This window comes from Esox lucius, chromosome 2 (genome assembly GCF_011004845.1).
Source record: "Esox lucius isolate fEsoLuc1 chromosome 2, fEsoLuc1.pri, whole genome shotgun sequence".
Lineage (NCBI taxonomy): Eukaryota > Metazoa > Chordata > Actinopteri > Esociformes > Esocidae > Esox > Esox lucius.
The window spans coordinates 22,194,492-22,338,670 of NC_047570.1; the positions used below are offsets into that span (position 1 = coordinate 22,194,492).

Here is a 144,179-nt window from a genome sequence, read left to right on the forward strand (position 1 = left end):
TTGTAATATCATCAAGTAATATAAGACAAAGCTAGTGATAAGTGATTCTTTGGAATTGATTAAATGTTTTTACTATATACTTTTACACATTATTTTCTTATCAAACTAGTTGACAAGTATTTTTTATATGTTTGTAAGTGAATATGTTCTCACGGCTCAGCTGTGTATATATGTAAATAGGAATTTAAATAATTCCCTATTTTTAAACTGAAGAAGGCTGTAAGCCTATATTTGATAGGTTCTTGACCAACCTGTGGTCCAGATCCGTTCCTCCTTTGGTGGTTTGGTGTTGGTGACACGTTTGCCTTGACTGTTCCCCACTACTGTACCAAAGCCCTACACCCGTACCGCAGAATGTCAACCAATATGTGCTGGTTGAGCCATCCACTCAGGCCACATGGCCTACTAGCAGGTTGGATTGTGGGTGGGGCTTTCACTATTCTCTTCACAGTTACCTAGGTCAAGGTTTGCTTCACAGAATCACGTGTGTTCTGCTTGTGGAGTGAAAGTGCCAGCTTAATTCTTTTTGGCAGACTGTATGTACATTCAATTCATATTTTAATTTTTTTTCTGCACATTCATTCCCCTTGCCCCATGTATAGCCTATGGTGCTATAATAAAATGTGATTCAGCCAACTATAATAGAGAATATTCCTTTTGTATTTTACTTTTTTGTAGGAATTGTTGTATCAGGGTATGCTTTGTTTCATGTACTGAGGTACTATAATACTTTTTGTTGCAGATATTGTTTAAAGATTTCTGTTTTGAGAGAAGTCTATCGTAATTGAACCACAAGTCATATCTTAGCCAATAACATTACTACCAGGTCTAAACTGTGTGAAAACCGCCTGTCTTATTAGTGATTTAATTAATTTTCTTTCAGCTGGGTAAGTGTGTCTCACAGGAAGACGTGTTCTGGTATGGAGGGTAAGTGTGACCTCTGGCTGATGATTTTGTATCATCACTGCTACAAATATAGGGTTGAATGCTAAATGGCACTTCAATTTTTCATCTCTGATTGGCCAGCACCAGAATGTAGCTCCAGATTGTGATAGCAGTACAGGGCCAAGGTTGCCATAGCACCCGGCGGAAGTGTCTCTTAAATCAACAGTCAATGTGTGATTTGGTTTGAAAAGAACCCTTGAAGATAATTTCTACTTTTGGCTGTTCTCTGTGGATATGACTGTCTGAATCAGCTGTGTGGTATTGCTGGGCTGAGTCATTTAAGAAATGCTATTACTGTTCTGCTTTGCTTTGTTACCAAATCATTATTAGATTTTTATGATATAACATTACATACGTTTTGATACAATGTATAATTTTTCAGATTGTTTTACCAAGTATGACTATTTAAACTGGAGATATATTTTGTGATGTGATCAGAATGTGTATGCTATTGTTAATCAAGAGGAGCTGTAGTAGTAAGTCCTTTTACTTGTTTTACATTATCCAAATGAATGTATTCACAGGGGACAATTGTGTCAATGCAGGGCCTCTACTTAGCATGGCTGACAAACCGTTTAACAGATATAAGCTGCAGTGATATCTATGGTGTCTGGTCTGACCTTTTAAACAGCATAAAAATGATTACAGAGGACATTTCAACAACTGGATGTCATTAGTTTCAATATTTCTGAGAAGGAAGGCAAGACTTTGACCAGGCGCCATCATGGCTGTTGGGCTCAGGAGTCACATATTCAGATCAATAATGCATGAAAGGCCAAGTCTGTAGCGGTCTCATTTGGCTGTGGATCTCTGCTGCAGGCCTTTGATACATAGATGGGAGAGAGGGGAAAGAAGGACCGTGTTGTCCTTAATTGTCTCTCACAATTGAATTGGAAGGGGACGAATCAATCTCGCCGGTTTGTTCGTAAGGACTTCACGTGATCTCAGACAACACTTGCAAGATTTTTTTACGATTTTATAGAGATCCATTGTTGAAAAGTGCACTGTTGCAAAGGGCTTGGTTAGTTATGGACTTAAATGTGTTGTTCATGTGCAATATCAGTTTGCCACAGGGGAGGGTGGTGCATCTTTCATGGTAGACCTCATGTTTATCATCACCTTCTGAGCCTTGTTGGATAGTTGCTGTCGTCTTCCACAGTACAAAAGTAACAATGTTGCTTTAATACAGCGCAGCAATGGACGCACAGATGAAGCCTTCTGAGGCATACTACTGTACCACTACATAGATATTTTTGGGCTTCTCCTTCAACTACATTTATATTCCCATCAGAGGCACATGGTTCTTTCACTCAGAGAAGCAGGTGTATATAGGTCTGAATATGCATGACAACACCATTTGGGAGAATGTGGATTATTGTTTCCTTAAGTACAGGTGATTTCAAGAAGATTCAATACAATTGGAATGATAAAAACAGTTTTGCCCTCGAGGGTTCCATTGTGAAAATAAATACACAGTGACAATGTACTGCTATTTTTAGTATCTCTCATGTAAGTACTTTTCTTATGCATATACAAAGTAACGTGGCATCCAAAGGTGGGACATGGGCTGTGGTGATTGTGCTCAAACTTGTGCCTAGCTTTAATCTGCTGCAGCGGTTATCAGCTTCACCACGTTAGATAGTAGAGGGATTAAACACAGAGGTTTTACATAAAACATTACATAAAAAGGGTATGGGACAGAGGAAATTGTGTGTTGGGTATGCTGGGACAGCTTAATTATCTAACTCAATGTAAATGTTTATTATTTCAGCTCTGAAAAAAAACAGCCGTTACTTTACAATCCATTCACAGGGAACTTAAGGTCAGCAGTACTGCTGATCGGAAGGCAATGGAAGATATTGAAAAGGCAACATAAAATTCGATAAACATTAAATGGCATTTTATATTCTAAACTGGTCAGTGGAACACAATTTTCCAGCTTTCTTGTTTTCTAAGGTCATGAATCAATGGGATACTGCCAAGCCCTAAACTTGCAATTTATCTGAGCTGCTTCCTCCTGTTGTCAGGGACTCAGTCACTTTGTCCATTAAGGTTTGGTCTAATTTTCCATGCTTCTGAGGAACCCCTACTGAGGCTGCCGAGGTCCACCATCACTCCCTCATAGCATGCATTGACTCTAGGATTTGTCAGGAAAGGGGGGGGCGGCGGTGGCACCCACTCATTCACACTTCCTAGGCCGAAAGATCTTGCTTTGCCTCTTAACACATTTCTATCATTTTTAAAGCACAAACATTTGATTTAGATGAACAAGACTTGATTCACGATTAACATCAGAGACACACTTGATACTCATTGCGGATACATAGGACTAAATATGACATCTCAATGTGTATCGGAGAGGAATGAAGTAGGAAAGCAACTAACACTGGCACAGAATCATTTCCACCATTACGAGCAAAAGCACCTGTTCATTGGTGAGCGCCACATCAGTTACCAGGTTAACAACATTGTCACTGAGCTAATACGCCTTCCCGTCAGTAGTCTGAAAGGTCTGTCCAAAGCACTGCGACAGCAGTGCCAAGAGTCTTTCGTTGCTAGTATGTAGCAAAGATTGTATTTGATGTATGTATGTATGTATGTATGTATATGTAAAGAATTTACAACCCTGTTTCCAAAAAAGTTGGGACACTGCATAAAATGCTAATAAAAACAGAATGCAATGATGTGCAAATAATTTGTCTCTATATGGAACTGAAAATATTACAAAGACAACATATCAAATGTTGAAACTGAGAAATGTTGTATATGGAAAAATACATGCCCATTTTGAATTTGATGCCAGCAACTTGTTGCAAAAATAGTTGGGACAGGGGTATGTTTATCACTGTGTTGCATCACCTCTTCTTTTAACAATACTCTGTAAGCATTTGGGAACTGAGGAGACCAATTGCTGTAGTTTTGAAAGAGAAATGTTTTCCCATGCCTGATATAGGAATTTTAGCTGCTCAACAGTTCGGGGTCTCCTTTGTCATATTTTTTGTTTCATAACGCGCCAAATGTTTTCAATGGGTGACAGGTCTGGACTACAGGCAGGCCAGTTTAGCACCCGGACCCGGTGCCATGCTGTTGTTGTACGTACCGAATGTGGTTTGGCATTGTCCTGCTGAAATAAGCAAGGCCTTCCCTGAAAAAGACAGCATATGTTGCTCCAAAACCTGTATAGATTGTTCAGCATTAATGGTGCCTTCACAGATGTGTAAGTCATCCATGCCATTTGCACTAATGCACCCTCATAGAATCACAGATGCTGGGTTTTGAACTGTGTGCTAATAACAAGCCGGATGATCCCTCTCTTTAGCCTGAAGGATGCCGTGTCCATGATTCTCAAAGAATTTCAAATTTTGATTTGTCAGACCACAGGACAGTTTTCAACTTCACCTCAGTCCATCTTATATGAGGTTGGGCCAATAGAAGGTGCCAGCGTTTTTGGATGTTATTTATATATGGTTTCTTCTTTGCATGGTAGAGTTTTAACTTGCATTTTAGGATGCAGCAACACACTGTGTTCACAGACACTGGTTTTCAGAAGTGTTTCTGAGCCCATGCAGTAATTTCCTCTACAGAATCATGTCTGTTTTTATGCACTGCTGCCTGAGGGTTCGAGGATCACGGCCATCCAATATTCGTTTTCTGCCGTTCCCCTGGCGTACAGAGATTTCTCCGGATTCTCTAAATCTTTTAATATTACATACTCTAAATAATGAGATCCCCAAACTCTTTGCATTTTTACGTTGAGAAATGTTATTCTTAAATTGTTACACTATTTGCCTGCACAGTCTTTCACAGAGTGGTGAACCCCTCCACATCTTTATTTCTGACAGACCCATCCTCTCTGGGATGCTCTTTTTATACCCAATCATGTTACTGATCTGTTGCCAATCGACCTAATAGATTGTGTGACATTCCACCAGGTTTAGTTTTTTTTAGCGTTACACAACTTTTCCAGTCTTTTGTTGCCCCTATCCCAACTTTTTTTTAAACATGTTGCTGGCATCAAATTCAAAGTGGGCATATATTTTTCAAGAAACAATAAAATGTCCCCGTTTCAAAATTGGATATGATGTTTTTGTACAATATTCTTTTAAATATTGGATCTAAATGATTTGCATATCATTGCATACCGTTTTTCTTTACATTTTACACAGTGTCCCAACTTCTTTGGAAATGGGTTTGTAAATAAGCTCTTAAACTACAACAGTTTTGTTAAAATAATACCACCCTCTGACATTTTAGTCCTTTTTGCTCTTTTTTTTTGTTGATTTGGTGATCATTTTGTCTGTGTTGCAACTAGGGGCATGATGTTTTGCCAGAATTCTTATTTTTAGTTAAATTTTTGAAATCCAATGTCTTTAACTCTTACATATCTTTCATAATCTTTTTACGAATTTTGCACCCTCTTGACACCTTGTGTGTGTGTGTGTGTTTGTTTGTGTGTGTGTGTGTGTGTGTGTGTGTGTGTGTGTGTGTGTGTGTGTGTGTGTGTGTGTGTGTGTGTGGTGGAATACAGTAAACATTTCAAATATCACTACTTTTCTTCAAAATGAAATGCTTAGATTAAAAAATGCATGGTTTTATACTGTAATGGCAGTGAGATGAAAAAAAAATGTTTTTAATGGAAGTCAATGGGACATTTTTGTCCTCCAAGGTGTCAAGAGGGTAGTAAATTTGAAGAGGGCACAAGGGTTAAATAAAAATGTAGATTCACACCATCAACAACAAACTCGCACTACATCAGCGCTACGCCTGAAGACACAACACTTGCATGCTTTGGCCATACATCTGACATGAAACACATATAAACTATCATGTATTGAAGGAGAGTGCTATGTGGGAGAACAATAATCACAGTTCTAGCAAATAAGTGGCAAAATAATCTCCTAGGATCACAGTTAGAGAATTGAGAAAATTGTTTGAATCTTGGGGTCATCAAATCTCCAAACATAACATTTTAAACACATTAGACCACAGTACCTTGTTCTAATCAAAGTTCCAATGACTCTTAGCCAAATACATGCACTGACATTTGTGGTTTTGTGACAACAGAGGCTTTCTTCAGGCAACCCTTCCAAAAAATGTGTTAATGTAACCAACATGTGCAATTCTCCAACTGTGATCCTTGGAGTTTTTTGCTACCCTTTTGCCACAACTGTGATCCATGGTATTATTTTACAATCTTTCTCACTGTGTGTGTGGGCAAAAACATACCTTATTCTTCTTCCAGGCAGGTTAATCACAGCTCCAGATGTTTCAAATGTATTTACTATTGTACTGACAGTGGAGTATTTTAGGCACTATATTTTTAAAACCATTCCCTGATTTGTAAAGGTCAACAATCTTTTGTCAGAGTTTAGTCTGTGTCACATCATATTTTTACCCCAATGAAACAGGATATTATGGATCTTTAATAAGTAAAATCTTAATCTGAATATATATAAATTCGATTTTGTTCGTATGATTTTCTATGGCTGTCAATAATTGTTGCACAATAATTTTTTTAATATAATTATTTCTTCATGATTTTTTTAAATCTTTGAACAATTTTCTATATAAACGACAATAATGGTAGCTTGACGCTGATTTTGCTTTACTGCAATTAAGTGCATGAAAACGTCTACAAATACAATCAATTATCTTTAGGGATACAGCACGGCTGCTGCATCAGCCAATTTGTGCATGCATTCATTTCTTATTTTCTTATTTATTCTTTACAGTTCACTGTGGTGGATTTATATAGGTCAAAAAAATAAATAATTGTATTTAGACATTTCTGGAAGTACACACTGCGTAACGTTAGCATTGTAGCTCGTCGAAACTTCTGACATTATAAATGCCGGCTATGGGAATTTGAATTGAACGATCCTGGGCGTCGAAAGAGACCCGTCACATTATCGTCTTTTCTGTGCGCAGGTTCTGAGGCTGCTATTTCCCATACATAGCATAGAAATCCATGAATTGGTGTACACCTCATGCCGACTCTTCTTCGTTCCGAGGAGGAAACAGTTTGCAGTCGTGCGAATACGATAGAGCTGGTGGAGGATCTCTGCGCACATAGGTCCGCGGTATCAAACTAGGCTTTATTTTACTGTCACATTTATCATTATTTAGAAACACCCTATAGAATGGAAGGAGTCAGCAGCAACAGGAGCATGTCCTACAGTCGATGGAGTTATGACAGGTAAGCGTTTATCCTTTGTCAACATTAACGTCTGCATGAGAACTGATATCACAAACTTGCCATCAGAACCTCTCGTGTTTGTTCGGCCACCATTGTCTTCTCTAATTAGAAGTTTATTGCAATTTATCCTAACCAACCACACCGGTTAAAAATACTAGAAGCCTAGCCCTAGACGTAGGCTGTAAGTGCCGAAATTTGGTGCACCGTGAGTCCTTGTTTTGAACCTAGTTTAGGTTCTGCCATGCACTCTTCACGGAGAAGCAACTGTGTTCATAAAGCACTTTTTAAACATTTGCATCCTGTACATGATCTAGTTAATTGCCCCCCATTTTTGTGTGGAACCTAGCTTATCGTGCGTGCGTGCGTGCGTGCGTGCGTGCGTGCGTGTGTGTGTGTGTGTGTGTGTGTGTGTGTGTGTGCGCGCGCGCTAAAGAAATGATTTGCCTGTTACTATGACAATATTGCTTTCAGTCCATGATGATTTTCTGAAACATACAGTATGTATAAATGTTCTCAAATACATTCTTACATAATAATAGCTATGAGAATATCATTTTGATGAAATGCATAACTTGAAGCATTTGGATGGGTTTTACTAAGCTTTGTCAACTGTAAGTGGAGAAATAGCTTCATGTTCCAATTCTGCATGCATTTAACAACTACAGTACAGTTCTATGCTTGTTAGCCCTTGTGTTCAGTTTGGCGTCCCCTTATTGGTCAACATGAACGCTGAAACACTAACAAAGCACACAGGCAATCAGTCAGTCAGTAAGATGCTTTAGGCTTGGTTCTTTACATCCTTTACAGTGTGATTGGTATTCAAGACACTGTAACTGTCCTGCTTGAACATCCGAAGAGATTGCAGTGAGAGCTGCTGGGTCTCCGACAGCTTCATACAATTTATCTCGGCTCTGTGCATCTATGAAAGTGGGAAGCGGGGGGAGTGTGGGGGGGGGGGGGGGGGGGGTTATATAGAACCCTTTAGCATTCCATGTAGAACCCTTCTGTATGGAACCCAAATGGGTTCTGCTTCAAATATCAACAATATGTTTTAGGCCGTGAGATTTGCTGATAAGGTTTAGCGTATCAATAAATGACTGTGGTGTTCTAATCTATTAATGTCTCTATGAAGTACACATTAATTGTCACTTGAATTTCAGTCATAAAATTGCTGCTGCCACAAACAACAAACATCAAAATCCACTGTCAGTATTCAAGCTAAGAATTGTCAAGTGTTGATCAGTCATTTAAATGAAAGTCCAGTAAATATAAACATAACAATAAACACATCATGAAGAAAATACTTTTGAATTAACACTACCAGAATTATGGTGCAGGTACAACTAACCAACAAAAACAATATTTTTATATATTTTCACAAGTCAATAACCAATTTATTGAATGTGAATTTATTCAAGGATAGCTGATGCTTAATGGTAAGCCTATTTTATAATGATTGACAGTTTCTGTGCAGTGCAATTCTCACTGTCAGTGGAGTATTCAATCCTGACTTAAAATGCATACATTCTTTATTGCAATACATGACTTCCATCCTGCTGTTGTTGCAAGGTACTGCTGTCGCTTGAATAGCTTGAGCTGTAGTATGTTTATGCAGGCATCGTAATTCCTGCCTGTATCTGTGAAGGTTGGAGCGGTGCACTCACATTGTGTTAGTTCAACAAGACTGGCGCCCTGGTAAACACAGCAACCACAGAATGATGGAGAGCCAAGGTGGGGAGGAGAGATACTATTCAATAAGAGGAGACAGAAGAATCACATTTGGTCTCTACTGAAATTATCAATATATAATGATCACGTACATGCCAGGTATAGTATAGTATAAGTATATTGCAGTTTTAAAACAAACCCTTCTATATATATAGCATTTTAACAATCTTTTATTTCAGAAGGTACTCATTATGTAGAAATTATTTGATGCAATAATGAAGCTAATAGGACTGTTTAGCACATTGCTGCGGGGGCATTCTTTATTAATAATGCTGCCACTGGCTTTTAAAAAAACATGGAAACATGGAAAAGCAGAGGAAATGTGCACTATGTTTTGTTAGAAGGGCCATAGGTTATTAATTCTGATGAATGAAATCATCCAAATGTCCAGAATAAGTGGTCTGTTTGGTCAGTGTCTAATTGTCAACTGTAATATGTGTGTGTGTGTGTACAGTTGTGCTCAAAAGTTTGCATACCCTTGGAGAATTGGTAATATATGTACCATTTGTAATGAAAACATGATTGAGCAGGCAAAACACGTCTTTTATTTTTTGATGGGATTCTCATTCAACTGTAGGTTATAACAGAATAGCACAAAACATGGCAACAAAGAAAAAATTAACTGACCCCTGTTCAAAAGTCTGCATACCCTTAGTTCTTAATACAGTGTATTGCCCCCTTTAGCATCAATAACAGCGTGCAGTCTTTTGTAATAGTTCTCTATGAGGCTCCGATTTCTTGAAGGTGGTATAGCTGCCCATTCGTCTTGGTAAAATGCCTCCAGGTCCTGCAATGTCTTTGGTTGTCTTGCATGAACCGCACGTTTGAGATCTCCCCAGAGTGGCTCGATGTTATTAAGGTCACGAGACTGTGATAGCCACTCCAGAACCTTCACCTTTTTCTGTTGTATCCACTGGAGGGTCAACTTGGCCTTGTGCATAGGGTCATTGTCGTGCTGGAAAGTCCAAGAGCATCCCAAGTGCAGCTTTCGTGAAGAAGAATGCAAATTGTCTGCCAGTATGTTTTGATAACATGCTGCATTCACTTTTAACATGCTTGCCATTTTTGTGATATTGGCTCAGTCAAGGCTTCTTTCTGGCAACTCGACAATGCAGCTCATTTTTACTAAAGTATCATTGTATTGTGCTCCTTGAAACAACCACACCATCTTTTTCCAGAGCAGCCTGTATTTCTCCTGAGGTTTCTTGTGGGTTTTTCTTTGTATCTCGACCAATTCTTCTGGCATTTTTGGTTGAAATCTTTCTTGGTCTACCTGACCTCGGCTTGGTATCATGAGATCCCTGGATGTTCCACTTCTTAATAAGTGATTGAACATTACTGTGAACAATACTGTGCAAGACTTTGGATATCTTTTTATATCCTTTTCCATCTTTATAAAGTTCCATTACCTTGTTAGGCAGGTATTTTTCTTTTCTGGTCCCCACGGCTCAGTATCTAGCCTGCTCAGTGCATTCACATGAGGGCTAACAAAATCATTGACTATTTATACACAGACACTACTTGCAATTTAAAAACCACAGGTGTGGGAAATTCACCTTTAATCGCCCTTTTCACCTGTGTGTGTCATTTCCTGCGTCTGTAACAAGGCCAAACATTCAAGGGTATGTAAACTTTTGCTCAGGGCCATTTGGGTGATTTAGGTAAGGTATGGACTGACATTGTATGTACATTAAACTAAACTAAGGGAGTTGACAACTTGCATTCATTTAATTCCAAGTCAAGCACTGTCCATAGTTTGCAATAAAACACAGTATGTCTTTACCATAATGCACTGCTTTTTAAACAGTATGTATTTAAAAATGTGTATTAAGGGCAACATTTGAACACATTCTAAAATCGCGATTAATCGTAACTACAGAAGATTATGCGATTAATTATTTTAATCGTTTGAAAGCACTAGTGTGTGTGTGTGTGTGTGTGTGTGTGTATATATGCTTTGTACTGGAGCGGCATTACATGCACATGCACACAGTTTATAATCATATACTAAGGAGTGTCAGCAACAAATGTAACTAGTGGCCTCTACTATATCAGGTGGGTTTAAATCCATCGTCCTACATCTCTCATTATGGATTGTCTGCACAGGGATTGCATGTGCAGGTCAACAGTTTATCTCTAATTTCCATATCCTCCTCTGCGTTGCTGAATTTATGTTTGACTGCGTAAATAACAGAGTTTGTCGCTTATTGACTCAGGGTGACAGAGGTGAGAGATGGCTTGGGTTAGACTGGGAGCAGGAAGAAAGATGGCCATGGTTGGGTAGAGAGAGGAAGGTTGGGTTAGACTGAGAGCAGGAAGAAAGATGGCCATGGTTGGGTAGAGAGAGGAAGGTTGGGTTTTAGTGTCCAATGGCATTGGCCGAGTGACAGATTATTGTTGCTGGTTTCTACAGACTCTTTCTACGGACTCAGTATATAGAGTTCTCAGCCAGCAGATGTTCATCAATCTTGCTTGTCTGTCTGTGCCTTAAGGGTGGCTGGACTGCAGAGAGACACCTTTGGAAAGCAGATAATGTTCCTCCTGTGTCTGTATTCTGGTGTGTAACTCCTGGCTGGCCTAGACCCGTCTACCGCTGTGGCCCCTAACATACCTGACGGAGTCAGCCCATCACTGAATTACTGACTCACCATCTACCAGTTTCTGTGGTAACCGCAACACAGCAGACAAAGGCTTTTTACCATTTTGGAAACATTACTTCTCTGTCCAAATAAGGATCATGAGGAGGCATTTGTGCATGAGAATAATCAAGTATGAGTTAATTCCTCTACGAGACATGCTGAGAACTGTTATTAACTGAACACTGCAGCATTTAGTCTGCATTCACACAGGCTCTTTTCAATCACTGGCTCATTGATAAATTGAATTTATTATTTTCAGTAGACCATATCTGATCTTTGCTTCTTGTAATCACAGCTTTCGACCCAGTTTACATCTTGTCTTAAGAATGTAAACCGTGTGTACATTTTTATTCTAATACAAAAAAGGCTTGTTAATGTCAGGTCTATGTGCTCAGTTCCTGAATACCTCCGGAGGTGGACAAACTCATTGTGTTCTGATCTAATTTCAGTGTAAATGCAATGATGTCTGTTAAAAATGTACTTCATGTACTTAGTATTTCTGTTATGGGCCAGTGTGAGCAGAACAATACTCCTGCATTATTCAAGAGCCACCTCAGTGTTCCACCTATTGAATGTAAAGAGGAAAAGAGCAAGGGCAGAGCACAGCATACTATCACACGTAAATTAAAATGCGGTTTTACCATTAACCACCTTATTTACAAAAATCATTACTTAGGCTACTGGATGGTTGTTCAGTGGTTTTTACAATTTCTAATCATAAATATTCCATTGTGTCAGGTGACACTGTGCTTAACAGGCTCCATATATTTTGTGAGACAAATTATATGGCATTAGTCATTTCCCTAAAACACAGCCTACTGATTTTCTGTTCTACCTCTTCATTAATTGCACCTGCCTGGTGTCCCAGGTCTAAGTCTCTGATTAGAGGGTTGTAATGAAAAATACGTATTGGAACTGGCTTTTAAGTCAAGAGTTCACTTTGAGGGCTAGCACCAGGGTGATGGGGAACAGTTTGGGTCTTACATGTGAAAATTAACATTGGCATTAACGTGATAAATAGCGCTATTACACAAGTAAAATATACTTGTATGTCTAGAACCTGCAGTCATTTTCAGTATTCTGAGCTATAATTAAACTTCAGTTTATTTAAAATTACTTGATAGATGACAAACTTAAAAAGATAGCCAAATATCAAGTGCTGTTGCCCCAGCAGAAGCTAACATCGTATAGAAGATCATGTACTTGAGCATTGTTTGACTGGACTGGGTCCAATCACAACAATCAGGGAAATGGTTATATACGTAATGTCCCAGAGCTTGGTGAAGGGAGCCTGTGTCTGCTTTGCTATAGAGCTACATGTGATAGGGAGAGTTTGTCATAGGTGGACTCCAATCGCGTTCTAGAAACGTCTCAAAGTACAGAAGATGCATCTGAGCTTAATTTGAAGTGTTATAGCAAAGGGTCTGAAAACATATTTATGTGAGATTTGGTTTTTAATTTTTCAATCAATTGACACACTTTTTCTGAAAATGTGTACTTGCTTTGTCATTATGGGTTATTTTGTGTAAATTGAGGGACAAAGTAAATACATGTAATCAATTATACACTACCATTCGAAAGTATTTGGTCACTTAGAATTTTCCTTGTTTTTGAAAGAAAAGCAAATCTTTGGTCCATTTAAACATCAAATTGATAAGAAATACAGTGTAGACATTGTTAACGTTTGTGCATGACTATTGAATTTAGAAAGCACAATTCCAATCTATGCAAAAACGATTTAGGGAAGAAGAAGTCAGCTCAGTGGTCCCTCTTATTGTAATCAGAGAAGCACTATTCTGCTGCTAAATTGTGATCTGCCGTCACAGGAAAACACTTTTATTTTATAAATTTTCTTTACCAAGCAGAGCACAGTTTCTTATCACACGAGCATCAGAGCAGAGCGACAACAGCCTGCACCCGACGTTCTGAGTATGAAGCTAGCGAGTGAGGTCAGAGAAACGTGCATCTGCGTTCGTCTGTGTGGAACGGTCATTAAGGGGCTGACACATTGATATGAAGCAGGTAGCCAGATTCTGAGAGACAAGGTAAGGAGCTAGCTAGCTAGCAAACTGTCACCACTCGGCTACAGTAGATTAGTGTCATGCAGGCAACATTAGAGATTTGGCAGCAATAAAAATACCTCTTGTTTTTTACTTTCAAAATAAAAGCCTGCGATGAAATTATATATATTAATAATTTTTTTGCAAATTTGCATATTAGAATAACTATGTGGGAAAAAGTATAAACGAAACATGAATTACTATTTAATCATACTCTACATAAGGTAAAGAATGTAAGGTGGAGCACATTGAAAAATGTTTAGAGTTTAAGTAAATTAATGTAGAGAAAATATCTAAAATAGAAAAAGCATATTTTCATGGTATTAGTGTTGTTAATTTGCTGGTACTCATTAGATTTGGACCGGGATTTTGTTATAAATCCAGGCACACTATAACCCCAATGCTGGAAGAAAATGTAGGGGAAACACTGCAGCTGTTATTCTGTCTATAATGGAATGGCCTGCACGGTCACCGGATCTTGACCCTATTGAGCTGTTGATGGAGCAGCTTGACCGTATGGCATGTAAGAAGTGCCCATCAAGCCAATCCAATTTAGGGGCGGTGCTTCAGTAAACCTAGGGTGAAATCTCCTTAAGATTACTTCAACAAATTGACAACTTTGTGTATTGTAAATGTTTTACAGCTCTTCTTAGGTCATCATTATAAATGTTTTATTCTAATAATTTGAGATACTGGATTATTGATTTCCATGAGCTGTAAGCCATAATCATCAAGATTGAAACAAAAAAAGGTGTAATGAATCTAGAAAATATGAAGGAAAAACATTTTTCCATGATATTCAAATTGTTTCTGATGCACTTGTATGTTTCCTATTCATTTTGCTGTATTTCCTATGAAGTCATTTCATGCATGTTTTTATGTAAAACAAGGACATTTCCAAATGACCCCAAACTGCACATGCATGTGTTTGAAAATGTATATGGATATAGTGTGAATGGTAATCTCTGTTTGCATGTGTGTGGCTCTAATAACAAACATAAGCAAACGATTACAACAGCCTCAGGGAATCTGATCTTGCAGAATTTGCTTACAACAATTAAAACATGATGATGAACTCAAATCTCCGCTGGAGGTTGGACAGACAAATGTATACTGAGTTATAGTCCTAGCTACAGATGAGCTTTGTGTCAAAATATTAGGGTAAGCCATTGGAGACCATTGTTAACCATTCAACTTGCAAACTGACTGGATGAACCTAGTTCAGCCGTTCTCAAACCTTTTTGAGCCAGGGACCATTACATATTTTGGCATTTCTGTTCAGACTACTCTAACAACACAGTTAATTGTTTTAGCATAGCCAAAATATGGTCCATCTGAATGATGCTGAGGGTGCAGTTATTTAATTGCTTATGCCTAGAAAACCCAAGGTTCAAAAGTTATTATGAAAGATAAAACTTTTTTTGCCTCCTCTGTTCCTCATTTGAAATAAAAATAAAACAAACTGATAAAAATAAGCCCAAGCCATTTTGCTCAGCAGGCTTATCAGTACATGAAGGTATTGTCTTATTAGAGCTCATATTTCAAAAGTCAGGTTGTGTGGTGCACATTTCTCTGCATTCCTTTTTTCTGAGGCTGTGAGCTGAGACCAAACGTCTCTTCTACTGCTCCTGAACCATCAAAAAGCAGCTAGTTCTGAGTGTTTGATGAGGAACCAATCCCTAAGCAAAAAGGTAAAACATCTGTTGTTATGCGTACAAGGCAGTTGGGCTAAGTTGTTTATGTAAGTCGCTCTAGATAAAACCACTGCAAAATTACATTTTCTATTTAAAATCCTCACTTCTCCCAACACTAGATGGTAAATAGAGCACAGCACATACTTTTTTTGTTACTGTAGATGAGCGAGAGAGAGGGCGAGGAATGGTACTGGCTGTGATAGCACACAGTCTACTGTCTCTCACACTCCATCTTCAGACAGGCTGTAGAAGACATACATACAGACCTTGTTGCTGAAATCGTCTTGGTGGGTTAAGTTTAGGGTTAAGGTTAAAGTTAGGTTCAGAATTAGGGCATTAAGAGTTAGGTTTAGGAGTTAGGGTAGTTTACGTGTGTGTGTGTGTTTGTTTGGTACCAGTGGGGCCTGTTGCTTTGGTGAATAGTGATGGTAGAACAAGCTGACAGGAAGATAAACAGACAGAAGATTGTGTGTGCTGCTTATTAAGTCTGTATCAATCTTAGCTCACCCTCCTTTTCTCCCTCTCCCCGCCTCTTTTCTTTCATTCTGTCTCTGTCTTTCTGTCTGTTTCTGTATTTTTTCTTTGTCTTTCACTGTTCTCTCTTCCCTCTCTCTTTTCCTGTTTCCCAGTTATCCTTATTATTCCTTTCAGATAGGAATTGCACGATTGTTGCTTTATTGTTTCTGAAGTTAATTCTGAATTTGGTGATGTTTATAGGGTCACCCTTTTATACATGCAAATGTATACCCCAATGTTGCTGGCTTATGCATTACATAGGCATTGCAGTTGATGGGTGAAACTGGGGGTTCAGCAAAGGCACTGTATTCTGTAATGGGTTGACTTTAGGTGTTGGTGGGTAGCTAGCATTTGCCTCTGGGCCCGCAGTCAGGACACAGTTCTGAGAGGTTAGAGTGGTATAGTACTTCGGTATATTAAATGACCTAACTCAGCAATGAAGACGTCTTTAGGACAGTTATCAGAGGCTATAATAACTATCATGTGAGTCAATACATCTGTAAACAATGTTGACAGTCTTATCTTAAATTTAGTGCAGTTTTTCTGAATTTGTAAAATTTTAAGAACAGCCAGTAATAATATATAATGATACAATGGGGTGCTGCTAACTGGCTTAGAACAAGCAAAGTGAAATGTCTTTCACCAATGTTAGCTAGCTAGGTTAGTAGCTGCTAGGTAACATTGCTAACATTGACTAAGCAGTTGTCTCATCTCGTTGCTATGCTGACTGCAGACTGCAGCTGTTGCTGTGCATAGTTGATCAAAAGTAGCATCACAGTAAACATTTTAATGTATTACAGACAGATTACAAGTAAAGTTAAAGGGGCTTGTTTTACCACTTTGAAAAGAAAGTTTAAGATTTTGAAGTTGGGATAGCCTAACTATGCAAAACAAAGTTGGTTTGTTGTCTGTCGCTTGAATGTTCAAGATATACTGTAAAATGTAATGCTAATTATGCAATATAATTATATTTATATTGTTATACTGTAGTCGAAACTCCTTTAAGTTGGGATAGCTTAAACATCCATCCATCCATCTTCTTCCGCTTATCCGGGGCCGGGTCGCGGGGGCAGCAGTCTAAGCAGAGATGCCCAGACTTCCCTCTCCCCAGACACTTCCTCTAGCTCTTCCGGGGGGACACCGAGGTGTTCCCAGGCCAGCCGGGAGACATAGTCCCTCCAGCATGTCCTAGGTCTTCCCTGGGGTCTCCTCCCGGTGGGACGGGACTGGAACACCTTCCCAGGAAGGCGTCCGGGAGGCATCCGGAACAGATGCCCAAGCCACCTCAGCTGACCCCTCTCGATGTGGAGGAGCAGTGGCTCTACTCTGAGCTCCTCCCGGGTGACCAAGCTTCTCACCCTATCTCTAAGGGATCGCCCAGCCACCCTGCGGAGAAAGCTCATTTCGGCCGCCTGTATGCATAGTAATGTTATGTACATTTTGGGGCAGTTTCCCAAACAGGGATTAGACTAAAATCAGAATCAGAAAAATGTATATTGCCAGGTAAGTTTCGCAACAAACAAGGATTTTTTTTTTTCTGGCCTGTCAGTGCAACAATTTATACAAAAGAAATAGAAAAGAAATAAAAACAAATAAGAACAGTGGACTGAGCATAAAAGCAGTAGATTGAGCATTAATAAATTGCAAACGATTTAAATGGAGATTCTTCATTTACAATAATTTTTACTCTAGAACTAAGCTTTGTCCATGTCCAGGAAACTGCCCCTCAATGTCTTACTGTTAAATCTGTGAAGAAATCGTATATATTTATAGTTTTACATATTGATACTGCTATTGTAGCATATTTCTATCTAAAATATATAAATAAATATGTTTGAATCAACCTATTTGTGTAATTCCTCAGTTATTAATTAGTTTTGCAATAATGGGACTTTAAATATCATGTTTTATGTTTTCATAATTCATTTTATGTATATGTAAATGACACAAAATAATTTTTCATGGAAATTTGGTCAAATTTGGCCAAAGGTCATGGAAAAGTCATGGAATTCCATTTGGCAAAATGTTTATGAACCCTGCATGTGGTCTGTGGCCAGAGTATTTTGGTGGAATTCAGATAAGCAGCACAACCAGGTGGATGTCAGCAGGAGACATCAGGCAGAAACTATATTTGAACCAGGATATTTGTAAGGACTTTGTGTAAATACGGAAGTTTTCAAAATTAGCTTGATCTGGCTTTCCATGACTACAATTTCATTAGGAATTCTGGAAACTTATTGAGGTTGGGTGTGAAAATCCACGGGTGTTGACGTGACATCCAGTGTGTGCATCTATCTAGATGCAGGTGGCTTGATGTGATCTCTGTGGGACAGATGGCGTGACTGACCTACAGTCTACTGTCCATCTGCTGGAGAGTAATGTTAGGAACAGTGGGTGACAGGACTGGGACAGATCAACAATGAATCTTGCCTGGATGCTTCCTTCCCCTGAAGTCATGTAGGACTGGAGGGTCCAACCTTCTCTGTGACTCAGTCTATGTATTGCACCTTATTACTGCAGCAGGCAGACACAAACCCCAACCAGACAGTGATGGAGGAGGTGAGGATGTACTCTACGATTGATGAGTCAGATGAGCTTTGACTGAGAGATTTTTTCAGATGCTGGTGTGCCTGTGATGTTGTCATCCTTCTTAAAATTGTAGGAAATGATTCAGCTGAACTAAATCTCAAGGGGGAGAGGTACGTTTTCAAATATATGAAAACAAATACTTATTGACTATTGAAATATTAAAAAATATATATATATTTGCTTTTCACCTACAGTGGGAGTCCACCTATTAGTGTATCTTAAGATCTCAAAGCCTGTTCAAACAAATCCATTGTTTCAGTAGAGCAGTGGATTGCAATGTTGTTTTTAAATGTATATGATTCTGTCTTTGTACTGTAAATATCTTTTAATGTTCTGTATTATGTCATGTTTGGATGGACCCTAGGAGCAGTAACTCCTGCTCTGCAGTTGTTTATACAGTACAGCTGCACATATACTGCAGTCCAGAATACTTGTTTTTGAAAGCAATAATTAATCACAATTTACAATAATTATTTAATGGGGACATTTTGGTTTTCTTTTAAAAATGTTCACTCAAAGGTTGGATTTATTATAATTTTTTGTGTAACATCAAGTTAATAAAGAATTGTTTTTTTCGTTTATATTTACTGAGGATACCAGTAATTGTTGAGGGCATAGTATCTGGTCTGATCTGATGCAGAATAGCACCACCATGTGATACCAATGGCTGACGTGGATCATGTGATTCACTATCGTTCTGGTATTAGTGTTCCCTCTTGTGTTCAAAGGGAAAAATAACAGTTGTTTCTGGTGGTATATAGCAGTCGTGAACATCCCAAGAGATGTCAGGGTGTTATGTTTTCTAAGACTGCCAGCAATCAAGAGTAAAAGGATATTCTAACCATATATACTGTACCTCATTTAGACGTTATTTTATTTAATATGATCAACTTCCAGTAGCCAAGAAAATAAATACTCTTACCCTAATCTTTCCCTCTGTTTATCATCGTAGCAATGTACAATGTATTGCTGGTATGACAGACTATAAATATCTTATCATGAATAAGAGGTGATGTCTCAGTTGTAGGTGTTACATGACATGTGCGATATTGAGGCTTACATTGTATGTAACAAAATCTGTTTTGGACGGTGATCATCTGTTGTTGCCATGGTTACAAGAGCAACCTGCAGGCAGTCTAAAAGCAGCAGGCTGACGTAAAGAAAAAACATCAGTTATATTACTGCCTTTAATGTAGATTGCATGAACACAAAACACACACCCACACATAGTGGGTTTACATTATTTTGCTTTCTATTATGTCCTATTAGCACAGTGATTATCATGGAGGGATGTGCAGACAGACAAACGGATGGTTGCCTCTGTAGTCTACCACTAGATGGTGGTAGCGAGGAAATCGGGGAAGTGGATTTATTAAAGGCAGGTTTTCTCAACAGACGGTACATTACTGTAAACCCGCTTCCCATTTGTACAATTTGGAATTCATGGTGATAAACAAAACAACATTACGAATAATAAAATAGAAATCACTAATACTCACAGTGCCTCTTTTCTTATTAAATAAAAAACGTAAAGCAAAAGACTCAGATGTCTAGATACTAGAGTACTATTGAGTAGAAAACAGTGTATCCGTATACTTGCTTTGAAAACGATACTACTGTAAATGAATGCTCTGTTTAGAATAACATCAGAATAAATGTTCAGAAAGCATGTATAGACAATTTCACTGTTAAAATAGAAACACATCACTACAAAACAAAGTTTTATACACAAGTTGGTGTGCTAGCTTATTATATGAACATGTGCATCTTTCTATCATAGGCATTGCCATTGAAGACATTTTAATTTAACTGAGTGAGACTTCCAACTTATACCTGATCCTTCTTGATACCTGGTCATTAATTAAACTGAAATAGACGTAACATGGTTAAAGGCTCAGTTGCACTGCACATGCTGGAAAAGTGACTATAACGTTGCAGAAACATACAGTTAAGACCTCTTTACATCTCTTACATCTTTCTGTCTTAGTCACAAAGGTGGTCAAAACTGATGGTGGTCAGAACTAACATTCATCGAATTTGTGGCTTTTCATCCCTTCGGATTCTCCAGTTAAAGTGGATGGAATTTGGGTACTTTGGAAATGATGAATTGTCATCAATTCATCATGTGAGATGTGCGCACAATGCTCTTGATGGACGTAGGGCGGAGGTACTGTGAACCACAACCTTTTGTCTCTCTGTCTAGACGGCTTGGAATGGAGTGTGAGTGTGATCTGGAGCAGCAGTTTGTATTTCTGAGATTGCGATAAAACCCTGAGTGCCTGGGCAGGCAGCTGGTGTTAGTTAAATGTTTTACCTACACTCTAAAAAGAAAGGGTTATTGGAAGGCCCATTAGGGGTTGTTGACAGTGTGTGGATACCCATACAAGTTCTTCCAAAATGGTTCTGTAATGGTTCTGCAAAATAATTATTCAAAGAACCTTTTGGGGTACATTGTGGCACAGGTAGATTGTTCAAATGGTAACAAGAGCTCTTCACCATACCCTTTCTAATTTTTTCTTGAAGAACATATAGTGGTTATTCTACAGTTTTAAAGTAAAAAGACACTCCAATAAACTTTTTGTTTTTGAAGTGTAGTCTCAGAATAAACAAAAGTCCTGTTGATCTGGAAATAAACCTGCCAAAAACAACCCTGATAATCCACCTTTCATACAAGCTGCACAACCCCACAAATAAAGGAATCAACATTTGGTGCCTGCCAGTGTAGGAACTATACTCATATTGGTTTCTTGATTTCCCTATGAATCCCAGTTATTATTTGTCAGAGAGCAGTAAATATTCCTGGATTGATCCAGAGAACTGTTGGAGTACAGAGTAAGTCAATCTCAATTCTCACTGGGACGTGAGGACACTGTTTCATTCAGTCTGACATTTCCTAGTCCAAATCATGTTTTATGCATGCTTCTGTTTGGCACTGAGGGATTAGGTACAGGGCTGTGTGTGTGTGTGTGTGTGTGTGTGTGTGTGTATGTGTGTGTGTGTGTGTGTGTGTGTGTGTCAGTGTTAGCAGAAAGTGTAGCACTCAAAATGTTGTGTACACATGTGGTTGAATGCTAAGCTACAGTAAAACTCTACTTGGGTTTGGGCTGATCAGTTATAGGAGAGCTGTGTGTGTGTGTCCAGATGAAAGCCCGGACCCAGGTTTTCCCAGCAGAACATTGCCCAGTTACTCACACTCCTGGTGCCGTCACATCCCCAGGTAAACGTTGCACACAGCCTCATACTCATCGGCCCAGACCGGCTGTCTTCCACTGTTCCAAGGTCCAGTTCCAACACTCGCGTGCCCATTATAAGCGCTTTCAACGGTGGTACAGGGGTCATCATGGACAGTGACCGGTCTGCGGCTACGCGGCCCCATACGCAGCAGGGTGCATTACACTGTGTGTTGTCACACATTCCTCCCGTTACCATCATTCAACTTTTCTGTTAACTCAGACCTTCGGTCGGTTCAGACCGGACGGGGTAGCCTTTGTTGCCCCCGTGCATCAATGTGTCTTAGGCGCCAAACACCCTGTGACTGGTCTGCGGTTTGTCCCTCCTCGGACCACTGTTGACTGGGAGCACCCCACTGGCCATGCCACTTCAGAGATGCTCTGACCCTGTCGTCCGGCCATAAAAATGTGGCCCTTGTCAAAGTCGCTCTGGTCTTTTCTCTTGCCCATTTCACCTGCATCCAACATGTTGACTATGAGAAGTGATTGTTGATATTATTGTTTGTTTACCAATCGAATCTACCCAGACCTTGACATGTGCCCTTGTTAGGACATGATTAACGTTATTCACTTCGCCTGTGAGTGGTAATAATGTTTTGGGTCATTAGTGTATGTATGGATGGTGCTGGCCATAGCGTTGTGGCCTGGGGTGGTTACTGGAGGTAAAGCCACAGGAGGATCTTGCATCAAGTGACAACATTGTGGAAGTGGAATCCCTAAGGATTCAAGGGGGGAACATAGAGTTTACTATAAGCTTGTGCAACATATTCAATTGTGCAGACAGTACCTCCTACATTCCCTTCCACAGGGCTGGGTATGTGGCCAATGAAAAAGGCTGGTTAGCCAAACACGGGTAAGATCCAACCTTTTGAAACCGGGACAACCTAAGACAGGCACAGCCATGCATCTGGCCACATCATATATATGTAGTATGTAGTCCATGATAGCTTTTGGTTTGTTTGCAGGAGTGTGTCTGTGGGAGGTTGGTTTGAGTGTGGGGGTGTAGGTGTGCATGCATTAAAAAAAAAAAATCAGCTTGCTCAATGTCTGCTTGCTGATATACCCCCCCTAACAAAAAAGTCTACTTGATGGAAGGTGAGGTGGGTCGCTAAAGAGTGGGGAAAGAGCTAAGCTACAGACCGAGCATATGGGGGTAGATTTTTTAAGTGTGGGGGCTGTCCCCCTTCCTGCCACTCTATTGCCATACTACTCAGCAGCCTGGCTGTCTGGCAGGCAATGTATCACCATTACTGGGGATTTCACTGACACACAAACCAAACCTGCTCTGGGTTGGCTGATTCTCACTCTAGACCTCTCCCCATACAGTAGGTGACTGGGAGAAGAGACAGAACCCAACCTTACCTACTCCTTGGTTGGGCTGAATCCCCAAATCAACAAGTCTGTTTATCCCAGGAGGCACACAATATGAAATGAATATCTGATGGGTGAGCTTGCCTGCCTGTAACGTTTGTGTAATACTTCCTCTCTGTGTTTTTAGGGGTATTTCCCTGAACCATTCTTTGTGGATGAATGGAAGGAAGGTGGTGCATGTTAGCTGTGACACACTGCACCAGTGTAGTTCCATCTGGGGGAGGAGGTGGGAGTTCGGGAGGTTATTAGTGTGAAGGTTTCTGTTTGCTTTGTGGTCTTGGTGCACACTTCACAATCGCAACTGTGTGTGCAGTTGGGTCGTTTCAGTCTTCTTTTCTGGGGGAGATTGTGCTTAACATTTTTCTTCAAGGCAAGTCAAAGTCTAGTGACTGAAGTCTGAGCAATTTCTTTGTGATTGGTTTCTTCCTCTTTGTATAGCTATGTATAGCGACTGCTAGCTCACTACTGTCCCAATACTGTTCATGCTTTAGTGTATTTTGCGGTTGCTCATGTTGAGGAAATACCCACCATTGATGTATAGGAAAAAATATCTGTCTTCTAACAATGACAGTGGTTCCAGTGCAATTGACAATGCCATTTTCTGTACCCCAGTTATTTGCATCTGTTGAATGATTTGAACATACTGTAGCCCTCCTATGCACCCCAGTGGATTGGTGTTGAAAGAAGGAAGCAAATATGGGATGATTTTATGGAACCCATTGCATTCAAGCACACTTTCCTCAGACATTTTCTTTAGCACTCAACACAGCAGGATGCATTCATGTTAAATTCTAATTATCAAACTAAACACAAGAAGTCAACTTTACTCGCAAAATTTACTTCAGGGAATTCTGTAAAACCCTGGACGAGTCAAAGCCTGAATGAGAATCACAGTCCATTCCAGTTCTCATGGATGACATGGCTGTATACTTCAAGGTGAAACAGTCCGATGCACCAGCGTCACTGCCTTTGCCATGGTGGCTACACTTCTTTGTGAATGGTAAGCGACAGGTGAGTTCCATTCCGGTGCAAGTACGTAACTTGCCTTACGTCAATGTCTGTCACGCCCGTCTTGTACAGTTTGCATAAAAATAACAGGAGAGATCGTGTGAGGATATGATGTAGCCATATGACTTAATGTATACAAATAAGAGGGTCCACAATTGAGCCCTAGGAGACGGTGAGAGCCTGCAGAGCTGCTCCACGTCAACTAAAGAATGTGCAGAGCCTAAGACGCCCAGCCTTGAAAGGGTAGAGAAGAGTATCCGATGGTTTACAATGCTGAAGGTAGCAAATAGATCTATGAGGATGAGAACAGAGGAGAAAGTCAGCTTGAACAGTGAAGAGAGCTTCTGTGAGACCAGTGTATTCGGTCTTGTCTTCAAGCCAGATTGGTTGAGGAGATCATTCTGAAAGAGCATTGGTCAGAACGAGCAGCACTCACAAGATAGTTGGTCAAAGCCAGGAGTGGATGGGTGGGCAGATTGTCAGGCTGGACATTCCTAGTTGCAGTATTTTGTCAGGAGAGACTGGGGAAATGCGTTGATGAGTTTGATGCATGAAGGCCCAGTGGACTAAATAAGTTGAGTGAATGAGTTGAGGATGTCACACGGCCTTTTAAAGTAGTCAACAAAATCATATTTACAGAGGAAATATGGAGAGGAAGGTGGAAGATTGAGTAGATTACTGAAGGTGGTAAAGAGTTTATTGGGATTAGAGGAAGAAGCGTGACATTTGTTTTAATAGAAAGTGGCCTTAGCAGCCAATAGGGAGGAAGAGAATGTAACAAAGGTACAGGAAAAGCTAGTGAAATTATAGGTGATTTTGAAGTTTCATTTTAACTCAGCTGTACACAGCCCTTTTCTCTGAGCTTGCAGTGAGTCATAAGCTTATTGAGAAAGTCTCCAAGGGCACCTGGTAGACAATAGATTACAAGAATATTAAAGGGACATTTCGCTGCTTCTCTATTTACAGTGTCTTTGGAAAGTTATCAGACCCCACATTTTGTTGTGTTATGAACTTATATATTATTTATTCTAAAGAATAACTAATTTACATAAGTATTCAGAACCTTTATTCAATACTTTCTAGAAGGGCAGAGATCACAGCTTCAAATCTTCTTGGGTATGCCTCTACCAACTGTATACACCTGGACTATAAGCATTAGGGGAATGATAATCTGGCCTGATGAGACCAAATTCACAATATTAGGCATGAATGCCAAGTACTGTCTGGTGAAAACAATGTTGGAGTAGCTTTGGGACAAGTATTTAAATCATGATTCATCTGCTTTTAGCATTATTCTGTTTGTTTTTGTCTTTATTGTGATTTGTGTTTTGAATGGTGACCTTGAGTGCTTAGAAAGACGCCTAAAAATTAAATGTATTATTATTATGTCCTTGAATGTCCTTGAGTGGCCAGATTGTCTATGTCCATGTGCGGTAAAGCAAATGAGTCTCTCTGGGAGAACCAACTGACTGGGTTTTTAAACCAGGTGATGTGTGATCGGGTACAGGAAAAAAGGAAGAGCTTGTGCAATTAGGAGGAGTCTCCACTGATTGGTCCTCCTCAGCAGTCAGGCGATGCACTCATTCCTGCCAGGTGGGAAACACCAACGAGTACAATCAGGAACACAAAGGACACCTGGGGAAACGGCAGGAGGGGAAAAACACGAACGCACATACAGGGTTCCTGCATGCGTAACTATCCCCCCCCTTAAAAGAGCAAACCCACTACGGTTTGTGACAAGACATAAAAAGTATACAGAGCACCATTCAAAGAGAAAAGGCATCCACACAGGATGGAAAATAAATTATAAATCTCTAAACATGAGACAAAGCGTCTGCCAGTACATTATCTTCCGTTTGGAAGCGTTGACCCGGTATGCCTGTGACTTGATTGGGGCAGCGTTTCCAACATTTGTGTCATGCTCTTACACGTTTGTGTGTGTGTAGGAACATCACTGAAAAAACAAGGAAAGCTGTATAACAGCCTCACAATGTTGTCTGCCTGTCCGTCGGTTAAATGACCCAGACTAGACGGAAAAGACAGCAACATTTCTGAGTTGGGCAACCTAGCGCACTGCTGCTGAGTATTGAGCAACTCCAACCCATCTTCGCCAGCGTCATTAACACGTGCGCCCACTATACCAGCAGTAGAAACAGAGGAGACGGCAGTGTCTGCCGGCTCCTCTGGAATGGCTTTCTGGGTGATGGGTCTGGTGTGGTACGTCTTTAACATGTTAATGTGGCACACACGGGATTGGCTTTTTCTGTCAGGGGTTTGTATCATAATCAGTTTCACTTAGTTTCTTTTCAATCACATAAGGACCCGGGAAACGTGCTGACAATGATGATCCTGGTACAGGCAACAAGACAATAACTTGGTCAACCAGCTGCAGAGGACAAGAAACAGCATGTTTATCATAATGACGTTTCAAGCGTCTCTGTGAGGAAGACAGGGCTTCCTTTGCCAGCGCACCTGCGCCATGTAGGCGCTCACAAAAGCGACTCACGTAGTCTAACACATTGTCCTTTTCACACAATCCTTCTGATAAAAACTGATCCTTAAGGACTTTCATAGTTCCTCTGACTGTGTCCAAACACTAGTTCAGCCGGGCTGAACCCTAGTGATTCCTGTACCTTCTCATGGATAAAACTAGAGGAACTCCCTCATCCCAATCCTTCCCGGGTTTCCAAACAATATTTACGGAGCATAGACTTCAGTGTCTGATGCCACCGTTCAAGCGCACCCTGAGACTCTAGGTGATATGCGCTTGACACACACGATGCGTTATTGACAAGGTCTTTAACACCTGTTTGAAAAGCTTAGAAAGGAAATTTGAACCTTGATCAGTTTCTACCACCTTAGGTAACCCAAATTTTGAAAATAATTTAATCAAGGCTTTGCTCACCACCGGAGCAGTAATCCTTCGCAGAGGAATGGCCTCTTGGTATCGTGTGGCCACACACATAATCGTCAACAGAAACTGGTCCACCAGCTTTTGTTTTCGGTAATGGTCCAACACAATCAACAACCACATGTTCGAAGGGTTCGCCTATGGCCGGTATGGTACAAAGAGGAGCGGGAGGAGTAACCTGGTTTGGTTTTCCAGTTACCTGGCAGGTGTGGCATGTCCGACAGTACTGAGCTACATCCTGTTTTGAACCGGCCCAAAAAAATTTTTGCAGATTATAAGACTTGGTTACTCCTAAATGACCAGACCACTGGTGATCGTGAGCAAGGGATAAAACAGTTTGTCGAAAGGCTGTAGGAACCACTATTGGGTAAATAGCATTCCAATCTCCACCGGCGTCACCATGGGATGTCCATTTGCACATGAGGAGATTAGCGTCAATTAAGTATGCCATGTTTTTCTTTCTTAAGCTCCTCCACTGAGACAACACTAGAAAAACATTTAGTTAAGCTATGGTCACTCTTTTGGTTAGCAACTAGCTGCTCACAGGTTACTGGTAACTGTATTGCAATAGCAACAAAGTTCACATTCTTCTTTTCATTCCTGGGCTGTTTGTCAAACCCCACCCGTTTACCAGAGGTAGCACACAAGATATCCTCTTGGTCAAACTCTCTAGACAGAATAGTGTTCGACAATTCTATCAAGTCACCTATTCATCGTGCCTGAACACGTGTGATGGCATAAGCGCGGAACACCTGTGGATAACTCTGTGCTAGCTCCTCTGAAAGAGACTGGTCACTTTTATCCAACATCTCTAATACTGGTATTACCGTTCCACCTCTTTTACAAACGTCACCTTTTACAAACGTCACCGCTTTTAATGGCAACATAGGACGTTTTTCAACTCTGAAAAATCCACTGACTAGCTCAGAGTGTACGTTCACAAAGTGCAATGGCACTGGGTCAATTCCCATTTCAATTCCCTGGAGTAACACACTGGATCCACAGTATGTATTTTCGGAGAAGGGCAACACGTTAGATAGAATGAATCACTGCACCGCACCAGTATCTCTAAGGATCCTAACCAGACGCTGAGACGCATTGTTATCTGATAGGGAAAAAAATCAAGACCCCGCTGGTGAGGATGGCTCACTGGCAGGCACAGCACGAGCAGAGGCTAACCTTGCTATCGCTGCCTCCAGTTCCAGCTTACGCAGCTCCAGTTCTTGATCAAGTTTACGCGACTCCCGTTCTACCTCGAGTTTACACGACTCCCGTTCTACCTCGAGTTTACGCGACTCCCGTTCTACCTCGAGTTTACGCGACTCCCGTTCTACCTCGAGTTTACGCGACTCCCGTTCTACCTCGAGTTTACGCGACTCCCGTTCTACCTCGAGTTTACGCAACTCCAACTGGAGAGTCTCTCGCCTGATCTGTGCTCACTCTTCCACCTCCGCTTGGAGCCATGTCGAACGGATATCCCTTCTGGAGTCACTGTCTGACAGCGGGGAGCGTGGGTCAAAATGGGGCAGTGTGGCTGGAGCCTTGGCCTCGCCCTCGTCCTCAGACATGGACGGGCTTACAGGAGCAGCAGCCACATCCCGAACAGGAGCAGCAGGCTCAGGCAGCGGCAACACAAGCACCTGCTCCTCCAACAAAAAAAAACATCTAACAAGTTCTGACCTCCGCTAAACTCTTCAGTATGGTTAAAGAAAAATGGTCAGCCAAAGTCAGTAAATCCATTTTACGGCATCTATCAAAATCCTCCCACGTGGGGTTATTCAAAATGGCATCCTAATCAAAAGTAGCCATCGTTAGCCAGCAACACACGCCAACAAATACCAAACACTACACCAGCCGATCACACAATCACAGCTGCACAGTTCAACACTGAGCTAGACACTTAAACCAAGGTGCATGAGTGGCATGGGTATCAATAAGACATCCCAGATGAGCCCCTACGTTATGTTACAAACCCTGCGGCTCTCGCAGTCTAGGGTGGATTGTACAGAGACCTGTAAACTCATGCAAAGTGGTGTAGTGTAGAACAGTGCGAACAAATGACAACCAAAGCTACCGTTAAACATAACACGTTTATTATAAACACACGGTAAAGGGGTTAGGGAAAAGGGGCTGAGCTGGACCCAAGAAATGAAGTAATATAGTCCAAACACCACTAAACTGAACTTGCCTGCCTTAAGAACCACTCAGCTGATTACTAACCAACATAAAAATACAGTGGGTGGTCCGCTCAGTTCTAACTAGTGTTTTTAGACAAAATGTTCTTACAGGTTGTGTATGCCCAAGGGCGACTTTTCCCAGGGACACAGGGACAAACAAAACACACCGGTTGAATAAGGACTAAACATTAAACGGCAAACAATTGACTAGACAACACCAAACAAAACACCATAGCAATAAATACTCGCATGAAACAGGACAAAGTGAGATGTATGTGCTAACTGATTTATGAATGAACAAAGTGTCTGTCTATCAAATAAAGGTCTGTATCTCCAGAGTGTCTATGTCCATGTGGGATAAAGCAAAAGAGTCTCTCTGGGAGAACCAACTGGGTTTTTAAACCAGAGGGTATGTGATGTGATTGGGTACAGGAAAAAAAGAACAGGTGGTGCAATTAGGAGGAGTGTCCACTGATTGGTCCACCTCAGCAGTCAGGCGATTCACTCATGCCTGCCAAGTAGGAAACACCAACAAGCACAATCAGGAACATAAAGGACACCTGGGGAAACGGCAGGAGGGGAAAAACACAAACGCACATACAGGGTCCCTGCATGTGTAACAGTGGCCCAGTCAGAGCCCAGAATTGAACCCAGTTGATCATCTCTGGAGAGTACTGAAAATCCCTGTGCAGTGAGATTCCCCATCCAAACTGACAGATCTTGAAAGGATCTGCAGCGAGAAATGGGACAAACTGCCCAAATACAGGTGTGCCAAGCTTGTAGCGTCATACCCCAAAACATTTAAGGCTGTAATCACTGCCAAAGGTTCTTCAAACAAACTACTCAGTGAAGGGTTCTGAATAATTACATATATATATATATATATATATATATATATATATATATATATATATATATATAGGCTTTGTCTATGTTCTGTATTGTGTGTAGATTGATGGCAAAAATCTATGTAATCAATTATAAATTAAGGCAGTAACACAATGTGGAGACAGTGAAGGGGTCTGGATACTTGATGAAGGTACTATTCCCAAACAGGATTACTATGGTTGTTTTCCCGTTCCAAATTATGGTCTTGTTTTCTGCCTTTTGGTTTTGTTCCCACAACTGGTTTCATCCTGAGGTTTTTGCATGTTCATTGATAGCATGTACATTAATCTTATGCTAATGAAAGACCAATAACATATATTTTTTTACTTCCCCCGTTACTAAAATGTTTTTTCCGTTTTACATGACTCACAATTTTCTGAACCTTAGCAGTAATTTTAAATGCAGGTTTCAGTTTACCTTAATAATGCAAATAAACAAAACACATCTGTAAGTTCTCCTTTTTTTAGCTATTGTATTAGTATGAAATAATTTTCCCTTTTGTTAAAATTTCAGAATAACTCAGTGTTTGTATGATTTATTAGATTTTTTGCTAATCTTTACCAAGGATGCCCATAAACCTTGTAGATCTTATATGTACCCTCTGACTGACAGGCTTCTCTCAGATGACACGTGGAGAACAGGTCTTTTTGAAATATCAATTCAAGATGCACAAGTCTTTTTCTGTGAAAAGTTCAGACATTTCTGTCACACAGTAGAAGCTTTGTGTTATGATAATGTGTGCGTGTGCTTGCCTCGGTGCCTCTTCCTGTGAGTGCTGTGCATAATAGTGTGAATGAGATTTGAATGTCCCTTTCTAATAGTGCTGCTGAAATCAATACTTGCTAGCAGCAAACACTGCAATTCACTTCCTGTTGATGACACACACTCACAAACACTGAGACACACCGCACACACATACATACACACACGTGCACACACACGCACACAAACTCGCCTTATCCTTTTCTGCACATAGGGCCTTGAGGCCACTCTGTGGTTCTTATGCTAAAAAAAAAAAATGCATTTGTTTACTTTGTCTGGCTTTGACAAATTCTCCTCATCTAATATACCATCGTAAATTCTGTCCACAACAGAGTTAGAGTTTGAAAAGTAGAATGTTTAAAGTGTCATTTCAATATACAAAAATTTGGTAGTCGTGACCCTTCTAGAGTGAAGGTGATTCACCCATCTGTTAGGATCCACTGACCCATGTTCAACTGCTGTTCACGTGGAACACTAAAGTTTTTGTTGTAATTTTTGCAACTGCCACCAAAATCTTCAGCGTTAGTCTCCGGTATTCACTCAGTCAACCCATATGTGTTGTCCCATCTGTCTATTTTTTCCGGTAGTATCTGCATACACACGCATGTAGTGCATACACTATTTAAACACTGCCATTGAAGAGCATGCAGTTTCTGTCTTTCTCATTTGCTATATGTCATGGTAATCTGAGGTACATCACATCTAGCAATATTACTTTTTTCAGGCATTTTTTACTTAATTGGACAAGAAAGTGGTAAACAATAGAGGAAGGTTTTTGCTGAAAGAGCAGTGGACTGGATTCGAAACCATTCCACAGCAGTACAGTACACAAATTACAATGCTGGACCACCTTGGGCCTTTTAACAGCAAGTTGCACTTTAAGTTTTTATTATTTTATATCTGGGGTCCTAATTCTATGGGTGATTATAAAGGTTGGCTGGTTGGTGTGGAAAAATCAATTGAAATTCCATGGATTATAAAATTAACTTGAGTGCTATAATGTATGTATACTAATGGCAGCAGCTTAGAATGTTACACCTAGAGCACATGGTTATGCAGCCTTAGACATACTGCTTGAACAAGTCATGGCCCCCCTGTGCTCTGGGATGCAACAATTCTACTTGTACACAAAAAGACTTGCCAGTTAAATAGTAGCAAGAGCATTTGATGGTAAGCCCTTCTCCAACAGGTAGGACCTTTCAGGGATTCCAACTCTTTGTTCATGATTGTCCAGCTGTCATGGCGCCTGAGACAACAGGTCTTTGTCAAAGCTGCAGCTGGCAGGGATACACTCATACCAGGTGGATTATATTGCAAACCAAACCATGTTTTCCTTGGCGAAACAGGAGGCATAGTGTTCAAAGCATCAGTGTAGTGGTTCCCAATTTCAGTTCTTGATTACAGCTAGCAGCACACATTTATGTTGTAGCCCCGGACAAACATACTAAATTCTAATAATTATGGGCCTGATATGTAGTTGACAAGTGGAATCAGGTGTGCTTCTTCAGGGCTTCAATAAAAATGTGTACTGTTGGGGGTATTCTAGGACTGGAGTTGGAAACTGAATAACAAAACCTCTGCGTGCACCATGTTCCACGTAGATTGAATCAGATCACTTGGTGGGAGTGCTTAAAGGTGTGTCCGAAGCCACTGCTGTGCCAGCATATTGGTTCCCAACGGATCGAACTGATTCCCCATCAAGAAATCGAGTTGACAATGCATGTTTTCTTTCAATGCGTAAAGCTCTACATTGTCCTTGCCAAACAACCCCCACGACTGATAGGCCACCCATGGTAATCATACCTAAAAGGGCAGAGGACACATGCCTGTACTCCCATGTCGCTGTTGTCTGGGCAGCACAACATATGGGCACCATTGGTTGCAGTAAACAGCCAACCCCATCACCTAAGAGGGCAGAGCATTGCCTGGTGGATGGGAGAAGTGCCCTTGCGGTGTTTCCCTGGCAACATGGCTAATATGTGCTGATAGTTGCGGCAATCAGAAGGGCACAGCACCACTGCAACAAGTTTGTCTTTTCCACAGACAACAGGATGTCCCTGTTCCTTAAGTGTGTGAACAATCAAATGTACATGTTTCTTTAGAAAGACCAGCACCATATGCAATCAGAAGTTAAACCAATGCCTTAAATTGTACTATGTGTACATAGAAGGCTGAGTCAGCTCTGGAAATAATAAGAAATCCTTACTATGAATTCAGAAACAAAACCAGTGAACTCGTTGCACTGAAGAGAACCATTAGTACGAATATGGCAATGAAACCAGTAAACACCTTTCAGGTGGTTTTCCCCATTTAGTATTTTCGATGTCAAGGCAACCCTCACCAGGCCACATTTACATTACATCTAAGTCATTTTGCAGATTCTCTTATCCAGAGCAGTTTACACTTATGAGTGCAGACGTTATACCTGTTGCCAGTGGGAATCAAACCTACAACCCTGGACATGAAAGCTCCATCTTCTACCGATTGAGCTGCACAGAACATCCCTAGCCAGAAATCTAACCTTGTCGGGCCAATTTGCACCGGTCAATAGAAACCCCCAACCACGGCTTGTATGGCACTCAGAAACAAACAGCTTGTGTAGGTATTCAAAACATTCAAGCACCATATTTCAAAGGAGAGCTTACTGTCTAATTATGAACTAATTATCTCTTTGCTTGTTTCCGTCTTCCATAGTTTTGGTTGCATACTGTTGGTGATTTAGATACTTACTTACCTCTTTCATCAGCATCACTAGGATATGACCAGCACTGAATAGTGTAGTTAATCAGGGTACCATCTACATTTTCTTTCTCCAAATTATGGATTTACTCTTTAACAGGACAACAGGGTGTACCTTCTGGTGACTGTGACACATGAGCAGGTTTTAGACAAGGGGATTATCATAATAAAAATGACATATGGAAGCATTCTTTTCTCTGTTTTAACCTTTATACCTACAGTCTGATAGATTGTATGACATTGAGGCAGCATTCTCTTCTCTATTTTAACCTTTACATCTACAGTCTGGTGGATTGTATGACATGAGGCAGCATTCTCTTCTCTGTTTTAACCTTTATACCTACAGTCTGATGGATTGTATGACATGAGGCAGCATTCTCTTCTCTGTTTTAACCTTTACACCTACAGTCTAATGGATTGTATCACATGAGACAGCATTCTCTTCTCTGTTTTAACCTTTATACCTACAGTCTGGTGGATTGTATGACATGAGGCAGCATTCTCTTCTCTGTTTTAACCTTTACACCTACAGTCTGATGGATTGTATGACATTGAGGCAGCATTCTCTTCTCTGTTTTAACCTTTACATCTACAGTCTGATGGATTGTATGACATGAGGCAGCATTCTCTTCTCTGTTTTAACCTTTACACCTACAGTCTGATGGAGTGTATGACATTGAGGCAGCATTCTCTTCTCTGTTTTAACCTTTACACCTACAGTCTGATGGAGTGTATGACATTGAGGCAGCATTCTCTTCTCTGTTTTAACCTTTACATCTACAGTCTGATGGATTGTATGACATGTGGCAGCATTCTCTTCTCTGTTTTAACCTTTACACCTACATTCTGATGGATTATATGACATGAGGCAGCATTCTCTTCTCTGTTTTAACCTTTACACCTACAGTCTGATGGATTGTAAGGACAGCGATAGCATGACCAAGCCAAGGCAGAAAAAACAAGCAGACCGGTCGTGGAAAGGGTGAACCTGTGTGCCATAGGGCATGGTCTGAGTTTAAAACCTGGCTTAGTAGTAGCCTTTGTTGCTTTGTGTTTGCGAACCATCTTACTAACAACTAGTTAGTTGTTAACAAACAGAAGAAAAGTAAACCAAAATGTTCACCCAACGCCTGTAAAGGTACTTTGCCGAACTATACAGTTAAGTTGCTGCCAAGTTGACACTTAACCTGGTTCTCCATGCTTGGTCAAAAGGTGACTCGTACTGCCCAATGCCATGAATAATGAAGAGAATCAGAGCACTGGAAGTCTGACTGGCATGTCACCTAGAAGGTGGGGCTTTCAGCGAACAACACTCATCTCCTGGCCTTTGCGAGATGTGATTGCATAAAATGTTCAGTGGTTGCAGTGGATGAGTGTAAAACCCATATGGTGGTTTACAGTGTAACCAACTGAAAGGGATCTAAAGGGGTCCCTGCTCTCCCATCTCACACCTGACCAGAGCAGCCCTGACTTCAAAGGCTCCCTCTCTGGCATCAAATATTTACCCACCTGCTGTGCTTACAACTGCTTTGAGGAGACTCTGGAAATAATAAGAAATCCTTACTATGAATTCAGAAACAAAACCAGTGAACTCGTTGCACTGAAGAGAACCATTAGTACGAATATGGCAATGAAACCAGTAAACACCTTTCAGGTGGTTTTCCCCATTTAGTATTTTCGATGTCAAGGCAACCCTCACCAGGCCACATTTACATTACATCTAAGTCATTTTGCAGATTCTCTTATCCAGAGCAGTTTACACTTATGAGTGCAGACGTTATACCTGTTGCCAGTGGGAATCAAACCTACAACCCTGGACATGAAAGCTCCATCTTCTACCGATTGAGCTGCACAGAACATCCCTAGCCAGAAATCTAACCTTGTCGGGCCAATTTGCACCGGTCAATAGAAACCCCCAACCACGGCTTGTATGGCACTCAGAAACAAACAGCTTGTGTAGGTATTCAAAACATTCAAGCACCATATTTCAAAGGAGAGCTTACTGTCTAATTATGAACTAATTATCTCTTTGCTTGTTTCCGTCTTCCATAGTTTTGGTTGCATACTGTTGGTGATTTAGATACTTACTTACCTCTTTCATCAGCATCACTAGGATATGACCAGCACTGAATAGTGTAGTTAATCAGGGTACCATCTACATTTTCTTTCTCCAAATTATGGATTTACTCTTTAACAGGACAACAGGGTGTACCTTCTGGTGACTGTGACACATGAGCAGGTTTTAGACAAGGGGATTATCATAATAAAAATGACATATGGAAGCATTCTTTTCTCTGTTTTAACCTTTATACCTACAGTCTGATAGATTGTATGACATTGAGGCAGCATTCTCTTCTCTATTTTAACCTTTACATCTACAGTCTGGTGGATTGTATGACATGAGGCAGCATTCTCTTCTCTGTTTTAACCTTTATACCTACAGTCTGATGGATTGTATGACATGAGGCAGCATTCTCTTCTCTGTTTTAACCTTTACACCTACAGTCTAATGGATTGTATCACATGAGACAGCATTCTCTTCTCTGTTTTAACCTTTATACCTACAGTCTGGTGGATTGTATGACATGAGGCAGCATTCTCTTCTCTGTTTTAACCTTTACACCTACAGTCTGATGGATTGTATGACATTGAGGCAGCATTCTCTTCTCTGTTTTAACCTTTACATCTACAGTCTGATGGATTGTATGACATGAGGCAGCATTCTCTTCTCTGTTTTAACCTTTACACCTACAGTCTGATGGAGTGTATGACATTGAGGCAGCATTCTCTTCTCTGTTTTAACCTTTACACCTACAGTCTGATGGAGTGTATGACATTGAGGCAGCATTCTCTTCTCTGTTTTAACCTTTACATCTACAGTCTGATGGATTGTATGACATGTGGCAGCATTCTCTTCTCTGTTTTAACCTTTACACCTACATTCTGATGGATTATATGACATGAGGCAGCATTCTCTTCTCTGTTTTAACCTTTACACCTACAGTCTGATGGATTGTAAGGACAGCGATAGCATGACCAAGCCAAGGCAGAAAAAACAAGCAGACCGGTCGTGGAAAGGGTGAACCTGTGTGCCATAGGGCATGGTCTGAGTTTAAAACCTGGCTTAGTAGTAGCCTTTGTTGCTTTGTGTTTGCGAACCATCTTACTAACAACTAGTTAGTTGTTAACAAACAGAAGAAAAGTAAACCAAAATGTTCACCCAACGCCTGTAAAGGTACTTTGCCGAACTATACAGTTAAGTTGCTGCCAAGTTGACACTTAACCTGGTTCTCCATGCTTGGTCAAAAGGTGACTCGTACTGCCCAATGCCATGAATAATGAAGAGAATCAGAGCACTGGAAGTCTGACTGGCATGTCACCTAGAAGGTGGGGCTTTCAGCGAACAACACTCATCTCCTGGCCTTTGCGAGATGTGATTGCATAAAATGTTCAGTGGTTGCAGTGGATGAGTGTAAAACCCATATGGTGGTTTACAGTGTAACCAACTGAAAGGGATCTAAAGGGGTCCCTGCTCTCCCATCTCACACCTGACCAGAGCAGCCCTGACTTCAAAGGCTCCCTCTCTGGCATCAAATATTTACCCACCTGCTGTGCTTACAACTGCTTTGAGGAGACGAGTGTCTGTCCGTCTCTCTGCCTGTCACACTTATACACCACTCATTGTGTCGTGGACTGATGTTACAAATGGCAGGGCTTGCTACGACAGTGAAGACCTACTATACTGACGTGTATTTAGAAACATCTTGGATCACTGTGATATGGATGGCTTAGTCTATGTTTACTGTTGAAGTACAGGATGGTAGTGCAGAGTGACTATTAAGATACAGACGAGAGGTGCGAGAATGTGGAGGCAAAGGCACCTTCTATTAGCAGCCTAGCCCTCAGTAGATCAGATAGTGTGGAATGGCAGTATACAACATGAGAAGGCCTGCTTGACATTCTGAAATAGTATGTGATAATTTTGGACCTTACTCCCCAAGGGCCCAGGTTCCTTTGGATCTTCTTATTTCACAGAATATGTGTTACCATGACTGTAATATTTCTGCATAAGCCTGGGTATGTGTGTTGTCAATTCTAATTCCCAATTCTACCAGTGAGCCGTCCCTACGGATCAGTCCTTCTTGTCTTTGACGCATGCAATAAATAATTGAAAAGATGCTGGAGAGCCCCCAATACTGCCTACATTGCCTTTGATATGTTTATTTACAGAACTCCAATTACATTTTTTAAGTATTTATACTTTTTTACTATTTTTTTTTTATTGTATCTACTTCCTGTGTCTAATCACAACTCCCAACTGATTTGAGAGACTTGAAGATCACTGTAAGCCTTCTTCCTTGGCCTCTCCGCCAAGTCATTCTTTTTTTCCACACTGCTCATCCAACCAGATGCTGGCCAATTTGCATTACCAATGGGGCTTCCCAGCCAAATGTCAGCCAGCGGCAATGTCAAGCCTGGCACCTATTCTGTGGTGATAAACCTGGAGATATGAAAGCATCTTAGACCTCTGTGCCACCTGAGAGGCCATTATAATCAAAAGAACAGTCTTATCAGCACCACTGACAGCAAAAAGACATGCATACTTTGCTCAAGCCTTGCACATTGCTCAGCACTGCGCCACATCCCTAAAATGTTGTGTGTGTGTGCATTTATGAATGTACATTGAGGTTCAACAAAAGGTCTGTCAACAGTGCTAAATGTTAGAGTGGCTTGGTTCACTGAATGATCACTAAAAGTGACCGAGTGTGACAGTGAGAGAAATGAGGGAGGAGCATAACATCCCCATGAAGAAATACAGTTTAAACACTTGGGGATGTTATAGTGAAAATACAGTACATGGATGAGAGAGAGATTACAAATTTGTATACAACATTCTATTCTTATTTGCCTTTTCTGATTTATTGAAAACACCGGGGGGGGGGGGGGGGGGGGGTGTAGCAGATGTGTTTGTGAGGGAGAGAGGGAGACTGAGGCAGTCATTATCATAGGCAGACAGTGCGTCTTTGTTTATCCGGAGCATGTTTAAAAGAGAGACTATTAGCGCTACTACGCTGCACAGTCATATGTTAATGACCTTCACTCTCAGAATGAATAAATCATGGCTCAGAAAACACATCTGAATTTTGCCTTTGCATGCATCTATCAGTTATGTGCATGCGTGTGTGGGGGAGGAAAGACTGGCTGAGAACGCTATGGCTGAAACATTAAAACAGAAAGACTTTACCTGTTTATTCTGCCTCTAGGCTTGGCGCTCAATCCTGTCCTAACGGATGCTCACAGAGAGATGGTGAGAAAGGCACAGTGCAATAATCAGAGAGGGAAAAGAGAGCGCGAGAGAAAAAGAGAGAGTGTAGACGGCTGCTAAAAGCAAGAGAGGGAGCAGAGGAGGGTGAGATAGAGAGCGAGAGCACGAGTACCAGAAAGACCGCGCACATGAAGGTGAGGAGACGGAGAGAAGGAGGCTGTTTTATGTGTGCTGCTCTGTGTGCATGACTGAGGAGCATATCTGCCTGGACCGTTTCTCATCTCAAGCCCCAGAGCTGGGATCTGTGCTCCAGAGGCTGTACTGACTGAGGAACACAGGGACAGACAGACAGGGAGAGGCTAGGGGACTTGAAAGGGGGCTGTGCAGAGGATGTGCAGGCTGCGTGGGATCTGTTGTTTGCGTGAACACTGTCGCCAGACCCCTCTGTTTCACTCGACTGCTGTCGCAGGCCCCCCCTTAGCCCAGCAGCCAAAGGACAGCAGCAGTCTGTTGTAGAGAGATGAGCTCCAAGCACTCTTCCGACTGGATTCCCTACAGGTACAGTACAGAACCGTCTTCTGGGTGCTAGTCAAGGCTCCACAGACGAGCAGAAGGGAGTGTGTGCATGTTTGTGTGTGTACCGTACACGTGTAAATAGCTATGCATGTTCCGGCACCATGATGATGGAGAGAATTAAGATAGAGAGCACCAGGATACATGCTTGGAATTTAAAATGGTTTATCTCAGTAGCCAGTGTTGCTATGTATCTAAATACTTATGCTTTGGATTTGTAGTTCAGAAATGAGGAAAGCCTCACTATATCTCTTATGACTTTATAATGACTGACTTTTCTGTTATGATGGGATTTGGGTTTTGAAATATTTTATCACTCTGTGTAAAGATAAAGGTTATTAGTTGCTAACAAATAATTACTTTTTAAGATATTTGAGGTAATGTGATAATTCAATTGCACTCTGCTGCGTAAGCTATTGGTGAGTTGTTCAGCAGTCTTCTGCAGGTCATAAAACTCTATTTAGAGAATTTCTGTCACCTTTACACTTCCCATGGTTTTGCTTCCCATACTCTTCCCATGTATGTTCTCTAATACTGGTGTAATAGAATCTATAAAAAGCCCGGCTCATTTCCCTCAGTGTTTTTCTCCGCTACCACCTGCAGCAGCATTTGTTACGCGCCGTTTGACCCCTGCATGTCTCTCTCCTATTGGTAAAACACTCTGCTGAGTTATAGACTTGAATCACAATCTACCCGGAATGGTCAATGATGTCAGTGTTAATGATCAGTTAGCTTCTCTCTGGGTGAAATAAAGACGTATGCCTGCTCTTAACGTCATTACTACTGCTGCTGCTGTTGCCTTCAAGAGAATACCCATTGCCATGGTTGCACTGCTTCCTCTCCTCCTATTGGCTCCTGGTTGCTATAAGTTACCGAGCTGGCTTGCCATGGATCTCATTGAGAGATTGCGTCAGGAGAGCAGGCCTCTTATGATAGAGCAGTAAAATAAGTGATAGATCTGGGTGTAAGTAACTGTGTACTTATGTTGCTGCTTCTAATCATCAGGTAATACACACACACAAGCAAATACCATTTCTGACATCATACACAGACTTGAATTGTCAGGATTGGCAGTGTTGTTCATGTAAGAAGCCTACATGGGTGTTATTATAACATGAGGCTACAAGGAATAGTAGTTCATAATATCTCTTTTCATTTCAGGAAATATTTTCAGGAAATAAAATGTGATCGTGGAAAATATTTTCGGTGTCCAATGTAGTTTGGATGCCAAATTAATTGTTTATGATAAATTATTTTGTGAAGCACACACTTATATAAGCGCACACAAATATTTTTTTACAAATTAATTTTTTAAGGTTGCAATGATAAAATGAGTAGTGTAGATGGTGTTGTATTTATGTTGTAGGCCTAGGTGTTTATTTAAGGTATTAGATGACATAAGATTACATGGTGTCTTTATTAAGTTTACTTGGGGACCTTAGAAGAGCCCTTCAAAACAGCACTGTACACTGATATGCATAGACCCAGTCCTGGTGTCACATTACTAACCTTTGTAAGGTTGACATGAGGGCTGGAGGTTGAGATGGGGGAAAGGGAACAGGTGGGAAGCGGGTGTTTGCGCTGATTCGGGGGCCCTGCCAGTCTTTCATGGATGGTTAGTTAGAGTAGTGAGCATGAAATATTTATAGGTTCTGGTTGCAAGGAGCACCACACACAGCACAACCATGGGAAGCTACCTATATTGTTCCTCCTAGCTAACATTTAAATACCTACCTACACGTTAGAGTGGAACTGACACCATTTTTAGTACTTTCCTAATATGAAACAGACCACCATAATACAGTGCCCCCAAATTATTGCCACTCTTGCTAAAGATGAACAAAATGGGTATTTTGTTGTTGTTTACATTTCACTGTGGTATGTATTTGTGAAGAAGGTGTTCTATGAGCGGCTCACTGAACATAATTACACTGTCACACAGTATATTCTGAAAGTATTCAGACAATTGACTGTTATATTTTTAAACCACTTTCCAAAACTTTTGTTCACTAGCCACTGGCCGTTAGATAAATAATCCACTCAGAATTTTTACCAGCAAAAATACCCCACCTGCATTACACCATTAACCACAAAATGAGGGTATGTGCTGTTGAAAACCACCAAAAATGTAAACATATCAATGTAAATACCTCAGAAACACTCATGTAAGAATATTTTGGGATAAATATAATATTTTACTGGAAATAAATGTTTCACTGCTCCACTGCAGTGGACTACAGACAGTGCACACATTCATGCAGTCATTGTTGCTTGTGTTTGAAAAAGCAAAGTTATTAACTCAAATGTCATAAATGCTCAATAGTAGATATTTCTTCTGCTATAAATTCAGACACTGATATTTGACTTAAGTGTATTTTGTTTGTCCCAAAAATAACTTTCACTGTGTGATCACCGCCATGTAATAGTTCTACCTGCCAGTGCCGATATCTAGCAGGTGTTAATTGTAGGCCCTTTAAATTGTGATTTGTACATACACTCATATTCATAGATAATATAGTTATAGATAATAGTTCTTTTGGATTATGTACACCACAAATAAAATGTTCTAATGTTAGTAAATAAATAATGGTTAAAAGTATCTGGTTGTAATTTGCTTACACTGGATATGCGACATTGTGTGGCTGTTTTCCTAGCAAAGGCCCTGGAACCCAGGTTAGGATACATGGTGTCATGGACTTAAAGTACAAGTGGTTTTTACACCAACATTTGTCTGCCTATGCTAGGGGCTAAACTCGGGTGATAGCTCAATGTTCCAGCTGGACAATAATCCAAAGCATTCTTCCAGATCCACAAAAAAGAGGAATCCACACACAAGGACCAAGGACTCAAGAATATGGAGAGTGCATGGATAAATGGTCTCAGATCCTTAAATATGTGTTTTCCGAAATACTTTTACTTTTCTTGGCAAGGGGAATGTGCACAAAGTTCTAAATGTAGGGGTGCCAATAATCATAAACATTTTGAGAAATATAATGTTTCCAACATACAAACACAAAGTAATGCAACTTATATAATTAAGGTTATTGGGGAAAGATATGATTTGAAATATACAACCCTGTTTCCAAACAAGTTGGGACACTGTGTGAAATGCAAATAAAACCAGAATGAAATGTGCAAAGCATTTTTCCTTATATTTAATTGAAAATAGTATCAAATGTTGAAACTGAGAAAAAGACATGCCCAGTTTGAATTTGATGCCAGTTTAAAAAAAGTTGGGACACAGGTATGTTTACCACAGTGTTGCATCACCTCTTTTAACAATCTTCTGTAAGCTTTTGGAAATTGAGGAGACCAATTGCTGTTTTGAAAGAGAAATGTATTCCTATTCTTGCTTGATATAAGATTTCGCTGCTCAACAGTTCGGGGTCTCCTTTGTCGTATTTTTCGTTTCATAATGCACCAAATGTTTTCAATAACAGGTCTGGACTGCATGCAGGCCAGTTTAGCACCCATACTATTTTACTACAGAGCCATGCTGTTGTAATGTGTGCAGAATGTGGTTTGGCATTGTCTTGCTGAAATAATCAAGGCCTTCCCTGAAAACAATCCATCGTCTGGCAGCATTTGTTGCTCCAAAACCTCAATATATTGTTCAGCGTTAATGGTGCCTTCAAAGATATGCAAGTCACCCACGCCGTGTAATCAAATTCACTCCATACCATCACGGGTGCTGGCTTTTGATTTTTGTTCTTAAAAGAAGTCGGATGGTCCCTTTCCTCTTTAGTCCAGAGGACACGGCATCCATGATTCCCAAAAATCATTTCAAATTTAGATTTGTCAGATCACAGGGCAGTTTTCCACTTCGCCTCAGTCCATCTGAAATGTGCCTGGGCCCAGAGAAGGTGGCAGCGTTTCTGGATCTTGTTTATATCTGGTTTCTTCTTTGCATCATAGAGTTTTAACTTGCATTTGTGGATGCAACGACAAAATGTGTTCACAGAAAACGGTTTTCTGAAGTGTTCCTGAGCCCATGCAGTGTTTTCCACAGAATCATGTCTATTTTTAATGTAGTGCCGCCTGAGGGGCCAAAGATCACAGCCATCCAACATTGTTTTTGTCCTTGTTCCTTGCATACAGAGAATTCTCCAGATTTTACATTGAGAAACGTTATTCCTACATTGTTGCACTATTTGCCCCTGCAGTCTTTCACAGAGTGATGAACCCCTCTCCATCCTCACTTCTGACCTAACCATGACAGACTCATCCTCTCTGGAATCATCTTTTAATACCCAATCATGTTACTGACCTGTTGCCTGTTGACCTAATTAGTTGTGATCTTCCATCAGGTTACGTTTTTTTGCATTTTTAAACAACTTTGCCAGTCTTTTGTTGCCTCTGTCCCAAGATTTTTGAAAAGTGTTGCTGGCATCAAATTTAAAGTGGGCATATATTTTTCAAGAAACAATAAAATGTCTCAGTTTCAACATGTGATATATTATCTTTGTACTCTTTGAATATATTCTATTGAATATAGGGTTTAAATTATTAGCATCCTGTTCTGTTGTTATTTATATTTTACACAGCATCCCAACTTTTTTGGAAACAGGGTTGTAGTACAGATTCAGCATCATCCGGATGATTTTCACGTTTATTTTGGTCCGGTCGTTGTGTAATGTTGCCAGTGTCAAAGATATTGGGATTGAACTCTGGAGACAAATCAAATAGATATAAACATCACTTTCAAGCGATGGAGGAACATAGGCTGATATGGGACTGAAAAGCAAGCTGTTGGCCATCTTTTTCCTTGACAGGTACGGAAACCTATCCATCTAATTAGCATGCTAGCTACCTAGCTAGTAAGATACACATATATCTCTGTGCAGCACCATTAGCCTTGAATACATATAGCTAGCTGTTATATCATAAGGCTGAACATACTGTAGGATGCTCTGTATGTCTACTGCCACTAGTCAAGAACACATGTACAAAATTGTTTGTTCACTGTTTCATAGTTGTACGACAGGCAGGATTGGCATTGACAATTCCAATCCAAACTTTCTAGTTAGCTAGGTTTTATAGTTAGCTGCAAAAGGCTATCAACATACTTTCAGCTATTCCTCTTGTAGATGCTCAAGGGCAGAACTTATCTTAGCCTTTTTTATCATCTTTAGATTAGATTCAAGATTAGATTCAAATGTATTGTCATTGAACAGTACTGTAGTACTGTACAAAAAATGCAGTTAGAATTTAACTAGAAGTGCAAATGGAGGGCAGAAAATGTACAAGTATTTACAAGTATAAAGTATATGTATATTACAAGTGGAATGTGCAGATGTGTAATGAAGGCAAATGCAGTGCAAATGGCAATACTAAATGTAAAAGTTGTAAAAAAAAAAACTCAATATTTTTTCTTTGGATCCTGTTATTGCTCTAACACTTCATGACTACAAAATGAAAAAGAATGTCACAACATATATTATTCTCACGTATGTTTGTTATTTAACAATGTAAATTATAAGAATGTGGTTCTGTGTGGATTATCCCTTTAAGTGTTCTCTTAAGTGAGTGAATTAACATTCAACATTCAATGACAGCATTTACAGCAGTACTAGGAGTTCTAGTAGCTTGAGTTACTTTATGCATTAGCATTATGCAATATCTCATGCAATAACATTTATGGAAAAATCATTAATGGAAAAATTATTAATAGGAATCTTCATTGAAGACATCTAAAAATAACAAAATGGCAGTATATCAGTCTTTGTGATTGTTTGTAGTTCAGTCTAAAAACAATAGTTAGAAGTGAGCAGACCACCCGCTGTATTTTTGTATTGGTTAGTAGTCAGCTAAGCGGTTCCCGAGGCAGGCAAGTTCAGTTTAGTGGTGTTTGGACTGTATTATTTAATTTCTTGGGTCTAGCTTAGCCCCTTTTCCCTAACCCCTTTACCGTGTGTTTATAATAAACGTTTTATGTTTGACGGTAGCTTTGGTTGTCTGTCGTTTGTTCTCACTGTTCATTTACACTACACTAATTTGCATGAGTTTTATGTTACGGGTCTCTGTATACCATTAGAATCATTATTTATATCCCCTTAAATGCTGTTGTCCTTGTTTGTGGTCTAACTACCTGTAATATATAATTTTTGTACATAAAATCAGTGCTATTTTACTCTGTGCTTTGACAGTCATACATTTATACTGTAGCTATTTGTGGCTCTGTTGTATACTTGTTTTTTGTTTTTCCAGTGAAATCCTGTCCTGCTTTAAGTGGAAGAGTTGAGCTCCTTTCCAAAACCATCCATGATGACACTTGTCCTAGGCTGTTTCGATGTACATCAAATGAATTAACTGAACAATGGAACAATCTGTCAATAACAATTGTTTACTAGTGAAAATTGATTTTTATGCATATTATCTATTTGTTATATGAAAACCTGTTAATGACTATTTGAGTATAGGAGAATGCAAACTAGAAATTATTAGTTTTACCGTAACATTTGTTTTAAAGCGTTTTCTCTTAGATGAAGAACCTGTTACTATTTTTTGGTTACATGACTATGCAACAGCTAAACACAAAATTACTACTTTTACCACAACATAAATTTTTGGCTAGCTAAAATCTGGTGGACTCCCCTCAATATTAACTTGTTAATGTTGTAATAAATCTAAAATACAAAATGTTTACAAAATGTTTAGCTACTAATTATTTGCCTTCTTTAAAAACTTTACTATGGAAGCTCAAGGCAATACATTTTTTTTGGGGCCCAGGGACTAAGTTTATCTTGTTTGAACAACTTAGTATCTTGTTTGAACGACTTAGTATCATGTTTGAATGACTTAAAAAAAATTAAGTAAACTTTATTTTTTACTACTAATAGTTTTTTTCAAACCAGATAGTACGATTTTTTACTACTAATGTTTTTTTTTACTTCTAAAAGTGGTTCAACGAGATAATCATTAGTATGTCTAATTAGGACAAATTCATTATGCAGCAACATTACAAGGCCATGTTTGCTACAGCCCATCATTCTGATTCCCATCAACGAAAATGTTCACACTGAACGGAACTAATAAATTATCCTCAATCACTCACCTCTCACAAATAATGTTTTGCCTTTTTTTCTCTGTGGGCAACTGACCCAATGCAGGATCTGGCAGTTATACATTCTTCAACTGTGAAAAAAAGTCTTACAAGAAATGGAATTTAAAAAAATCATATGGCAAGTCAAAAAGCATTAAAGAGATTACAATATGTGGAGAAACTTTAAGCATGTAGTGACAAGAAATGTCAGAACGTCTTATGATGAAAAGAGTCCACATGTGACATTTTTGGTTCACAAAGATATCAGTAGGCTGTCAGAAGAAGTTAAGTACAAGAATGCCTGTTTGCAGCCTTCTGTGTAGCATTGTGATGGCTTTATCATGGTCTGGGGTTGTATGTCAGCAAACTTTGGGATCTCACCAAAACTGATGGAGGTATGAATACGGAGAAATATAAACAAATTCTCATTTATCATGCTGTTCCAACCGAAAGCGATTGACAACATTGTTGACCTGGTAAATATCTCAGTTGGCCTGTACAAATGAGAAAAGTATCTCACACAGTACTGTACATACTGTAAAATGGTCAGTGTTGTGAATGCCTCTATTGAGGGATTGACTGGGAATAAACAAGTCAAGACAGTAGAGCTGAGTTTTGTGTCTTTTATCTCAGAAAATAATTGTCCAGGTTCCTCTTTTGCCTCGCGATAAACAGAGTGCACATTCAATACAGCCGAGTGCACCATCGGCACAGACGATCTTCTTAGAGCAAGAAAATAATAGAACAAAAACACTTTGATTCATTCTTACCAGGATTACTTTGTTACTTAAACACAAATCTGCAAAACATACAACATATATACAACTTTGTGGGGAGCCATAGCAGCACCATACAATAATATATTCAGCATGTTGTCACAAAAATTGCTGGTGTCCTCTCACTAATTTCTTCACGGAAATCCTCCTGGCCTGGTTTTCTGGGCAGAGAAACGAGTGCAGTCACTGATGACAGGTGTACTCGCTTGTTCTCTGTCCATACTCACCAGCCAGATTGGGGTTGTCTGCAGGGTTCTAGGCATCCGGAATGTTCAAGAAATAACCGAAAGACCACATGGAAAAGGGCTGTTACTTTGAAATAACGATTTCAAATAATCACAATTTCAAACACAGCTGCACAGGTCACATTAGGTTGATTGCCAATTAGCAGTACATATGTCAGCTATAAAAGGGTCTGACTTATTAGTACTTTGATATTTGAATTTTCAAAGCAACATGAGACAACTAATAGAGTTCCAACGAGTCAGTGGCTTAATTGCAGGTATATTGGTCACAGGAAGTACATTTTTCAGTGTTCAATGGGAACACTCAAATCATATGGCATGGGCAAAGAGGAACAGCAGAAGGTTAACAGGGCAGTTGCTTAATGCCCCAAAAGCCTCCAGAAATTGACACAGATTTGTATCAGCACATCTGTGTTCCAGTCTCAACAAAAACTGCTCGTTGTGAGCTTCACAAAGCAGAAATGTATGGCTGGGCTGCCATTTGGAAACGGCTTGTATCAAAGGCAGTGTTATTGCTTCTCATGATGTTCTGATATTCCAGGATGATAATGCTTCCATACACACTGCTAAATGTATTCAAGAGTGCTTTTATGAACACGAGGATGACGTTAAACTCCTTCCATGACCTGCTCAATCACAAGATCTGAACATCATTGAAATGGGAAGTTCTGGAGCCCAGTAGGGGTGTCACGATAACCTTTATATTTAAAAAGTGAAATATTTATATCATGTTAATAATACACATAATAATATCGTATTCACTAGGCAAAAATGACAATATAGTTTTTCAAAAACTCCTCTTGGTTTTTTGAAAGCTTATTAATGTAATCTATAGACAAACAATACATGTGCTTAAACTACGAGTCTGCACCTATGTACTGGCGTAGGAATCAGTAGGCGTAATAATTTTGTATATTCACTAGGCGAACATTTGTTCCAAAAACTCCTCTCTGTGTTAGGCCTTGTAGATCTTTTGTTTCTCCATTCATCTGGGTGCCTTTTCACTATCCCTTAAGTGTAATTGTTCTTTTTGTGTAGTTTTTACTTTTCTTTTGTACAGTTACGGTTACAGACTCTCTACAACTCCCTACTCTCATACTTTGAGTGTAATTAATTTAGACGTAACATACAATAAACAGTTGGAGAGTAATTTGACTGATTTGCATTAATATCCAGGTGCTGGTCATAAAATTTGAATAACATCAAAAAGTTGATTAATTTCAGTAATTCCATTCAAAAAGTGAAACTTGTATATTACACTCACCTAAAGGATAATTAGGAACACCTGTTCAATTTCTCATTAATGCAATTATCTAATCAACCAATCACATGGCAGTTGCTTCAATGCATTTAGGGGTATGGTCCTGGTCAAGACAATCTCCTGAACTCCAAACTGAATGTCAGAATGGGAAAGAAAGGTGATTTAAGCAATATTATGCGTGGCATTGTTGTTGGTGCCAGACGGGCCGGTCTGTATTTCACAATCAGCTCAGTTACTGGGATTTTCACGCGCAACCATTTCTAGGGTTTACAAAGAATGGTGTGAAAAGGGAAAAACATCCAGTATGCGGCAGTCCTGTGGGCGAAAATGCCTTGTTGATGCTAGAGGTCAGAGGAGAATGGGCTGACTGATTCAAGCTGATAGAAGAGCAACTTTGACACTCGTTACAACCGAGGTATGCAGCAAAGCATTTGTGAAGCCACAACACACACAAACTTGAGGCGGATGGGCTACAACAGCAGAAGACCCCACCGGGTACCACTCATCTCCACTACAAATAGGAAAAAGAGGCTACAATTTGCACGAGCTCACCAAAATTGTACAATTGAAGACTGGAAGAATGTTGCCTGGTCTGATGAGTCTTGATTTCTGTTGAGACATTCAGATGGTAGAGTCAGAATTTGGCGTAAACAGAATGAGAACATGGATCCATCATGCCTTGTTACCACTGTGCAGGTTGTTGGTGGTGGTGTAATGGTGTGGGGGATGTTTTCTTGGCACACTTTAGGCCCCTTAGTGCCAATTGGGCATGGTTTAAATGCCACGGCCTACCTGAGCATTGTTTCTGAGCATGTCCATCCCTTTATGACCACCATGTACCCATCCTCTGATGGCTACTTCCAGCAGGATAATGCACCATGTCACAAAGCTCGAATCATTTCAAATTGGTTTCTTGAACATGACAATGAGTTCACTGTACTGAAATGGCCCCCACAGTCACCAGATCTCAACCCAATATGGAACTGGAGCTTCATGCCCTGAATGTGCATCCCACAAATCTCCATCAACTGCAAGATGCTATCCTATCAATATGGGCCAACATTTCTAAAGAATGCTTTCAGCACCTTGTTGAATCAATGCCACGTAGAATTAAGGCAGTTCTGAAGGCGAAAGGGGGTCAAACACAGTATTAGTATGGTGTTCCTAATAATCTTTTAGGTGAGTGTATATTCATTCATTACACACATACTGATATATGTCAAATATTTATTTCTTTTAATTGTGATGATTATAACTGACAACTAATGAAAATGAAAATCCCAGATTCAGTATCTCGGAAAATTTGAATATTACTTAAGATAAATACAAAAAAAGGATTTTTAGGAATGTTGGCCAACTGAAAAGTATGAACATGAAAAGTATGAGCATGTACAGCACTCAATACTTAGTTGGAATTACTGCAGCAATGGGGCGTGGCATGGAGTTGATCAGTCTGTGGCACTGCTCAGGTGTTATGAGAGCCCAGGTTGCTCTGATAGTGGCCTTCAGCTCTTCTGCATTGTTGGGTTTGGCATATCGCATCTTCCTCTTCACAATACCCCATAGATTTTCTATAGTATTAAGGTCAGGCGAGTTTGCTGGCCAATTAAGAACAGGGATACCATGGTCCTTAAACCAGGTACTGGTAGCTTTGGCACTGTGTGCAGGTGCCAAGTCCTGTTGGAAAATGAAATCTGCATCTCCATAAAGTTGGTCAGCAGCAGGAAGCATGAAGTGCTCTAAAACTTCCTGGTAGATGGCTGCGTAGATGGATGCCATGTCTTGCATACGTCTGTGCATGGTGGTTCTTGAAGCACTGACTCCAGCTGCAGTCCACTCTTTGTGAATCTCCCCCACATTTTTGAATGGGTTTTGTTTCACAATCCTCTCAAGGGTGCGGTTATCCCTATTGCTTGTACACTTTTTTCTACCACATCTTTTCCTTTCCTTTGCCTCTATATTAATGTGCTTGGACACAGAGCTCTGTGAACAGCCAGCCACTTTAGCTATGACCTTTTGTGTCTTGCCCTCTTTTTGCAAGATGTCAATGGTCGTCTTTTGGACAGCTGTCAAGTCAGCAGTCTTCCCCATGATTGTGTTGCCTACAGAGCTAGACTGAGAGACCATTTAAAGGCCTTTGCAGGTGTTTTGGGCTAATTAGCTGATTAGAGTGTGGCACCAGGTGTCTTCAATATTGAACCTTTTCACAATATTCAAATTTTCTGAGATACTGAATTTGGGTTTTTCATTAGTTGTCAGTTATAATCATCAAAATTAAAAGAAATAAACACTTGAAATATATCAGTCTGTGTGGAATGAATGTATACATTATACAAGTTTCACTTTTTGAATGGAAATACTGAAAAAATATCAACTTTTTGATGATATTCTAATTTTATGACCAGCACCTGTAGTTATTGGGAATTATTTTGGCCACGGTTATGGGCTCTCTAAATTTAGCATTTTTCATTTAAACTTGAGGTCTTGGACATGAGGTCTTGGCCCACACCTCCCAAGTTATGGGCTCGAAAGACCCGTTGCTATCCCTATCCTAAGTCCTCCTGGTTGTGTTGGAAATCAAGACGATACCAGCTGCCACTCTGCTTGTTTTCTCCATGGGGTTTCAGGCTGGGTGTCTTGTAAAAGCACTTTGTGACAACTGCTTATGTAAAAAGGGCTTTATAAATCAAATTGATTGATTGATTGATTCTGAAGGCAAAGGCTGGCCCTACTCCTTTTTACATCCTTGATATTATTATTTTGTTAGGTGTTGTTATTTTATGTTATTTTGGGCACTCACTGTGCATACATACATTCATATATAGTACATTAGAGTCACTGAAAAAAGGGTGGTGAGACAGCAATTGTGTCTCTACCAATTAAATAGCTTGTCAATCGATTTGTTATACTATAGCAGGTTATAAAGCAGAGTTATTTACTAAATGAGTTTCAAATCAAACAGGTTTGGCATTTTGGTTGACAAAGAAGTGTCTATAGGTTCAATGATGATGTGGTTTTGTTTAATGGGTTTACAGTTCATCTCGCTCTTAGCCGTAGCCTCTTTCTAACGGTCCTCAACAATCAAGTGTGTGAATGTGTAACAGAGAGGTAGATAATTATATAACCAGAGGTGTAACAATGAGGGTCAACTATCCAGTTATGATGGAAATTATAGTTTAATTGTTGTGCGTCTGTGGTAAGCTATAATGTGCATTAGGGCCCTTCACACTTGCCCCCACCCAACCCAGTCCGCCACTGATTTCAATAACAACACAGTCTGCATAATGCCCCCATAATAGTGATGCATTAATGCAATCCCATTTGGGAATACAGCGCCAAAGCTCCCAGTGAGTGTTATACCTGAAGTGCAGAAAAAGGGTCTTAGCAGATGCTCCTTTTTGATGTTCCTTCCACAGAATAGAGAAACAACGTTTTATTGTCTGCCAGCATCACATGAATATTCAATTAGGATTTTCTTTGTAAGTAACACAGATCTAGTGCCTTACTTGGCGTTTTACATAATAAAAAAAGGACATCGTTATCTATGATACGCTCTGGTCTAATACACTACAAATACTACCGGCTCTGGAGCTGGAAATGTTTAATTGTGTCACTATCTCTACTTAGTATAAAGGCCATCAGGTTGGTTTGACCACATTTAGTAGTCAACTTCATGAGTTTTCTTCCCAAAAAAATATTTGTGTTATTTCCTCAATATTCTACTCTTCCTCAATATTCTAACAGCCAGACACAGCCTAGTTCTATTTATTCTGTTTCTATGTTCTGTATTAATCCCATGTGTTCATTGATTTCACCTGTGTGTAGTTTAGTCTTGCCAGCGGTGTCTTGTTTGCCCCTGGTCATTGTTTCCTGTTACATCCTTGTTTCGTGTGCCTTGAATTTAAATATCCTTGTCTATACCTCTGCGTCTGTCCTGCATATTAGAAGACGTTACACATATATGTTGTCAACATCCACTACTCTGTAGCACCTTCTGGTCAGATTGCGTTCTTACCAAAAATGTAATATGCCATAGAATAACATTGTAAATTACAATTTGCCTACACTCAGTTTTGGGTTCCAGTAGTTCAAAGTCAAAAAATTTTGATCCACTGCACATTTCTTATTTAACAGTGATTCAATAAAGATGTGGTTACTAAATTAAGGATCTAAATCCTAACTAAATCCTAAATTCCTATGACAAACCAAAACCAATTGCGATTTTCAAATTCACTTTTCCATGGATATATGGAATTACATGGGTAATGTTCGAGATATCTCTGTCTGTTATTTCTATATCTATGGTCAGATTTAACCAGCGTCCCTGGGTATCTTGGGTCACTGTGTTTTAGGGCATGCTCACTTATTTAATGACATCTGTTAGCTATACAGTCGCCCACCTGAGAAAGCCGCTAGAGTGAGATGAGTAAAGTAAATCCTTGCTGAAGATGCCCCCCTTTCCCTTGGTGATGCTGGCCAATTAGTGTCACCCATGTTAATTCCTAGACACTTGTCAGCTAGCATCACAGTCGAGACACTAACCTAGACTGTGGAGGACGGTCTGATGCTATGAAAGAGCACCCCAGGCCTTGGTATGTCTTAACCATCTCCCCGTTCTCTCTCCCTCTTTGTATGTCTCTCTGTTTCTGTCTTTCTGTCTGCAGTACATTGGATGATGAGGGCAGCAACCTCCGCCAACAGAAGCTAGACAGACAGGTAGGTCTTCCTGTGTCCCTATACTAAAGCAGAGCGGTTCAGCCACATAAAGCTCCGGTAAAAATTAAGAGACCATTGCACCTTTTTCACTCCTCACTCAAAACCTTCCTTTTCGCCATTTTTGGAAAGGAACTAAAAAGGTGCCGTGGTCTCTTAATATTTTCCAGAGCTTTATATCCTACTCATACCAAGACAGTCTAAACTTTTTTCGGGTCTTATCTTTATGTCTGAAAGGTATCCAACAAGTATTTTCTGCAACAATTCCAAAACTATAAATCCCTGTTAAGCTTTAGTTTTGCTTGACATCCCCTAATACTTCCTGACACTATTTCCCTATTCCACTCTATTCCATTATATATATTCTTACTTATTAACTAGTAATGGGATACTGGCCTTCTAGGCAGAGTTGCAAAGAAAAAGCCATATCTCAGACCGGCCAATAAAAAGAAAAGATTAAGATGGGCAAAAGGACACAGACACTGGACAGAGAGAGAAAGCCTAGAAAGCCAGCATCCTGGAGTGGTCCCTTCACGGTTGATGTGGAGACTGGTGTTTTACAGGTACTATTTAATGAAGCTGCCAGTTGAGGACCTGTGAGGTGTCTGTTTCTCAAACTAAACATTCTAATGTATTTGTCCTCTTGCACTGTTGTGCACCGGAGCCTCCCACCTCTTTCTATTCTGGTTAGAGCCAGTTTACCCTGATGAACTTGGATTAGCAAACACACCATGCCATTGGAACACAGGAACGGTTGCTGATAAAAGGCCTCTGTAGGCCTATGTAGATATTCCATAAAAAATCTACCGTTTCCAGTTACAATAGTAATTTACAACAGTAACAATGTCTACACTGTAATTCTGATCAATTTGATGTTATTTTAATGGACATAAATGTGCTTTTCTTTTGAAAGACAAGGACATTTCTAACTGTCCCAGAATGTTTAACGATAGTGTAAATGTTATCAGCCTTAACATTTTTATTAGAAACTGCAAGAACAAATGTATGATCGATTTCTATGTCTGGTCAGCTCAAATAGTTACCAGAACATATCGAAAACGTTTTCAGTATCAGAAACACATAGTTAGCTCTGTGAGCTAATTAATTTCACACCTGGTTTCGCATGTAGATTGTAATTGTATCTCTGATTATTAGTCAGGGATAAACCCACCATGCACTGCACCACCAAGGACTGGAGCTCTGCAGCCATGCATGCCGATCAGTTTGTTACACGTCTGTCATGTTTGCTGTCCGTGATACATAATAAAATGTTTGGCGAAGTGTTGTCTCAGACCTGAACAACATAGAAAGTGGTGTCAAGTGTCTGGCAGTGGCAGTCTCAAGTGACTCATCATCTACCATCTTATCATCTGTCCCGACATCTTGAGGAAACAATTCCATCAATACTGGGTTTATGTCAGCGACATACACTGATAAGCCAAAACATTATGACCACCTGCCTAATATGCTGTAGGTCCTTTGTGTGCTGCCAAAACATTGCTGACCTGCCAAGGCATGGACTCTACCAGACCCCTGAAGGTGTCCTGTGGTATCTGGCACCAAGACATTAGCAGCAGATCCTTCAAGTCCACCGTGGATTGAACATGGTCCAGCACGTCCCACATGCTCAATCGGATTGAGATCTGGGCAATTTGGAGGCCAGGGCAACACGTTGCACTCTTCATCATGTTCCTCAAACCATTCCCGAACAACATGGCAGGATGCATTAATGCCACTGCTATCAGGGAAAGCCGTTGCCATGAAGGGGTGTACCCGGTCTGCAACGATGTTTATGTAGGTGGCACGTGACGTCCACATGAATGCCTGGACCCAGGGTTTCCCAGCGGAACGTTGTCCCGAGCATCACACTCCCTCCACCGGTCTGTCGTCTTCCCACAGTGCATCCTGGTGACACACAGCCGTCCCCGTGATGTTAAAGAAAACAGGGCTCATCGGACCAGGTGACCTTCTTCCACTGCTCCAATGTCCAATTCTGAAGGTCACATGCCCATTTATCGGCGCTTTCAATGGTGGATCGGGTCATCGTGGACAGTGACCGGTCTGCGGCTACGCAGCCCCATATACAGCAGGGTGCGATGCACTGTGTGTTGTGACACAATCCACCCGTTACCATCATTAAATGTATCATCCGTGTATATAAGTATAACCATCATCAGTGTAAATGAGTATGTACATGTTGTTGAGAAAAAGGGGCAGAGTTACAGGAGGTGAGCCGAGGGTTTCGAGAGCAACAGCCGACGACGGAGACGCATCAACAATCTACACCAGGACCTGAGACGGATGACGTACAACTACCCCCCTCCCCCTTGGTGCTTGTGTGTGCACCGAACGACCCCAGTTCTGTGAAGAAATGGGGAGGGCCTACATAGACCCCAACTAAGGACTATGGGAGGGGTGGTAAAGTCTGGGGTCATGTGATGTGCTGGGGGATATGAGGAATGCACTTCTAACTTTTCTCAGTTTCCTCCAGTTTTACATTTTTGGAGGAGATGAGGTCCTGGTCCACACCTGCGGATTACCTGGTTTGGGAGGCCCATTGCTGTCCTTGTCCTTATCCACCTGGTCATACTTCTGACCTAGTCTAAAATCAAATAGCCTCTGGATTTAGCCCAGAGAAATGTATTAATTATTCCAATTGGACTCTTAATATCTCACCCGGCACAGCCAGAAGAGGACTGGTCACCCCTCTGAGCCTGGGTCCACTCTAGGTTTCTTCCTAAAATTCAGCCTTCTTAGGGAGTTTTTCCTAGCCACTGAAATTCAACACTACTGTTGTTTGCTGTTGTAAAAAGGGCTTTATAAATTAATTTTGATTGATTCATTGTACCTCCCTCATAAAGGGCATGAATAAAATACTTTATAAAATGGCCTGGAGGGTCGGATAAAGGCGCGTGTTTTGCTTTTGGAGCGAAGACTCGAGAAGAGTTGATCTGACTCTTGGTTATTGGACCCCCCCGGAACCCGGCACTGTCTGTACTAGTGATTGACTAAATAAAGGTAGGAACTTGTAAGAGCTCTGTCTCCTCTTGGTCTCTGTGTGGATGTGTGATTGTCAAATGCTTGATCATAATTCCTCTGCCTCTGAGCCGCAGACCTGTTTTTACTAGAGATAGTATTCAGTGAGATTCCGCATACTCCATAAATCAAAACTTAGACCTAGAGACAATATCAGTTCCCTGTCCAGGTCCCTTGCAGGCAACTGAGAGAAAGTGTGTGAGTGTGTTTGGTACTGGTTTGCTCCAAGGTGACATAAAAAATACATAAATTCCTTGAGGGGTTTGTCTGGGTTTACTATACAGGAAGGTTATATTTAATAGAATATTTTAGTGGCAAAAGAAGTGGGTTGATTCAGGATTTGTTCCAGAGAAGGAGTACTATCCTTGATTCCCCGCCATAAAAAAGATCTGACCTCTAACCCCTTTTGAGCGGGGAATGCCTGGACGGACAGAGGATCAGCATTAGCTAGATAAGATTTTTTAAAAGGGTTTAATAAATTAAGTGTTTTGGGTAGAATATTTTAGGGCAAAAGAAGTGGGTTGACCAGGGATTCGGTCCCAAGAGGGAATATGGAATTTGATTCCCCGCCATAAAAAAGATCTGACTTCTGACCCCTTCTGAGCAGGGAATTCCGGGACGGACAGAGGATCAGCATTAGGCAGATAAGAGTTTTAAAGGGGATTTGTGAGTTATAGCTGGGAAATACCCACACCTTGGATAAAACCAGAAAATAGTATGAACGGACCATAAGGGGACCTAAAGGCTATATAAAGCCAACACAAGTACGATAGGGGTGACTCTCAGTACCTCAGGCTCGGTGAGTGAACCGGTTCTAAATAAGCACAACTATAAATATTGTTGAGCGTTAGGAACCTCTGGGTGGCAACATAAAAAGTTCCTTCGTCGGAGGACTGATTGATAGGACCGTTCCAGACTTGGGACAGGTGTCATAAGCCAGGGTGGAAGTTAACTGACCTTGCAGTGGGTCAAGTTACGCCTTATGCTAAATTCCAGTGCCTGGTAAACTGAGTTCGGTGTAATCCCTCCAAAGACGTAAAATACAAATAAAAAGATCCTAGGGCAAGTGTAAAATAACCAAAGACGCTTGGCGGCGTCACCCGATTAAAACTGAGGTCTGATAAATAAAAGGAGGTAAGTTGATTGGGTGATCCCAGAGGTAAAGGCCGCGAAAATGTACATTACGTTTCTGTACATTTTGAAGAAAATTGCAGGGGACTAGTATTACATGATAACCTGAGACAGATCATAGAGTAAAATGATAGACAGAGTGCAGTATACTAAATATAAATCAGCAGAGAGATTTTGTAGCATTTTAGATAATTCTTCTCTACTACATGGCTTGCGTTCAGCCCAATTCAACCTGCAATACTTATAGAGGATACACTGATTGAAGACCTTTATTGTTTATTGGTATCGTATGGAAGTCCACATAAAAAAAAAAATCTGACGTTCACACAAGTATGTGATAATATTTCAACACTCTTAGTACAAAAACATCATAAAAGTACATCTGACATTGAGTACAAAAAACATCTAAAAAGACCTGTTTCACATTGAAATACATTATGTTCATACACAGTACATGCATCACCTTTGATACGATTTTCTTCTCTATGGAAACACCTTTTTACTATTGCTATGCTCATTGTCCCTAATTGATCATAACTCAACCATTTGGTGAAGATACTGTATGTATTTTACATTGTTTTTCCTACTATGTTCAGATTGAAAAGTACGGAATCACCACCCTAAGACCATAGATTTGTATATAACCAATGTGGGATTCAAACCCACAACCTTGGTGTTGGTAGTGTGAGCCACAATAGACCACCGCATTGGATATGACCAATACAATACTGTCAGAAACAAGACATGATTGCCATCCATAAAAGTAACAACAACTGGTAAGTACACTGTTCAGAAAAATTAAGAGAACACTTTTTTACCATCGCTAGGACCCATTTCTCAATACACACGGTGAGCACACCAGCAGTCTATGTGGGTTAAACTGTGGATCATTTTTCATTGCTTTGGCACAAAATGCATTCAATGACAACATCTTTCAAATAACATTCATTATTTTCTCACTCAGACACAACCATCACCAAAAGTCTATGTTCTTACAGGCCAATTTGCACATGTTTTACATACTCTTTTCAATACTGTTAAACCTAAGTTCAAAACCTAACATAACAAAATTGAATAAGACCGCAATGTCCTATATATTTACAATAAAACCGTAATGAAATATAAAAAATGAAATACTATCAAAACAACTAGACCAACCACAGCTGATTCCCATTGTAGCTGAACACCTACCCAGGTATTAGTCTTTCAATTTTGTTCATCTATACAAAAGTGGACATCTTATCATTCTGTACTGTAATGTAAACATGAACCTAGCCACCTGACTCTCCGTTCCTCAACCCCACAGAGGAATTGTTTTCTTCATGGAGGTGAAAGGTTTATGACCACCATCCACATGATCAAATGTCTCCCTGGACACAATGAATGATGGATGCCTGGACATATCTGCAGAAGATTGCCAGGGATGGACAAGGCATGGCAAAAGATTCTTTCCTAGGTGTATTGCCCAAGGTTACATAAGATGTTATGTGGATGAGAACCTGTGGCCAAATGCAGAAGACAGACTGACTATAATTGCTACTGTATCAGTAGATGGTGTATGTACAAATAATTTTATGTTGGAATCACTCAATGCAAAATGTTTTATAAAACATGGTAAAGCATATTGCATCATGTCTGATTCATTCTTGTAACATATACTGCAGTGTATTCTAAACAGTAGGGGGATATTATTCTTTCATGCGTCTCCAGACTTATGTGCTCTTTGTGAACCTGCTCTCATCTGTGAAGAGAACAGGGCCCCAATGGGGGACCAGATAATTCTGATATTCTCTGGCGAATGCCAATCGAGGTGCACGGTGCTGAGCTGTGAGCTAGAGGACGATGGGCCCTCATGCCACCCTCATGGAGTCTGTTTCTGACAGTTTGGTGGAGGTCATTTTGTAGGGCTCTGGCAGTGCTCCTCATGTTCCTCCTCGCACAAAGGAGAAGATACCAGTCATGCTGCTGGGTTGATGTTCAGCTCTCTTTGTGTAATGGCCTGTCTCCTGGTATCTGTACTTGGAGACATAGCAAACCTTGCAATGACATGTATGTGCTATCCCGGAGGAGCTGGACTACCTGTGCAAACTGAAAGGGATGCAGGTACCGCCTCATGCTACCTGTAGTGACAAAGACACCAGCAAAAATTATAGAAAAATCTGTCATGAAGGATAAGGAGAGAGCAATTGTCTTTGGGCACCACCTGCAAAACCATTCCCTTTTTAGAGGTTGTCTTGCCATTGCCTCTCCAGTGAGTGCACCTAGTTTCACTTTCATTTGCACCAAAACAGGTGACATTGATTCACAATTGCTTATGCTTCCTAACAGGACAGACTGATATCCCTGAAGTTTAATTGACTTGGTATTATACTGTGACTTGGTATTACGTGTTCCCTTAATATTTTTGAGCAGTGTGTATAACCAAATAAACCATGTGAACACTGGCAATGTCTTTCAAAATGGAGCATGATTGACAGCAAGGCAGAGGAGTAATTCATCAGATTACAAACTGAACAGCTTTGAACCATCACATGTACATCTTGATTGATAAAGCATGCTTCTACCGAGCCAAAACCGGACAGTGTTGGCAAAATATCGTTGGCCATTGAACAACTGTCCATGTGCCTGGACAATGTGGGGGAAACATTCCTGTGTGCAGCCATATCTGAAGATGGGGTGGATGGGCATAAGCCACTTCTTGGGTAAAACAATGGTTTGGCTGCACACCTCATTGAGATCCTCAATGAAATTGTGTGTGATAATGTTGGGTTCCACCATTCAGAGGTGATTCAGGATTGGTTCAGTGATTCAGGATTGAATCTCTGATTCATGACCAGCCCCATAATCTCATTTTCATTATGGAGTTTGAAGGTCTATGAACGCCATCCCCATGAGCACGTCACCCTCCTACAACTCATGGGTAAGCCATGTCATGATATCACTGGTGACCAATGTCACGTTTGGGTTTGCAATGCCAAATATTTTCCTGCAGTGCAAGGCAAAATGAAGATATTATGACATGGACAAGATATCATGGCCAAAAGCTGAAGACAGAATTGATGCAAATTAATGTTGCGTGTGCTAAACATTGACATTTCTTTTATTTATTTCTGATATTATTTGTTACAATTGATTAGACAAAATGTTTTTGCAGTAAAAGTTACTTTTTTGCATCAGTGATTGTAGAAGATCTCTATATTGATCAAACTTAATTTTGGGATAGAAATTATGGAAGGTATTTTCTGTCAACTGTGATGGGTAATGTAATATCACAGTTTTGCCTAATGTGAAAACAATGAAATAAACTGTAACAGATTACATTTAACACTTTAAAGAGTCATTTTAAAACACGTGTTTGGTCTTCGACTAACTGACTGTTACAATGACTTACCTGAAAGTATTGCACTCTGTCATGTTTTAATGAATGCCCTTGTTCTATTTCAACAAAAACGTAATGGTTGAATCACTGAACTTCTGGTGAAAGATGTTTTTTCAAACCAAATGAAAGCAAAATCAGTTGTTTTGAATGCAAGATTTAATGATTTATGAGTATGATCTGTTTGGAGTCTGTTATGATTTTCAAGAAATGTTATCCTACAATATTTTAATATGAAAACTTGTTGTTTAATTTAAATAAAAATCAACATTTGTAGACTTTTCTATTCACTTGGATAATTTGTTCAAATAAATTACAAAATAATTAGAATTATTCCATTTCAATCACACAGATTACATGATATCCAATTCATAATTACAGTCCTTTCATTGCAGTGACTCGCAGCGAACTCGGGACAGACAATGTTCCATATTAAATCCGATGCCGCTCTGGTTCTTATCACTCTGCTCTTGGAACCAGGATGTTTACATCAGAGTCCTTATGCACCAAAGAAAAAACATTATTTTACCTCAATTGAACACACAGGCTCCCAAGATGCCACAAGGGGTCATCCGAGTTTGACAATGCAATGCAACCATATTGAACTCAAAGGGTGCTGGCCAATTGCACCAACCTTCCACAGGACCCCTGGGCTAATCTGCAAACACTGCAATGGTGAATACAGTGCCTGCAATGGTGAATACAGTGCCTGCAATGGTGAATACAGTGCCTGCAATGGTGAATACAGTGCCTTGTAAAAGTATCCAAACCCCTGACAAATTCTCTCATAATACTGAATTACTAATGGTACACTGACATTTCTTTCTGTTTTATATTTTATTTTAAAACAAAGTCACACATTAATGTTGCTGTTACATTTACTGGAAAAAGACCATCAGTCCAGCTTTGTAAATGAAGAAAAATTAAGACCATATAGTATATTAATAAAGTAAATGCAACTTTAGGAAAGTGTTTTCAATGTGAAATGTGGTCAGATGAGGCCAAGATAGAGAAACCCTCATTGGTTTCCATTGCATTTCCAGAGTTGAATTTACTTTATTCCCTTCCCTTGAACATTTATTCCCTTAGCTTGTCATTCTCACAGATGTGTTCATATTCTGTACACCCGTGTCACATTCAACAAAGCTGACTCAATACCCTCCTCCCCTGATTTTTGAAGAACACGCAGTGGTTGCCTCATTAAAATGTGTTCATTGTGTTCATCAAATCCTGTTATGACAGTACTGTAGCTAACTAACTAGCTCATTGAAGGAAGATTGCATTTAATATTGTAGCTGGTTAGCTTTTTTCGTAGGGTAGCCCTTATAAGTTCTTTCAAAAGTTGGTTCCTCAAATAATCTTTTGAAGATCCTTATGGGGTAAATTTTTTCAGCGGGTTGGTTGTTTTCTTAATTAACTTATAGAGGTTCCCCCACAGTTTCAAATAAAAATAATAACCTTTGCTTTTTAGTGTGCCTCTCTTTCGAGCACAAACTTGTATACAAGTAAATATAGACAGGAAATTATATATATTGTAAGGGTGTATGTACTGGTTTAGTGCATTTTATTTATGTATGTTGATTGGATTTGGCCTGTGTATTTACTTTGCCAATTCTGTTAAAAACAGAATTACAAGATATTCCAATATCCTTTAAAAACCACAAATGTAGGGCTAAAACATTTAATTTCAGACCTAAAGGGTCTCTCAGAATAATAGGCTTTTACAGGATATTGGAAAGTGTGTGACTGCTCAGAACTAGGATAATTATGTTAATTAAATTGCCTTGTGTGGAAAAATAACAATAATTATTTAGTGGGAAATAGGATAATGAACCCTTCCAATGACACAGATAGAAGATAATGGATTTGTGAGAGAAAGTAATAAGTTCTGTTTTGTGTGTGTGAATCATGTACAGTATATGTACAGTATGTGTGCAGGGAAGGTAGTAAATTAGACATATATTGCCTTCTTATAGTGTTCAAACCCCTTGCCAATTTTGTAATTTAACTGAATTTACAAATGGTTCTTTTAAATTTCTTGCTGCTTTATTGTCATTTTAAAACACTGACACTCTAAACCAGTTATTGTTTGGTGAAATTGGTTCTCTGGTGGGAAATAAAAAATAAGTTTTAAATAAGTAGAACTCCTACACAATAATGTTTGGTAGAATGACATTTTACTGCAATAATAGCCTGAAGTCTTTTTATAGGTATGTACTGGCCTTGCATACTGTGTTGGAGGGATTTTGGCTCCAGGTTGTTCAGGGTGGTTTATTGATGCTTGTGGACAGCAAATATCAAATACTGCCTCAGAATTTCTATGGGATTGAGATCAGGACTAGGACTGGTCAACTGTAGAACAAAGTTTTTTTGTTAAGCCACTCCAATTTTGCTTTGGCATTGTAGATGGGATCGTTGTCCTGCTTAACAGTGAATTTTTGTGGACTTAAATAGGTTTTCTTGCAGTAGTTCCCTGTATTTTGTTCCATCCATTCTTCCTTTTTTAACAAGATGCCCAGTTTCTGATGTGAATCATGTACAGTATGTGCAGAGTATGTGGTAAATTGTTATTTTGAGATATATACAATTCTAACACTACTGTTAAAAAGTTTGAGGTCACTTTTAAATTACCTTGTTTTCGAAAGAAAAGCCCATGTTTTGGCCTCTTCACTGTTGACGTTGAAACTGGTGTTTTGCGGATACAATTTAATGTAGCTGCCAGTTGAGGACCTGTGAGGCGTCTGTTTCTCAAACTAGACACTAATGTATTTATCCTTTCTTCATGTTCTTAGCAATTGTGGCAGATTGTGGCAGATGTCCAACCTTTGGCTGAGTCAAGAGCGGGAGTGCAGTTGGTTAGCGTCGATTAGCATGAATTGAGGAGGTGTTTTGTAAAGTGTTCTACATTTTGTAATACCTTAGTTGATAAGTTAGTTGTTGCTATGTGGTAAAATCTAATTCCAGCTCTTATAGGCTGTCATTTGGTAGCAAATAATGCTAGCTCTCCTTAGCTAGTGAGTAGTACTATATCACTCACAGTATTCTTTCCATGTGACACTTTTAAGTGAATTATTCTATTGTAATAATTTTATTACATTTGTGTTGAAAAATAATTTACTGATAATTTACAGTATTATGATTTAATTGACTGAACAACTGATTGTGTTATCACTTAAAAAAAATTACATGGTGTTGTGTTAAGAGTAACATCATAAAGATTTATAAGCCTGTTGTGATGTAAGGCAGGTCGTTTTTTTTTATGTGAATGGATCATTCCTGACGAGGATTTGGCTAGCCACCCAAAGTCTAACCCACTTACAGCTGAGGATAGAGCCAAAAAGATCATCCCTGAGTTCTATATCTTCCCCTACACGTGTAATTACCCTACACGTGGGTTACATAATGATCAATTAGCCTTTTAAAATGATTAACTTGGATTAGAAAACAACTTGCTATTGGAACACAGGGCTGATCGTTGCTGATAATGGGCCTCTGTACACTTATGTAGATCTTTTGAACGGTAGTGTATATGAACTGTAACTACATATATTTTTTAATACATTACATTTACTTATATAGTGCCACAACCTGGGAATCTGTATAACTGTTCAAAGTTCAGAAAAATATGATTATTTGAAAAGAATAATGAATTACAAAATGATCAAACAAATTATTTTCTCAACAACTGTCTCAACAAATCTTTTTCTCAGTTGTAAACAACTATATTTCTCAGTTGTAAACAACTCTATTTCTCAGTTTGAAGAGTAACATTGTAAACATTAAGGATGAGAAAAGTGTGTGTCAACATAAAATCTTAGGCACTGCTGTCAAATATCCATGATCCAAATACTTACTCAAAAGAAAGGTTTTCCAGCACACTGTAGCTTTGTTGGTCTGCTGTACGTCAGACAACATGGCAGATTTCGTGGGATTTCAATCCTTTGCTACAGCCGTAGCTTGGACTTTTGAAATCAAAAATTTTTTGGAAGACTTTGGTTTGGAGTTTGAGCATAATTAGAGGCTAAAACCCGTCGAATACCTCAAATCAAGTTGATTTTCGAATGTTGGAATGTATTGGCACCAATTGGCGTAGATATTGTGATGGTAGAAAGATTGGAATTTAACATTTAGCATTAACCAAAGAGATATCTGAGATCCAGCAAATCTAAATGTTTATGTGTACAGTACCAGCCACACGTTTGGACACAACCATTCAACTGAATGGGTGAGTGTGTCCAAACTTTTGACTAGTGCTGTATATGTATGTGTTGCAGCGAGCTCTTCTGGAACAGAAGCAGAAGAAGAAGAGGCAGGAGCCTCTAATGGTGCAGTCCAATGTTGACGGGCGGTCTCGTGCTCGCAGGACCAAGCAGTGTGAAGAGCAGGCTCCCCTGGTGGAGTCCTACCTCAGTAGCAACAGTAGCACCATTTACCATGGTAAGAAAACCAGAAAACGAACTGCTTCGTACTGTAAATGGAATGGCAAAATAATTCAAACCCCTCACCAATTCTCTAATGTTTAACTGAATTTCCAATTATATTTTGTTCAGGACTTGATATCTTTCACTGTAGACTGTAACCTTCTCTCTCACTTCATCTTTCTTTCCATAACCTCCACCTCCCTGCTAACTCCCTCTCATCACTGGCTCCTGCTGGGTCGTGCATAGTGCAAGAAGCTGAACATGAGGAGGTGAAGATGGTAGCAGATATCCAGGCTCCTCGCTCAGCCAAAAAGGGAAAAGCATCAGCTAGCTCCACCCCACAGACAGGCAGCGGCAAAAAGGAGAGAAAGGGGAAGCACAAAGGTCAGCTATGCTGCTGCTGCCTCGAGACAGAGATACGAAATGACAAGATCAGACAGATGAGACAGACAGACCACAGCATGCATGGTTCTCTCTCTCTATGTCTGTCGGCCAACTTTACAGCATCTCTCCATCTGGCTTAGCTCTGACTCCTACTGGGGCGGAAATCAAACAATTGATTGAAATCCTCATGTTTTCCAGAGGAGGAAATTTCATCTATTGTGCCAGTATATAACACTGCTTGTCAAAGTGTTTTGCAGAGCAAGATACTGTATATTATTATGGTACCTTGTAGAATGAAGCAGAGGTGAAGTTTGTTGCATAGCCACTAGACATTTTTTGTCAACCTATCTCTTCTATTGTAACATTACTGTCGAAGTATACTGTCCTAAAAAGCCAATTTTAAGATGCTTCCCATGCTGCATCAGTTACCTTCATGTATACGCTGGTCTCTCATTCTCATCCTTTTAGAATTAGATTTAGTGTTTTGTGTTTTTGTGTCTCTGGGGACAAATGCCATGTGGTTCTAAACCTAATAAGGCTGCCCTTACAGAGAAGCAAAACATGTACTCTGATACTAAGTCTATCAAAAATCTAATCAGAGTTCTTAGAGGAGCCGGTCCTGGCTGTATACCAAGGAAAGAAATAAGTGCCTGCTTAAATGTGTGTTGTCTTCGAAACAGACTTCAGCAGCATGAATTGAAACAGAATAAGCAAATTGTGGTTTGTTTCTCACTTTATTGTCTTTCTTTGCTTCTAAGTTTCCATAATCAGTGTCTTAAAATATATATAGCTTATAGTTATAGGTCGCAATAATGCAGGAAACCTCTCCTCAAGACTGAAATACTGTACTGGGAAAACATTTATATCATATTATTGATTTCCTATGATGGATGTGTTGGAGTTTCATTCAGATTGTTACCTAGCCTGGGTTACTCAGCCGTCCATAGTGTCGTGAGCCAGATGGTTCACTTCCACAGTCTTTGAATGATATGCAAGATTCCAGGCTTAAGGGAATCCCACTTCCTTGTAAGGAAGATAAGTGACATATACGCAACAGGATACAAGACCGTCTGCCATCTCAGTTTGTTCTTTGTACTCTTGATTTACTTGTTCATTGTCTTTGTTTTTTCCACTAAGCTTTTAATGGGATTCCAATCCCCCCCAAAAGATATATTGGAATACATAAATAAAATGCATGCACTCACATACAGTCATTCACTTGAATGGGTTAGTATGTCCAAACTTGACTGGTAATGTTACACTGATGAGCCAGAACATTATGACCACTCACAGGTGGAGCAAATAACATTGATTATCTCCTAAAAAGGGCACATGTCAAGGTCAGGTCAATGAAGGCTACGCTGTCTGGTCCAAACCGACAGAACTGTCTACTGTGGTTGAAGAGTCACAGAACATTTTAATGATGGTTATGGGAGGAATGTGTCACAACACACCATGTTGTCCATTGTCGAAAGCTCCTGCAAAGGGCATGTGAGCATCAGAATTGGATTTTGGCGCGTAAAAGAGGGTCGCCTGGTCCGATGAGTCCCATTTCCTTTACCATCACATGGTCGGCTGCGTATGTATGGTCCATATACCTGGGGAAGTGATGGCTTTCAGGATGCATTGTGGGAAGACGAGAAACCTGTGAAGGCAGTATGATGCTCGGCAATGTTCTGCTGGGAAACCCTAGGTATGGGCATTCATGTGGATATCAGTTTGACACGTGCCACCTACCTAAACATTGTTGCAGACCAGGTACACCCCTTCATGTTAATGGTATTCCCTGATGGCAGGGGCCTCTTTCGGCAGGATAAGGCACCCTGCCGCACGATACACGTTGTTCGGGAATGGTTTGAGGAACATGATGAGGAGTTCAAGATGTTGTCCAGATCTCAATCCGTTTGAGCATCAGTGGGATGTGCTGTACCAACAAGTCTGATCCATGGCGGCTCCACCTCACAACTTACAGGACTTGAAGAATCTGCTGCACATTTCTTGATGCCAGATATCACCGGACACATTCAGGGGGTCTTGTAGAGTCCATGCCTCGGTGGGTTGCCACTGTTTCGGCGGCACGCGGAGGAACAACAGAATATTAGGCAGGTGTTCATAATGTTTCGGCCCGTCTGTGTCTATACTAGTTACAGATATCTATATAAAAGCCTCATATTTACACCATATAATACCAGTCAAAAGTTGGGACACATCTACTCATTCAAGGGTATTTTTATAGTTCTCATATTTTAAGAGATCAATACTGTTAAATATCACATGGAATCATGAAGTAACCAAAAATTTGCACCTCTGTGGTGGTGTGATTCCAATGGGGTTGATGGGGAGAATTGGTCTAATCCTGATGGGACTTATTGGGTGTGGTGGTGTGACAGGACTTGAGGGGCCCACATCCTTCCAGGAAGAGGGTCAGATCCAGATCCTGACGGTGGGTCACTCATATGTGGAGGAGGGGAATGAGGGGAACACCGTGATCAACGCTCAGCCACAGGGCAAACAGGACCTGAGAGTCACCATGCTGAAGAAAGGTATCCATTGTCTAGGCTTCTTCCTGCCCTCCAGGGTAATGTATGTTCATGTGCAGTTTTGCTTTGATTAGTCTGAAACACAGGGAAGAATGAAGAGGACCTCTCTAATCAAGCATATCAGCTATTGTTTTATAATGATGATATTGGAGGAAACTCATATTTAATGTACAATAAGACCAGTCAAACAGAGGTCTCGTTTCCTCTGGGTTTGTTGCCTGAGCAGTGACATGGTGCTTTTAACATCATGAATAACACCTCATTAAGAATATCAAAATGATGCCTAGGGTTGTCCAGTGGTCCAAGCTGATTCTTCCGATGCAGCTACAGTCTTCGGAAAGTATTCAGACACCTTCGCTTTCTCTGCAGTTTGTTGTTATAGAGTTAATTCATTATTGATTAAAGACATCAATCTATGTACAATAACCCATAATGACAAAGCAACAGCAAGTTGTCTATTGAAAATGTTCAACTTTAATATTTGAGATATCTTAAGAACTTGAGTCAACCTGTTGCAAATTCAACTGAATGGACGTGATTTTGAAAGGCACACACCTATATACAGGTGCTGGTCATAAAATTTGAATATCATCAAAAAGTTGATTTATTTTAGTAATTCCATTCAAAAAATGAAACTTGTATATTATATTCATTCATTACACACAGACTGATATATTTCAAATGTTTATTTCTTTTAATTGTGATGATTATTACTGACAACTAATGAAAATCCCAAATTCAGTATCTCCAAAAATTAGAATATTACTTAAGACCAATACAAAAAAAGGATTTAAAAAAAAAGGAATGTTGGCCAACTGAAAAGTATGAACATGAAAAGTATGAGCATGTACAGCACTCAATACTTAGTTGGGGCTCCTTTTACCTGAATTACTGCAGCAATGGGGCGTGGCATGGAGTCGATCAGTCTGTGGCACTGCTTAGGTGTTATGAGAGCCCAGGTCCACACAGTGGACCAACACCTGCAGATGACATGGCACCCCAAACCATCACTGACTGTGGAAACTTTACAATGGACTTCAAGCAACGTGGATTCTGTGCCTCTCCTCTCTTCCTCCAGACTCTGGGACCTTGATTTCCAAAGGAAATGCAAAATGTACTTTCATCAGAGAACATAACTCAGCAGCAGTCCAGTCCTTTTTGTCTTTAGACCAGGCGAGACGCTTCTGACGCTGTGTCTTGTTCAAGAGTGGCTTGACACAAAGAATGCGACAGCTGAAACCCATGTCTTGCATACGTCTGTGCGTGGTGGTTCTTGAAGCACTGACTCCAGCTGCAGTCCACTCTTTGTGAATCTCCCCCACATTTTTGAATGGGTTTTGTTTCACAATCCTCTCGAGGGTGCGGTTATCCCTGTTGCTTGTACACTTTTTTCTACCACATCTTTTCCTTTCCTTTGCCTCTATATTAATGTGCTTGGACACAGAGCTCTGTGAACAGCCAGCCACTTTAGCTATGACCTTTTGTGTCTTGCCCTCCTTGTGCAAGGTGTCAATGGTCGTCTTTTGGATAGCTGTCATGTCAGCAGTCTTCCCCATGATTCTCTTGCCTACAGAACTAGACTGAGAGACCATTTAAAGGCCTTTGCAGGTGTTTTGGGCTAATTAGCTGATTAGAGTGTGGCACCAGGTGTCTTCAATATTGAACCTTTTCACAATATTCAAATTTTCTGAGATACTGAATTTGGGTTTTTCATTAGTTGTCAGTTATAATCATCAAAATTAAAAGAAATAAACACTTGAAATATATCAGTCTGTGTGGAATGAATGTATACATTATACAAGTTTCACTTTTTGAATGGAATTACTGAAATAAATCAACTTTTTGATGATATTCTAATTTTATGACCAGCACCTGTATATCTTTGTATAAGCTCTCACACTTCACAGTACATGTCAGAACAAAAAACAATAAAGTCGTCAAGTCCATGAAACTCTTCGTAGATCCCAGAGACAGATTTATGTAGAGGCATTGATCTGGGGAAGGTTATAATGTAGGTGGCCTAAACAGAAGACACTCCTAAGTAAAATGTGTATGCCATTCTACCTCAAGGACCATGAGAAAAACATTATCTGGTCTGATAAGACTGAAGACTGCAGACTGCCTGAATGCTAAGTGCTGTATCTGGTGACAACAAGGTTTTGATTATAACCTAGCTAATACCGTCCCTATAGTGAATCATTGTGGTGGGAGCATCATGCTATGGGATGCTTCTCAGCGGCAGGGAATGGGAGACATGTCAGGATTGTTGGAGGGATGAAGTGAGCAAAATACAGAGCGGTTCTTGAAGAGAACCGGATCCAAAGAGTACAGACTGGGGTGAAGATTCATCTTTCAGCATGACAGCAAACAAAAGTACACAGCCAAGACAGCGCTGAATGCTGGATTGTCTTCAGATCAAGTCTGTAAATATCCTTGAGTCGAGAGCTACTGTAAAGCCAGGACTTAATCTCCATTGAATGTCTTTATGGGGACCTAAAGATTGCAGTTCACAGGTCCTCTCCATCCATCCCCAATCCCAATTTGCAGAGCTTCATAGGATCAAGAAATGAAGGGAGAAACTGACCCGAAGCTCTGATTGTTACATGCCCAACTGGTATAGGCATAGCCAGAATGACCCAAAGCTCTGATCACTGCCAAAGGTGCTTCAACAAAGTACTGAATACAGAGTTGTTTGTTGCTTCAATCAATTGGCTCAATATCTAGATATTATCGACTTTTTTGAAGTCGATAATACAACAAAATGTGGCTCAAGTGGTGGGGTACAGTACGTGGTTGCAGCATGGCTTCAGTGTCGTCCTACTGCTATTTTGGCACTCTCCTCCTTACCCACCACCTTTCCTCTATAAATTAAAAAGATATGTAAAAGGCATTTTAAAAAGCATCAATAGTACTCCTGAGACTAATACGCTTTCCTGTGATAGTGAATTTCTCTCCCTCTTTTTCTCTCTCTCACTCTCTGTTTCACGAGTAGAAAATAACGTTTACTGTACTACTAGTATAAATGCCCAGATCAGCAGGGAATGTTTCAAATTCATGTTTCAAATCCTGAGATATTCCCCAAGAGAACATTTCTAGCTGGTCTGTCCGTTTTTATTGACCTGTTAATCTGTTCATACTGGTTTTAGAAACATGCAGTACTGTACCCCCCCCCCCCCCCAATTCAGTCTTGTAAATGTTAGATGTAGGATTCTACACTGTGCCTCTTTAAGCGTTATCTAAAGGTGTGTATTGAGAGCTTTTCACAGCTCTTGAAAGAGCTACACACAGATTGGGCACTACCCAGCACTCCCCCTGTCTCACTGAAGTGAATCAAAACCTCTCCATAAAAAGAGCAGTGACTGATATTTTAGAACAGAGGCTTGTGTTTCTGTGGTCCTGTGTGTTGTTTCCAAGATGTGCAATGCCACATGCATTTTGAGTGCTTTTTTGTTCATCTGTATTCACGGCAACACAATCTATTGCTCATTGTGTATTTTCTGTTTGCAAAGGTATTTCTAGTAGTATGAACTTTGATGAGGAGGAGGATGATGACGATGAAGTCAGTTCCAGTTCCTCCCAGCTCAACAGTAACACAAGACCAGGATCTGCCACCAGCAAGAAGTCCTGCAAGGTACTTGACCTGATACGCTGTGGTCATTATCGATTCCTGGTCCCTGACGGAGCCTTTACACACTGTGCACTAATGCACCCTCTGTTTGCTTTCTTTCTCTGCTTAGCGGTGCTTAGTCAGCCATTATTAATCCATTTGGGCAGTGGGGATAGAGCAGCTTTTTGTTGTGGCCTACATAATTATTAATCTATTCCTCTTTATGTGTATTATCTTAGTTTGTGCTGTAATCTAATATATAGTTTGTGCTGTAATTTTTATATGTAAATCGTTTTTCCCTGTATCTCAAAATCAAACCTGCCTAATAAATCAATTTGAAAGAAGGAAAGGGGAACTCTTTGTTAGCTGATTATAATTGTCCTGATTACATACTAGCCCACACAGTTTTAAAATGCTATTTAAATGGCCCCCTGAAAAGACAAATGACAGCCCACATAATGGCACATTATCAAGACAGAAGTTAGGAACTCTGGTATTTCTGACTTGTCACATGCTGAAATGATTATTAATTATTGTTTGTATGAATAGTTGAATCCTGTGGTGTGAAAACATTCTATTTTTGCTTTCTGGCTGACTGAGTCAGAGGTAGTCAGGAAGGAAGTAAGGCGATGTAGTTGTGATTCGAAGAGGTTCATTGGAAATCACTCTGTAGTTCATTGTGGGCTTTAGTAAGGCTCCTGACATTAGTAGCTTCCCTGAGCACCTGGCCACGCCACCACTCTGCTGAGACACTGTATGATCAGTTTGGTTGTCAATTATGTTTTGCTAACCCCCTGCTGAAACCCAGATGGTGTTTACACAGCTTTCAGGTTTTAGACACAATGTGCCAATGTTTTTTTCTGTCCCTCAATGGATGTTTTACAATGACCATTATCCCTTTAAAATGGAAGGAAAGCAGAAGAGCTACCTGTTTTTTAATCAGATGTTTTCAACATGACCTGGGCTGATGGACTGTGTGTGTTTCCCTCAGGAGGCAGCCTCAGCCTCCACCCCTCCCATCAACGACCCGGCCGTGGACGTGGACGACCTGGAGGAGTTCACCCTGAGGCCAGCCCCTCAGGGGGTTACCGTGAAGTGCAGGATTACCAGAGACAAGAAGGGCATGGACAGAGGCATGTACCCTACCTACTATCTGCACCTGGAGAGGGAGGATGGAAAGAAGGTGAGTGAAGAGCTAAATAATTGGGATAAATAATTATCAATGCAAAGACTTTTATGTGGTCCCATGGTTGTTTTCCCTGCTCTGACTTAGTGCTTCCATCAACCAACTGTTGAGGCTATTGGTTGAGCCAATTTTTTGTAACATACGATGTGGTTAGCTGATAAAAATAGTGATTATCCGTGTGTTGTAATCTGGTGAATTTGCACAGCCAATGAACTATGACAGACTGTGAAAGGAAGGACATTTATTTTGTATTGCAGCTTGTTAGATTGTGCTAATTTAGGTTTTTCTGTGCCATGGATTAATGATGGTGCTGATGTTTTGCTTTGCAAATTGGATTGGTTCTTACCATAGGTGTTCCTGTTAGCCGGAAGAAAGAGAAAGAAGAGCAAAACATCTAATTACCTCATCTCCATCGATCCCACCGACTTGTCTCGAGGTGGGGAGAGTTTCATTGGAAAGCTGAGGTGAGAAAATCTGTAACTGTTTTTTCTGAAGGCAGGCTGCAGCTAACATTTTCCCAATAAAATCAAACAGGATTATGCGAAATCCACATTAGATGTTTGTTTCTTTTTCAGACTGTAGGACTGTGGGTAGAGTTGTTACTACAGTGTAAAGCTAACTGCTGAGTGCATGCTCGTACCTATCTGTCAACTTAAATGGCATTCTCTTGAATGACGTTTGCCTATTTGGAGGCGCTGAATTAATGTGCTGTTTGCTACATGCTGTAATGAATTTAGAGGCTATGTAAGACCACACCTGGCAGCTCTCCTGTAGAAGCCTAAGTAATTAGATTCATTACTTCTGTTTGAGCATTCACCTGTCCTAGTTATTGGGATGAGGAAGCAACTACGTGTTGGCAAGACAGGTTTCATTAAAACAGGGACAGAGGGCCTTACCCAGTGAGCAGACTGGAGAAGGGAGAGGGACACTGCTACAGGGCAAGCAGACAATCTCTCCAAATGGGTAATGCTCCCCATGGACGTGTGTGTGGGTCTGCATGAACGACAGTATATCTACATCGTTTGAATTCATCAGCTTTGTACATTTTTATGTGTAATCCCTCCTTTCCTTCATTCTTGACAGCTGTTAGTGGAATCACACAGATAGGCAGAAGATGGGGTTCAGGCGAGTGTCACATTTACTGATGTTGGTTGTCTGGTAATAATAAAAGTACATACTTGTTCATGCTATTAAAGCAGTTTCCAGACCCTGAATATGAAAATACTGTAGTCACAACTCTGTTTAATTTACCAGAAGTCAATACCATGTTATACCAAGAGAGGGTGTACTAAGAACCACTAGATGCCCTATATAGAGACAAACTGTTTTGAAACATATATTCCCATTACAATTAGATAATATTTGGACAAACGTCATTGAAATCCATGCCGGTAAAAACTGCTCCTGCTACATTTGTACGCATGCACATTCACATGCTGTCCGCATATGCACTGTCTGCTCTCTGTCTGTTAGTATATTATATTGCAAAGGCTCCAGGCTCTGATTTCCAAGAAGGCAATGACATAAGGGGTCCTTAGAGATGGCATCTGCTCTGACACAGTACAGTGGCTCCACAGAGAGTGGCTCTGAATTTTATCGAACATGGCCTGGCCAGAGGTGTAGAGGGATTAGTGTTTCTTAGTTTATTTTCATCCTCTCAAATCAAATGCATTATGACATTTGCACAGGATCTCATTGAAGTGGACAATTGTCTGCAACCAGCCACTGTTAACAGTCCTTGTTCACCCAGAACTCCATCTATGACTCCAACACCCTTATCACATTTTGGCCTGACAAAACAGCATGTATGGAGGAGGCCAGGGACCTGGCAGTGTGGTCCCTCAACATCAGCAGGACAAAGAAGCTGAATGTAGACTACAGGAAAGTCCACTGACAGGGCTAAAGTGGAGTAGGTAGAGATCTTCAAGTTCCTTGGTGTCCACATCAATAATAAACTAAGACGATCTACACACAAAGACAATTGGGAAGAAAGGATATCAGTGCCTGTTCCCTCATACGAAGCTGAACAGATTTGGCCTGAGCCCTCAGATCCTCCAAAAATGTTACACCAGGAAGGAAGAAAGGAAGTGTGTGAGAAACTGACAAAATCCAGATGTGCAAAGACATCTCTAAGAAGTTTCTAAGCTGGGATTGCCACTCGAATTTGCATCTAAAAAGTAATGGATAAAGGGTTTGAATTTTTATGTACATTAAATAAATTGGTACACATTTACAAAAACGTTGATCAGTTCTTAATTCTTTAACATAATAAAAATGTAAGGTTAAGGGTGTCACTACTTAATTGAAATTCCTTGTGTTACTATTGTCTTTACAGACATTGTTTGGGTTCATGGAATAACAAAGCACAGTTTCATGTATCGACAAATAAACCCTCACCCAATATCTTGCATCAACTGTTCCTCTAAAATTCAGAAATACACTCAATCAGACATACCCAACTTGGAGTACAATTGCTGATGCCTGATACATTTCCCAGCATCTTCTTTCAGCACTGGAGGGCATATCTTCAGACCAGATTGCTGCCCAATGTCTGATAACCTTTTTGTAATGAGAGGCTAATATAGAAATCAATGGCTGCATAATTTTAATAAAGTGAAATGGGACCTATTGCTATATTTATTTCAAACAATGTACAAACACATACCAAAACAAGTGGGCTATGTCCCTGATGGGAGGCTTATTTGATTGAATGGAAGTTTTTTTTCTATGCATATTCACAGGGCTGGCATTGAATCTCATTCTTGATTGAATGCAGATGGAAAGTATCAGCCCAATTCATAATCGCTCAAGATTGCAGGCTAAATTCTTCAAGAATCAAGTTTATCAGCTACTCTAAAGCCATATAAATCAGAGTAACACTTGACTGAAGAAGAGTTGAATTTAAATAATTAGCTGACCTATCGCCAATGAGAGTCATGAACAAGCCGCATAGATGAGCTCCCAACCTCTCATTTGACCTTTAAGAGTCATCCAATGGGCTAAAATGGTCTACAGTTGTGATTCAAGTGGAGGAATTAACAGACAAGACATTATTCAACCTAGTAGTGCAGATGATTCATCAGCTGTTACTTTACTGCCATACTGTTATTTATTGTCATGATTAACACTGTAATTGTGAATTTCAAAAGAGTTGGTGACTTTTAAATGACTGGTAAATTGTGGAATCATTTAAGAGGATAACGATTGTGATGGATATAAAATGTATAGTAGTGATTAGCATAGCTGTTTGTCTGCTCATTAAGTATGATTGAAGGATGTGCTGATTAGGAATAATGGTCATTGCCTTCATCTGTCTCCATGGCTCCTTATCTCGTTATGACAGACTCACCTAGTCTCTCTGTAAAGCTTGGTGTGTTTTCTCTTCTACGCAGGTCCAACCTGATGGGGACCAAGTTTACAGTATATGACAGTGGACAGAACCCTGGGAAGACCACCTCCAGCCTAGAGGCAACTAACCTGCGGCAGGAGCTGGCAGCCATCTGCTATGTGAGTCCTTCTGTTGTGTGTTAGTCAGATACAAACATAGAGATACTTTCAGGCCCATAGCTAATTGGCAATGCCTTAGTCTGGGGAGACATGGTGCGTCGGACACACGAGAGGCAGGCCAAATCCATAAATTGGGCCTAGAGACGACACACAGAGAGCTACTCTCTGACATTAGGACCTAACTGGTAGTCTTTCATACTAGTGCCTTAATCTGGGAAGACATGGATGTCAGACACATAAACAGAAGAAGCAAACCAGGGTGAATGATCCATTCAATGTAAGGGGGTTAGTAAGCAAAGCTACAGAACATGAGTGTTGGAGCATGAGGACATATAGTGCTCAACCTGCAAATGTCTACGCTTTATCTGAGAGATGATCAATAAAAGGCTCATACTGTGGTTGACTTATTGTATTATTCAGAGGATTGTACCAAAGTGTACAGTAGTGTCCATAACTCTTAAATTACATAAATCTTATAAAAACTTTGTAAAGCCTTTAGAATGCATTTTTAATGAGTTCCTAATCATTACATAAATGTGTTACAAAGCATCTATAATGCTTAATATGTCATGCTTATAATGCAACTATTTCATGCATTATAAAGGATGCACAAATGTAACAACTTTTCAATATTATCACTAATGCCATATTCGACAAAGCCTGCTAACGTGATTTATGAATGGTAGCTTAAGGATGCCTTAATTAAGGCTTTATATGATGCATTCATATACAGCCATAATGTGAAAGTACATTCCCGATACCACCCAATGTAATATATGCAGGGACAACTGTAAGTTGCTTTGTAAAGAAGTGTTAAATGCTATAAGGCCTGAGAAGATGCGATATAGACTCACCTAAAGGATTATTAGGAACACCTGTTAAATTTCTCATTAATGCACTTATCTAATCAACCAATCACATGGCATTTGCTTCAATGCATTTAGGGGTGTGGTCCTGGTCAAGACAATCTCCTGAACTCCAAACTGAACGTCAGAATGGGAAAAAAAGGTGATTTAAGCAATTTTGAGCATGGCATGTTTGTTGGTGCCAGACGGGCTGTATTTCACAATCTGCTCAGTTACTGGGATTGTCACGCACAACCATTTCTAGGGTTTACAAAGAATGGTGTGAAAAGGGAAAAACATCCAGTATGCGGCAGTCCTGTGTGCGAAAATGCCCTATTGATGCTAGAGGTCAGAGGAGAATGGGCCGACTGATTCAAGCTGTTAGAAGAGCAACTTTGATTGAAATAACTACTCGTTACAACTGAGGTATGCAGCAAAGCAGTTGTGAAGCCACGACACGCACAACCTTGAGGCGGATGGGCTACAACAGCAGAAGACCCCACCGGGTACCACTCATCTCCACTACAAATAGGAAAAAGAGGCTACAATTTGCACGAGCTCACCAAAATTAGGACAGTTGAAGACTGGAAGAATGTTGCCTGGTCTGATGAGTCTCGATTTCTGTTGAGACATTCAGATGGTAGAGTCAGAATTTGGCGTAAACAGAATGAGAACATGGATCCATCATGCCTTGTTACCACTGTGCAGGCTGGTGGTGGTGGTGTAATGGTGTGGGGGATGTTTTCTTGGCACACTTTAGGCCCCTTAGTGCCAATTGGGCATCGTTTAAATGCCACGGCCTACCTGAGCATTGTTTCTGACCATGTCCATCCCTTTATGACCACCATGTACCCATCCTCTGATGGCAACTTCCAGCAGGATAATGCACCATGTCACAAAGCTCAAATCATTTCAAATTGGTTTCCTGAACATGACAATGAGTTCACTGTACTGAAATGGCCCCCACAGTCACCAGATCTCAACCCAATAGAGCATCTTTGGGATGTGGTGGAACGGGAGCTTCGTGCCCTGGATGTGCATCCCACAAATCTCCATCAACTGCAAGATGCTATCCTATCAATATGGGCCAACATTTCTAAAGAATGCTTTCAGCACCTTGTTGAATCAATGCCACATAGAATTAAGGCAGTTCTGAAGGCGAAAGGAGGTCAAACACAGTATTAGTATGGTGTTCCTAATAATCCTTTAGGTGAGTGTACACAACCGTTTAAATGTGGGGTCAAACTATGTAGATATTCCGTTGAAAATCAGCCGTTTCCAGGTACAATAGTCATTTACAACATTCACAATGTCTACACCGTATTTCTGATACATTTTATTTTATTTTAATGGAAAAATGTGCTTTTCTTTTGATATTTGGACACTGGCACAATTTTCATAATTTTGCCTCTGTACGTCACCACAATGGATGTGAAATGAAACAACCGAGATGTAATTGAAGTGCAGACTTTCAGCTTTAATTCAAGGGGTTGAAGAAAAATATCATATGAAACGTTTAGGAATTGCAACAATTTTCATATACAGTCCCCTAATTTCAGGGACTGAAATGTACAGTTGTGCTCAAAAGTTAGCATACCCTTGGAGTGTTGGTAATATATGTACCATTTGTAAAGAAAACATGAGTGAGCAGGCAAAACATGTCTTTGGTCGTCTTGTATGAAACGCACGTTTGAGATCTCCCCAGATTGGCTCAATGTTATTAAGGTCATGAGACTGTGATGGCCATTCCAGAACCCTCACCTTTTTCTGATGTAACCACTGGAAGGTCAACTTAGCCTTGTGCTTAGGTTCATTGTCGTGCTAGAAAGTCCAAGAGCAGCTTTTGTGCAGAAGAATGCAAATTGTCTGCCAATTGATTTGGCCACTCCTAATGTTCCTGCTATCCCTCTGATGTTTATTTTTTTGCAGTGTAAGGATGGCCTGTTTCACTTGCACTGAGCACTCCTTAGACCACATGTTGTGGGATCACAGCAACAGCTTCCAAATGCAAATGCCACACCTGGAATCAACTCCAGACCTTTTAGCTGCTTAATTGATGACGAAATAATGAAGGAATAGCCCACATCTGTCCATGAAACTGCTTTTGAGTCAATAGTCAAAGAGGGGGCTACATATTAAACAGCTGTAATTCCTAAACCCTTACTCCAATATAAATATCTTTTAATTAAAGCTGAGAGACTGCACCACAAGCCAAATCCATTATTTCACTGTATCTTGAATATATTTTGGTAAACAGCCAAAATAACAAAACTTGTGTCATTGTCCAATTATTTCCAGACCTCTATATACCAATACGTCACAGCTGAGGGTTGTTCTTAGGCAGAAGGAATGTACATGTTGGGCTGCAGAATGGCACGCTCATGTTAGAATATTTGTCTGAAATTATAATAGCCCTCAACGTAGGGAAATTGGCTTTCTTCTGGAACAAAACCACACGAGCCCACAGTATTATAATGAAACATATCATGTGGATCTATACACTGTTTGGTCTTTCAAATATTCACACACTCCCCGCTAAAGGTCAGGCACCAAATTATTGCACCATTGTAACAGGTTTTATTCAAGCCCTTGTTCAGCATCATAGCTTTTGGCTAGACTGTCTTAGGTAAAACTACTCATGAAACACATGTATGGAAGCTTTGCATGCCCAGCAACCCATGTAACTTGAAAACTACAGAAACTTGTGAATCATGAAATAGCAGCAGATTCTTAGGAACCTATTAATTAAATCTTTCTGTAGTGGTTGTGTCCTGAAATACTTTGAAGAAAGAAACCATCTGTAATACAGAACACAAAACTGTAAATCACATGAGGTCTTGCGCTAAAGTGTATCCCCTTTGGTCATTTGTAACGCTTACATGAATACCTCATATCATAAGATGCCATACTTAAGTGAAAACATTAAGGGGCCCTTAAATGGCTCAGTGGTAAAGTCTCTTTATTGTAGTTAAGTGCAACATTGAAAGACAGGGGTTCAAAACCTGCTTGCTGATTAGCCATTAGGGTCTGTGTTTTGCGGGGCAATTTGCCTGCACTGTCTGTGTTTGAGAGATTAGTAATCAAATATGATTGACAAAAATGATTGGCAAAAATTTTAACTTTCTAAGCCTGTGTGCGAATGTTAATAAAAATGTGGAGCAGTGAAGCAACAGAGGATATGTGTGTATGTCTGGGATGCACTGATTGGGAAATGTTTTGGTCTGCCACTAATAGTCTGGATGAGTACACCGATGCTGTGACATCATACATCAGCTTCTGTGACAGCTGCGTACCAACTCTGACCAAGATGAGCTACAACAACGACAAACCCTGGTTCACAGCCAAACTCAAATGGCTGCATTCTGTAAAGGAGGAGGCGTTCAGGAGTGGGGACAGAGACAGGTACAGAGAGGCTACATACTGCTTTGGTAAGGCAGTGAAGGAAATCAAGCGCCTGTATGGGGAGAAATTAAGACAACAGATCTTGACCAACGACTCTGCTACTGTTTGGAGAGGCCTCCAATAGATTACCAACTACAAAACCTAAATCCCCCTAATCTATTAAAGACCTGCAACTTGCCAACGACCTGAATGAGTTATACTGCAGATTTGAAAGACAAAAGGGCAGTCCTGACAACATAACTTCTACCTGTGTCCAGCCATCAACATCAACCCCCCACCACTGGGGACCATTCACAATCACCCATCCCAATTGTCCCCACCTGTGCCACTACAATGGAATCCTGGAGGGGGACGTTAACACACTATTCAAAAGAAAGAACCCCTGCAAAGCAGCAGGGCCTGATGGTGTCTCCCCATCCACCCTAATGCACTCAGCATTCTGCTATGTTTATTGACATCTTCAACATATCACTGGATACGTGCTGCATCCCAGCCTGGTTCAACTCCTCCATCACCATCCCAGTCCCCAAAAAGCCAAGGATCACAGGACTAAATGACTACAGACCTGTCGCACTAACCTCTGTGTTTATGAAGTCATTTGAGCGCCTTGTGCTGTCCCACCTCAAGACCATCACTGATCCTCTACTAGACCCACTGCAGTTTGCCTACAGAGCCAACAGGTCTGTGGACGATAGGGTCAACATGCCTCTTAACTTCATCCTCCAGCATCTGGACTCCCCTGGAACTTACGCCAGAATCCTGTTTGTTGACTTCAGTTTCGCATTCAACACCATAATTCCCACTTTGCTCCAAGGCAAGCAATCCCAACTGGGAGTGCCCGAGTTCACATGCAAGTAGATCACTTCCTGTCCAACAGGAGGCAGCATGTGAGGCTGGGGAAGCACCTGTTGGACCCCCTGACCATCAGCACCAGCTCCCCTCAAGGCTGTGTCCTGTCCCCCCTACTCTTTTCCCTGTACACCAACAGCTGCACCTCCAGCCGTCACTCTGTCAAGCCCCTGAAGTCTGCAGATGACACCACCCTCACAGGACAACATGAAAAACAGCCAAAGCAAAGTGCTTCAGTTTTGTAGTCCAAGTGAAGCTATACAAAATAAGATTTTCATTTGGGTTATTGGGTTATTTTCATTGTGTTCATGTGTTTTTGTTTACTTCAATGTTATAAAGTATTTATTTCCTCCAAACAAATGAACAGATGCAGAATCTCACAAAAGTGAGTACACCCCTTACATCTTTGCAAATATTTGATTATATCTTTTCATGTGACAACACTGAGGAAATGACACTTTGCTACTATGTAAAGTAGTGAGTGTACAACTTGTATAACAGTGTAAATTTGCTGTCCCCCCAAAATAACTCAACACACACCCATTAATGTCTAAACCGCTGGCAACAAAAGTGAGTACACCCCTAAGTGAAAATGTCAAAATTAGGCCCAATTAGCCATTTTCCCTCCCAGTGTCATGCAACTCGTTAGTGTTACAAGGTCTCAGGTGTGAATGGGGAACAGGTGTGTTAAATTTGGTGTTATCGCTCTCACACTCCCTCATACTGGTAACTGGATGTTCAATATGGCACCTAATGGCAAAGAACTCTCTGAGGATCGGAAAAAAATTATTGTTGCTCTACATAAAGATGGCCTAGGCTATAAGAAGATTGCCAAGACCCTGAAACTGAGCTGCAGCACTGTGGCCAAGAACATACAGCGGTTTACCAGGACACGTTCCACTCAGAACAGGCCTCGCCATGGTCGACCAAAGAAGTTGAATGCACATGCTCAGCGTCATACCCAGAGGTTGTCTTTGGGAAATAGATGTATGAGTGCTGCTAGCATTTCTGCAGAGGTTGAAGGGGTGGGGGGGTCAGCCTGGCAGTGCTCAGACCATATGCCGCACTCTGCATCAAATTGGTCTGCATGGCTGTCGTCCCAATAGAAAGACACTTCTAAAGATGATGCACAAGAAAGCCCACAAACAATTTGCTAAAGACAAGCAGACTAAGGACATGGATTACTGGAACCATGTCCTGTGGTCTGATTAGACCAAGAAAAACTTATTTGGTTCAGATGGTGTCAAGCGTGTTTTGGTGGCAACCAGGTGAGGAGTACAAAGACAAGTGTATCTTGCCTACAGTCAAGCATGTTGGTGGGAGTGTCATGGTCTTGGGCTGCATGAGTGCTGCCAGCACTGGGGAGCTACAGTTCATTGAGGGAACCATGAATGCCAACATATGCTGTGACATACTGAAGCAGAGCATGATCCCCTTCCTTTGGACACTGGGCCACAGGGCAGTATTCCAACATGATAATGACCCCAATCACACCTCCAAGATGACCACTGCCTTGCTAAAGAAGCTGAGGGTAAAAGTGATGGACTGGCCAAGCATGTCTCCAGACCTAAACCCTATTGAGCATCTGTGGGGCATCCTCAAATGGAAGGTGGAGGAGCGCAAGGTCTCTAACATCCACCAGCTCCGTGATGTCGTCATGGAGGAGTGGAAGAGGACTCCAGTGGCAACCTGTGAAGCTCTGGTGAAGTCCATGCACAAGAGGGTTAAGGCAGTGCTGGACAATAATGGTGGCCACACAAAATATTGACACTTTGGGCCCTATTTGGACATTTTCACTTAGGGGTGTACTCACTTTTGTTGCCAGCGGTTTAGACATTAATGGCTGTGTGTTGTGTTATTTTGAGGGGACAGCAACTTTACACTGTTATACAAGTTGTACACTCACTACTTAGTAGCAAAAGTGTCATTTCTTAAGTGTTTTCACATGAAAAGATATAATCAAATATTTACAAAAATGTGAGGGGTGTACTCACTTTTGTGAGATTCTGTATGTCTCGTCGCTTCACATTGTTTCAGGGGACTTAAGATTTCTGACTGTACTGTAAGTCTACTATACTCTTTTCAGGAAACCAATGTTTTAGGGTTCAAAGGACCTCGTAAAATGAGTGTCATTATACCTGGAATGAACATGGACCATGAGAGAGTCTCCATCTGCCCGCGAAATGTAAGCAAAGACTAGTATTTGTCAAATTCAAAGAGTCTGGCAGTTTGGTTTCACCTTGTTGCCTTAAATAATGGTTTACCTTTCTTTCACTCTCAAATATATTCAGGACCATGAGTCTTTGCTGGCGCGTTGGCAGAACAAGAGCACAGAGAGTGTAATTGAGCTTCACAACAAGACCCCAGTGTGGAACGACGACACACAGTCCTACGTGCTCAACTTCCACGGCAGAGTCACTCAGGCCTCAGTCAAAAATTTCCAGATCATCCATGACAATGACCGTGAGCTGGCTGCATGTCAATTCTTTGTGCACTATAGGGTGCCATTTGGCCTGCAGACAAAGTGCAGAGCACAGTAAAGGCTTGAATTAAAATAAACATTGATCAAGGTATTTCTTCTTTTTCTGTTCCTTTATCCCACATTCAGCTGACTACATCGTGATGCAGTTTGGGCGAGTTGCAGAGGATGTATTCACGATGGACTACAACTACCCTATGTGTGCCCTCCAAGGCTTTGCCATTGCTCTCTCCAGCTTTGACAGCAAGCTGGCCTGTGAGTAGCAGCCATCCTCGCTCCCTTGCCCTCCTGAGAAGCCGCCTGCCCCTTATTGAAGGCCTACTCAATGGGCCTCCACTAGCCCTTCAGTCTCCTCACCAAGGGCTGCAGTTAATCCCGGGTCACCTTGGAGACCCTACACTGTCTGAGAATCCCACCTGGAATTGTGCTGGAGCTGTGGATGGAGGCTGTGGAGGCGCAAGTGCGTGCGTGCGTGCGTGTTGTGTGTATTTGGCTGTGTCTCGAGCTGCCCCACACAACTCTTCCAGTCTCCATTCTGGATATGGATATGTCAAGCAGCGGACAGGACAAGCACAAAGACTAATCCATTAGTCATTGAATCCTAAGGCTCATTTTAATAGGTTTTAAATGACATATGTAATAGTGAATTCTGTTACATTATTTATCTGTTGTGGAATTCTAACATTTCTTTAACCATTAATTACTTTTGGATAAGTGTGACCTTTAATGCTAACACTAACTATTTTTCATCTTCAAATATAATTGGTTGAAAGAGTAAATAAATGATTGCCTCCCACGATTAGTTGGGGGAGGGGACTGTGGATCGGTTCCTATACGTACTTACAGGATTGCATACTTTCCGTGATATTTAAGACAGTGCTGGCCTGATAGCGTTATAACAAATAATTGAAAATGCTAATTTGCAAGAACATGCCCCTCACCCCATTGTACCATAAGTCATAAAATTCAATACATATTTTCCACCCTAAGGGCCCATATCAATCAATCAAATTTATTTTATAAAATCTTTTTATAAAGTCCATAAAGGCTGCAATGATGGGTTTTCTGCCAATTAAAACACCTAAAATAATAAATCTCCGTTAAATTAATCATTTAAAGACAAAGGTCTATGAAGACCTAAACAAATTGGCCACCATTGACCACTAAAAAACAATGTGTGAATGGTCTGGCATAAATGCATGGCGTAAATGCATATAAATCAGTCTGGGAAAATTTTTATGTAACATCCTTTGGGACACATTGCAAATACTGTCAAGACACTACATATAAAAGAACATAAATATTGACCACACAGTGCTGCTATAATGGACACAAATCTCTTGACCTGTCACTTAGTGACAATTTGGCAGACATGCTCAGGGAAGATTTCTCTTTAACCAACACAATTTCTCTGATTGTGTCTCGATTTTGACAACATTTAGATGAATGACATGTCTTTTACAAAATTACACTGATTAGCCCAGCATAGCAGAGCATTATTCATGGGGTTGGCATGTTCACTCTTGCCTTGTTTAATGATAGACTGTAAACCAATAGCTTAAAATGTAAAACATATTTTAAGATAAAACTAACTTAATCGCCACTAATTTTAATAATTTTAACATCACATAACATCCACTCATTTGCATGTACTTATATTGTTTTCATTATTTATACATTTCAATATGTTGTTCGTAAATTAGTCAATAGCCTATCCTTTGTTTCCACTCATTTAATCTTAGTTTTGGAGCCTGGAGCACACAACATGATTGAAGGGATAATCTGGCACACCTACACATAGGATAAAACCGTAAATTGAACATAAACAGACAAGGTCAACTAAGGGCATGACACTGTACATGCATCGTGTAAAACATCATATCAAACTATCAAGTATGAGAATGTATAGGATGGTGCACTTTAATTATGAGTTTACAGTATGGTAATAGCTGTACATATTGTGCCTTTGGAGACTAAATCAAATGGTATGCTTTAACTATCAAATATTCTCTGGGACAAGGCTTTTGTAATGCACCTGACCTTTCTGACCTTGGGTTTCTTTGTCCTTCCTGCTTCCTCTCTGACCATCTACTAGAAAAACACTTCTGGAGGGATTTGGTCCCTTTTCTGTTGGTTAAGTCTGATTTGTGGATAATATTACTAAAAGCTGGTCTTTTATATGCCCCCTACTGGCAGATTATGAACTTGCTGAAGGAAATCTGATTCACAGATTTGGCCCAAATCAACTTAACAAGTTAGTATGTTTTGGTTGAATAAAAAACATGGTATCAGGTATTGGCACCAGGCACAAGACCATGGACATTGTATTTTGTAGATGCATTCATTTATTCATCTAACATTAACAGTCCATCAATACAATTGCAGACCAAACCCCTCAGATACTGCAAGAATAGTAGCAGGCCTTTGTGTATTAACACACATACTAATCACTAATTCTCTATTTATATGAGTCTCTATAAATCTGGCATAGCAGAGGATTTTTGTTCTCCATGTTTTACTCTTCAAAACTTCTTGAGGCCAAATCTTTTCTCAAATTACATGAAACTTTTATATTTTATGGATATTAAGTGTAAAATTAAGACTTGGCCAAATGGCAAAGAACAAACTTTGATGACACAGCTCAATGTTGTCTTCTTTAATCAACCATGATATTCTTGTACCTTAGTAATTTGTCAAAGAGAAAAGTCAGATTGCTGAGATCTGTGCAGAAAACTGCTGTGCTTTTTTTATACTTTCTTTCTGTCCAAAAAACAAGGCCCTTTCATGTGCAACTGTGATATACTGTAGTGATAACACTCCTTGGTATACGTCACCAGTACGGCTCCCCAACTGAGACCAGGGTGTGATCGCAGTATTTGCCCGACCTACTGTTCTCCTGTTGCCCTGTCTACCCCTTTGTTTTCCATCACTCTTAATAAAGTTAAAATACCTGAAAAATATCATTAATAAAAAAGAAGGCCCGTTTATTCCATAATTCCACAGTTTATTCCACATATTCCATGTTTAAGTGCTGTTTCACGGTATTGTAAAATGTGGACATTGGTTAATATAGTGATTGTATACACACAGTTCTCTGATAATGAAATAAAACTACAATGAGTGAAACATTATTAAAAGAACAGTCAAATGCACCCACTGCACTAAGCCTGCTCTGATTTAACCTTCTGGGTTGTGACACGTCACAAATGGATAATGGGCAGCTAGGACATAGTGTCCTCGAGGTAGTGTACATACTATTTAAAAGGAAAACCAGTGGCTTAGATGCAATTATATACATAATAATTGGTGTGGTAGTTGCTGAACTGTAGAAATAGCTGATTTGAATATTACCCTTAATACAATATTAGTAGCCATTGTCAGGGTTTCTGAGTGGTATGGGGGCCTAATGTTCTACCACACAGTGCAGCTTTGTCATTGTGACTAGGGTTCTAATTGTAATCGCAGTGTGTGCAAGTCCCGCAGAGGATGCCCGACATACACCACCGTTCAAACGTTTGGGGTCACTTAGAAATATCCTTCTTTTCACTGGAAAAGCAGATTTTCTGTCCATTGAAATTACATCAAATTTAAATACAGTGTTTTGAGGATGACACATATTTATTTCCACAAAGTCTGATGCTTCAGTGTTTTTTTGATATTTTTGTCAGATGTTACCATGGTATACTGAAGTATAATTACAAGCATTTCATAAGTGTCAAATTACATTGAGTTTGTGCATAGAGTCAATATTTGCAGTGTTGACTCTTCTTTTGCAAGACCTCTGCAATCTGCCCTGGCATGCTGTCAATTAACTTCGGGGCCACATCCTAACTGATGCCATTCTTGCATAATCAATGCTTGGAGTTTGTCAGAATTTGTGGGGTTTTGTTTGTCCACCCACCTTTTGAGGATTGACCACAAGTTCTCAATGGGATTAAGGTCTTGGGAGTTTCATGGCCATGTACCCAAAATGTCGATGTTTTATTCCCAGAGCCACTTAGTTATAGTTTTTGGCTTATGGCAAGGTGCTCCATCATGCTGGAAAAGGCATTGTTCGTCACCTGTTCTAGGATGGTTGGGAAAGCTCTCTGAGGATGTTTTGGTATCATTCTTTATTCATGTCTGTGTTCTTGGGCAAAATTGTTTAGTGATCCCACTCCCTTGGCGGAGAAACAACCCCACACACGAATGGTCTCAGGAGGCTTTACTGTTGGCATGACACAGGACTGATGGTAGCGCTCACCTTGTCTTCTCCGGACAAGCTTTTTTCCAGAAGCCCCAAACAATGAGAAATGGGATTCATCAGAGAGAATGACTTCACTCCAGTCCTCAGCAGTCCAATCCCTGTACCTTTGCAGAATATCAGTCTGTCCCTGATGTTTTTCCTGGAGAGAAGTGGCTTCTTTGCTGCACTTCTTGACAACAGGCCATCCTCCAAAACTGTTCACCCCGTGTGTGCAGTTGCACTCACACCTGCCTGCTGCCATTCCTGAGCAAGCTCTGCACTGGTGGTGCCCCGGTCCCACAGCTGAATCAAGTTTAGGAGATGGTCCTGGTACTTGCTGGACTTTCTTGGGCATCCTTCTTGGGCATTTTTGGGATAAAGTTCATTTTCATGGCAAAGAGAGACTTTTCAATGAATTGCAATTCATCTCCTAATAACATTCCGGAGTATATGCAAATTGCCATCATAAAAACTGAAGCAGCAGATTTTGTGAAAATTAGACAGTAGACCTTGTAAATGACTATTGTAGCTGGAAATGGCTGACTTTTAATGGAATATCTACATAGTAGTAAAGAGTCCCATTATCAACAACCATTACTCCTGTGTTCCAATGGCATGTTCTGTTTGCGAACCCAAGTGTAGCATTTTAAAAGGGTAATTGATCATTAGAAAACCCTTTTGCAATTATGTTAGCACAGCAAACACTGTTGTGCTGGTTAAAGAAGCAATAAAACTGTCCTTTAGACTACTATCTGGAGCATCAGCAATTCTGGGTTTGATTATACCCTCAAAATGGAAAGAAACAAGGAACTTTTCTGAAACTCATCAGTCTGCTCATACAACGCTGTGTACTACTCCCTACACTGAACTGCACAAACTGGCTCTAAACAGTGCAAACCAGTGCACAACTGGGCAAAAGGACAAATACAATAGTGTCTATTTTGAGAAACAGGTGCCTCACAGGTCCTCAACTGGCAGCTTCATTAAGTGGTACCCACAAAACACCAGTCTCAACATCAACATTGAAGAGGCGACTCCAGGATGCTGGCCTTCTAGGCAGAGTTGCAAAGAAAAATACATATCTCAGACTGGCCAATAAAAAGAAAAGATTAAGATAGGCAAAAGAACACAGACACTGTGGAAGATTGGGGGAAAAAGTGTTATGGACAGACATCTAAGTTCAAGGTGTTTGGATCAAACAGGACATTTGTGAGACCCAGACCAAATGAAAAGATGCAGGAGGAGCGCTTGTCACCATCTCTCAAGCATTGTGGAGGCAATGTGATGGTCTGCGGGTGGTTTGGTGGTGGTGAAGTGGGAGATTTTTACAGGGTAAAAGGGATCTTGAAGAAGGAAGGCTATCACTCCATTTTGCAATGCCATGCCATACCCTGTGGGCAGCGTTTGATTGGAGCCAGTTTCCTCCTACAATAGGTCAATTTACCCCAAGCACAGCTCCAAACTAATCAAAAACTATTTAGGGAAGAAGTAGACAGCTGGTATTCTGTTTATAATGGACTGGCCAGCACAGTCACCGAATCTCAACTCCATTGAGCTGTTGTGGGAGCAGCTTGACTGTATGGTATGTAGGAAGTGCTAATCAAGCCAATCCAGCTAGTGGCAGGTGCTTCAGGAAGCATGGGGTAAAATCTCTTCAGATTACCTCAATAAATTGACAACTAGAATGCCAAAGGTCTGGAGGCTGTAATTGCTTCAAATGGAGGATGGTGTGATAAAACCCAAGTTTGGAACAATTATTATTTCAATTCATATATTTAATGTATGTTTTCATGGAAAACAAGGACATTTCTAAGTAACCCCACACTTTTGAACCATAGTGTATGTCTGTCAATCAAACTAGCTAGCTTTCGTGTTCCACATCAATCTGCTTAAAACACATTTAAGTAATTTAATTAGCTAAATGTAAAAATAAATTCACATAAAAAAAAAATTACTTTATTTTGCTGTAATAATAGTGTTTCTGTTCAAAACAATTGGATTGGAAAATAACTTGATCTATTTGACTAACTGTGACCTCTATGTCTCTCTCCTGTTCCTCATCCTGAGAAAATTCCCCATCCCTAACTCCCCAGACATATCTGGTCGGGTGAAGCCGTCTGTTTCTTCAGACTGAGACAATAGAAGGTACTCTTCTTCCATCTCTCCTTCTGCGTCTGCCTCTGGATTACTACAGACGTCACAATTAAAACTTAGAGCCTCAGCCTCCATCACTGGGTCTTCATCGTCCCCCAATTCTTCTTCTTCCTCAGTTTCTCTCTCTGTCTCATCCACTAGCTCCTCCTCCTCTTCCTCCGCTTCCCCTTCCCTTACCTCTTCATACCTATACTCAGAGACTGCATCCTGTTTAGGGTAGTGAAACACATCTTTGTGGTCGCTGAATCTGATTTGCTTTTTTATTCTTCTGGGAATACTACCCTTTTCATCAAGTCCTTGTTCACGAGGTGGGGGTGAATAGAACTGCTCCTCCTTTTCCACCTCCTCTTCTTCCTCCTCATCCTGTTCCTCCACCACCTCCTCAGCTAGGGCTTCAGCAGTAGGAATTTCGGAATCTGGAGGATCCTCCAGGATGATGATGGGGAGGGGGTCAAAGCTGCCGCTGCGCCTTCTGCATGGCTCCTCATATTGGGGGTAGGTCTCCTCCGGGTAGCCTGGAGAGGGAGACAGACAGCAATGGAAGGGGTGGGTCAGACACTACCAGTGCAGATAATCAGATAGACAACTGATGGTACTCAAGGCTTAAAGGGAATGTTGTTGTATTCTGTGTGGTAAGTGACAGACCCTCCCAGTCAGCAGCGTAAGGCACCATCTCAGCCTCCATCTCAGGTGTGGCTCCTTCCATCAGTCGTCCGTCCTGCAACACCCGGCTGATTTTACTCAGCTTTCGCAGTAACTTCTCCTCCTGCTTGGATGCTCTTCTAACCTTACTGCTAGTCCTGCTGCATGCCACCAGAGGGCAGCACAGGGGATGGGAAAGAATCAGACCTCAACTAATACCAATGCGGACATTTTCTCATTCATATCACAGTGCTTCCAATCTGATAAATTGTTTATCTGTAGCCTAGAGATTATGAATTTCCACTTGCTGATGATAACCTCTTATTATGCCATCCTGCAACATGTAGGCAGATTATGTACAGACATTTTAATGGAATAGTTAATGGCTCTCAAGTAGTTAATAGCTCTCAAAAAATGGCTATAATTTTGTAAGTTTTATTATTATTATTAAGTATTATTAGTGCAGAGGTAAAACTGGAAAGCAGATAATAGCGAAATAAATTAGGAATATTTGAATCTTTGTTTGGATTGGAATTCTCCAGCATAGGAGTGAAAATTAAGAAACACATTAGTTGCATGTTATTAATGTAAAATAACACTTCATATTCAGCAGAAATGGTACATGAATGCATTAATCAATACGATTTTCTTTAATTTTTACATAGTTCACCGCGATTTATTCCTGAAATCTAGTCATTAAGCTCCTCTATCTGGGCAAGGAGAAATAGTTTGTAAATGGCAATAGGCGCAGTTTACCTATCAGGAGTACTGCACCTTCTGGAGACAATTCTCTCCATCACCCTCTCTGTCTCTAACAGCTTCTCCTGTAGCCTTGTCAGCTCATCATCTGCTGGGAAGAAAACATGGCATTCAGGGATTTGCAGAGAAAACACACACATGCACAAAAAAAAAAACTATAGTCATGTTTTATATTTCAACCAATCGATTGGTCGACAATTTATAACATGCATTTTACCACGTTTTGATAAAATCAAAAGGACGCACTGAGCTTGTCCGCACTGAATGATGAAATACCACAAAGGAGCTACATTATGGTTATTATATTAGGAGCCAGAGAAGATGACAACCCTTGCCTGTTCACAAGTTCTGCATTATGCTCTTGATTTTGCTGTTTATCAACTATGTACTGTAAGGTAACCATGGAAAAATGGGGTCAGTATCCCAGAAAAGGCATAAGGTGCCTTCAGAAACAATCTACTGAAACCTCTTCAATTTATTTCCAATTTATTTTGTTGCATAACAAAGTGGGACTCAAATGTATTTATATGCATACTGTAACCATGACGTGATGCAGCCACCACTACACTTGAAAATTTGAAGAGTGATTTGGCCCCAAAATAATGTTTTATTTGGTTCAGGATTTGATTTGCCGAATAATTTTCAGTATTGCTTTAATGGCTTCTTGCAGACAGGTTGCATGTTTAGTGCAGGCTTCCTTCTTTTCAGTTGAACCACATTGGTGTTCCTCCATCCTCTGTTTATATCACAGCTATTATTAAAAATGTGTATTTCTTCCTCTCCAGCTTTAACCCTTAACAATGTCCCTATAACTGTAGTGACGGGGAATATTGATACCTAATCAAATACCTCATTATTTGTTTAAAATACTGAAATAGAAACTGTCTGCTTTTGTATTTTTCCAAATCTACCAATTGGTGCCCTTCTTCATGAATCTTTGGAAAACCTCCCTGGTCTTCGGTTGAAATGTAACACTACACTAAGGGACCTTACAGATAATTGTATGTGTGGTGTGAGAGATTGGCAGGTCATTTGGAAATCCTGTAATCCCTAATAATATTTTTCCATACACTCAATGCACATAAGGTCAATCAGGACAAACGAAGACCATCAACCCAATTCCCTAAAAAATTGAAAATATAGACTTTTTTTAAGAGATTTCTTTAACAGGATAAGATGTTTATAACCAACACAGATTTCAAACAGGAAATTGCTGTGCACTTAAATGTGGTCAATGACACATCGAAGGCTTATCTCTGTCACACTGTCCCCCACCCTAACCCCCTTGGCATTCATTTGATGAATAGAGCTAAACCTCTTACTGCTGATCCAAAAGACATGCAGTTAATTGGTATTAGACGCTGCTGGGCTGAAATAACATTACTTATGATTGCTAATCCAGGTCTAACAAAGGCAGGGAACAAAGCTCTTTCCGAATTGAACGGGATCTTAATCTACCTTATCATTGAGTTTCTAACATTGGAGGTACAGAACTGACACATTCTGCAAGGGCCCTGACAAATGGGTAGATCAAAACATGGAACAAGGAGAAGGTTGATTGAAAGAATGAATCATGAAAGAGGGGACTGTTTGAGAAAAGACAATTTGGTAGATGACATTTTCTGTATTCAGGGTGTGCTCCAGTATATCCTGCATCTAGTCAGGGTTAATCATCACTGACTATAGGATGCAAAATGGTGGACATGTGCACTTGGTTACATACCTTTTTCAGGGCCAGAATTCACCCAAATCTCCTGACATTCAATGAACACATGGTGAAAAGTCATGCAATTTTTCAAATCCTATGTAGGCTTAAAGGTTAGGGTGGGAACACTGTCTCTACTCACTCCTTTTCTTCTTCCAAGCTTGTGATGACATTGTAGGAAATCTGCATTCCAGCTTAGTGCGTTTCCCTTTAGGCCTAGTTGTCATCTGTGAATACAACAACGCTTCTATGGTTTATACACCTGTATGCACTGGACCTGCCATTATAGACATTACAGGTACACATAACTTTAATAAAGCCTGAATATAATAACACTTACCTGTTCGCTGCATTCGCCATCTTAATCAGCTTCACATAACAGAATGGTGAGCACAAAAATCAGGCTGGTTCCACCAAACTTTCCACTTGCTTCTCTACTAATGTCCGACCCTTTTGACTGAAAGAACATGTGTAGTCCAGCTTACCTTAAAGACAATAAAGAGGATATAGAGCAGAATTCCAAATCCATAGATGGAAATGACCTGACTGATCAGATTGGTTTTACTGGCTCCTCGGATTTGAACAGAGCCGATGCCTTTGACCTTAGCCATGACCTCAGGACTGTGCGGTCCAGAGTCATGAGTCGCCACCACCCACTGGTCCTCAGGCATTTGTAGGCGATGCATCGCGGGGGGATAATACCCAGGACCAACTAGGAGTGAGTGCAGAGAGCACTGATTAACACACTGACAAAAACTGGTGGAAATGTAAAACAACAAACTATGGATTAATCCACAACAGTTTACAGAACCAGCACAGCTCACTTCATTACTAGTTAACACAGCCACCAAACCAAATAATGTGTAAATCTAAATCTGTCCCATTTACAAAATATAGTTTAAAATCTGATTTTAAACTTTAGCCTTACCTTATCTAAGTGAATCTAACCATTTATCTTTTCTAACCATTTATCTAACATTGTCTAACCATGACCTACATATGATACATGTCAAAATGTAAAACTGCTATTTGTCTGTCTTTGTTTGAGCACAACACAGAAGATTAGCATATCCCAGCAAAGTTCAGTAAACTGGCAAAGGCCAGGCACAATTGAAAGCTATTACATTAGGCCTATTTAGTCGTAATATTGATAGGCATTGCAGTATTCAATCATAAAAAATGCATTTAAATATCAAAACGTCATCAAATAGCTTCGCTGACTGGTTAGTAGGTATCTAGACTGATATATGAAAAATACGGAATTATATTACGAGCATCAAAGCCGAGTTGTACTGTACATTCATATTAACAGAAAGGATCAGTGATAAGCCGCCTTACCCTCGGGCTGCCCTAGTTCTTTCTTCCCTCTCGGTAAAAGCATTTTGGGAAGGAATAACGAAACACATACGACAGAGCAGGATATCAGAGTAACTTTCTGCATAGTTGTCATCGACATCTTGTTATATATAATTATAACTATGTATTAGCAAAGGCTGCACAACTCTCCAGCATCATACCTGGTTTGACAGCTCGACAGAAGCTATTTTGTTTTGGCTTTGCATTCCTACGTCATACTTCCGGATCCAGTCACGCACCCTGTGTCCGTGAACTGCGACATCCCTCTCGATCCGCCCCCATTATAATTGTATACAGATGGAGCCACATTTGTCTGCTAATTCTACCTACCATATAGACTGGTTGCCACAAAGCAAGATATCCCAGTGGTAGATCCCTTGGTGCCAACCGTGACCAGAAAAAAAGGCTAGTTATGTCTCACGTTTGGGCACCCCATCTGTGAGGCAGAGGCAAGCAAACTGGAGTGTCCCTGCCTGGAGACCAAAATAATTGACTGTGTATCTTCATACTAAACAAGCCTTGGATCAAAAATTATATATCTGACAGGATCTAACTGCAATGAATCATGGAAAAATTGTGACTGAATGATCTACTGTACACATAATAATGAATCCATGTCGCAAGGTGTCAGTAGACAGTTTACAAATGATCTCCTTACCACTTGACCAGATTTGAGCCATGTTTGACAGACTGAAAACGACTGCAGGCAACTGCTGATGGGTTGACCTGCAATTCACCTTGCATCATAAAGATTATTTGTACTTCTTAGTCGGTCAATCACCATGATACATGATACACTGTGGTTTTGTCCTGGGTGATTTTATTTCTGATTGGCTGAAAGTCGAGGTATGAAACTACATAGCATGGGTATGACATCACATAACCGCTTACTGTTGTAATTGCGCTGCTAACTAATTCAGGACAGAAAAAAGGCATCTCAGGGGTTTGTGGTATATTGTCAGTGTGCCATGGCTGATTTCTGTATCCAGGCACCCCTCAAATGCCTTATTGATTAATTAGATCACATTCCACAATATGTTCTACCTCTTACAAACAAGCAAAGAAAAAACAAAGAAGAAAAACAAAAAAAACACAAGGTATTTTCTTAACAGGCAATTCCATCAAAACAAGGGCTGCAAATCTAACACTTACTCACAATGCCCTTCTTGGTGACATGTTGCTGAAAAAAGTCTGAGGGTGAATTCCATGGAGTGGCTAGGGGTTTAATAAAAGCATAAACTTCGGGACACACTTAAGTTTGTTAACTTTTAATTAACAATTGTACAATTTATTATGGAGGTATTTCGTTTTTTATAGGTGTCATGTGACATGTGAGACAAACAATGCATCTGTCTTATGATTAGACATGTTTATACATTTTCTTGTGTACAAAAAGCAAAACAATTGTGGTGCCTCGTGGGATTCCGCTTTGCTTGTGGAGGATGCATCATTAAATACTCGGAATTTCAGTGTCGACGCGTCGTTCCAGAGATGTTCTTAAGTGGAGACAGTACTCTTGACAATTTTCCCCTTAAGAATATTTCTGGTTGTTCATTTGTAACTGCAATGCACTACATGAAGTGCTGGGGGCAGTATCGCTTCCATTGTCTGCCATGACTGCATGGATAGTACTCATGAAGAGGTATGAATGATGGAGCAGCGGAGAGAAAGACCGAAACTTTCATTAGTACGGGAGCATTTCAACAAAAACATTCCAGCAAAACAAGTTCAGCGCAAACACTGTAAAGCAGAGTTGACATTTCACGGCAGCACTACGGTGATGCATGAACATCTTAAACGCAAGCACCCTGAGGCTGTAATGTCTACTCCGGATGGGTACGTTTTGGGACCATTTCGTGCTTAAGTCAACTAGCTATAGAATTAGTATCGTAATGTTTGTTAGTTTACCCGTCTGAAATCAAGGTCTCATGGATGGTGCTGGCTAAGAGAACGCTATTTCAGTTGTCAGCTAACGCGTTAAGTGTAATATTAAATCCGTGAATTATAGGAGCATCATACCCTGTCTCGTCTTCCCTATTTTGTTTCCTTGCGTTGATACTATTGTTCATTCTGAATAGTAAACCTGCTCCACTTAACGGTAGCTAGTTAGTCTGTGTGTTGGAGTATATCAGTAATTCAGTTGTAAGATATTTAATTAGTCAAATTGTTTAATTAGTTTATCACAGGGTACTGGCTATGCTATGATACATAACCTTCAACGTGTTAATTAATGCAGCTTATTGTTTTGTTCTTTCAGTTTTAGTAGGACTAAGCAAAGGCGTGTGGATGAGTTTGTCCTGGAGAGGCTCATGCACCCCTCAAATGGCTGAACTGTTGACAGAGAGCATCCTCAATTTATTTTTTATTTTTTATTGTGATCACATTAATGTTACAAATATATTTAATTAAGCTATTAAGCTTAAGTTTCTTATTCATATGCTTCATGCTGGAATCTAATTAGCCCCTACCTGTTCTCTGCCACTACTTTGATTTGGATGGTGACATGGCACTCTAGGGAGACCATGGAGTACAAGATCCTCAACACATGGGAACAACTATGGTTGGACCCATGAGTTGGAAATATTGGTAATTGTCTATTTGTTGGCACATGAGCTCTCCATTACCAAACCATAAGCCTTAACTATTGTTTTGTAGTGCCTCATTTCCTAATGCATACATCCACATTTAAGTCAATGTCACCAACATCGACATCAACGGAAATGTGACAGTCCATTTTCTGAAGACTGTAGCACACTCTGGGGGAAAAACTGTCATTTGAGCTTGCGCAATGTGTGTGGTTGGACATTCAATGCAGCTTCAACTAGTGTGTGATGCAACTGGGGCATTTATCCTCAACAGTTTTCTGTGTTTTTGTGGTTTTCAGGTCAGTGCATGATAGTCAGATGTTGAAGGATAGCCCTCTCTATGCCCTGAGATAGTATCCTCCAGAGGGTTATTTCTCCTTGGGGATGGGGAGATCAAATTGGTCGTGCTGTTCTGACTGCCACTCTAAAACACTAGCTTCCAACAACGCAACGAGTGCCACTGCTGTGACAGGTTTATAACTGAGCGCACCATTGGAAAGACACAATGGCGCATCACGTTATTCAAAGCCCCAGAAGTGGGAAAGTTTTTTTGGTCATCCTGGGCCCAAAAGTGGGACCAAATTTTGTCATCATGGCATATTGTGCTCTTTTCCAGTCAACCGAGGATCTTTTTGAGTTGAAATATGTCAACATCCCAAAAGAAGATCCATAGCAACTTGCTACTCCCTATGATGATCACCGACATGCCCGTTGAGGTGCTGGTAACAGGCTTGCAGCAGTAATCCTGCAAGGATATTATAGGGTGACATTTTTTTTTTTGAGTTCATGTTTTATGGGAAGATTGAGTTTCAATTTCTATTAATGTTTAAAATGCAAAATCTTTGCATGATTTGAAATATGTTTGGATCAACTTCTGTCTGTCATTGCAGGCTTCCTAAAATAAAACAACTGTCCAAAAACATTCATCACCATTACGAGACGTTAATTTTGTTTGTCTTCTTTTAAAGGTTGAGTTTCATTAGCACAGCACCCAGTTACTTCCAAACTTCCAATTTTTATGTAGTTGAAATTTAGCTATAATATCAGTGTCCAAATATGCAATAAAAAAAAAAAGAGACAACATTCCAGGCATTGTACTTACCTTTTTACATGACTGTATAATACATTACTCAGGATAAAGTTTGTTTCAGTTTCCGGCATGTCTTAAGTCACATTTGGATGAGTCATCTAAAAACACCATACTGATTGGTTGACCAAGTGCCTCCTACTACACAGACGAGGGCAGCATGCGTTAGTGAAAAGCAATTGCAGCAAAGATGACCGTAGCCAAAACTTCATCTGCTTATAATGTCAAATGCTACAGGTCACGCTTGCATGGGATTTTCTAGGACCCACGCAAGTGTTTGAAATCATGACCATAATTGCCATTATGCTACTTGTCAATTTAGCTGTAACACGTAAAAAGGAGACATGAATGGATAACACAATAAAAAATGTGACCTACAATAAGACAACATTATGAACACTAATGTTTACAAGAGAAATACTGTAGCAAAACAATCCCAGGAATGGTGTTAGATCAAGCTCTACATTGAGGCTGAGTGATGCGAGCGACTTTGAAGATCAATGCCACCACTCTTTGGATTTGAATGGAGAAATCTGATCTGATTTCAGCAATTTCTTTTAATCCTGTGGTATAACACATGGTGTAACAATGTACTTACCAAACGTTCCTTCTGTGTGGGCTTTGGGAAATGCACAGATTTGCAGAAAATATGCATATTGCCAACTGGAAACCAGCCCAAGTCGCTAGGCACTTCCAGAGAGTGTAATTCAAAAAAGATCCACCAAATGGCAATGCAGGTTAAGCTATTGGAAAAGAACAATGCCACTACTTTTATCCAACCAACATGCATGATGTGAATCAAAAACTGAGTAGCAAATAATTGGTCTATTTTCTACAACTCATTCACCAATCACATTATTATTTCATTTTGTGTTCATATTTGTGATTGGTCAGCAATTTTGAGAAAAAGGAAACTGGGGAGTGGTAGGTCTGACATTAGGGGAGTTCTGTTAATGCCCCGGGCATAGTTGGCTGAAGCAGGTTATTGTTGATTGCATTCGATTTTTAAGATAGGTGGCGGGAGGATGAGATGGACGGCCTGCTTTGAGACGATGGGCAGGATGGCTCAACACAAAACAGGATGGCAGAGAGCACGTGGAAGACTTGTTTACAAATGATGAATTGAATGAAATGGCTCATCTTACTCCCTGCAAAAAATACATAGGCCTAGCTATGTTTTATCATAAGGAAAAGGGTGTTGGATTTCAAACAATACAAACACTGAACTGTAAAAATGTACAGTGGGGAGAACAAGTATTTGATATACTGCTGATTTTGCAGGTTTTCCTACTTAGAAAGCATGTAGAGGTCTGTAATTTTTTTATCATAGGTACACTTCAGCTGTGAGAAAGAATTACACTTCAGCTGTGATTAAACAATTAATTTGCATTTTATTCCATGACATAAGTATTTGATCACCTACCAACCAGTAAGAATTCCGGCTCTCACAGACCTGTTAGTTTTTCTTTAAGAAGCCCTCCTGTTCTCCACTCATTACCTGTATTAACTGCACCTGTTTGAACTCGTTACCTGTATAAAAGACACTTGTCCACACACTCAATCAAACAGACTCCAACCTCTCCACAATAGCCAAGACCAGAGAGCTGTGTAAGGACATCAGGGATAAAATTGTAGACTTGCACCAGGCTGGGATGGGCTACAGGACAATAGGCAAGCAGCTTGGTGAGAAGGCAACAACTGTTGGCGCAATTATTAGAAAATGGAAGAAGTTCAAGATGATGGTCAATCTCCCTCGGTCTGGGGCTCCATGCAAGATCTCACCTCATGGGGCATGAATGATCATGAGGAAGGTGAGGGATTAGCCCAGAACTACACGGCAGGTCAATGACCTGAAGAGAGCTGGGACCACAGTCTCAAAGAAAACCATTAGTAACACACTACGCCGTCATGGATTAAAATCCTGCAGTGCACACAAGGTCCCCCTGCTCAAGCCAGCGCATGTCCAGTTTGCCAATGACCATTTGGATGATCCAGAGGAATGGGAGAAGGTCATGTGGTCTGATGAGACAAAAATAGAGCTTTTTAGTCTAAACTCCACTCGCCGTGTTTGAAGGAAGAAGGATGAGTACAACCCCAAGAACACCATCCCAACTGTGAAGCATGGAGGTGGAAACATCATTTTTGGGGATGCTTTTCTGCAAAGGGGACAGGACGACTGCACCGTATTGAGGGGAGGATGGATGGGGCCATGTATCGTGAGATCTTGGCCAACAACCTCCTTCCCTCAGTAAGAGCATTGAAGATGGGTCATGGCTGGGTCTTCCAGCATGACAACGACCTGAAACACACAGCCAGGGCAACTAAGGAGTGGCTCCGTAAGAAGCATTTCAAGGTCCTGGATTGGCCTAGCCAGTCTCCAGACCTGAACCCAATAGAAAATCTTTGGAGGGAGCTGAAAGTCCGTATTGCCCAGTGACAGCCCCGAAACCTGAAGAATCTGGAGAAGGTCTGTATGGAAGAGTGGGCCAAAATCCCTGCTGCAGTGTGTGCAAACCTGGTCAAGAACTACAGGAAACATACACTCACCTAAAGGATTATTAGGAACACCTGTTCAATTTCTCATTAATGCAATTATCTGATCAACCAATCACATGGCAGTTGCTTCAATGCATTTAAGGGTGTGGTCCTGGTCAAGACAATCTCCTGAACTCCAAACTGAATGTCAGAATGGGAAAGAAAGGTGATTTAAGCAATTTTGAGCGTGGCATGGTTGTTGGTGCCAGACGGGCCGGTCTGAGTATTTCACAATCTGCTCAGTTACTGGGATTTTCACGCACAACCATTTATAGGGTTTACAAAGAATGGTGTGAAAAGGGAAAAACATCCAGTATGCGGCACTCTTGTGGGCGAAAATGCCTTGTTGATGCTAGAGGTCAGAGGGGAATGGGCCGACTGATTCAAGCTGATAGAAGAGCAACTTTGACTGAAATAACCACTCCTTACAACCGAGATATGCAGCAAAGCATTTGTGAAGCCACAACACGCACAACCTTGAGGCGGATGGGCTACAACAGCAGAAGATCCCACCGGGTTGAAGACTGGAAGAATGTTGCCTGGTCTGATGAGTCTCGATTTCTGTTGAGACATTCAGATGGTAGAGTTAGAATTTGGCGTAAACAGAATGAGAACATGGATCCATCATGCCTTGTTACCACTGTGCAGGCTGGTGGTGGTGGTGTAATGGTGTGGGGGATGTTTTCTTGGCACACTTTAGGCCCCTTAGTGCCAATTGGGCATCTTTTAAATGCCATGGCGTACTTGAGCATTGTTTTTGACCATGTCCATCCCTTTATGACCACCATGTACCCATCCTCTGATGGCTACTTCCAGCAGGATAATGCACCATGTCACAAAGCTCGAATAATTTCAAATTGGTTTCTTGAACATGACAATGAGTTCACTGTACTGAAATGGCCCCCACAGTCACCAGATCTCAACCCAATAGAGCATATTTGCTTTGTGCCCTGGATGTGCATCCCACAAATCTCCATCAACTGCAAGATGCTATCCTATCAATATGGGCCAACATTTCTAAAGAATGCTTTCAGCAATTTGTTGAATCAATGCCACGTAGAATTAAGGCAGTTCTGAAGGCGGAAGGGGGTCAAACACAGTATTAGTATGGTGTTCCTAATGGTCCTTTAGGTGAGTGTATGATCTCTGTAATTGCAAACAAAGGTTTCTGTACCAAATATTAAGTTCTGCTTTTCTGCTTTATCAAATACTTATGTCATGTAATAAAATGCAAATTAATTACTTACAAATGATACAATGTGATTTTCTGGATTTTTTAATTTTTTTATTCCATCACTCACAGTTGAAGAGTACCTATGATAAAGATTACATGCTTTGTAAGAGAGAAAACCTGCAAAATCGGCAGTGTATCAAATACTTGTTCTCCCCATTGCATATCATAATCATGCAATTTAAAATAGTCAGGCTAATAGGTTGATTTGTGTAGGCCACTAGCAAGACCTGATCACTGAAGTCAGATTTTGCTTTCATTGGACTTCAGTCACAAAGTAGACAGCCACTAAGCACTTGCCCTAGCCACTTTCCTTCAGTGGAATCGCAATCATAACCGGATGCAGTTATGATTGCCATCTTAAGTGCTGGTTAAATTTACAAAAGCGGCCCCTTCAGCCTACAATTTAGCTGTATAGGACGAGTGAACAACTTTACTCACTTGCATAATATCAACAATTAAATAAAATCTTTGGTCACGTGTCTAACACAGGTGGTTGTGAAGTGTCAAATGTAGGTTTATGTCAAACTCAAACCTCAAAGGTCAGACTACTTGTGAGGTGCATAGCTAGTTTGTGAACTCTTAGCTAACGCCGATCATCACTTTCCCTTGCTTGGGCAAGTGCACTTGCAAGTCAGATGTCGGATGTAATTATGTAAAACATAATTCAAGGGCTGAGGGTGTTCAGTTTAATGATGGTCTACTTTGCCCTCACAGATTTGCTTTCGTTTCAAGTAAAATTATTCTCTTCTCCAGCTTTTACCCGATGACGTAATAGGCCATTACTCCATTCAAATTATTATTGTTATAATTATTATTATTGTACGAAAATGTAATGACAACAGTGTATAATAAGCAGGAACAATTCTTGGTGGCCTTGCATTACCATTATCACTTCATGTTCAGATATCTCTTTAAATATTTGTTCAATTACAATAGTACAGCATAGCAGGCACCGAAATCACATCTAGCGATGCCTCCTCCTGGTCAGGCCTCTTACACTGGCTACAGGGATCAGGGACAGAGAGCTTCAGGTTCTCAGCTGGATCAAAAGTGACCTAACAAGAGGAAGTTCAGAAGCTTTTTTGTAGATTATGTTTTTGGAAAATAAAATGTTTGTTTTACGGTTAGTGAGTATAATGAAAGTTTTATTTACATTTTAGTTCAGAGCAATTTTGTAAATCTTTTGTAACTTTTTAGATGGACTGACATTATTCATTTGATACAGAGATCCAATTCTTTGTCTAGGAAAGCTGATTAAAAATTAAAAAAAAGTTGTTGTTTAGGAAAACTGATACATTTTTACCCATTACTCATCAGGGAAAACAGGTTTTTTAAATTTTGTAATACAATATATGGTGTAATTTAACTCTACTTAATGGGACAATAACTATTGTTTTTCCTTGTTTAAAACATTTTAGATTTGAAATCAATTACTATAAGTTGAAACTAGATATAAAATACTATATGCATTTTGTTTTGTAATGGTTTTACCACTGAGAAATAAAGACATACAGTTCCTTCATGAGGTATTCAGACCCCATTCTCCACATTTTGTTGTGTTACTGACTTAATTTAGAATCTATATATACACTACTGTTCAAAAGTTTGGGGTCACTAAGAAATCTCCTTGTTTTCCATGACAATCCATCCATCCATCTTCTTCCGCTCATACCGGGCCGGGTCGTGGGGGCAGCAGTCTAAGCAGAGATGCCCAGACTTCCCTTTCCCTAGACACTTCCTCTAGCTCTTCCGGGGGGACACCGAGGCGTTCCCAGGCCAGCCAGGAGACATAGTCCCTCCAGCGTGTCCTAGGTCTTCCCCAGGGTCTCCTCCCGGTGGGACGGGCCCGGAACACCCAGGAAGGTGTTCAGGAGGCATCCGAAACAGATGCCCAAGCCACCTCAGCTGACCCCTCTCTATGTGGAGGAGCAGCGGCTCTACTCTGAGCTCCTCCCGGGTGACCAAGCTTCTCACCCTATCTCTAAGGGATCGCCCAGCCACCCTGCGGAGAAAGCTCATTTCGGCCGCCTGTATCCGGGAACTTGTCCTTTCGGTCATGACCCAAAGCTCATGACCATAGGTGAGAGTAGGAACGTAGATTGACCGGTAAATCGACAGATCTTCACCACGACAGACCGATACATCGACCGCATTACTGCAGAAGCTGCACCGATCCGTCTGTCAATCTCCCGTTCCATCCTTCCCTCACTCGTGAACAAGACCCCTGGATACTTAAACTCCTCCACTTGAGGCAAGAACTCTCCACCAACCTGAAGTGGGCAAGCCACCCTTTTCCCGACTGAGGACCTCTGATTTGGAGGTACTGATTTTCATCCCAACCGCTTCACACTCAGCTGCAAACCATCCCAGTGCATGCTGAAGGTCCTGGTTTGAAGGGGCCAACACGACTACATCATCCGCAAAGAGCAGAGACGTGATCGTGTGGTCCCCAAACCTGACACCCTACGGCCCCTGGCTGCACCTAGAAATTCTGTCCATAAAAATTATGAACAGAACCGGCGACAAAGGGCAACCCTGCCGGAGTCCAACACTGGGAACAAGTCTGATTTCTGCTGGCAATGCGAACCAAGGACCTGACAGCCCTTAGCAAAGGACCCCATACTCCTGAAGCACCCTCCACAGGATGTCGTGAGGGACACAGTCGAATGCCTTCTCCAAATCCACAAAACACATGTGGATTGGTTGGGCAAACTCCCATGAACCCTCCATCACCCTGTAGAGGGTATAGAGCTGGTCCAGTGTTCCACGGCCCGGACGAAAACCACACTGTTCCTCCTGAATCCGATGTTCTACTATCGGCCGTATTCTCCTCTCCAGTACCCTGGCATAGACTTTCCTGTGGAGGCTGAGAAGTGTGATCCCCCTGTAGTTGGAACACACCCTCCGGTCCCCCTTCTTAAAAGAGGGACCACCACCCCGGTCTGCCATCCCAGAGGCACTGTCCCCGACCGCCACGCGATGCTGCAGAGGCGGGTCAACCAAGACTGCCCCACAACATCCAGAGGCTTGAGGTACTCAGGGCGGATCTCATCTACCCCCGGTGCCTTGCCACCGAGGAGTTTCTTGACTACCTCAGTGACTTCATCCTGGGTGATGGACGAGTCCACATCTGAGCCCTTAGCCTCTGTTTCCTCAATGGAAGACCTGACGGCAGGATTGAGGAGATCCTTGAAGTACTCCTTCCACCGCCCGACGACATCCCCATTTGAGGTCAACAGCTGCCCACCTCCACTGTAAACAGCGTTGGTAGGGCACTGTTTCCCTCTCCTGAGGCGCCGGACGGTTTGCCAGAATCTCTTTGAGGCCAGCCGATAGTCCTTCTCCATGGCCTCACCGAACTCCTCCCAGGCCCGAGTTTTTGCCTCCACAACCACCCGGGCTGCAGTCCGCTTGGCCTGCCGGTACCCGTCAGCTGCCTCAGGAGTCCCACAAGCCAACCAGGCCTGATAGGACTCCTTCTTCAGCTTGACGGCATCCCTTACTTCCGGTGTCCACCACCAGGTTCGGGGATTGCCGCCTCGACAGGCACCGGAGACCTTACGGCCACAGCTCCAAGCGGCCGCTTCGAAAATGGAGGTGGAGAACATGGTCCACTCGGACTCAATATCTTTAGCCTCTCTCGGGATCCAGTCGAAGCTCTGCCGGAGGTGGGAGTTAAAGCTCTCTCTGACAGGAGACTCGGCCAGACGTTCCCAGCAGACCCTTACAGTACGCTTGGGTCTGCCGAGTCTGTCCAGCTTCCTCCCCCGCCATCGAATCCAACTCACCACCAGGTGGTGATCAGTTGACCCTCTCTTTACCTGAGTGTCCAAGACATACGGCCGCAGGTCAGATGAAACGACAACAAAGTCGATCATCGACCTACGGCCTACAGTGTCCTGGTGCCACGTGCACTGATGGACACCCTTATGCTTGAACATGGTGTTCCTTATGGACAAACTGTGACTAGCACAGAAGTCCAATAACTGAACACCGCTCTGGTTCAGATCAGGGGGGCCGTTCCTCCCAATCACGGCCCTCCAGGTGTCACAGTCGTTGCCCACGTGGGCGTTGAAGTCCCCCAGTAGAACGATGGAGTTCCCAGTCGGAGCTTTCCAGCACCCCTCCCAGAGACTCCAAGAAGGTCGGGTACTCTGCACTGCTGTTCGGCCCGTAGGCACAAACAACAGTGAGAGACCTATCCCCAACCCGTAGGTGCAGGGAAACGACCCTCTCGTTCACCGGGGTAAACTCCAACACATGGCAGCAGAGCTGGGGGGCTATAAGCAAACCCACACCAGCCCGCTGCCTCTCACCATGGGCAACTCCAGAGTGGTGAAGAGTCCATCCTCTCTCAAGGAGTGTGGTTCCAGAGCCCAAGCCGTGCGTAGAGGTGATCCCGACTATCTCTAGTCGGAACCTCTCAACCTCACGCACAATCTCAGGCTCCTTCCCCGCCAGCGAGGTGACGTTCCACGTCCCTAGAACTAGTTTCCATGTCCAGGGATCGGGTTGTCGAGGCCCCCGCCTTCGACTGCCGCCCGATCCTCTACGCACTGACCCCTTATGGTCCCGGCTGCGCCATACCGGGCAACGTCACGGTCCTCAAAATGTTTTCCATCATAAAGGGTTTTTGAACCGCTCTTAGTCTGACCCGTCGCCCAGGACCTGTTTGCCTTGGGAGACCCTACCAGGGGCATATAGCCCCAGACAACATAGCTCCTAGGGTCACTCAGGTACTCAAACCCCTCCACCACGTTAAGGTGGCAGTTCCTGGAGGAGCGTGTTCAGCTTAATGGACAGATTTCCATGACAACATACATTAAATTAGTTTGAATAGGAAATATAACAAAATGACTAGGATAAATAGTAAGTGACAAGGTTACAATTAATTATATTTAATTGAAATAATAATAGTGTCCTTCAAACTTTGCTTTCATAAAATAATTCTCAATTTGCAGCAATCACAGCCTTGATGACCTTTGGCATCCTGGATAAAAATTTCTTGAGGTAATCTGAAGAAATTTCACGCACGCTTCCTGAAGCACCTGCCACAATTTGGATTGGCTTGATGGGCACTTTGTACTGTATGTACCATACGGTCAAGCTACACCCACAGCAGCTCAATAGGGTTGAGATCCGGTGACTGTGCTGGCCACTCCATTATAGACAGAATACCAGCTGACTGCTCCTTCCCTAAAATAGTTCTGACATAGTTTGGAGTTGTGCTTTGGGTCATTGTCCGGTTGTAGGAAGAAATTGGCTCCAATCAATGCTCTCCACAGGATGTGTCATGGTGTTGCAAAATAGATTGATAGCCTTCCTTCTTCAAGATAACTTTACCTGGTACAAATCTCCTGCTTTACCACCACCAAAGCTGATTCCTCACCACTCCTCCCTCCTCTTCCCTCTTCTTTCCTCCACCATCTCCACTCCTCAACACTCTTTACAACTTACCTCCTCTATCACCACTCCTTTACTCCTGCATCTCTCCCAACCTCAGTTTCCTCCTCCCTTCCAGTAAGGACCCTAACTTTAAACAAATAATAAATAAACAAAACCCAAAAGTAGTCACTGTCCCTAAGTTTTCATCACTCAAAGTAGAACAATTATTGATTAATCTTCAGAAGAAGCTTATTTTCAAAGTTTGGGGAATTCAACCTCGCTCTCCTGGGGCTAAACACAAGTCCAGCAATGCTAAATAGTCTCTCACAGGCAGCTGAGGAAGGTAACAGGGTGTTCAGCTTAATGGACAGATTGCAAACCACTGGAAAGGACTCAAGCAAGTCCATGTGATCAGATGGCCAAGCTTCCATCAAGTTGTTTAAAGATTTCTTGTGCCAGCTGAATGGTGAAGAAAACCTCCTCATCTGATTAATTGTTGTGATCAGCTAGCTGCAGTGTGGGCTGTTCCCGGTGCTCTTTGATGCACAATATACCTAAGATACGAAGGAAGTGAAGCACACAATTTAGCCCAGCAAAATTCTGGAAATATCATGACCCAAAATATAAATTGTGGGCGGATATGTACAATGCACACCCAGACAAGCTTACATTCAACAACATGTTTTCTTACCAGTTTTGATTGTGGCTTCATTCTTAGTCCATGTCTTTCATAACTTTGGGAGAAGGATGGCTACTGCAGTCAGCTGTTTGTCTTGAAACATTTCACTGAAGCGGTTCTTCAGTTCCAGCAGCAAAGCATCCACCAGAGGACTGAGATACTTTAGCAACAACTTGACCTGTTCTAGTTTTGCAGTCAATATGTTTATAGTTGGACGGAGCCATCCCATCTGAGAATTGGTTTCAGCCTGCAGAATGTTGATGGCCTTGGACACTTCCATAGTGCATTGCAGTTGCCAAATGTTGAATAGTGGACATTGTTGTATGACTCATTACATGTTTCCTTCTCAGCATCAGCTGTCGACACTAGATTCAGTAGATGGCAAGCACAGTGTTGGTGCTTTGGCAGTTGAAAATGAAAGCCATTATCTTCAATCGAAATTGTTGCAACATCAACAAACTCAAATTTTTAAATATCCTAATTTTCCACCGCATTGTCTTGGTCCACTGGTTGAGCAACTTCCCCAAATGCATCTTGTTGTTGTTTTCATCTTCAAGTTAACATGAAAGGCTTTCAGGAAGTTAGATCCACTGTTGATTGTCATTCTTGCAATCTTGTCTCTAATTTCATACTCTGAATGGATTTCATTTTGGGCTGCCGCCAGAATATCAAAGATGTGTTAGCCTCTTACTGTTTGCAGGCCAGGGCTACTGAGAATCTTTTTAAACTATTCAGTGGGCTGTAACACCATGAACCTTCTTCTCCTGGAAGACTAGCAGTCGGTGCTAGTGGCAACATAATCAATTCCTCGCATAACTTCTATAATCATTTTTTTGGAAACTTCAATTGTCAACCAAAGTGTTGGCGTTGATATTAAATTGGAATTAGGCTGTAAATCTCAGACAAACTGTTGGAAATGTTCCTGATCAACTAAAGAAAATGGTTGAAGCCCTCTGACCACATACTCGACAACAGCTCGAGCAATGGTTTTCTGAGACAGAGTTCTGCTATTGTTCAATTTGGTCTGCTTGATAGAGGACGTCTCAAGAGACTGCTTTATCTTCCGAGAGCCTGATGTCAGTTCTTCATATCTTTCAATATGATGAACATGCTTCATCAGAAACAATAACAAAAACAAAAAGCTCATATAATTGTTGCGTTAGCAATCAAATCTCACTAACTAATACTAAATCCTAATTCAAAATGACTCAGCAAAACCAACTACGCCTATTATTAATTGACTACGTAAGGCCTATAAGTAATGTTAGCATAATTTAATAAACAAGAGATTTGCCAACCACACAGGGAAAAATAAATACACTAGAAACATACCTATCTAACCTGCGTCATTATGTGCTTAGATTGGGAAGCTAGTCAGTTAGCGCTAGATTTGTCAACATGGACCGCTGCATAATCTGGGTAGCTAATAAATTAGCTAGCTAACTATCTGTATCGTGGTATTGCTGTGTTTACCTGAATTAGTTTTTTTGATGGACAGTTCGAAAGCTAACACTAACTTTAGATAGACATAAGAGACATTGCATTCAGTAAAATTACTCTTTTACACCAAGGAAGAAAAAAAAAATATATGACCACGGATGATCGTCGCAATAATTCTTCATCATCTTCAGTGATTTGGACAGGTGCAGTTACGTTGGGTGTCCATCTGTGTTTAGGCTTTACACTCTTTGTTGCATTTATCAATGCAGAGAGTCAACATTTATTAGCTCCTGTAGCTTCCTAGCTAGTACAGCTACATAGTAGTAGTATGATGTCAATCCACACAGGTAGGATACCAAATAAAAATCTAAATTGCTATACGAGATACAGCAGCTGCTGTAGCTACTACTAGTTTCGTAGGAGTTGGCTATAGCTAATGATTATGAATTTGATGACGACGTAGCTTTATAATACCAAATGAAATGTCTTCCAGCTTCCTAATAGTATTCCCAACCAATGATATGTATGATTTTTCGTCCATTTTGCAACAGGAAAGATTGTACGGTAGGAACTTTTCTAAAGGGAACCAGCGGAAAAGTTTACTAGACACGCCTTTTCTGATTGGCTCTTGCCCACTGCCAGCAAGTGTAATTCGTCTCACATTTGCATAATATAGCCCGTGGCTCTATACATCATACTAGTACATCCAGGAACCTTGACTCTCAGGAAACAGAACTTGCCATAGACATTGATGTAAAATAGCTGTACAAAACACCACTGAGAACTACCAGAATTAAATCAGTTTCTAAATGACCCAAAATATATTATTTCAAGTCAATATATGTCCACTATGCCTGCCATAGATTGCCCAAGATACATAGAAAATGTGAATTTGGTCAATCTTAAATCAAGTCCTTTCAGTTTCCCAGCATCAAACTGGTCCAATAACCCCACTCCTACCCAGACATATATTCCTACCTTATTGAGTGTAAGCAAATTACCAGTGAAATATTTTATGTTTCAATCATGCTCTACAAATAAAATGCAAGCTAGCAATAGCAACGTGCACTGGCAACTGTCCTAGCTAGCTGTTTAATCAGCACAACAGTCTTCAGCTTTGCTAAAATAATTGCAAAAGGGTTTTCTAATGATCACATAGACTTTAGAAATGATAAACTTGGATTAGCAAACACAATGTGCCATTGGAACACAGTAGTGATGGTTGCTGATAATAGGCGTCTGTCAAGTTAGGTCTGGAAATATTTGGACACTGACACAATTTTCATAATTTTGGCTCTGTACGCCACCACAATGGATTTGACATGAAACAACCAAAATGCAATTGAAGTGCAGACTTTCAGCTTTAATTCAAGGGGTTGAACAAAAATAGTGTATGAAACGTTTAGGAATACACAGTCCCCTTATTTCAGGGACTCAAATGTAATTGAACAAATTAACACAATCATAAATAAAATGTTCATACTTAATACTTTATCTAGAATACTTTGCAGGCAATTACTGCTTGAAGTATGGAACACATGCACATCACCAAACATTTCCTCCTTTGTGATGCTTTGCCAGGGCTTTACTGCAGCTGTCTTGTTGTTTGTTCCTGTGTCTTTCTGCCTAAAGTTCTGTCTTCAGCAAGTGAAATGCATGCTCGATCGTGTTGAGATCAGGTGATTGATTCGGCTGCAGAGTGTTCCACTATTTTGCCTTAAAAAAGGCTTTAGCAGTATGTTTTGGGTTATTGGCCATCTGCAAAGTGAAGCGCATTCCAATCAGCTTCGCTGAATTTCTCTGAACCTGAGCAGATAATATATCGCTGTACACTTCAGAATTAATCCGGCTGCTTCTGTCACATCATCAATAAACACCAGTGACCCAGTACCATTGGAAGCCAAGCATTCCCATGGCATCACACTCCCTCCACTGTGTTTTACAGATGATATGGTATGCTTCGGATCATGAGCCGTTCCAATCCTTCTCCATACTTTTTTCTTCCCATTCTGGTACAGGTTGATCTTAGTTTTATCTGTCCAAAGAATACTGTTCCAGAACTGGGCTGGCTTTTTAGATGTTTTTTTCTGGCCTTTCTTTTCTTGAGGTTTAGAAATGGTTTGCACCTTGTGGTGAACCCTCTGTATTTGCTCTTGTGAAGTCTTCTCTTTATGGTTGACTTGGATATTGATATGCCTACCTCCTGGTGAATGTCCTTCACTTGGCTGGATGTTGTGAAGGGGTTTTTCTTTACCATGGAAAGGAGCCTACGATCATCCACCACTGTTGTCTTTGTGGACCTCCAGGCCATTTTGTATTGCAGAGCACACCAGTGCGTTTTTTTTTCTCAAAATGTACCAAACTGTTGATTTGGTGACTTCTAATGCTATCTCTCGGATTAATTTTGGTTTTTGCAACTTAAGGATGGCCTGTTTCACTTGCATTGAGAGCTCCTTTGGCCGCATTTTGTGGGTTCACAGCAACAGCTTCCAAATGCGAATACTACCTCTGGAATCAACTCCAGACCTTTTACCTGCTTAATTGATGAAAAAATAATGAAGGAATAGCCCACACATGTACATGAAAAAGCTTTTGAGTTAATTGTACTATTACTTTTGGCTACTGGCAAAAGAGGGGGCTACATATTAAAGACCTGTAATTCCTAAACTCTTCCTTCAAATTGAATATGAATACCCCCAAATTATAGCTGAGAGACTGCATTTTTTTTGTAACTTTATTTGTATACAACCAAAATAACAATACCTGTGTCAGTTTCCAATTATTTCTGTACCTAAGAGTAGATATTCCAAAAAACATTTAGTCATTTACCACATTCCAATGTCTAAATTATTTCAGTTTGATGTCATTTCAATGGACAGAAAATGTGCTTTTCTTTCAAATGTTTGAACAGTAGTATATACACTGCTAAAAAAAATTGAGATGGCAAATGGTGTCCTTGGTGATCTCCACCCAGACTTGGATCAGGGCATCAGTGAGCTCCTGGATAGTCTGTGATACTACTTGGCGGAGTCGGATTGACCGATACATTACGTCCCAGAGGTTCTCAATTGGATTCAGGTCTGGGGAACTTGATGGCCAGTCAATGGTATCAGTGCCTTCGTCATCCAGGAACTGCCTACACACTGGTCACATGAGGCCTGGCATTGTCCTGCACCAGGAGGAACTCAGGGCCCACTGCACCAGTGTAAGGTCTCATGATGTGTCTGAGGATTTCATCCCAGTACCTAACAGCAGTCAGGGTACCGTTGGCTAGCACATGGAGGTCTGTGTGACCCTCCAAGGATATGCCTCCCCAGACCATCACTGACCCACCGCCAAACCGGTCATGCTAGATGAAGTTGCAGGTAGTATAACGTTCACCACGGTGTCTCCAGACTCTTTCACGTCTGTCACGTGTTCAGTGTGAACCTGCTCTCATCTGTGAAGAGAACAGGGCGCCATTGGTGGACTTGCCACTTCTGGTGTTCTCTGATGAATGCCAATCGAGCTGCACAGTGCTGGGCTGTGAGCACATGTTCCACTATAGGACGTTGGGCCCTCATGCCACCCTCATGGAATCTATTTCTGACAGTTTGGTCAGAAACATGCACACCAGTATCCCGCTGGAGGTCATTTTGTAGGGCTCTGGCAGAGTACCCTCTGTCCCACCTCGCACAAAGGAGCAGATTCCAGTCCTGCTGCTGGGTTGATGCCTTTCTACAGCCTTTCCGTCTCTGCTTGTGTAACGGCCCATCTCCTGGTGTCTTCTCCAGTCCACCTGTTTTCACTTTCATTTGCCCCCAAAACAGGTGACTTTGATTCACAATCACTTATGCTTCCTAACTGGACAGATTGATATAGTTTAATTGACTTGGTGTTATACTCTGATGATTACACGCTCCCTTCATTTTTTGCGCAGTGTATATATGGCCATTAATCTACTCATACTAATAAAGTAAAACAATGAAACAAGTTTTTAGAAATCTCTTCTGATATATTGAAAATACAAAACTAAAATATCTTATGTAAATTAGAATTTTGACTTCTTTCCAAGGCACTCTGAATTTAGCATCCTTGAGATGTTTCTGGAACTTGATTGTAGACCAGTTGTGGCAAGTTCAATTGATTTGACATGATATAGAAAAGTACACTAGTGTCAATATGAGGTTCCATACTTAATAGTGCATGTCAGAGCATAAACAAAGGAATTCTCCTTAGACCTCTGAGACTTGTCAAAGCCTACATCTGGGAACGTTAAAAAAAAAGGTAAAGCATTGCGTGTTGCCAGGAGTACAGTGAGCCTCATCATTGTGAAATGGAAGGACCCCCTTGTCTCTTGACTGCGTTAAATTCCCCTGTTTCCTAGTCATCTTAATACGTCTTACGAAATGTTGCCAATTCCAGGCCAGCCGTGAGAACTATAGTCTTTAATTACCCTAGCGCTAGTCATCTGGTCGAACTAAATAACTGGTCAAGAAGGGCCTTTGTTAGGGAGTTTACCAAAAACCCAACGGCCACTCTAACAGAGCTTTAGTTTCTCTTCGGAGATGGGAGAAGTTGCCAAAAGGACAACCATCTCTGCAGCACTCTATAAATCAGGCCTTTACTGTAGAGTGGCTGGACTGAAGCCACTCCTGAGAAAAAGGCACATGACATGCTGCCTGAATGACTATGAGAGCATGAGGAAAAAGATTATCTGGTGTGATGAGACCAGATTTGTTTTACGCTCCTTGAATGCAGCGGCTCTGACATTTAGCTCAGTGCAGAGGATGTTGCTTTAATAAAAAACCTATGGTTTCTACATCTTGGTCAACGTGGGGTTATTTTTCTGACTGGAGTAAAAGTAATAGCACTAGCTGGAGCCATTTAATGAACATGGGGATTATGGCAGTGAAGCCATCATCCCCATATGAATACAAAAAAATTGTAAAAATGATTAAGCTTCCCTGCATTGAAGTCACCGGCCAGGAGAAGTCTTTTTGGTGTGCATTTCCTAATGTGATTTTGGCTGTATACAGCAGCTTGTGTGAATTCTTCGTGCCAGCATCAGTTTGTAGTGGGAGATAGATGAGAGCTAAAATAATTATTGATACACTATTGGCAGACCACTACATACAGTGGATATAAAAAGTCTACACACCCCTGTTAAAATGCCAGGTTTTTGTGATGTAAAAGAATAAGACAAGGATAAATCATGTCAGAACTTTTTCCACTATTAATGTGAACAATTTAATTGAAAAACAAACGGAAATCTTCAAGGGGAAAAAATGAAATAAATAAATTACAATAACTTGGTTGCATAAGTGTGCACACTCTCTTATAACTGTGGATGTGGCTGTGTTAACCAATCACATTCAAACTCATGTTAAATAGAAGTCATTACACACCAGCCATCATTTAAAGTGATTCTGATTAATCACAAATAAAGTTCAGCTGTTCTAGTAGGATTTCTTAGTTGCATCTCAGAGCAAAAGCCATGGTCCGCAGAGAGCTTCCAAAGCATCAGAGGGATCTCATTGTTGAAAGATATCATTCAGGAGAAGGGTACAAAAGATTTTCCAAAGCATTCGATATACCATGGAACACAGTGAAGACAGTCATCATCAACTGAAGAAAATATGGCACAACAGAGACATTACCAAGAACTGGACGTCCCTCCAAAATTGATGAAAAGACGAGAAGAAAACTGGTCAGGGAGGCTTCCAAGAGGCCTACAGCATTATTAAAGGAACTGCAGGAATTTCTGGCAAGTACTGGCTGTGTGCTACATGTGACAACAATCTCCTGTATTCTTCAAATGAATGGGCTATGGGGTAGGGTGGCAAGAAGAAAAACATCTGAGCCCGGCTGAAGTTTGCAAAAACAAACATCAAGTCCCCCAAAAGCACATGGGAAAATGTGTTATGGTCTGATGAAACCAAGGTTGAACTTTTTGGCCATAATTCCAAAAGGTATGTTTACCCACAAAAACAACACTTAAAATCACCCAAAGATCACCACACCCACAGTTGAGCATGGTGGTGGCAGCATCATGCTTTGGGGCTGTTTTTCTTCAGCTGGAACCGGGGCCTGTCAGGGTGGGGGGAATTATGAACAGTTCCAAATACCAGGCAATTTTGGCACAAAACCTTCTGGCGTTCGTTAGACAGCTGAAAATGAAGAGGAAGTTCACCTTTCAGAACGACAATGACCCAAAGCACACATCCAAATCCACAAAAGCATGGCTTCACCAGAAGAATATTCACCAGCCAGAGCCCAGACCTGAATCCAATTGAACATCTGTGGGGTGATCTGAAGAGGGCTGTGCACAGGAGATGTCCTCACAATCTGACAGATTTGGAGCGCTTTTGCAAAGAAGAGTGTGCCATGCAAATACACTCCTACCCAAAAAGACTGAATGCTGTAATAAAATCAAAAGGTGCTTCAACAAAGTATTAGTTTAAGGGTGTGCACACTTATGCAACCAGGTTATTGTGAGTTTTTTGTTTTGTGTTTTTCCCCTCAAAGATTTCAGTTAATTTCTCAATTGAATTGTTAAAGGTGGAAAAAGTTCTGACTTCATTCATCTTTGTCTCATTCTTTTACATCACAAGAACCTGGCATTTTAACAGGGGTGTGTAGACTTTTTTAAAATCCACTGTATAGGGTTTTCTAACTTAGACAAGCAAAAAGTAATTTTGGAACAGTAAATCCAGTGCCTAACCATTAACCTTCACGCGCTCTCAGACATTCTACTGAAAGTACTTATAGATTGAGACTTATTCTGCATTTCTCACTTGCTTTTATGGGAAGCTGTTTGTTTAGAATTCTGTGAACAGTAAGGAGGCCTGAATCTTGTGACTGTAGTGTACATTCAGGTATAGGACCAATTTAGAGAAATAAGTAGTAACAAATCAATTAAATGCTTTGTAAGTTAGAAGAACAACCTTGAAAGCTAGTTCTGAAGTGAAATATTTTGGTCCACGTTAAGATTCGAGCAGATAAATTCAGTGCTAATTGAAGTTTAATTAGTGACGAAAATCTGCTCTATACGTTTTATACGTTCATCAAAAGGCAGATCAGAGTCCAGAGTAACACTGTGGTCCTTCACAGGTTTTTTTTTCTTCTTCAGTAGATTGTATAATCGCCAAGGTTCATTGTCAGATCTAACATCAGATGTCTCTATTTCTTGGGACGTAAAACAAGCATTTCACTTTTTTTCAGAGATCAAAAGTAAAACATTTTTGTCATCCAGTTCCTTATGTCTGTAATACAAGGCCTGGCAGGCAAGTGGAATCTAATACCCTCTCTCCCTCATTTGGATCAAAGACACCTGTTTTGTAATTTTTACCCTCACTTGTGTCCCATATCACTGTCCCTATTTAAGTTCCTCCTTCCCTAGTGTTTGCAGTTGGTCATTATTTGGTTCTCACACTATACTATATAAACATTGTTTTAGTTTTTGTGTAGTCTCTGTTTTTGTTAGCCTTTAGTTCTTTTATTTGAACTCCTCCATTCTCCATGTGCTTGTGTCCTGCCTCATTTGAGAATAACTTGGGGATGCTGAATCTTCCATAAACATCAGAAACTTGGTCTGGTTTGGTCTTAACCATATGGTTGTGTGGTAACACATCATACCAAGATCAGAGACCTAGCTGAGTCCCTCAGAAGGAAGATCATTGATGTCCATGAGTATGAGAGGGGTTACAAAGCCATTTCCAAAACAATATAAAGTAAAGTGTCTGATGGATCATCTATGAATGGAGAAAAATTCCAGACCACTGGCAATCGGTGTAGAACAGGTTGTCCCAACAGATTTGTGTCAACAGCTGACCGAAACTTGCTCATAGAAGTATTTAAGAACTCCAGTGTAACATCAAGGAGTCTACAGTGGCTCTCAGAAGTATTCACCCCCTTGGACTTTTCCACATTTTGTTACAATGAGAGAACAGTATGGATGTTAAGGTTTCATTCAGTAAGGGAAGAGTAGGAGCGGACCAGTCATCTTATTTTAAAAAATCAGTGTTGTAAACGTTAGAGGGAGGATTCTACACAGTGCCCCTTTTTAATAGGTGACCACTGATAAACACAAAAAAGTCCATAATGTGAAAGTGAAAAATAAAATCTACAAATTGTTCAGACTTAGTTGAAAATACAAAACAGAAAGTAATTTATTTAATAAGATTTGAGTCTATTTCAATAAGTCTCTATCAATAAGTCTCTATCAGCTTTGCACATCTGGACAACCCAATGTCCTGACGCAAAGAAGCAGGCCCTGATGCAAAGAAGCATCCCCATAGCATGATGCTGCAAACACCATGCTTCTGTCACGGTGTGGGTGTAGTGGAGTGCGTCGAAAAAAGGCGAGCCAAATGCAGGGAGGCGATGAACGTTTCTTGTATTGAACACAGTGAAAAGACACGCAAAACAAAAGCGCACAAGCGCAAAACAAGCGTGCATCCGTATACTCCAGTACAGTCAAGGACATCGAACAATACCACACAAAGACACCCAGAAACACAGGAACTTATATATGCCATCTAATGAGGGAATGGACACCAGATGCGTGCGATAACAAAACATGACAGTGCCGTGGGAGGAGGAGCGGCGTGGCTAGAAGGCCGGCGATGACGTGCGCTGAACACCACGTCGGGAGGGGTGGCGCGCGTCCTCCACGCGCGCCTCGTTAAAGCTTCACAGAACAGAGGGTATTTTCAGGATTATGTGCAGTGTTATACTTGTGCCAATCATAGCACTTGAAGTTGAAGCAACAAGCTCTATTTTGATCTAATTAAATCCATTTTGATTTTATGTTTTAATACAATAAAATGTGAAACAATTCCAAGAGGGGTGTATACATTTGAGAGACATTCTGCAGGCTTTCTTGCCACAGTCAATGCCGAATTGCTTGAGTGAACTATGAATTCCATATTGTACTCGAGAATTCTTGAGGAGAATGTGAGAAAAGAGGAAGCTGCACTCAACAAAGATCTTACAACAGGTCAATGATCCAAAACACATAAGCAAAGCTAAAACAGAAAGTCTAAAATAGAAGAAACGAAGGGTTATGGAATGCTGGAGTCAATGCCCAGATCTCAACCCTTTCAAAATGCTTGGGGGGCAAGACCCTCTGGTCCCACTCTCTTTGCCGAGGCAACCAACTGATGGGTTGTGACTGGTACGGGCGTTCTGGTCAGCATGAGCGCCAATGGGCCTAATGTCACCTGACCGTAATGGCTACTGAGACACTGGACGCATTCATCTCAGATCAGAAATGGGTCGGGAAGCGCATCAATAGTCGAAGCCTTGCTCTAGTGCAGGACAAGGCCCAAGAGGGAATGCCACTAAGGGTATGTCCCACTGGTCTAAATAGCAGGGAAATCTCAGGGCCATGGGTGCAGGATTTGATCACACGCCAACATCAGTCTCAACGGCAACAGTGAAGAGGTGTCTCTGGGATGCTGGCCTTTTTAAAAATCTTCCTCTGCTCAGTGTTTGTGTTCTTTTGCCCTTCTTAACCTTTTATTTTTATTGGCCAGTCTGAGATATGGCTTTTTCTTTGCAACTCTGCCTAGAAGGCATCCTAGTTGCATCTTCAGTGTTGACTTTGAGACTGGTGTTTTGCGGGCACTATTTAATGAAGCTGCCATTTGAGGACCTGTGAGGTGTCTGTTTCTCAAACTAGAGTCTCTAATGTATTTGGACATCTTTGTACGAGATCTTCAGTTTCATGACAGTTTCTCACATGGAATAGCCTTCATTTCTCAGAACAAGAATAGACCACTGAGTTTCACAAGAAAGTTATTTGTTTCTGACCACTTTGAGCCTGTAATGGAACCAACAAATGCTGTTGCTTCAGATACTCAACTAGTTTAAACAAGGCCAGTTTTATTTCTTCTTTAATCAGCACAACAGTTTTCAGCAGTGTTGACATAATTGCAAAAGGGTTTTCTGATGATCAGTTAGCTTTTTAAAATGATAAACTTGGATTAACAAACACAACATGCCATTGGAACACAGGACTGATTTTCTGCTGGTAATGAGCCTCTGTATGCCTATGTAGATATCCATTAAAAATGGCCATGGGTGTATATTTTATATATAGGGCAGGGGAGTGTCATGTAATTTGACACAAATTATGAAATTCCAATATTTCTCATGGTTTTAGAAATAGTTGATTATCTCAGGGTTTGCTCCTCCCTGCATGCATCCCTTATTTCTTCAGGTACCTTGGAGCGCATCCCCTTTTGCACATATTGTTTGTTTCAGCATATTGAGTTTTACAAATTAAAATAAGAACTCATTGCAAACCTGGAGTGGAATGACCTGGTGCAAGAAAAAAGTGACACAAAAAAATACACTAGTGATGCTTATAATAACTGTTACAATTTATTGAAAAAATGATCTAGAGTGATCTCTTAGTCACACTAGATCAGTGTCTGCGAAATCACTATGTAAATGGGAGTTTTTGATTGACTGCAATGGTCCTTTTAACTATATTAGCGTTAAAATGTATCATGCAAAAGTTATCAACAAGGTTGCCTACATTTTTAGCCATGCACCTGGGAAACATGCATGTGTTCCCTTGCTTGGATAAATGAATATGTTGAGTGCAGTAGATAGAATGATACTTTGTAGTGAGGTTTTGGCATCATATATTTCCATTTAAAAATACATAAGTATCATGTTCTTGGGGAGATTTTGGTCTTTGTGGTCATTAAATTATGGGTTCTTTAATAAGAGAGTTTAATTTTGTTACTCTAAACCTTCCCCATTTCACTTTTATTTTCCTATTATTTAAGTCAATTCAACTGTGAATTCGCTTCAAGATTTATTTTCATGTTCCCCATAATTGCAGTGTTGTTCAAATAAGACTTTCATGGTTCTCATGGAAACCCATAAGTACAGTAGCCTGATGGCCAGTCTCTCTTTAGCTAACATTCCACTCCTTGTCTTCCTGTGTTATGTACCAAAACAATTAATGTTTGACAATGATGTAGACAAGGAGTGGAAGGTCAGCAGTAACATACTGGATTTCAGACTAAGTTCACATTACATTGTGTAATTATAAAAAAATTAAATAAACTGCTAATATCAGGTTGATGAAAATATTACAGGGTAGTCCCATTTCCAAAATTCAACTGGGAAGTATGACATTTCGAATTCAACCACTTGCATGCTCACAGACATAAGGAAAAAGCTGTCATGAAGATTGAATTAAGATCTGTGGGTATGTTTTGGACAGTTCGGTTGGAAATTTGCCTCTAGTCTGGATGATGCCTTACAAGATGTATGTATGAGAGCATTGGCAATTCAAACTGCAGTGAGGCACATTGGTAATGCTAGGCCCTCAGCCGTTATCTGTTTACTGCGCCTCATTCTTATCAAGTATTTAATTACTTAATTATTCTTCATTAGGCTCAATTAAAATACAATAGACTTGCTGCAGCAAAAGTCAGGCAATTCTGCTCCCTCTTAGCAGTGTACAAAGCCCAATAGTGCGAGGCTACCATACCTGCCCTTCTATATGTACTTGGAAAAATGTGTTTTTTGTTATTCCCGGATGAAAAGCTTGGGTTCTCTTATTGTTATGCTAACAGCAAAATGTAACATTGACTCTTATGAAACGTTCATGCTCTTCTGTCTTGTGAGCAATAGATTCACATACATGGCAATCAACACACCTTCACCAAACAAAATTGCTTTCAGAAATAGAAATTGTTTTCTTTCTCTATATTCATGCAAGTGATTTGTTGTGCAATGTCACCTTACTCAGTGGTAGCGGGCCCAGGTTTACATCCACATTTCCCATCCCCCTCTCTCTGCCTCTTTCTAAATCAGTCAATTTATTTCCAAATTGCAAGTCGAGTGTAGGAGCAAGGGCTCTTTCAGTGCTGGCGAAGTATTAAATCAATGCACTCCTATATATTGAGATGGTTTAATTTTTTATTTGATATTGATGGGGATGAACCTGGCTTTGAGTGTCATGAAGGACATAGTGTTACAAATCCCGGGCCTTTATATTCATAGAACAAAGGCAATTGTGAAAAGTGAATGAGGTGGATTAATGGAGTCCAAGGAGGATGCTGTGCAGTGCAGGCAAGCCAGTCCTTGAGTGGCTGTACTGCTCCTGTTGTCTGACTTATTATTAGCATCACAAGAAGGACAGTTGCCACAAGGCTTTGAATAATCCAATGGTAACAAATTACCATGGGATACAATTTAAATGTGTGCTGCCGTTATGATTATCTCCAGCTAAAACATAAAGAGAGGTGCTACAGTAGAAGTAATTTGATGGACATTTGCAGTGGCAAGCCTTATGAAGGTATAGGCTGAATTTAGAGCACTATGGGGCCAGCAAAAATCAATTTGAGCTGGATGCGATTGACATTTGTGTGGACCTTTAAAAGAATCTGTAACCTTCCCAGCTTTCCCTACGCTGGTTCAAATTCCAGATTATTCGGTGGTACGTTGGTGGGCACACAAAGATGGAACAATGGATCAGCATGAGTGGCAAGAGCATGTGACGATGACTATGATCATGAGGCTAATTATGCTGGTTTAGGAAGAGCTGAGCCCTTTGCGCCAGAATGTCTCCAGTCACGTGCCAGAAGAGACCCCTTGGAGAGTAAAAGCACACACTACACTTAATAGCCTGACAGGTAACATTGAAGTCTTAGTCACAGTGTTTGAAACAACAGCCATCCAGGAAATGTAGCCAAACGAGGAATGGGCCTTTCGATTGGCTGCCCTCCCCGCTGGGCCCGCCCAGATGGCGTAGTATGACCTGGATCTGTCGGATGCACTGAATTATGTTGAAACCTGGAATAGGACCCTAATGAAATATCAAAAAGGCGAACTCATAACGGCACAGTTGCATGCCCTGGTTCAGGTCATGAGGAGCTGGCTATAAATGGTTAATGTTGCTGACCACATCCTTGAGACCATAGATGGGGACACACGGCCGTATCCCTCTGCCAGCCACCGTTTGCTCCAAAGTCTCCCATGGATACAACTTCATACACAATGGCTACCTCTTACTGGCCGGCCCAAGAAGTGGCACCACCGGGATGAATAAACAGCAGAATGAGGTATCAATGTGAGGCGTCCACCAGGATCGTGCCCACTTCCCGGCAGGACAGTTCCCATACAACGTCAACTGAAGACTGCCAGGAAACACAAAGGTGGGGCTTCTCAAATGATTGGTTTGCCGGAGGGATCAGGACCCTACAAGCGTCGACGGCGGAGATCAACGTTCCCGTAGTGTACCAAGCGGCCAGCCGAACTCCAGGTGGTGGAATGGGTGAATACAGGCTGGGTGTCCCATAGTGGCTTACCAGGTGGGGTCAACATTGCAAAGGGAGGACTATAGATGTGAGACAGCTTTAAGTAAACTTCTCTGGAATTGGAGATAGGCGTGCTCCGGGCCCTACCATAGCAGAGCTTCATGGTCAGCCCACAGCCACATCAATCTCAACTCTGGACCTCAAGACCAGTTCCACTAGGTTTTTTCGTTTTACATTTGCTTGTTTAGACCTAGGACCCTGGGTGATTGCAATAAAAAATTAGATACAACATAAAACCAGTAGACTCCAGAACTTGTTGGTTAAGAACTGAATCCTCTTGACATATCTACTGTACACCTGGTGGATGACACATAATAGAAACAAAATAGACACAAAGTTTTAGTGTTTTGGTTGCCCTTCTGATTGTGCTGTCATCCTCAGATCTGAGCCCAGCACTGAGCTCCCAACATGCTTTTCTGTAGAGGATTGGGAACCCTCATCTGGCGCCGACCTGTTGTGTCAAGTGTGTGAAAGTGTAGGTGACTTGGAGGCTTTTAGGATCCTGCCTTGCCAGTGAGTATGCGCAGAGAACAAATGATTACACCTGTTATTTTTAATTGTGCTTGTCCCATAAAACCAGGCCAGATCCTTGTTAATTTGGTTTCAGGATTCAGTTTTTGGTCTTTAAAATCAGTTTGACATCCCTGGCTTATTGACCTTTTCAAGAAAACTCCAATAAAAACTATTAAACCACACAAACATTTCTGTTTTTCAACAATCTTTGTTTCCCACTAGACTAGGTTTTTTCTCCAGTTATTTCCCCGAAACCGCTCACAGTAAACAACCAAAAATGTATCCAAATGTTTATTAGGCTACATGTGGATGCTGAATGATTATACATCAAATATAATAATTTAGGTCTTCCGCATTTTCATTAGTGAAATCACGGGGAGCTTAACGAAGTTGTGTTATGTTTACAAGACAAGAGAGAAAGCAAAATTACAGCGGTTTGACCTATCATTTTAAAGGTAAGCCATGGCTGATTGTCTTTTCACAGAGTGAATGAACAATTGATTTGCTTTGTTTGACATATACAGTTACTCAGCCATGAAGTGCATCTGTATCATCCCTTTGGAGTGTGTCGGCCCCGTGCCGGACTCTGGAGGGCTGCACCACCAGGGTGGACCCGCCGCTGAAATTCACCTGATACAACTTTGATCTTTGAGCCAGCGGGGGGAGATTATTTTATTTTATGTGTCTCAGCGTCTCAGTTGCAATGCGCTGTGTGAGGCATACAGTGAAATTGTAGGTTTATTTGCCCTGTGATGTATGTGCCATATCTTGCAAATTTATGGTCCAACACACACACACACATGTCCACAAGCACACGCATGTGGGCACCCATAAACATACATACACATGCACGCACATCCAGGTTTGATCTGGGTTATGCTTTCCTCTCAGTGTGAGTGTGCCGGAAAGTACTTTCTGGTATAATTTCAACAATGTTTCTCAAACTATAAAAATGTCTACATATCACAAAATATTGCTGTTTTAAACTTTGTAATGTGCTTTGCAGTCTTAAAAGACCTTGAAATCTCCATGTGACTTTTTGCGTGTAAGCGGAGCCAGCTAAGAAGAGCAATTGTCTCTAACTGGCTGACTTCCCCTTAAATAGCGGAGTTGTTAGCGAAGCGGACTTGTGAACTATAGGTCCCGAGTTCGTATCTCCTCGCAGGCGAAATGAGGTACGCATTGTGAATTATTATGTATTGACAAAAACATTGCTGGCTGAAACCTGAAATTGTATACAGCTATGTTTTAACTGTTTCTGGCATGGAAAAGTTAATCTTCAGTCTTGCTAGGAATAATCCTAAGAAGTTAGTAGATACCAGTAACCCTATTACTGGCTAATAAGCTGTTCAATCCGTCAGTGACAAAAGCTAATAACTCCTCTGGTTGAGGAAAACTTAATAACAAACGTTAGTCAGTTTAACACAATGCTCAATAGTGTTTAGCGACTGGTGAAATGCGTAATGCAGTGGTGTAATGGTTAAAGACAGTGCCTCACTCGTGGAAGTCTCAAGTTCAAATCTATTGTGAACAACAACATTTATTTATTTTATTTCCACAATTCTCTCATCGTTTCACTTGTTGAAAAAGTTAGTTATAGTCACCTTTCTTGATAGTTATTGTATCAATGTCATTCACGAATGAAAGAAAAACGTATGTTCTTATGCCATGAAAGAAAATGTTTTAATGTTTTTAAAATCTGCTTTGGCAGACTCGCTAGCAATTGCTCAATTCCTATTACTATTCCAGTAACTTAGTAGATACTGGTCAAGCCTATTTCTGGCTAATAAGCTGTTCAAACGGCCAGTGGCAAAAGCTAACAGTTCATAGACGCTATTTGTGGTGGAGGTAAACTTAGTAAGAAACGTTAGTCAGTTTAACTATATCAATATAATTCATGAATGGCCAATTACCTGTTAAAACGGCCAGTGGCTAAAAAGAGGATATGCCATTAAATGTAGTGCTCAGTAGTGTAGTGGTTAGTGACACAGCCTTACATGTGGGCGACTCGGGTTTGAGTGTCAAGAGGGCAGTACTTTCTATTGCGGTCCCACTGAACTAGGCTTGCCTGGTTTCTTGTTCTGTTAAATAAATTCACTTACATTTTGGGCCCAGTTTCAAATTTTAGTCTAAGGCCCAAGCATTTCAACAGCGCTTGTATCTGACGCATTTCAGGGCTTCTTTTAGGTCTATGAATAAAGATTACATTTCACTGTAGGTCCCTTGCAGCTTTGCTGGGTAAAGGAGCCTGTACCGGACCTCCTGTGAGACTCACTGGGTAATCTTTCAAATTATAGTTTCCTCAGTTCTGCTTTTCCTGGAATAAGCACAATCTGACTATAAAGGGGTGACATTAAAGAAATTCAGAATATTTGTACATTTTTTTGACAATACATTTTCTGGGATATTGTGTTAAGACTTTCGAACATTACAGAATTTCTTACTTGCTACTTAAGGAGGGTGACTGTTTCTGCAGATTGTGTTACCAAGCATTCTAGCCAATTAGGTATCAAATGTGTAAAATTTTCGGCTTATAGTCTTGCTATCTGTTCTTTCAAAGGGGTTCAGCCTTCAATACTGTTATGCCTGCTGCAAGCTTGACCTTGGGTCGTTGTATGCTTGGCCTGCGGTCTGTGGGCTTGGTACGCTGTATGTCTCCTCACACGAGGGCACAGCTGTGGCCAGGTTTGGTTTTTCCTCTCAGAAGCTTTCTAGCTCTTGGGAAATTCTAAATATTTGGCTTATTGACCTGTTCACAATAATTCAAAGTCTAAATAGTGGAGGCTGAGTTGGTGCAAGCTGCTTTTGAGTGATCCTCCTTAGGTGAGTGAGTTTATACTTTTTGAATTGTACTTTGTTGATCTCTGGTATTATGACAAAGACAGATGAATTCCTTGCAAATCAAATTTCCTCTGCAAAACATAAAATTAAAACATTACATTAACAAAGCATTAGTGACAACAGACTTAATATTGGGATCACTAAAGGATCTTATTTTTGGTGCTAAAAGAACTCTGACCATTTTATTTCCAGTCAGCAACTCTCACGGTCAGTATTAATTAGAATGTTCCCACCTGAGGGAAAAATAACCCACTGCAATTACTGTTACCCCCATGACTCAAAGAAAAATGTTCTTCCAACCTAAAAATGAAGACAGCCAAGACCACACAAACAGACTATAAATCAAACAAGTAGTGAGTTGATTTACAACTGATTATACCCAACATGTTAAATGTTTTACATGTCACCAGGTCCCTACAATGCTTCCCTGCTCCACCAAATGACCTTGAAGCCACAGAGCTCATCTCTCATGCTATATTTCCTGATGTGCAAGCATCGCAAACAGAAATGTGGGTTTTCTTTACCATATTACATGTGCATTTAACCAGTTAGCAAGTCACATATTCCCCAATTTCCTTGTTTCTGACCAGCAAGTGAACACGGCATTATGTGCATGTTTTGTTGTTTACCAGTTAATAGATGCTTTTCTCCTTTTATCAGACAAAACACAGCCTTTGCACTTCAAAGAACTTTTGGGTGAGTGTTGTGAATTCAGATTTTTAACTCCCTCTGACCGTGGGGTTTAAAAGTTGGCAAGGTCTGTACAACATTTTGGAACAAAAAAGTAGGAAACGGTTTTTCGAACTTCCAGTCACTAGGCGGATAAACAGTACAATTTCTCTCCCCTGTGTGTGCATGGCACCTTTGAATGCCCTTAACCACTACTAATAGGAGATAATGATTAGTGCTCTGTATAAAAAGTGAGATTATTTTTGAATTATTAACCAGTTAACTTTGTAGTGGAGGCACTTTATCCCTGAGGACAAACACCCCAAATGTTTGCAAAATATAATTAAGCCGAGGCATCTTTAAATGTCATTGCAGCCTGTGCCATGTTTCAAATTGTTCTGCATCAACAGAATTTAACGAGATGGCTAAGGAATCCATTTCCTGCAAGCATGTGATAAGCCACACATACAGTGGAGCACTTTCATTGATTGCCAAAATAAAGCATTTTGTATGCAAATGTGGGAATGGAGTGGCTAAGCTGATTCAGCCTCATGGACACCAAATAATGGTCGTTACAATTAATACTTTTGCATGCTACCCATTGAAAATTTCATCTCCTATTTAATGGCTCTAAAACATTTACACATGCCCAAAAAAGAGGGAAAAACGTGTTGTGTTCCAATGGATTAATATGAAAGCCAACAAACAAATAAAAAGCTGAAGCGCCCCCTCTCCCTCCTCCCTCACACATTGGTCCCTTTCCCATCGTTTCATGCTCCAGCACATTTTGGATTAACTGATAATCTTTGAACATGAAGGAAGGTCTTCTCACCCTGAGGGGGTGGGGTGTTGAGGGGGAGAGAGCTGCAGGATTGGAGCCTAGCGCTGCATTGTCTCCATGTAATGTGCTTGTCTTGGACTTGTAAACACAGTTCTTTTTGTTGTGGTGATACAGCCAACATCACCCCTCCATGCTTCAGGTTTAGGTTTAATGAGACTCACAGGTCTGTATAGATAAAGGGCATGGAGGGATTCTCACAGGGCAGCACAAAATAATGGCAATACTTGCCAAGATGTCTCAATAAAGCAGTCCAATGGAAGCCCTTCAGTAGACGGTTGATGGGCGCGTTGTAGTACCCAACTCACCACTTGTCATCCATTAGTGAATATCTGTGATGTTCGCCGTTGAACTGCCTGGCCCCATCACTCTACCTGGTGCGTCATGAACAGAGGCTCTTCTAAATGACCGCTAAGACCTGTCTCTTGAACAGTCTGAACCCTGTGTGAGAGTACATTTCGATGGATGTGCCGGGCTTTTATCTATGAGCTTGGCCTGTGTCTGATGCACTCTCCCAATCCAAAGCCTTGAAACAAATAAAGACCAAATAAACAAATAAAGCCTCTCCTCTGTTCTGCACTGTTGTTCATCTCGCTCTCGCTGTACAAATGTTATAAGGTTCTATACTCATAGAGCAGTGCTGTGACCAGTCAAATGTCAGGTTTGCAGATGCAAAAGCAGCATTTCAATGAACTCTTACTAGAATTGGGACATCCGGTATGATGAAACACAGATGTGAATGAAAAGCACTCCTGAATGAAAAACTGACATTTTGGATTGTAGTTGCAAATATTGTGTCTTTGTATTAAGCAGAGCTAGAGCACAGTCAGCATTAATTTTAGTCTCGCTTATGGTGTTGAGGCAAAAGCTAAACTGAAGGTGAAGTAATTCTTTTGACTGGCCAGTTAATGGTTTTACCACGTTTAAGCCCTGAGACCTGTGTCTAGTTCAGTCAGCTTTCTGGTCATGTGTCCGAGCATTAATACTTCATTATTCTGGAGGGTAAATCGAAGATTATGGTATGTTGTGTGGGGTAAGTGTTTAAGTCAACCTCAATTGTAAACCGGCCAACATGAAGATATAGCTTACAAGTTAGAAAAGACTGTCAAAACCCTTTGAATTCCTATTAAGCATCGAAGTGAGGAGAATGTAAATGAGTGACAGAACAGTAACTGTTAGAGGTACAGTATCCATGGGACCACCCTAATTTAACAGTCATTTCATGCAGGTCTTTCCATGATTCTCCATCTTCCTCCATCCAACTCCTTAAAAAATTGGCTGGGAATGTAAAAATGTAAAACAGTAAATTTATTCATGTCAATTTATGAACAACGGCCTTTTCTTTCTATTCACATTCCGTTCCAGCTGACATTAAACAGGGAAGCCTTTAACTTCCATATTCAATATGTGTACTTTTAGAGCAGAGGCCCATTTATGATTTCAAAAGCCAGGCTTTCAGCTCTATAAACTACATTTCTAAGGAATCCTTGACGTCCAGATGAACAAGGCCCGGAGATTAAGCTATTACTCTCATGACTAACTTATTTCTGTCATGTTATTGTTTCACAGTCTATGGTATCATGGGAATGGTTTCTACTTTGTATTGGTCATGATTATTGAGGTCACTGCAGGCAGGGTATAGTACAAGATCTCAAGGCAGGCTCCCTTCCCCCTCTGAAGCAGCCTCTACCTTGTTCTCTGTAACACCTTTTCCAATTTCCCCCTTCTTCCATTTTGCACTTTTGTCCTTCCTCTCCTCAACCTGACATTCTCAGTATACGAACCCTGCATCACGTTGAGTCAAGGGCAAAAGCAAAAGTGTTGACAGCAGCGTTTGAGGTAAATGAAAGAGCTGATCCCCTCCACAGCAGCGGGGTAGGGGAAGAGAGGACAGGCCAGGACGAGGGACAGTGATAGAACTGACCTCCTTTTTGGGAGCATCCACCTGGCCTGGTGAGAGAATCCCTTCTCTGCTTCCCAGGCTAGAATATTGTGCTCGAGAAGTGTTTAACTTTCTCAAATCCCAATTGCACTCAGCATGGGGTGTCCTCTTTCTCTTAGCCCATAGGTTTAGTGGCTGCCCTTGTGCCCGCCAACTGGGCCTGGAGTGGGGTTTTTGGAGGAGGAGGGGTGGATCGATAGCATGGTAGCTCTACTGTCAGACAGAGGTGAACTTAAGCCAGGACAGAAAGAAAGGAAGAGATAGAAAAGGCTTCTACAGATATCGGAGTAGGTATTATCCATGACACCTGGGCTCTCAAGCTCTCAACCTTTAAATACATGATCTGGAATAGGCCTAATGTAGCACATTCAGCAAATCTCTTCTGAGTTTTGTGCTCTGTTGACTTCCACTGCTTCAAAGGCATTGCCTTCATATTTCACTGATAGAAATTTGTTGAGAAACTCTTTCATTGGTCATATCAAATGCCAGTATTCCTGAAGTCTTTTAAAAAAAGAAAATGTATAAGTTGCCTGAGCAAGACTGAATGGAAATCCCCCCCACGGCCAGCCCAAATGGCAGAAATCTTTAATGTCCTGATGATCCTAAAGAGCATTTCTGTAACAACCTAAAATAATGTGATCTCTCTATGCTCTCAGAAAAATTTAATGAACAGGTGTGTTTACAACAAACATGGTAGCTTTAATCTTATCAAAATCCTTAGTATACGTACAGAGAGAGAAAAAAATTGCTTTTGTTATTAACCTTCTTGTTTTGAGAGTTAAAACCCTGCATGGGATGGCCTTCTTAAATGAATGAATATGGGAGACTGAATAAGCCTATTGGAAAGGATTATGCAGGGGTTCACCTTTAAAACCAGCCATGTCCATCAACATATTGAGGAAACAAAATATCCAACATGTGAAACATGTCAGTAAAATAAGATTGTATATTTTAATGTGAAAATCCCAGTTGTTTACATGTCTGTGTGGGACATCAATGTTTATGTCATGGCTTTAGCCACATCCCCACAGTGACAACATTACTTCTATTGTACTGTATTTCTGCATTAATTGTACTTGGCTTCATCTAAAGAACATAGTCACTTGTATATGTGTGAGTTATTTGGTCTCAGTATGCCCCCTGATGAGACGTTGGCAGACACCATTTGTCCGCAGAAATGGCTTGAAGTAATCTGAATCTTTGAGGTGCTTAATAAGTGAGAGCAAAGACTGGGTCCCAGAAAGTTCACAGAACCTGTGTGGTATATATGAAAAGCTTAATCTATGATTGGTTGCCTGTCTCTTGTTTTTCGTGGTGTGACTGAAAATGTAATGTTATTGTTCAAGAGCTGGCTTTCTCATTAATAAGAGCAATCACATTTAGTGGACTTGTGTAGACTACATAACCTGTTATTGAGTTTACAAGGAAACACAGAGTAGTACTTTATACATTAGGTGCACTGTGTATGAACTGCCGCCAAACACCCCACTTTCCCCCTGCACTTGTTGAATAAAACATCTGTCTCATAGCAAAGGTAATGGCAGACACTATGCTGCCGTTTGTCGAGATGAAACTCGCTCTCTTCTGGAGTGGCCGAGAGTTTAGCCTTGATGCATTTTACACCGGTCCTAGCCCTGTGTTAACAACTTATCTGTGACCTGTGGAGAGAGCGGGAATGGTTGTGGTGAAAATCAATCTTCCCCTCTCCTTTCGCCTTGAATACCAGCAGAGCAAACAAACAGGCCTAAACAATACGATATATACCACATATCAATTACACTAAACGCCTCAGTATCTATACTTCACTGTCCCAGGCACACACCGGGTACAAGGCATACATGCTGCTGTAGGACGATAAAGGCGCTGCATTGTTCCCCACCATCTGGAGGACTGATAAGGCCTGCCTGTGCATAGTTGATAATAAGAACAGGCAGAGGAAAAACTGAGTGTTAAACATTTCCTTGGCCCATGAAAAAGGTTCCATTAAGTCCACTGACCCCAATTGAATATTAATGAACTAATTAACAGATTTATTGTTCTACGCAATTTCTGGAGGGGCAATTTTTTTCAAGTGCTATTATTTTTTCTAATTATTTTCTGCACTTTGTATAATTGAATCTTTGTAGCTGCCAGCATCCTGTGCGTGCCTTGGCAATGAGGAAAAGCGTTTGGCATGTATTTTTTTTTTCTTCCTTCCGTTTTCTGTAAACAACAAGAAAAACAAAACACTTTCTTCTATACGTGTGTGTGTGTGTATATATATATATAGTATAATATATATTTGTGAAAGGGTGAGGCTTGCTGAGGTGTTGGATTACAAAACGGCAATCAACTAGGTTCCAGACTGCTGCATTACATGGAGGACTTGACAAAGGTTTAAATGGCCAGTGACAGCTGGGTCTGAAAGATAGTATAATCAGCTGATGAAGAGGATACACTGAAGCCTAGTTCTCAATAGACAGACAGCTGAATAGTGCAGCTAGGCTACTGAGAGAGATGAAGATGTTGTTAAGGTAACCTTGAAAGAACCGAATGCAATTAATAATGGGTTTGATGAATCTATAGGAAAAACAGGGCAATGAAGCTTTTAATTCTACTTAAGAAAAGTGTTGCTGAATTGTTTGTGGCAGGGACATTGGAACTCCTGTAATTGTTTTTGTTTAATACAGTACCTATGCAAACTTATAGTTGTTGACTAATATTGAAAGATGTTTTAAAGATGTGCAGGGCAAACTTCAGTCTTCAAATGGTAAATATACAGCACAGGACTATCTTACAGTATTGAGAAGCCTGTAAGCAAACACATATTTAACTTGGAAAAAATTTGAGCATTCACATTCACTAGTATTTTATGGCACTGTAATGACCAATTGTCAATTTGGACATGCTACTGAATTTCAATGAGCATGTTTAGGCCAAGGAAATTAGAATTATCCCAGTACTGAGAAGTGCACCTCTGTTTGAAAGCAGTGATTAAAGAGTGGTGGGGGGCATTGCGATAACCTTTTCGATAACTGGAATTCAATTATATAACATTTTACTATCTTGAAGTTTACCTAATTCTATTTATGTCTGCAATCCAATTCCAGACAAATAAAGGCATCGATTTATTTTGGTTACTTCTCCAATATAACTTAGAGTAATGAACTCATTTTGCTGTTGTATGGAAATTTGGTCTCATAACAATAATTTTGCCTGATATACCAGCCAGTCGGTATTAAGAGTAAGGCCCTACAGTCATATACTGTTATTATGCTATACATCACAAAGTGCATAAAAACCTGTCAACAAAAATGTTGGAAAGTTTCTGCATGTGACCCTACCAGGTTCGTAATTTTTTTTCCAAAGGGCTGAATAATATTGCCACTGCTATATTGCAACAAAAGAGAAACCCATTTTCTGCTAGTTGGGGATTTCCGAGATTCTGTGTTTTTACTATTTAAACACACTGCCACACTGTGCTTACATCGACAGACATGCATTTTCTATCAAATCAACTATTTCAGTCTGCTGGAGGTTCTATATTGACTGTGGAGCCTTTCTGTTTATGGAGTTGAATTCTATATTCTGATTCAGTGGTCAATTAGTCGGGCTGTTACAGAATACTTTCTCATAAACCAAATGCAATTGCATTTAACCCAGGCCCTGCAATGTCCTGTCATAACATGTATAATATGGTTCACTCAACCTCATTGGCTTCCTGAAAAACCTCAGACTAAAGTAATTTGCTTGTATTGTATATGTCAACAATGCAATTAGTATTTCACCATCATTTCACCAGGCATTTCGATTCAGAACCAATTCTTACTTTGAATGATGACCTCAGGTACAGTTGCAAGAGGACAGCACAATTCACAGGAACATATACATGTAACAATAAATATGAACACGATACACATGGGAAATAAACATAATCAAAAAATTGCACTATATACAGCGATACACATACACGGATAGATTTGAAACTTGAAAACAAACAAGAAACCAGGCCAGACTAGTTCAGCCAGCCCGCAATAGAAACATTTAGCTATCTCGAGATTCGAACCGAGGTCACCCATGTGAGATGCTATGGCGTTTACCACTACACCATGGTGCTATACTAATTATCTTTTGCCACTGGCCATTTTAATAGTTAATTGGCCATTTGTGAATTACATTGATATAGTTAAACTGACTAACGTTTCTTACTAAGTTTACCTCCCCCACAAATAGCTGTTATGTATTGCGTTTGCCACTGGCCGTTTTAACAACGTATTAGACAGTAATAAGCTTTACCAGTATCTAACTTACTGGAATAGCTTCTTATTAAGTTTACCTCCACCACAAATAGCATCTATGAACTGTATTGCTGTTGATACTGGTGGTTTTATCGGCTTATTAGTCTGTAATAGGCTTACTAGTATCTACTAATTTCCTATAAATAATCGTAAGAATTGAGGAATTTTTAGCGAGACTGAAGATGAACTTTTCCATGCCAGAAACATTTGCAATATAACCGTATAGAGTTTCAGCCAGCAAAATGTAGTCACAATGCACACTATGCTTCGCCTGCGAGTAGAGACGAACTCAGAACCTATAGTTCAGAAGTCTGCTTCTCTAACCACTACACAATTTAACAAGGGTCAGTCAGTCAGTCAGTAAGAGACATTCGCTCTTCTTAGCCGGCTCTGCTCACGCGGTCTAGCAAAAACAAAGTATAACAGCGCCTCTAGTGGTAGAGTCAACAACATTATCATAAACGTTATTTCAATGTTTTCTCTCTCAAAATAGATTAGTGTACAATCCAAAAAAAGTTGCGTAAAATGCAAATAAAAACGGAATGCAATGGTGTGCAAATCATTTATCACTAAATGTAATAAAAAAGTACAAAGACAACATATCAATTGTTGAAACTGAGAAATATTGTTGTTTTTGAAGAAATACATGCCCATTTTGAATTTGATGACAGGAACACGTATCACAAAATTTGGTACTGTTTACCACTGTGTTGCATCACCTCTTCTTTTAACAAAACTCTGTAAGCTTTTGGAAACTGAGGAGACTGCTATAGTTTTGAAAGTGAAATGTTTTCCAATTCTTGCTTGATAGAGGATTTCAGCTGCTCAGTTTGGGTCTCTCTGAATTATTTCATAATGCAAATGATTTCAATAGGAGACAGGTCTGGACGGCAGGCTGGCAGGTTTAGCACACAAACTATTTTACTACAGAGCCATGCTGGTGTAATACGTGCAGAATGTGGTTTGGCAGTGTCTTGCTGAAATAAGCAAGGCAGTCCCTGAAAAAGAAATAATCTGCATGGCAGCCAGGGTTGCCATATCTGCGGTTTTCACACAATTGGGCTACTTTTCAAACAGTGTCGCGGGTGAAAATCTATTGGTCGGGGGTGGTGGGTTTTTTGGCTACTTGTGAACTTCTCGCGGCCGCACCCTTTCTGTCTTCATACTGTATGCTATATTGTGTGTTTCTATGACCTTCTCCCATTCCTTTGGATCATCCAGATGGTCATTGACAAACCTCAGACGGGCCTGGACAGGCGCTGGCTTGAGCAGAGGGACCTTGCGTGCGCTGCAGGATTTTAATCCATGACGACATAGTGTGTTACTAATGATTTTCTTTGAGACTGTGGTCCCAGCTCTCTTCAGGTCATTGACCAGGTCCTGCCCTGTAGTTCTAGGCTGATCCCTCACCTTCCTCATGATCATTGATGCCCCACCAGGTGAGATCTTGCATGGAGCCCCAGACCGAGAGAGATTGACCTTCATCTTGAGCTTCTTCCATTTTCTAATAATTGCGCCAAAAGTTGTTGCCTTCTCACCAAGCTGCTTGCCTATTGTCCTGTAGCCCATCCCAGCCTTGTGCAGGTCTACAATTTTATCCCTGATGTCCTTACACAGCTCTCTGGTCTTGGCCATTGTGGATAGGTTGGAGTCTGTTTGGTTGAGTGTGTGGACAGGAGTCTTTTATACAGGTAACAAGTTCAAACAGGTGCAGTTAATACAGGTAATGAGTGGAGAACAGGAGGGCTTCTTAAAGAAAAACTAACAGTTCTGTGAGAGCCGGAATTCTTACTGGTTGGTAGGAGATCAAATACTTATGTCATGCAATAAAATGCAAATTAATTATTTAAAAATAATTCAATGTGATTTTCAGGATTTTTAGCCCTGAAACCTGAAGGTCTGTATGGATGAGTGGGCCAAAATCCCTGCTGCAGTGTGTGCAAACCTGGTCAAGAACTACAGTAAACGTATGATCTCTTTAATTGCAAACAAAGGTTTCTGTACCAAATATGAAGTTCTGCTTTTCTGATGTATCAAATACTTATGTCATGCAATAAAATGCAAATGAATTACTTAAAGATCATACAATGGATTTTTGTTTTAGATTCCGTCACTCACAGTTGAAGAGTACCTATTATAAAAATTACAGACCTCTACATGCTTTGTAAGTAGGAAAACCTGCAAAATCGGCAGCGTATCAAATACTTGTTCTCCCCACTGTATATACAGGTGCTGGTCATAAAATTAGAATATCATCAAAAAGTTTATTTATTTCAGTAATTCCATTCAAAAAATGAAACTTGTATAATGTATACATTCATTCCACACAGACTGATATATTTCAAGTGTTTATTTCTTTTAATTCTGATGATTATAACTGACCACTAATGAAAACCCCAAATTCAGTATCTCAGAAAATTAGAATATTGTGAAAATGTTCAATATTGAAGACACCTGGTGCCACACTCTAATCAGCTTACTAACTCAAAACACCTGCAAAGGCCTTTAAATGGTCTCTCAGTCTAGTTCTGTAGGCTACACAATAATGGGGAAGACTGCTGACTTGACAGCTATCCAAAAGACGACCATTGACACCTTGCACAAGGAGGGCAAGACACAAAAGGTCATTGCTAAAGAGGCTGACTGTTCACAGAGCTCTGTGTCCAAGCACATTAATAGAGAGGCAAAGGGAAGGAAAACATGTGGTAGAAAGAAAGTGTACAAGCAATAGGGATAACTGCACCCTCGAGAGGATTGTGAAACAAAACCCATTCAAAAATGTGGGGGAGATTCAGAAAGAGTGGACTGCAGCTGGAGTCAGTGCTTCAAGAATCACCACGCACAGATGTATGCAAGACATGGGTTTCAGCTTTCGCAATCCTTGTGTCAAGCCACTCTTGAACAAGACACAGCGTCAGAAGCGTCTCGCCTGGGCTAAAGACAAAAAGGACTGGACTGCTGCTGAGTTATGTTCTCTGATGAAAGTACATTTTGCATTTTCTTTGGAACTCAAGGTCCAAGAGTCTGGAGGAAGAGAGGAGAGGCACAGAATCCACGTTGCTTGAAGTCCAGTGTAAAGTTTCCACAGTCAGTGATGGTTTGGGGTGCCATGTCATCTGCTGGTGTTGGTCCACTCTGTTTTCTGAGGTCCAAGTTCAACGCAGCCATCTACCAGGAAGTTTTAGAGCACTTCATGCTTCCTGCTGCTGACCAACTTTATGGAGATGCAGATTTCATTTTCCAACAGGACTTGGCACCTGCACACAGTGCCAAAGGTACCAGTACCTGGTTTAAGGACCATGGTATCCCTGTTCTTAATTGGCCAGCAAACTTGCCTGACCTTAATACTATAGAAAATCTATGGGGTATTGTGAAGAGGAAGATGCGATATGCCAGACCCAACAATGCAGAAGAGCAGAAGGCCACTATCAGAGCAACCTGGGCTCTCATAACAGCTGAGCAGTGCCACAGACTGATCGACTCCATGCCACACCGCATTGCTGCAGTAATTCAGACAAAAGGAGCCCCAACTAAGTATTGAGTGCTGTACATGCTCATACTTATCATGTTCATACTTTTCAGTTGGCCAATATTTCTAAAACATTTTTTGTATTGGTCTTAAGTAATATTCTAATTTTCTGAGATACTGAATTTGGGATTTTCATTAGTTGTCAGTTATAATCATCACAATTAAAAGAGAGAAACATTTGAAATATATCAGTATGTGTGTAATGAATGAATATAATATACAAGTTTCACTTTTTGAATGGAATTACTGACATAAATCAACTTTTTGATTATATTCTAATTATATGACCAGCACCTGTAATCTAAAAGTCACTAGAGTCGGACTTAGAGAAGACATTCCTGCAACAAACACACATGGTGCTATTGGTACACAAATTTCCAACCTGCGAGACAGTCGACTTGAGGGGGTTTATTTAGGTGATAGATAGTTGTATTCAATGTGAAAGATAGTTACTTTTGATACCAACAGATGTCAGTCATGAATAGAAACATAATGCAGCATTATTTTAATAGTACATTTCCGTGGAACAACCTGCTCTCGTCTTGAAAGTATGTCATGTATCGTGTATTGCACAATAAAGGGGATTTGTAATGCAAGGGTTGCTGTTGTGAGAACCTTTGAAGGAAGAGTGAATAGATTTAGCCTAGCAATAATAGCCACAGGACTTGAATGGCGTGGAAATTAGTTTGAGCACACTTATAACAACCAAACAAATCAGGAACTTTGCTAGTAAGGTTTTTAGACAAAGCAGCGAAGCGCAGTAATTGTAAGCTGAATGTCAGCTTGAATGTCAGCTCGTGAATGTGTAATGCTGAGAGCCTCTTTATTTTGCTTTATGCTTTTAGTCGGTAAAAGTGATTCTGAAATGTTTAGATGCTTTCTTGAGGAGGGTAATCTTCAGTAACAATCAATTACAATATATTTCCTATTTAGTCTGGGCCCTAATAGCTTCTCTCTGAGTACACTGTAGGGCCTGTCTAATAAATATACAATATGTTCCTTTTAAATGTCTTCGAATATGCATGGTGAACATATAAACACTATGGTGAAGGGGTTGAACATCTAAGTGTGTATCACAATTCAGTTGTGAATTTCTGAGTCAGAGAAATGAGGATGGCGCATTTTGCGGTTTGTTTGCCTCCCATTATCCAGATTGAATTACTGTGTCGTCCTTTTAGACCATCTGTTCTGGTTTAAGTCATATTTCCAAGTATGTCATGGTCTATGGGCAGAGTATTTTGATGGGTTAGAGGCAAGACTGGAAACAAAATGGTGGCATTGCATTGGGGCAGCAGTCAGCCTCAGCAGTTAGAGCATCTACCCAGTAACCAAAAGGTTGCTAGATCAAATCTCAGAGCCAGCAAAGTAAAAAATCTTTCTGCCCTTGAGCGTGACAATTGCCCATAATTGTTATTTGTTTCTGTAGATAAGAGTTTTTCCTAAATTATTAAAGTAAAGAGAAATTGGTTGTAGCATCATGTTTTGGACACACTAGTGAATAATACGTTGTGAAATAGCCTTATCTTAGTTTGCATAATAATTTCCATAGTGTTTGAATTTATACTTACATGTTCGACACGTACCACTTAGGATTGCGTGCGCACTGCACAGTAACTTGATATGGTTCTTAAACAATTGTCTTCCCATTTGTAAAACTCCTGGGGGGGCTTGATTGAAAATATGCACACACTACCTCGGAAGGTGGGGTCTTGAGCAATCGATATCTGCAAGTTTACCCAGCAAAATAATTGAGCATCTCAAGTCTTCTTTGTCCTTAGGAGGTCCTGAGTCTGTGGACCACACATCACATTACTACTGGGCTTACGACACCTACAGTAACTATCCATAGAGGGTACACAGTCCTCCTTGTTAGGTTGCAGATCTAGTTTCTGTCTGATGATTCCTGCTGTCACTGCCACGGCAGGCACAGATAGGCCTTTTTGCAAACAGCCCCCATGGTCGTCCCTGTCCTTATCCACCTGGTTCTGTAACTGATCTAGATACTTATTAAAGACTCTAGACAGAGCCCACCTGTATTTATTTATCAGCTGGTCATGTGAACATAATCTTGAAGATTGTTCACTCTTACAATATTCACCTAATACAGCCTCAGATTCCAGCCTCTTTCTAGGTTTCTTTGTAAGTATTGACCATACTAGGGAGTTTTGCCTAGGCACTGTGCATCAATTTGTTGCTGTTTTGGGTTTTTGGCTGGGTATCTGTATTATCACTTGTAACAATGGCTGATGTATAAAGGGCTTTATAAAATAAATGTGATTGATTGAACAGGTTAATTATGGCAGTTGTTGGCTGTGATAATTGGCTAATGCGTCTGCCTGTAAAAAATGTAACACATCTGTACTGTTTGTCTATGACAATGGATCAGATCTCATTGAGAAAGCCTTAAATATCACTGATCTTGATACAAATCAATGTCTTAGGCTACAGCCAGAGTAGGAAGTCAACTTTATTTGTATCCATGATGGAAGCTGTACATTGGTGGACAGTGAATATCCATCCTATTTTCACAGGTTAAATTCAACGGGCTGACAGACCAGTAGCCAATAAGCACTACCCGGCAGAGTTTTATTTATTTTATTGTTTTTCCTGCATGACATTTAGAAGTTGTCCTTTTCAGTTTAGAAGGGACTAAATGCTAAGTACTGTTCATATAAGCTGTTAGTGTAGCTAGCATATCGAAAGTGATAGTCAGTCCCTTTTAGCTCTAATGCTGCTGATTGGTGATAATGACAGACATCAACATGGTGTATTGTGGTTGGCCTTACAAGCGTCATACCCCAACATTGTGTGAAATACATATACTAACAATAGTCTAAATATAGACTAAATTTGCAGAGGGGCAGTGAGAATATTTACAACTTCCCCACTGCATCTTTTCCCCATGCATTTCTATGACATTTCAATTGTTTTGGTTGAGTTGCATTGGCTTCTTACTCATATTTATTCATATACTAAACACAAACCAAACAAAACATTTTTTGCAATACGTTGCATTAAAAATATCATAATGATATACATGAAGGGGCATTATATAGAATTTCTGCATTAAAATATGTTTAAAATATAATGTTAAAATAAAATACAAAAACATATCTTTGTAATATTTGAATGATGGTGTTTCACAACAATTATTTACCAGAAATAATTTTGGGTACATACAAAAGTGCATCCTAAAATGCAGATAATTCTGTTGTTCAAAAGAAGGCTACTGTCAAATGACATAGCAGCACCCTCCCACTTTTCCATTGGTGTCTAAGATATTAAATAATTTAAATTGTGCAACAACAGAAAGCAGCAGGCAAAATATCTTGTTAATTTCCTTTTTGCTAATTCTACTCAGTTCACTCCATTTCTGTTTGTTAGAAAACAAGCACTGAATAGTGTAGGGAATCATTAAGCCATCTACAGAGGGGAGAACAAGTATTTGATACACTGCCGATTTTGCAGGTTTTCCCACTTACAAAGCATGTAGAAGTCTGTAATTTTTATCATAGGTACTCTTCAATAGTGAGTGACGGAATCTAAAACAAAAATCCATTGTATGATCTTTAAGTAATAAATTTGCATTTTATTGCATGACATAAGTATTTGATACATCAGAAAAGCAGAACTTCATATTTGGGACAGAAACCATACGTTTACTGTAGTTCTTGACCAGGTTTGCACACACTGCAGCAGGGATTTTGGCCCACTCATCCATACAGACTTTCATGTTTCGGGGCTGTCGCTGGGCAATACAGACTTTCAGCTCCCTCCAAAGATTTTCTATTGAGTTCAGGTATGGAGACTGGCTAGGCCACTCCAGGACCTTGAGATGCTTCTTACGGAGCAACTCCTTAGTTGCCCTGGCTGTGTGTTTCAGGTCGTTGTCATGATGGAAGACCCAGCCACGACCCATCTTCAATGCTCTTACTGAGGGAAGAAGGTTGTTGGCCAAGATCTCACGATACATGGCCCCATCCATCCTCCCCTCAATATGGTGCAGTCGTCCTGTCCCCTTTGCAGAAAAGCCTCCCCAAAGAATAATGTTTCCACCTCCATGCTTCACGGTTGGGATGGTGTTCTTGGGGTTGTACTCATCCTTCTTCTTCCTCCAAACACGGTGAGTGGAGTTAAGACCAAAAAGCTCTATTTTTGTCTCATCAGACCACATGACCGTCTCCCATTCCTCCTCTGGATCATCCAGATGGTCATTGGCAAACTTCAGATGGGCCTGGACATGCGCTGGCTTGAGCAGGGGGATCTTGCGTGCGCTACAGGATTTGAATCCATGACGGCGTAGTGTGTTACTAATGATTTTCTTTGAGACTGTGGTCCCAGCTCTCTTCAGATCATTGACCAGGTCTTGCCGTGTAGTTCTTGGCTGAACCCTCACCTTCCTCATGATCATTGATGCCCCACCAGGTGAAATCTTGCATGGAGCCCCAGACCGAGGGAGACTGACCGTCATCTTGAACTTCTTCCATTTTCTAATAATTGCGCCAACAGTTGTTGCCTTCTCACCAAGCTGCTTGCCTATTGTCCTATAGCCCATCCCAGCCTTGTGCAGGTCTACAATTTTATCCCTGATGTCCTTACACAGCTCTCTGGTCTTGGCCATTGTGGAGAGGTTGGAGTCTGTTTGATTGAGTGTGTGGACAGGAGGGCTTCTTAAAGAAAAACGAACAGGTCTGTGAGAGCCGGAATTCTTACTGGTTGGTAGGTGATCAAATACTGTCATGCAATAAAATGCAAATTAATTATTTCATAATCATACAATGTGATTTTCAGGATTTTTGTTTTAGATTCCGTCTCTCTCCGTTGAAGTGTACCTATGATAAAAATTACAGACCTCTACATGCTTTGTAAGTAGGAAAACCTGCAAAATCGGCAGTGTATCAAAAACTTGTTCTCCCCATTGTAAATTTATATATTTGTTCAATGTTTAATTTGTTTAATATATTTGTTTAATTAAAAAAATAGATTTTTTCTTATTTGTCTTGTGTTTATGGCATGTATTATGTATTATGACTGTCAAAGAAATGCACATGACAGACAAATTAACATTACATATTCAATCCTGGTATATCTACAGTTAAATCCACTTTGCTATGGTAACAATCATTGAAATGTTTTAGCTCATTTGAATGACATACTTGGTTTGAGGAACAGGCTTGTCCCTCTTGTTTCCAAAATCAGGAGGCCAAAGAGTTGGATCATCTTAGTATGTTAATAATAGCAGCAGGATAGAGGCTTGCTGTCAGTGGAATGCATCAAACATATATTATTTCAAATTTTTTCTACATACCTTATTACATTTCATAATTCTGTGGCTTGATCTCAGTCAGTTTGCGTCTCATGACTGTAATCTGTAGACATTTCTGTTGAGATGGAGGGCGTGCTGAGTGATGTGGTTCACTCAGGGGCCTTATACAGCACCCAGGCTCATATTGGACCAATGCATTATTACAATACTATTCAAATTCCTGTCTGAATCACACTGTACACACTGAAGAGGACATTACTGCTTTTTATCATCCATTTCTTTTTTGGGGGCAGGATTATGTATGGGTGTTTTTATGATTGTACTATAACCACGTTTCCAAAAAGTTGGGATGCTGTGTAAAATGTAAAGAAAAAAAGAATGCAATGTTGTGCAAATCATTTAAACTCTACATTCCAAAGAAAATAGTACAAAGGCAACATATCAAATGTTGAAACTGAGAAATGCTATTGTTTTTCGAAAAATGTATGCCCACTTTAGAGTTTGATGCCATCAACACGTTTCAAAAAAGCTGGGACAGGGGCAACAAAAGACTGGAAAAGTTGTGTAATGCTAAAAACTATACTTGGTGGATCATCTCACAACTAATTAGATTAATTGGCAACAGGTCAGTTACATAATTTGGTATAAAAAGAGCATCCCAGAGAGGATGAATCTTTCAGAGACAAAGATGGGGAGTTGTTCACTACTCTGTGAAAGACTGGCAAATAGTGCAATGATCTTTTCTCAAAGTAAAATTGTTCCGTAGTAAAAGAGTCTGGGTGCTAAACTGGCCTGCCTACAGTCCAGACCTGTCACTCTTTTGAAAACATTTGGCGCATTATGAAACGAAAAATAAGACAATGTAGAACCTAAATTGTTGAGCAGCTGCAATCAAACATTAAGCAAGAATGGGAAAACAACATTTCACCAACTTTTCACATTGCAGAACTACAGCAATTGGTCTCCTCAGATCCCAAACACAGAGTTTTGTTGAAAGAAGAGGTGATGCAACACAGTTGTAAACATGAGCCTTTTTTGAAACGTGTTGCTGGCATCAAATTATAAATGGGCATATTCTTTTCCCAAAACAATAACGCTTTT

The 144,179-nt window shown here is 40.6% G+C and overlaps 2 protein-coding genes across 6 annotated transcripts; one reads left to right on the forward strand and one right to left on the reverse strand.

Moving 5' to 3' along the window:
• Positions 1-6,775: 6,775 nt before the first annotated feature.
• On the forward strand, positions 6,776-85,895 carry tub (TUB bipartite transcription factor). 2 transcript variants are annotated; one of them, XM_010890514.4, is made up of 12 exons: positions 6,776-7,141; positions 53,281-53,332; positions 65,147-65,309; positions 65,540-65,677; positions 68,068-68,220; positions 71,727-71,848; positions 72,816-73,007; positions 73,362-73,474; positions 76,403-76,517; positions 83,700-83,798; positions 83,905-84,076; positions 84,222-85,895. In XM_010890514.4, exons 1-12 carry the CDS (start codon positions 7,086-7,088, stop codon positions 84,353-84,355), a joined length of 1,509 nt encoding a protein of 502 aa, XP_010888816.1. In that variant the 5' UTR covers positions 6,776-7,085; the 3' UTR covers positions 84,356-85,895. The 2 variants fall into 2 exon arrangements, with proteins under 2 accessions (XP_010888816.1, XP_010888817.1); XM_010890515.4 differs by lacking the exon at positions 6,776-7,141 and adding an exon at positions 38,616-39,277.
• Positions 85,896-90,257: 4,362 nt separating this feature from the next.
• ric3a (RIC3 acetylcholine receptor chaperone a) lies at positions 90,258-95,200 on the reverse strand. Of its 4 annotated transcripts, none has more exons than XM_020052260.2 (6): positions 95,095-95,200; positions 94,063-94,289; positions 93,720-93,804; positions 91,870-91,963; positions 91,117-91,274; positions 90,258-90,986 (listed from the first exon to the last, which is right to left on the reverse strand). In XM_020052260.2, the coding sequence occupies exons 2-6, from the start codon at positions 94,261-94,263 to the stop codon at positions 90,355-90,357; spliced, it is 1,170 nt and encodes a 389-aa protein (XP_019907819.2). In that variant the 5' UTR covers positions 94,264-94,289; positions 95,095-95,200; the 3' UTR covers positions 90,258-90,354. The 4 variants fall into 4 exon arrangements, with proteins under 4 accessions (XP_019907819.2, XP_028979912.2, XP_010888818.2 ...); XM_029124079.2 differs by having other exon boundaries at positions 91,117-91,271; positions 94,916-95,199; XM_010890516.3 differs by having other exon boundaries at positions 94,916-95,195.
• Between the last annotated feature and the right edge of the window lie 48,979 nt (positions 95,201-144,179).

What these genes read in the sequence shown, in the direction of transcription:
- tub (XM_010890514.4), top strand. Translation starts at nt 7,086, where the DNA reads ATGGAAGGAGTCAGCAGCAACAGGAGCATGTCCTACAGTCGATGGAGT. An exon ending in GAGAAAGGGGAAGCACAAAG is followed by an intron (nt 65,678 to 68,067) that starts GTCAGCTATGCT and finishes GTGGTGTGACAG; the next exon opens with GACTTGAGGGGCCCACATCC. An exon ending in AGTTTCATTGGAAAGCTGAG is followed by an intron (nt 73,475 to 76,402) that starts GTGAGAAAATCT and finishes TCTTCTACGCAG; the next exon opens with GTCCAACCTGATGGGGACCA.
- ric3a (XM_010890516.3), bottom strand. Translation starts at nt 95,033, where the DNA reads ATGTCGATGACAACTATGCAGAAAGTTACTCTGATATCCTGCTCTGTC. An exon ending in AGAACTAGGGCAGCCCGAGG is followed by an intron (nt 94,290 to 94,915) that starts GTAAGGCGGCTT and finishes ACTCACTCCTAG; the next exon opens with TTGGTCCTGGGTATTATCCC. An exon ending in AGGTGCAGTACTCCTGATAG is followed by an intron (nt 91,275 to 91,869) that starts GTAAACTGCGCC and finishes GGTGGCATGCAG; the next exon opens with CAGGACTAGCAGTAAGGTTA.